Source organism: Muscardinus avellanarius, assembly GCF_963383645.1.
Source record: "Muscardinus avellanarius genome assembly, chromosome: 2".
Taxonomy (NCBI): domain Eukaryota; kingdom Metazoa; phylum Chordata; class Mammalia; order Rodentia; family Gliridae; genus Muscardinus; species Muscardinus avellanarius.
The window spans coordinates 202,598,697-202,739,041 of NC_137787.1; the positions used below are offsets into that span (position 1 = coordinate 202,598,697).

The window sequence follows — 140,345 nt, forward strand, 5'->3', positions numbered from 1 at the left end:
AATTTCCAGTACCACATTAAAAAAATATATGCCATTAAAATTGCTCCAAACAAAAATTAATACTTCAGTGTTAATCTAACAAGACATGTGCATGAATTTTAAGCTCAAGTTTACACAGAAGTGATGGAAAAATTAGAGAGAAAAATAACAGAGTTGTACGTTGTGTTCATGGGTTGGAAGACTCAGCATAGTAGAGATGTAAATTCTCCCCACGTGGATCTAAAGTTTAATATAACTCCTGTCACAACCCAAGCAAGATTATTTTGGAAATATAGGTGTGATTATTCTTTGTTTTGGAATTTATTTATTTATTTATTTTTTATTGGTGCATTATATTCATACATCCTATTGGGGTAAAAAACTTGTGTGTACAAACATGTACACATCACTGATTTAACCCCTACCCAATCCCCCCCATTCCCTCCCCATCCCTCCCTCCCTTGCTCGGCTTAGTGGTTGGCTTCGATATGTTTAAGTACATTGTGTGTTTTGGTGAATTTCCTTCTTCCCCCCTCCTTTCTCCTCCTTTAGGTTGTTTGCTCCTCTATAGGATCTCCTTTTTCATCTAGAGTTCCTCCTATGACCCATTTCTCCTTAGCTTTCACATATTAGGGAAAGCATCTGATTTCTTATTTTTTGTGACTGACTAATCTCACTTAGCATAATGTCCTCCAGTTCCATCCATTTCCCTGAAAATGATGTAATTGAGTTTTTTTTGATGGCTGAGTAAAATTCCATTGTGTACATATCCCACAGTTTTGTAATCCATTCATCTGTTGATGGACATCTTGGCTGGTTCCATAGTTTGGCTATGGTGAATTGTGCAGCTATGAACATAGATACACATGCATTAGTTTGGTAGTTTGGTTTCCTATCTTTTGGGTAGATACCCAGAAGTGGTATTGCTGGGTCAAATGGTAGATTTGTTCCCATTCTTCTGAGGATTCTCCATACTGTTTTCCAAAGTGGTTGCACTAATTTGCAATCCCACCAACAATGTCTTAGAGTTCCCACTTCTCCACATCCTCGCCAGCATCTGTTGTTGTTTGTGTTTTGAATGATGGCCATTCTAGTTGGAGTTAGGTGAAATCTCAGGGTAGTTTTGATTTGCATCTCTCTGATTGCCAGTGATGTTGAGCATTTTTTCATGCATTTATTGGCCATTTGAATTTCTTCTTTTGTGAAGTGTCTATTTAGTTCGCTTGCCCATTTTGTTATTGGATGCCTTATTTTCTTCGTGTTGAGTTTCTTGAGTTCTCTGTATATTCTAGATATTAGTCCTCTATCGGAGGGGTAGGTGGCAAAAATCTTCTCCCATTCTGTTGGCTCTCGATTGAGGTTCTTGACAGTTTCCTTTGCTGAACAGAAGCTCTTCAGTTTCATGCAATCCCACATATTGATTCACCTTTTAATGTGTTGTGCCTTTGGGGTCTTGTTGAGAAAGTGTTTATCTGTGCCTATGTGTTGCAGTGTTGGACCTATGCCCTCTTCAAGGAGCTTCAAGGTCTCTGGTTTGATTTCCAAGTCTTTGATCCATCTTGAGTTGACTTTTGTACAGGGTGAGAAAGTGGGATTAATTTCCTATTTTCTGCATATGGTTAACCAGTTTTGCCAACACCATTTGTTGAACAGAGTATCTTTTTTCCAGTATATGTTTTTGGCCCCTTTGTCAAAAATCAATTGGCTGAAAGTGTGTGGACTTGTTTCTGGGTCTTCTATTCTACTCCATTGGTCTATGTATCTGTTTTTGTGCCAGTACCATGCTGTTTTTTATTACAATGGCTTTGTAGTATAGTTTAAAGTCAGGTATTGTGATTCCTCCTGCATGGTTTTTGTTGCTGAGAACTACCTTGGCTATTCTGGGCTTTTTGTTATTCCAGATAAATTTAAGGACTGATTTTTCTATGTCTGTGAGGAATGATCTTGGTAGTTTAATGGGCATTGCATTAAATCTGTAGATCACTTTTGAAAGGATGGCCATTTTAATGATATTTATTCTGCCAATCCATGAACATGGAAGATCATTCCATCTTCTAAGATCTTCAATTTCCTTTTTCAGTGTTTTATTTATTTATTTATTTATTTATTTATTTATTTATTTATTGGTGGTACTGGGGTTCCTGGAAGCCCTTCTACCTCCGGGCTACACTCCCAGACCTATTTTTACATTTTATATTTGGAAACAGGGTCTCCTAAGCCAGCCCGCGGCTGGCTTCGAACCTGCGTGATCCTCCTGTCTCTGCCTCCCAAGCGCAGGGATTACAAGCGTGCGCCACCACGCCCGGCTTTTCAGTGTTTTATAATTTTCTTTGTAGAGATCTTTTACCTCCTTGGTCAGGTTTATTCCTAAGTATTTAATTTTTTTGTGGGAGATCCTGAGTGTGTTTTCTGAATTTCTTTTTCAGTGGATTTATGGTTGGTGTACAGGAAAGCTGATTTTTTAAAGATTGATTTTGTATCCAGACATTTTGCTGAATTTGTTGATCAGTTCTATAAGCCTTTTGGTTGGGTTTGTTGGGTTTTCTAAATATAGCATCATGTCGTCTGCAAATAGTGAAAGTTTGAGTTCTTCTTTTCCTATTTGTACTCCTTTGATTTCCTTTTCTTGCCTTATTGCTCTGGCTAGAGTCTCTAGTACTATATTGAAGAGAAGTGGTGATAATGGACATCCTTGTCTCGTTCCTGTTTTTAGGGGGAATTCTTGAAGTTTTTCCCCATTTAATATGATGTTGGCGGTGGGCTTATTGTAGATTGCCTTTATGATGTTGAGATATATTCCTTCTATTCCAGTTCTCTGCAGTATTTTTTTTATCATAAATGGATGTTGGATTTTATCAAATGCTTTTTCAGCATCTATTGAAATGATCATGTGATTTCTGTCTTTGATTCTGTTTATATGATTAATTACATGGATTGATTTTCATATGCTGAACCAGCCTTGCATCCCTAGGTGTGATTATTCTAAAATTTATATAGAAAGGCAAAGAAATTAGAGCTGATAAATATTTTCTTCTGTATTCTGAATATATTAAGTCTCCTTTGCAAAAGTTTTGGGAAGCAGGAGTCCAGCTGGGGACGGGCCTGCTGCTTTCAGAGCTGGCTGTCTAGCTACAGAGATCACAGCTGTGCTGTGTGGCCAGAGGGACACAGATTTATCAGAGAGAATAGGAAACCCAGAGCTTGACCTGTATGAATATGCCCAAATGATTTCCTACACGAGTGCAGAAGAAATTTAGTGGAGTAAACATAACCCTCTCAACAGTGTGTGACGCAACTGGACATTCATTGGCAGAAACAAAATACCCAGAACCACCCATGCCTTCTACGACACCAATTCACAGTGGATCAGGAACTTATGTAAAATCTAAACGAATAAAGCTTTTTTGGGGGATATAAGAGAAAACATTGAGAACCTGGGCCTTGGCAGAGTGCTCTTAGATGGGTGTTGACGCACAAGCCACTAGGTAAGCTGGACTTGACCGCCTCAAGACTTCCTGCTCCTTGGAAGCCTCTATAAATAGGATGAAGAGGTGAGCAGGCTGGAGGGAGAAGACATTTGAACACCGCGTGTCTCACAAAGGACCAGTGTCTGGGATGCATGAGGGACTCTCCCTACTCAGTGGCAAGAAACGGCTGACCCAGTGACAGCAGGGGATGTGGCCTGGTGGGGCACAGATGAGGCACTCAGGAGGAATGCAGGCTGAAGCCATCAGGGCGTCACACACACCCCGAAGACACACGACACCGCTCCTGCTCCTTCGAGGACGCGGGAGGCTGGGTCCTCACATTGCTGGGGGGTAAAGTGGGCGAGCCTCTCCCCACAAAGTTCTCCAGTTTCTTAAAAGTTAACACACAGCCAGACGCGGTGGCACATGCCTCTAATCAGTGCTTGTGAGGCTGAGCCAGGATGATCTCAGAGTCGAGGCCAGCTTCTAACTTAGTGAGACCTTGTTTCAAAGTAAAATATAAAAAGAGCTGGGGTCTACCCCAGAGATAGAATGTCCCTGGGTTCAACCCCCAGTACAAAACAAGCAAAAAAAAACCCAAACCAAAACAAACCAGGTATCTATTGTATGGTCCATAATGACACTCTTGGGTATTATCTAGAGAAGTAGAAAGTAATTAATTATTTTTTGCAGTGCTAGAGGTGGAACCCAGGGGCATTCTACCTCCAAGCTACACCCCCAGCCCTCTTTTTTTATATTCTTTATTTTGAAACAGGGTCTTACTGAGTTGCAAAGGGCCTCACTAAGTAGCTGAGGCTGTCTGTGAACTGCGATCCTCCTGTGTCAGCCTCCCAAATGCTGGGATTACAAGCGTGCACCACCACGCCCAGTGAGAAGCGGAAATTTATATTCATACAAAAACCTACACAGATGTTTATAGCAGCTTTTTCCCCCATAGCTACACATGGGAAACCGCCCCCATGCAGGGTTGCTGAAACGACCCTCTGTCAGGTAACTGATTAAACTGGCCGTGGGACATCACTTAGAATGAAAAGAAAGAGCTGTTGTGGCCAGGGCCACAGGCGGTGACCCTCTGACTTACACTGAGGGAAGGAGCTGTCCTCAGAGGTGAGCTGCTATTGACCCCACTTATGTAGTAGCACTCTGAATGGGAGAGCGAAGCCGCACAGGCGTGTGGCTACGCCGGCAGCATGGGGAAAGGGATGGGCGTCCTGTGTGCTGTTGCAGCTTGTCAGCACTGGGTATCTCTGCTTTCCCCCAACTGCATGTGAATCCACCATTATCACAAAGTGAAAGTTTTAATTAGAAAGTGTTTCCAGGGAGCAGCGTGCCAAGCCCACTCTCGACACAGCCCGACTTTGGAGTGTGAGCAGCCGGCCCCTCCCGCGGTTTCTCTGGGTGAGTCCAGCGGTGTGTGGCTTTCCTCTGGCCTGGGTCTGACCTGAAGATCCCTGTCGCCCAGGAGCCTGTGGGAGGTGCGAGCCTGAGCCCTGCCCGGGCCCCTGAGATCGCAGGGGACACTGGCTGGGAATGCGGCAGGGGTTGCCCTGTGTGAGACAGGCCATGAAAACCCTTTGGCCAATGGGGAGCGACTGGCTGGCCCAAGGTCACCTACTGCTAAGTGACAGGGCTGGCCGGGGCTTGCGCAGGGGCTAGGGAATGCCGTTCACCTCAAATATTTACTCACTGGTCACTTGCGTAGCCCTTGCCAGGAGGCCACGGGACGGCGGCTGTGTGGGCCACCTCTGGCCCTCAGAGGCCCGCATCCTCCGCAGAGCCTTCTACCTCCAGACAAGGAGCTGGCTGCCTGGCTCTGCCTCTCCCAGCTCCGGCTGCAGCTCCCACCTTCTTCCTTCCCAAACCCTCCACCCTCCCCTCTGAGGGCTGGAGCCTCTCATACTTGTGCTTCTTCCCTGAACCACTCCCGAGCACCCGAGCACCCGCCGGGCGCTGGGACAAGACAGACCCTCCCCTGGGGCGACACTCTGTGACTGCCATCCTTGCTGGGTGCCGAGTTTCAGCTGCGCCCTGTGGTGTCCCAGGTGCCCCCTGAGCCCCAGGGGTGTGCAGGTGTGTCTCAGGTGTCCCTGGCTCCTTTGTTTGGCTCCTGCATCTGTCTCTGGGGGTCCTGGGCCCCCTCGCCCTGTGTCACCTGCTTGGAGGAGAGCCAGGTGGAGTGGCTGCCAGTGCTGCGGTGGTCTGTGGCCGGAAGCTGCTTGCTGTGGGGCTTTCCCCCTAGACCTGTTACCAAGGGCTTTGCTTCTCACTTGCTATTTTCTTAAAGATAAAAATGAGATGGGGGGGGGAGAACGGTCGGCCTCTTGACGGCCAATGAAGCTGTCTTGAGGATTCCCTCTGGCTCAGGCCTGAATCCCACAGGGAAAGAGGGAGTTACAGGCGGCTCAGAGGGGGACAAATCATGGGCTTTGTCCTTTCTGCGGGCATCTGCTAGAGAGAGGCGCCAAGGCAACAGGCTGGCTAAGCTGATTTGGAGCTACTTATGGGATTGTCTTTTTTTGGCACCTGCTGGTGACCCCTGGGGTGTCCTCCACGACCCTGGTGCTGAGATTAGCCCAGTGCTGTGTCAGCCCTGGACTTCCTGGGCTTCCCAGCGGGTCCCAGGAATCCTTGTCTGGGCCAGGACGTCTTCCCTGCCCATCAAGGGCAGGAAAGGCCACAGGCCAAGGGCAGCAGGTCAGGACTGTGGGGCACCGGCTCGGCCTCAGCTGATGGCACCACCTGACTGACGCGGCCAGGCAGGAGCGGCAGGATGGATTTCGGCTCCTTGGAGACTGTGGTGGCCAACTCTGCCTTCATCGCCGCCCGGGGCAGCTTCGACGGCAGCAGCGCCCCGTCCTCCAGGGACAAGAAGTACCGGTCCAAGCTCCGGCTGCCCCCACTGTCTAAGTGCGAGGGCCTCCGGGACAGCCTCGGCCTGGACTTCGAGAGCCTGTGCTCCGAGCAGCCCATCGGCAAGCGGCTCTTCCAGCAGTTCCTGAGAACAGCCGAGAGGCACGTGCCGGCCTTGGGGCTCTGGCAAGACATCGAAGACTACGACACAGCTGATGATGACCTGCGGCCACAGAAGGCACAGAGCATCCTCGCGGAGTACCTGCAGCCCCAGGCCAAGCTCTTTTGCAGCTTCCTGGATGCGGGCACGGTGTCCACGGTGAAGGAGGGCCCGGCAGGGAGCCAGGATGGGCTCTTCCAGCCCCTGCTGCAGGCCACGCTGGCGCACCTGAGCCAGGCGCCCTTCCAGGAGTACCTGGACAGCCTGCACTTCCTGCGGTTCCTACAGTGGAAGTGGCTGGAGGCCCAGCCCATCGGGGAGGACTGGTTCCTGGACTTCAGGGTCCTGGGGAAAGGCGGCTTTGGGGAGGTGTCCGCCTGCCAGATGAAGGCGACTGGCAAGATGTACGCCTGCAAGAAGCTGAACAAGAAGAGGCTGAAGAAGAGGAAGGGGTACCAGGTGAGGAGGCTCTGCGTCCAGCTCCCACGGTGGCTGCTGTGCTGGCACAGCAGCTGGCACCCGTGCTGGCACGGCCTGGACGTGGCCCGGCTCGCACAGTCCTGGCTGGGCTCCTGGGGGAAGGGGTACCAGGCAAGGGGGCTCTGGGTCCAGCTCCTCCACACCCCGTGCTGGCACGGCCTGGACGTGGCCCGGCTCGCGCAGTCCTGGCTGGGCTCCTGGGCACGCTGGAGGGGAGCCCTCGTCGGGAGGCAGCTCAGGGTTGGTCTCTAGTCTTTCCCTGCGCAGTGACAGAGGCGCGGGAGGAACTGGGGCAGGTCTCTGTCGGCCCTGTTTACTGCTGTAGAAGCTGTCTGGATGCAGCGTGCATGACTGCTTTTCCTGAGTATGAGTGTTCCGGGGTGGGAGCAGTGGGGAGCATGCTTGGGTTGACTGCCTGGCCCGCCCCTCCCCACTGGTGCTGGTGCCAGCTAGAGTCGGATCAGCAAAAGCTGCTCAGTGTCCACGGGGCACGCTCCATGGCTGCAGTGCCGCCATGCCAAGTACCAAGGGTGGACGGGGCCTTCAGGGTTGGGCAGCAGCCACCACAGGCCACGCACACCAGGTGCTACTGGCACGTGGCTGGGCAGGCTGCAGTGGGGTCTGTGGCCTGAGTGACCGGGCGCGTGGTGGTCCAGTGGTATTTTTTCCTTGTGGTTCTGAGGATTAAACCTGAGGGCTTTCTACCTTTGAGCCGCTATTTAATTTCTATTTTGAAATAGATTCTCACTAAGTTGCAGAAGGCCTTGCTAAGTTGCTGAGGCTGGCTGCGAATCTGCAATCCTCCTCTCAGCCGCCTTGATATTGGGATTACAGGTGTGCATCACCACACCCAGCTCCAGACCTGTTTTTAAATTTTTTACTTGATGCCGGGCGTGGTGGCGCACGCTTGTAATCCCCGCGCTTGGGAGGCAGAGACAAGAGGATCGCGCTGGTTCGGAGCCAGCCTCGCTGGTTTAAGAGACCCTGTTTCCACATAAAGTTAAAAACTAGGTCTGGGAGTGTAGCCCGGAAGTAGAAGGGCTTCCAGGAACCCCAGTACCACCAAAAAAAAAAAAAAAAAATTTTTTTTTACTTGGAAACAGAGTCTTACTGAGTTGCTGAGGCTGGCTGTGAATCTGAAATCCTCCTGTCTCAGTCTCCTGAGTACTGCAATTACAGGCCTGGCTCCAACAGTACTTTTTAAAGAACAGCTTTAAGCTGGGCGTGGTGGCGCACGCTTGTAATCCCAGCGCTTGGGAGGCTGAGACAGGGGGATCACACAGGTTCAAAGCCAGCCTCAGCTACTTAGTGAGGCTCTCAGCAACTTAGTGAGACCCTGTTTTCAAATAAAGTATAAAAATAGGTCTGGGAAGGTAGAAAAGCCTCTGGGTTCCACCCCCAGTACCACACACACACACAAAAGAACAGTTTTACTGAGATATATTTTCTCTATCAGGCCAACCATAATAAATCCAGTTTTAATCCAGTGAGCAGAGGCCTCTCTTGGCTTCAGTCTCCTAATGGGTCTTAATGTGGAGTGGACCTGTTGTCCCTGTCCTGGTCACAAATGAGACCTCATGGGGTTCAGAATAAGAACAAGGAAGCCAAGCTGCAGGACAGAGAGACAGGGCTGGAGTGAAGGGAGGGCAGGCTGGCGGGGGAGGGGGGCGTCTAGAGTGATGTGAGGGCCCAGCCCGTGCAGTCATGCGCTGGCTTCCTCTGTGGAGTGGGTGGTAAAGTGGATACTTCAACTGCTTTTTGGAAACTGGGTTCAAGACCAGTGCAGCCTGTTCCTATGTGTGTGGCAAGGCCCGAGCCCAGTGCCCACCCTGCTCTGCTTCCAGGGCGCCATGGTGGAGAAGAAGATCCTGGCCAAGGTGCACAGCAGGTTCATAGTCTCCCTGGCCTACGCCTTTGAGACCAAGACCGACCTCTGTCTGGTGATGACCATCATGAACGGAGGCGACATAAGGTAAAGCTGTGTGGCCCTGGCCGGCCGCGGATGCCCCACCGAGGCCCGTGCCTTCGGAAGTCTGCCTTTGCCTCGGCCACGGCGGGGTCGGAGCCTGGGGACCACCTGTGCCATGTCGGTCTCAGGCTCACCCCTCAGCGCCCCCCTGGGGTGCTGGGAATGGAGGACGCTGGGATGTGTACAGGCCGTGGCTCATGCCAGGGTTGGGCCAGCTCCGAGGCTGGCCCTGGGCTCCTGGGCAGGGCAGATCTCCAGGTCTTAGAAGGAAAGGCCTCCTTCCAGCAGGGACACTACCTGCCTTTGCCTCATACCAATGGCCAGCTTCAGAGTGCCGGGAGGCCTGTTGATGCGGGTGAGGCACTGGTGCGTCTTCCCATGGAAGGGAGCTGCCGTTTGGAGGCCCCGTGCTAACACCTCTCCCATCCCGGTTGGCTGTCTGTGGTCCAGATGAGCTTGAGGTCTAGACCAGAACCACAGAGGGCCAGGAGGGGCGAGAAGGGCGGCAGCAATGGCGGGCACTGGGACACTGGGGGCGACCGCACCGTACACGGTGCCACGTCTGCCTTGCTGTGGCTTGACGGCTCTGGGTCTGCACCACTCTCCCTGTGGCTGGGACGCTCACCTCTTTTTGGCAGTGGCTTTGTTCTGTGAGATGTTGGCAAACCAAGAAAGGGCGGACCTGGGGGAAGGGGCAGGAAAAGAGAAGCTGCGTCAGGTTGTCCAGGGTGCAGGTTGGGCGAGACGGCCTACAGGCACCAAGGCTGGGAGCTGTGTGGGCTCAAGGCCCAGCCCCCCTCCCCATCGGTGGCCTCCTGAGGCCCTTGGGGTCAGGGAGGAGGGGTGGGGCTCCCAGGCAGCCCTTCTCCCGTTAACAGTCACGGTTAGGTGCGGGGGAGCCAAAGCCATGGCTGCCGGGCTCTGCCCGATGCACATGGAGGCTGAGCCGTGCTGTGTCTGTGGTTTTGTCTCCTTGACCCCGGGCACATGCCCCCTGCGTGGTCTGCTCCCAGGTACCACATCTACAACGTGGACGAGGAGAACCCTGGCTTCCCGGAGCCGCGCGCTGTGTTCTACACGGCCCAGATCATCAGCGGCCTGGAGCACCTGCACCAGCGGCAGATCGTGTACCGCGACCTCAAGCCTGAGAACGTGCTGCTGGACAACGACGGTGAGGCCCGCGGCTGCTGGGGGCTGGGCCTCCCCATGGACACTGGGTCCTGAGGACAGTGGCAGAGGCATGGCACACAGTGGCTGGGGTGCATGTTCCCAGGCACTGCCCGCGTGAACTTTGGAACAGCCGGGCATCTGGCCAAAGCCCCACCTGTGCCTGCCTGTGCCTGCACGTGGCCAGCTGCTGAGACGCAGGGCAGAGGTGAGCCTCAGGCTCCCTGTGCAGAGGCAGCAGAGGTGTGGACGCACCGCTGTGGTGCAGAGCCTGGCACCAGGAGGCAAGGGGGTGGGCGGGGGCTTTTACCTGGGCGCCTGCGGTCGGCTCTGTGGCCCTGGGCTCTGTCGTCAGCCAGGAAGGGGGGTGTATGATGTATGTGTGGCATGTGTGTGGTGTGTGCATGGCATGTGGATGTGTATGCTCTGTGTACGTGTGTGTGGTATGTATATGTGTGCATATCGTGGCATGTATATGTGTGTGCTCTGTGTACATATGTGTGATGTGTGTGGTATGTATATGCATGTACATCGTGGCATGTATATGTGTGTGCTCTGTGTACATGTGTGTGGTATGTATATGGTGTGCTGTGTGCTCTGTATATATGTGTATGTGTGCTGTGTGTATGTGGGTGTGAGTAATGTGTATATATGTGGCACGTATATGTGTGTGCTCTGTGTACATATGTGTGGTATGAATATGTATATAATGTGTGCTCTGTGTATGTGTGCTATGTATATGTGGGTGTGAGTGATGTGTATGTGTGTATACGTGTAGCATGTATATGTGTGTGCTATGTGTCTGATGTCCGTGTGGTGTTTGCAAAGAGATGGCTGTGGCCCAGGCGCCGTTGTTCTGTGGAGCCTTGTGTGACCTCAGCCCATGTTTGCTTTCAGGCAATGTCAGAATCTCTGACCTTGGGCTGGCCGTGGAGCTGAAGGACGGGCAGACCAAGACCAAGGGCTACGCAGGGACCCCAGGTGAGGGGGGGAAGGGAAGGCTTGAGGAGCGGTGTGTCGGCCTCTTGGGCTAGAAGTGTGTGGGTCTCGTGGCTTGGGTGTGGGAGGGACTCGCTGCCCTCCTTGGCACACAGCCTCCGTTGGGCATCTCCCAGCAGCTCAGCAGCGTGGTGTCCTCTGCAGGGGCAGACCCAGCTCCCTCTGAGCCTTGATGGGTGGCTGCGGGGGAGACACAGCTGCAGTGACTCTTGGCAATTGGCTGGATATGTTTGCCTAGAGCTCCAATGGAGGAGAGCTGGAACCAGGGTTCATGCCATGGGTCATGCCACAGCAAGGGTGGGGCTCACCCCACCTAGCATGGCTTTAATAAAGCCCCCAGGTGCTCACCAAGGAGCAGGGACACACACGTGCATGCACATGTCTGTGTGCAGATGCAGGCTTCACACCTCTCTGTGTATACGTGTATCTGTGCACATGTGTCTATGTATGCCTGCATGTCCATGCTTGAGCCCATTGTCTGTGCATGAGAGTGCATGTGTCTGTGAGTGTGTAACTGGCAGCAGGCAGACCCTCCTCCTCCCGTTCATTCCCTCTCATCCTTCCGGGAGGAGTGGAGGCAGCTCATGCAGAGGAGGGACCAGCCATGTCAGGTGATGGAGGTGTATTCCAGGCCCATCTTAGTGCCCACGTAGCCTTGGATAACAACCTCGCCCAGCCCCTGGTTCTAACGCTCCCCAAGGGCTGTGGTAAGGATTTACGTGGCCATTTGCCGGCCGGCCTGCGCAGTCCTGCTCTGTTTTCAGGGTTCTGTTTGCCTTCCCTCTTCCCTGTGTTTTTGTGGCTTTGCAGAGAAGGCTCTGTCCCTTGAAGTCAGGACTGTGCAGAGGGGGGGATTCAGGTCTTGCTTTGTGCAGGGGAATCCCGAGCTGCACATGTTTAGGGCTCTGCCTATGCCTGTCCCTGACACCACGGTGGCCTATCCCTGACGCCTGGTGGTCCGTCTCCACAGGCAGCCTGACTGGGGAGGGACATCTCAATGGGGCAGGAGCTTTTGCCCCTGGATTCTGGGAAAGAACAAGTCTCCCTGGCCTTTCATGGGGGTGTTGCTTCTGTCCAGCGTGGGGGTCAGTAGCTGATGGGTGCCCAGAGCTCCATAGAGTGAGGGAGGTCTGAAAAGAAGTTCTGGAAGCAGCTCAGCCTGAGCACCCCAGCCCAGCAAAGAGTCTGCACCTGCCTTTGTGAGACAGGCAGGCTCCGTACTGCCTTCAAGTGGAGGGGAGGCCCTCAGCTCTGCCTGGCCAGTGCAGGGTGTGATGGCCAAGCTGGCCACCAGAGGGCCCCATTGCCCACACTCTGGCTCGCCAGAACCCCAGGCAGACACAGGACCATGCATTTCTGTGAACAGCGTGTACTGCCGTCACCAAGCACATTGGGAACCAGGCTCCACTGTGCCCTGACCAGTTCCCTGGATGCTGAAGCAAGAAGGCCAGGTGTCCAGCAAAGTGGCCTAGCTGCCTTCTGATGGTTCTCCCTTTCCTGCAGCCTCCCAACTAGGCCCCTCCATGGCGTTGACAGTGAGCAGGAAGCCACGTGGCGCCCATCCTGCAGTGCTGGCATCTGGCACTGCAGAAAACGGTTGATGCCGTGCCTCGGTGTTGAGCCAGGACCGGGAGTCAGGGCAGAAGAGGCTTAGGTATCTGGGACAGAACCCTCTACCACACACTGTGCTCCTGGGACACCCGCAGAATCGGCTTTGCTGAGGGCCCCGGGCAGGCCGCTGGGCAAGAAGAGGAGTTCTGCAGGCCCCACAGTGTGGGACAGTCCGAAAGGCCCCTAGCCACTGTCCTGGGGGCCGACCAGGTCCCTGCGCCTGGTGGAGTTTCTCTTGGGCTATCTAGAGTCTAGAAACTGGGTTTCATCTAGGCGTGAACATCTTTCTCACGACATCTGAGCAGAACTTGGGCTGATAGCCTCGTTGCTGGACAGGCAGAACGTGGGAAGGTCTGCAGGCCCGTGGGGCTGAGTCCTGTGAATTCTTAGGGGTCATGGCATGAGCATGTTACAGCACCACCTCCCTCGGGAGCTGAAGGACTGGGAGGTCCCCGGAAAACAGACCCATGGGCTTGACAGAACTCAGAGTCACTGAGTGGGCCCACCCTGGCCTGGGCCATGTCCCTAGTCCTGCAGCCCATGCCCTGGCCCTTCAGAACTGGCCCTCCATCACTGTGACTGGTCAGCCCCTCACGGGTGGCAGTGAAGAGTAGGAGGCCCTGAATTCTGCTTGGGGAAACACAACGTGTGGCCTACAGAGCTGGCTGGAGTGACGGAGGCCCGGAACTCCCTGGAGCCTGCATGGCTGCGGCCACAGCCCCACTTCTGGGACAGCGCCTTCTGTCTGGAGGGCAGGGGCTTAACGCACAGTGGTCCAGAGCACAGGAGCCAAGATGGCTGATGGCTGGTGCCTGTGCCCTGGCAAGCCACTTGCATCCTGTCTGCAAGCAGCCACAGGGCCCTGGTGGTGCAGAGCTTTGGGAGCTGCTGAGTGCCCAGAGCCTGGAGCAGGCTGGAGGAGGCCACGTTGTGCAGCTCAGTTGTCCCTGCAGGGCCTGAGGCACCGCTGGGAGGGGCACTGACTCTAGGTCTGCAGATAGCGCAGGCCAGCCAGGGAGAGGCCAGGTGCTGCCCAGGAGGGGAAACGGGGAGGGGGCCCTGGGGAGCAGGAGGGCGTCCGCCCTTGCCCTTGCCTAGGCAGAGCGAGCCAGGACCAGCCAAGCTGGGTAGGTAGCGGTCGGGCCCTGCCTCACCTGGTCGGCCCTGGTTGGAGGCTGCCCCAGCCCCTCTGGGGGAAGAGCCACAGTAAGGAGGTGGAGCGTGAGCCTGCAAGACGAGCTGGGAGGCCCTGGCTGTGTGGTCTTGAGGAGGCCGGGTGAGGGGGAGAGAGCTGGCTTTCACAGACCAGACAGACCAGACGTGTGAGCTCAGCACTGCCCCTAGCAGTAACCCAGAACAAGTTCCAAAGGGCGCCGTGAGCCCGCAGGAGGCATGGAGCGCCCCACGGAGCCACACAGCTGGTGAGCCGGCCAGCCTCCCAGCCACTCCCCACGCTGGGCCAGGAGCCCAGGGACGGAGCAGGGGGGACACTGCGGATGTGGTGAGGTCTTTGGAAGTAGCCCCAGACTTCCTCACAGACAAAGCTGGTGCCTGAGCACACCTGTCACTAAACGCATAAGCCCACAGGAAGAGTGGAGAGGAGCAGGAGGGTGAGGGCCCAGCACTGGGGGTAGCAGCCAGCCGCAGCAAAGACCGTGCATGGCTCACTTGTGGCGGCACCCCAGGCAGCCCCGAATCACGGCCATGGGTGTGTCTGCAGGGGCATCAAGGCGGCTGGCCACACACGAGGCCGGAGGAGAGCCCACATCCACCACGGGGCGGGCTCTCTCAACGGGACAGACACACACAGGGACTGAAGACAGCTTTAGAAAAGAGACTGTGTAGCAGTGAAAAGCCCACAGGGAGGTCTGAACGCTCAGCTGACTTTTCTTGGAAAGTCGATCAAAGTACAAAAAGATGGGAAAGAGGAGAGAAACTCAAGAAAACTGAAGGCCAGGCCAGAAGTCACTGTTTGGACACAGTCATGGCAAGAGAATAGAACAGGGCAGGAGAGGGGTGAATAGGGAGTCTCCAGGCCAATAATGTGGGAACTCCCACAGAGATGGCCATGGACCTCCACGGACCGCGGTCGACATTTAGCAAAGGCACCCAGCTTCCAGAAGCAGCTGGTCTGCCTGGGAGAATCCAGGGCCAGGTGGGGTTGGCCTCCCCGAGGAAGACAGGACCGTGTCTCAAAAGCCCAGGAAGCGCTCAGCCTGGGGGGACTCGCCCCCACCCATGTCAGTACTGAGATGAGATCAAGGTGTTTGGGTAGGAGCCCTCTCACACTGGTGCTTCCCCGGGCGCTTCCTCAGCAAGCCCTTGACCCAAGAGGTGGAGAACCGGGTGGGACAGCGGGCGCAGGCTCTGGATGCTCCTTCAGGCTCCTGCACATGCGAGTCCAGGAGCCGAGAGGCTGGCGTGGGCTGGTGATGAAGTCTTTCCCGTCAGAAACGATGGAGACAGAATTCTTACAGAATGTAGTGTTGAACTGGTGACAGGAAGCCAAGCAAATGCGGACAAGACAGTGCTGTTCTGGAGAGTGGAAACAGCTTGTGGCAAGGTCCTGGGGCCGGCGTCGTGCTGGGCTGGCAGTGGCGCTGGGTCAGCACTGACCACGGGGGTGTCTTAGAGGGAAGAGGTGGTGTGTGTGGTGACCAAGGGGCACGGGTGGCCTGGGTTGCCCTCCAGAGGGGACATCAGTGGGAGCCCCAGCGCCATAGCACAGGCGCACCGTGTGAGAACACAGAATGGTCAGTGGAAGGGCCCCGCACCTGGAGAAGGGCCAGGACAGGCTCCTTACAGACGACGACCAGTCAGGCTGGGTGGAGAGCGGCTGGGAGCCTTGGAGAGCAAGGGCTCCCTCCATCCAGCGCCAGTTCCCCTGGGTGGTGGCCACGAGCGAGACCTGGCTGCTCGTCACACTGGGGTCCATCGGCATTCGCGGGCGGAGCCGCGAGGGCAGCCACATCTAAGCCGGGCGTGTTGATGTTGCAGGCTTCATGGCACCTGAGCTCCTGCTCGGTGAACAGTACGACTCCTCGGTGGACTACTTTGCCTTGGGCGTCACGCTGTATGAGATGATTGCAGCCAGAGGACCTTTCCGAGCTCGAGGAGAGAAGGTGGGTGCTGCCCAGGGCTCCCTGCAGGGAGGCCCGGCGGCTGTGCCCCGGTGTTCCGAGGACCGCGGGAAGGGCACAGGCCCACTTGTTCCCAGGCTCTGCTCTGACTTGAGGTGGTATCACAGGCCCACTGTCAGCGTGTCTGGGCCCACCAGCACCCAGGGTCAAGGGGTTCAAATCCACCCTCTTCAACAGAGGGAGCAGTGGGGGCAAGCTCCCTCCCCCACGAGGCGCACTGCCCTCCTCCTTGGGCCGCTTCTCGTGATTGGCTCTTCCAGGAGGAGGCATGGTGTGTGTCCCGCTTTGGCTCTGGACCCTGGTTCAGGACACAAGGTTGGGCCTTCCCAAGCCCTGGCCAGGACCAGCTCCCCAGCTCCCAGGGTGGCCAGGCCAGTGCTCACGGGGCAGGGGTCATGGTGGCTCATGCCCTAGGATGGACTCACTGAGCTTTGTGTCAGTAGAGCTAGCGCTGCTCCTGCCTGGACACCAGGAGCCACTGTGCAGCACGGGCACAGAGCTGTCCTGAAGGTCGTGCGGGGGGGGGGGGGGCGCAGGGCTGTGCCTCCGCGCACCCTGGCTCGCCTCCCTCCCTCTCTCTGGAAGCCCCTGTCTCTCTAGTTATTAGAGCCACAAATAAAGAGAACGCTAGGGGGCGCCAGTCCCCACCCCGGCCTGACAAGCCAGCAAGTGGCTTGCTCCCCTGGCAAGGTCCTGTGGAGAGGGAGGGGCTGGACCAGAAGCCAGGCCAAGTCCTGCATGTCCAGCCCTGACGGGAACACGTTCACTGGCTCCTGGAGCCTTTAGGTGCAGCCCCACTCTGCAGCTGTCTGGGGTCTGCATTGGAAGAGCTAAATTCCAAAGCCCTTGCTGGCCAGGGCCACAGGCTTCCTGCAAGGTGTAGGTGGGTGAAGGCCGCCGCAGCACGCGGGGCTCATGGGTGGCCAAGCCAGCTGTCCACACTGCGCCTGTCTGAGGGATCTTCGTGGTGGTGGGCCGTGCCTCAGTACGGAGGACTAGAAATAAAGGTGTCTGTCTCGCTAGACGAATGTAGAGTGAGGATCTCTGCTTCTGCAGTCTGCAGCACTGGCTTTAGCTTCTGCTCATTCTTTTTTGAAGTGGAGTGGTCACGCAGTTGTGCTGATAAGCCAACCAGGATTCCCTAGACACACCTGCCTGGTGGGCGCTGGGATCTCAGTTCTTGAGTTCATTCCTTTGGCCTGAAATGAGCTTGCAGACATTGCACATCTGGGATGGAGTGGACCCAAGTGCTGCCCGCAAGAAGGGGGCGGGTACCTGGGTTAGCGTGAGGTCCTCCTCCCCTGGTGCCTGGGTATAGTGAATCCTCCCCACCCGGGCTAGTGTGAGACACTCCCTCTGCTGGACACCTGGGCTAGAGTAAGATCCTCCCTCCCCTGTGTGCCTGGGTAGAGTGAGGTCCTCCCCACCTGGGCACCTGGTTAGAGTGAGGTCCTCCCCACCTGGGCACCTGGGTAGAGTGAGGTCCTCCCCACCCTGGGCACCTGGGTAGAGTGAGGTCCTCCCCACCATGGGCGCCTGGGTAGAGTAAGGTCATCCCCACCCTGGGCGCCTGGGTAGAGTGAGGTCCTCCCCACCCTGGGCGCCTGGGTAGAGTGAGGTCCTCCCCACCCTGGGCACCTGGGTAGAGTGAGGTCCTCCCCACCATGGGCACCTGGGTAGAGTAAGGTCATCCCCACCCTGGGCGCCTGGGTAGAGTGAGGTCCTCCCCACCCTGGGCACCTGGGTAGAGTGAGGTCCTACCCACCCTGGGCGCCTGGGTAGAGTGAGGTCCTCCCCACCCTGGGCACCTGGGTAGAGTGAGGTCCTACCCACCCTGGGCACCTGGGTAGTGTGAGATCCTCCCTGCCCTGGGCACCTGGGTAGAGTGAACTCCTCCCTGCCCTGGGCACCTGGGTAGAGTGAGGTCCTCCCCGCCCTGGGCACCTGGGTAGAGTGAGGTCCTCCCACCCTAGGTGCCTGGGTAGAGTGAGGTCCTCCCACCCTGGTCACCTGGGTAGAGTGAGGTCCTCCCACCCTGGCCGCCTGGGTAGAGTGAGGTCCTCCCACCCTAGGTGCCTGGGTAGAGTGAGGTCCTCCCCACCCTAGGTGCCTGGGTAGAGTGAGGTCCTCCCCACCATGGGCGCCTGTGTAGAGTGAGATCCTCCCCACCCTGGGTGCCTGGGTAGAGTGAGGTCCTCCCCACTATGGGCGCCTGGGTAGAGTGAGATCCTCCCCACCCTGGACTCCTGGGTAGTATGAGGTCCTCCCTGCCCTAGGTACTTGGGTAGAGTGAGGTCCTCCCCACCCTGGGCACCTGGGTAGTGTGAGGTCCTCCCCATTCTGGGCACCTGGGTTGAGTGAGGTCCTCCCCATTCTGGGCACCTGGGTAGAGTGAGGTCCTCCCCACCCTGGGTACCTGGGTAGAGTGAGGTCCTCCCCATTCTGGGCACCTGGGTAGAGTGAGGTCCTCCCCACCCTGGGCGCCTGGGTAGAGTGAAGTCCTCCCTGCCCTGGGCGCCTGGGTAGAGTAAGGTCCTCCCCATTCTGGGCACCTGGGTAGAGTGAGATCCTCCCCACCCTGGGCGCCTGGGTAGAGTGAGGTCGTCCCCACCCTGGGCGCCTGGGTAGAGAGAGGTCCTCCCACCCTGGCCGCCTGGGTAGAGTGGGATCCTCCCACCCTGGGCGCCTGGGTAGAGTGAGGTCCTCCCACCCTAGGTGCCTGGGTAGAGTGAGATCCTCCCACCCTGGGAGCCTGGGTAGAGTGAGGTCCTCCCACCCTGGCCGCCTGGGTAGAGTGGGGTCCTCCCACCCGGATGCCTGGGTAGAGTGGGGTCCTCCCACCCTGGGTCCTGGGTAGAGTGAGGTCCTCCCACCCCGGGCGCCTGTGCAGAGTGGGGTCCTCTCACCCCGAGCGCCTGGGCAGAGTGAGCCCTCCCTCCTGAGTAGATGGCGCTGCCCACCCTGGCCTGTAGGTGGAGAACAAGGAGCTCAAGCAGCGGATCATCTCCGAGCCTGTCAAGTACCCGGACAAGTTCAGCCAGGCCAGCAAGGACTTCTGCGAGGCGCTGCTGGAGAAGGACCCAGAGAAGCGCCTTGGCTTCAGGGATGGGTCCTGCGACGGGCTGCGGGCCCACGCCCTCTTCAAAGACATCAGCTGGAGGCAGCTGGAGGCCGGTTTGTCGGGCACCATGGGCGGGGGTCTGGGGGAGGTCTGTGCTTCCCAGAGGACTCGAGGTCAGCAGAGCAGGTGCTATGTGACCCCAGCTGCCCTGGCCCTCTGGTGCCATCCACCCTCTCCTCACCTCCCAGCACCTGGGGCTGGGCACCAAGGTCAGGAGGGGAGGTGCCGCGTGCCCCCCAGGCCAGGTCTGCTGCCCCTCACCTCCACAGCCTGCGCCCTGAGGGGGCCGAGGTCCAGGTGCGGCCGGCTGCCACCCTGCACAGGGTGGCTCATTCACCACCGCACTGTGGCCAAGTTGTAAGCATGGGACGCTGTGTGTGTCTGTGCATGGTACGTGTGTGTATTTCTCTGTGTCCATTTGTGTGTTATCTGCTGGTAGGTGTGCCTGTGTCTGTGAGCATGTGTGTGCCCGTGTGTGTGCATACGTGTGCTTGCCCATGGGTGTCTGTACATATGTGCTGGCCCATGGGTGTCTGTGTACATGTGCATACATGTCCGTTTGTGTGCCTGGGTGTATGTCTGTGTATGCATGCCCATGTGCTCCTAAAGGGGGACCTGTGGGAGTGTCTGCACTGCCAGCAGCTTGGGGCATTAGACCTGTCTGTAGCTTGGGGGGCTTCATGTGGGAGAGTCATCAGGACAGGGACAGGAGGCCCCGGGTCAGTTGCTGCGCCAGGAGACAAGGGCTCTCCTCCATGGGGCCCTCAGAAGGGAAGGCCAGTTGGTTGAGGGTTTGAGTCGGGATGTTGGAGGAGCACATGGAGCCAGGGCAAGTCCGCGGCCAGGTCGGCTGGCCTGGCCACTGCTGGGTCTGCTGGGAATCCGGGCCAGCAGGGCTCTCAGGACAGGGTTGACAGGAGGATGGGGCTGGAGGCTGAAGTCTACACAGCGCAGCCTTCGAGGATGATGTCCCACATCCTGTGGTGCTGCCTGGGAGAGTGGATGTGGCATTTGGGTCTCAAGGGCATGCAGTGCCCTCTGGGGTCAGACAGGCACCCTCGTCCTGGGCCACGGAGAGGTTGAGGGAGCCTTGTCCCCAGCACAAGGGTTAAAGCTGGAACATTGCTGGGCAGGCTGGGCTCAGGGCTGGGAGCCTGCGGGGATGAGGGCTGAGATGCCTTCAAAATAAGCTTACCTACACCACAGGCTCTCTAGCTCTGCCCGTCCAACACTTCAGACCTGACTTTGTGGGCTGGGGTCTGCCGAGAGCACTGGCTCTCTCTGCTCTTCGGGAATGCGGTCCTCTGTGTGGGCGGTCCTTCTAATGCGTGCATCTCCTGTTTGTGTTTCCTGTCTCTTCACAGGGATGCTGATCCCTCCCTTCATCCCGGACTCCAGGACTGTTTATGCCAAGAACATTCAGGATGTAGGTGCCTTTTCCACGGTCAAAGGTGTGGTCTTTGACAAGGCAGACACAGAATTCTTCCAGGAATTTGCCTCCGGCAACTGCCCTATTCCCTGGCAGGAGGAGATGATTGAGACGGGCATCTTTGGGGAGCTGAATGTGTGGCGCCCTGATGGGCAGATGCCTGACGACATGAAGGGGCTCCCTGTGGCAGAGGCGGCCCCCACAGCCAAGTCAGGAATGTGTCTGGTCTCCTAGCCAAGCTTCCTGGGAGGAACAGGGCGCTGGCTGCATGGGAAGGGTGCCAGCAGGCTGCGTGGCTGCCGTGTCTCTGACACACAGCACCTCCAGGCCCTGCCCTGTGGCCACTTCCCTCACGGCTCAGGAAAGAGAGGCCCACATGGGGACAGAAAGACTTGGCTGCCAGCTCAGGAGACAGGAGCCTACAAATGGGCAGTCCACTTCTGTCCATTTTACTCAAGAAAGACATGAAAAATGTTCCAGATGGAATAAGCCAATAGTCTGTGAACACCACCGTTGTGGACAGAGTGGGCGGCATTGAGGTCTGCAGCCCATGTTCAGCACTGGTCCCTTGGCACCTCACCTGGTAACACCCAGCCCCGGTCCCTCGGGGAGGCCCGCGCTTGGGGAGCTCAGGGTCAGCACACTGGCCTGCAGGGCTCACATCCCTGGCAGGCACGGCTCCTCGCCTGGCCTGGCCTCCCCAGATGAGGCTGGGTGCCATCTGCACTCTGGGGACTCCCACTTGGAGCACGGAGTCTTTGGGGATGGGAAAGATGGGGCCTATCTGGGTTTAGCTGGGAGTCACTGCCTCTCTCCACGTGGGCTCAGGCGGCCAACAGTATGTGTGGTGGACACCATGTCCTCATACAGTTAATGCAAAGTGTGGTGGATGCCGTGTCCTCATACAGTGCCCTGTGTGGCTGCCATGTCCTCAGCCAACAGCACGTGGGGTGTGTGCTCGTGTTCTTAGAACGTGGCCTGTGTGGTGGACGCCTGTGTCCTCAGTCTATGCCACATGGCGGATGCCTGTGTCTTCAGTCAGCACCAAATGTGGCGGAGGCCTGGCCCACAAGTGGTGGGTGTCCTTGTCCTCGACAGTACCAAGTGTGGAGGATGCCTGTCCTCAGTGCTGCATGTGGTGGACACCTGTGTCTTCAGACAGTATGTGTGTGATGGACACCTGTGTCTTCAGCAATACCACGTGTGGTAGACACCTCTGTCCTAAGTTACCACTTGTTGATGCCCATATCCTCAATTAACACCATGGATGTTGGACACCGTCTCTTCTGTCAATACCACATGTGTTGGACACCTGTCTCTTTTGTCAATATCATATGTGGTGGACATTCGTCTCTTCTGTCGATACCACGTGTGGTGGACACCATCTCTTCTGTCAATACCACATGTTGGAAACCTGTATCTTCTGTCAATACCACGTGTGGTGGACACGTGTCTCTTCTGTCGATAACACGTGTGGTGGACACCCGTCTCTTCTGTCGATACCACGTGTGGTGAACACCCACCTCTTCTGTTAATACCACGTATTGGAAACCTGTCTCTTCTGTTCATACCACATGTGGTGGACACCGTCTCTTCTGTCGATACCATGTGTTAGAAACCTGTCTCTTCTGTTGATACCACGTGTGGTGGACACCGTCTCTTCTGTCGATACCATGTGTGGTGAACACCCACCTCTTTTGTTAATACCACGTGTGGTGGACACCGTCTCTTCTGTTAATACCACGTGTGGTGGACACCTGTCTCTTTTGTTGATACCACATGTGGTGGACACCGTCTCTTCTGTCGATACCATGTGTGGTGAACACCCACCTCTTCTGTTGATACCACGTGTGGTGGACACCGTCTCTTCTGTCAATACCATGTGTGGTGGACACCTGTCTCTTCTGTCGATACCACGTGTATTGGACACTGTCTCTTCTCGTCAATACCACATGTTGGAAACCTGTCTCTTCTGTCAATGCCACATGTGGTGGATACTGTTTCTTCTCTTGATAACACGTGTGGTGGACACCCATCTCTTCTGTCAATACCATGTGTTGGACACCCGTCTCTTCTGTCAATACCACGTGTGGTAGACACCCGTCTCTTCTGTTGATAACACGTGTGGCAGACAAATGTCTCTTCTGTTGATACCACATGTTGGACACCTATCTCTTCTGTTGATACCATGTGTGGTGGACACCCGTCTCTTCTGTCAATACCACGTGTGGTAGACACCCGTCTCTTCTGTTGATACCACATGTTGGACACCTATCTCTTCTGTTGATACCATGTGTGGTGGACACCCGTCTCTTCTGTCGATAACACGTGTTCTCCATCAACACTACATGTGGTGGATGCCCACGTCTTCAATCAACCCCATGTGTGGTAGACATCCGTCTCTTCTGACAATACCACATTGTCCTCAATCAACTCACCTGTAATGGACACCTGTCTCTTCTGTCAGTGTTAAGTGTGGCGGGTGCCTATGTTTTCCATCAACACCATATGTGTTGGATATCTATCTCGTCAGATTTATCCCCAAACCACAGCTCTTCCCCACCTGCATAAGGGAAGGTGACTCTGGCAACCAGCAGTTTAGAAGACTCCTGGTGGTGGCCAGCACTGGGACCCCTGCCTCCTATCCAGCTAGTGCTTGTGAAGGGAAGGGAGCCATCCCTGTGCAACGGTTTGGCACCAGCATTCAAGCAGCAGGAGTGCCACTGACCACCAAGCCTGCATGTGGAATGCCAAGGGCATTCTTTGGAGGTGCCTGTGTGTGAGGACCACATTGACGGGCCGGGGTGGACCACTGAGGCAGCCTCCCAGAGGCACCCTCTCTCTGTGTCAGAGTTGCCGCAGCAGAGGATGCTCTGGGAGGGAGGCACCTTTGCCTCCTGAACTGTGATTGGAGACCTGCCCTTGGGGTGACTGGGGGCCTGGCCACAGCTGATGGACATGTGCAGCCGCAGGATGAATTGCCCATCGGGCCTGACCCCTTCCCGTTCTGTTTTCTAGAGAGCCACATGCTGGCCAAGTAACAGCTGCACATTTTACCTCACTACTTTCTGGAGCAAGAGAGCCCCCGTTCCTGATTTTTCGAATCCCCTTTTAATCTGCTCTGGGTTTGGGCCTTGGACAGGTAACCATCTATCCCAGGCTTTCCTGGGACTTTCGGGAGTGGAAAGGGTAGATTGAAGCAGAGTTGCTGGCAGCCTTGGCCCTCTGTCCACGGGCTGCCGCCTGGTCTTGCTGGAGGCCTCGCAGTGCTGGGGGAGGGGCCCTGCAGCCACACAGCGTCTCTGCCGGGTCCCTTTGCCCATCTGTGGTTGGATTGCAGTCAGAATAGAGGACATGCAGTCAAGTTTGAATTTCAGATAAATAGTGAGCGCTTTTCTAGTGTAGGCATGTCCCATGCAGTACTTGGGAGCATACTTACACTCAAAAGTCTTCACTGTTTCTTCAGGTTTAATTGGACGTCCTGTGGTTTTTGCTCTTGCTAAGCCAGCCAGACTTAGCACAGCATCTGGCCCGTGAAGGGCATAGCTGCTCCCCTGCACATATATCTCTGCCGGGCTGTGGCTGCAGAAGCCGCTCTGTGATGGCCTCAGCTGTCCCCTTGGGCCTCACCGGGGGGACTCTTCCTGTCTCAGCCCATGCTCACACACATAGGCTGGAGCGTCATGTGGAGGAGATAGGGGCTCAGTTATGGGGGCTCTGCCCTGGCTCTGGGTCCAGGATGCTATGGGCCCTGTCCATGGTACCCGTCACCCCCAGGTAGCCTCCTGTTTGCCCATCGCCTTTAAATAACCATATCTCTGGCAGAAACTTAAAAGTTACCAGGCTGCAGGTAGTCACAGCCCCTCACATACTGGACCTCCACACCCCTTCCCGGAGGGGCTGGCCATGTGCTAAGCAAAGGAGGGTGGAGCAGGCGGCGCCCACCCGCTGGGGCTTCTGCAGTGGTTCTCTGGGCAGATGTTTCCACTGACTCATCCCAGGGTTTTCTTCCAGGGACTTCAGGGCCTCCTACTGAGGGTGGTCTCTTGGAGCAACCCTCTAGCCGATTACAGACCTCTTCCTGCTGCTGTCCCTCCTCCGCCCCAGGCACTTGTAGCCTTACAGGTGCTAGAGCTTAGGTCCCGCTGGACATCAGCTCAGCCTCTGGGCAGGTGCTGGCCTGCCTTGGGCTGTGCTCTCCTGGGGAGGTGGGCAGCAGAGACCAGAGCCCAGCCACAGGAGATGTGTTTATCTGTCCTGTGTGGCCAGGCCTGGGTTCCTCTGCAGAGAAGCCTTCGTTCTGATCCAAGTCAGCGCAGGGTCCCCAGGAACCCACTTGGGAGCCCATGAGGTGGCTTGTCTTAGCTGCTCAGGTCTGTGTCAGTATTCTCCGTCCTGGCAGGACAAGAAGTGCCCACTCCCAGCCTGGAGTCACCGAGCTTGGCCATCAACCTGGATGTTTCTGTAGCGGTTCTAACCACTCTGTCTCCAGAGGGCAGGGTGGTGCATGGGGCACCCTAGGGCATTGCAATCAGAATCTACTGCAGCATGGATTCTGAAAAAAAATTCAAGTAAAAAAAAGAATTAAAAAGTTAACAAAGAGGGGAGAATCTCTGGATTGCCATTTGAATTCCAAACCGCATTCTTTCCTTCAAAATTATGCAATGCACCTACATATACAAATGTGTGTGCATATACCCCTATGCACAGTGCATTCCTACATAAGCCCACAGGTTCACATGCCTAATACATCTCCACACATGCACACCCCTGTAAACCACATGCACACAGTCTACAAACACACCTCCCACACACATGCACACCTCCCTACTGGTCTGCACACACATCTAACATGCACACCCCCACACATGTGCACATGTACACCTCCTTATACCCACACGCACACACTTGGGCTGTGTGATCAGTGTTAACGAGGGCCACGCCTCGTGCTGGGTTTTAGGAAAGCTGCCCTCCTGGGCTTGGACCACCTTGCCTCCCTGTCCTAGTCTTGTGCTGTTGTGGTTCTGGCGGGAGAGCAGCACAGGGTGCGTGGATGTCTGATGCAAAGCTGTGTGCTGGGGACCAGCAGGCAGTGGGTCTTGTTTTGGGACCCGTGGGGCCTGGTTCTCTCTTTCCTCAGCCGGGCCAGGCTGCTGCCCTATGTGTTCTGTAGAATTCTGGCCAACACGGGAGACCTTGGACAAGCCAGCGGCTGCCAAGTGTAGAGGAAGGCATGTTCTGGGGAGGGGCGGCCCTGCTTCGTTGGGAACATGAGCGCTGGGGACCCGACTCTGCTCTTCCTGCTTGAGTCAATTGGAGAGCTGGTATCACCGTTACAAAGGGCTTCCAGCAAAGCACTGAACACATTATTAATATTAAAAATTCATGGCTCTGGGCACATCTTCTGACCATCCCCTGCTCACCTCCCACCGTCCCCACCGGGGGCAGCCCCTCGATCCCCACAGCCTGTGTGTATTATTCATCAGGCAGCTCCATTTCAGGGCTCTCTGGTTTCAGAGTCGCGTTTGAGTGCAGCCTTCCAGGATCCCGAGAGCTGAGCCAGGCCAGGTGCAGCCGCACCTCTGGGCGACTCCCCCCAGCGCAGGGCCCAGGATGAGCCGACTGGGCGCAGTTGGCAAGGGCCACGTCCTGTGGGCTAATGGATCTTTTCACCATTCAGCGCAGAGCTGCGGAGCCCACTTCCTTCTTCCAGTCTTGCTGTCCTGGTCTGCTCAAGGCAGACTGGAGTGAGGGCCCCACAAGTCCTGGCCCTGGGGTCAGGAGGGCAAGAGCTCAGTGGGGGCTTGTGCCTGCAACACCCCCACCAGACGGGGAGCAGAGGCCTGGCCCGCTGCCCAGGACAGACTGCAGAAGGCCACAGAAGGCCCCTGTGCATGGAGATGGAACCTGGGCAGTGACCAGGGGCCAGTGCACCTCTGCTCCACCCCTGCCACTCAGACACAGACCTGGCCTGGGGTCCGCTGGTGTGCACCTGTGCGTGTGTGTGTGTGTGTGTGTGTGTGTGTGCGCACATATGCATTTGCAAGGCCCATGAGGTCGATGGGAGACCAGGAGGGATGCAGCGAAAGGCTAAGGCTAGCACTGGAGTTTCCAGCTGTGCAGGCCCCTGTCTGCGACAGGAGTTGGCTGGCTCTCTGGTCTGTGGGAGGTCTCTGTTGGGAAGCGTCTACAAAGGGTGCCAGCGCAGGGAAGCCCCCGGGAGCACCAGCTCTGAGGTGTTCTGCCTGGTGCTCAGCCCGTGCTCCACTCCTTACTCAGGCACAGCCGTGGCCCAGCACGGTGGCGTGGCATGTTATCCCAGGTCTGCAGGAAGATCACGAGTTCCAGGCCAGCCTCGGCAACTTAGTGAGATCCCTTTACTAAAAAAAAAAAAAAAAAAAAAAAAAAAAAAAAAAAAAAGTTAAAAAGGTACTGCTTGGGAGGTCCAGTGGAAGTTACCCCGTCCTGCCTCCCCTTCCGCCTGTCCACCTTCAAAGCAAAAGCTCACTGCCCGGCCACCCACGGAGCCCCAGGGAGCTCCCACCAGCCCACCTGTGAGACCCATTCACGCTTGCACTGGGATCGGCAGGTTCCTGGTGATCGATGCGTGGTGGCTGAGATTGGGTATGAGGGCAGTCAGGAGCTCTTGACGCTGCCCCAAGGCCCTGCCACGTCTGCCAGCCTCCTGCCATGATGGAGGCATGACAGGCGCTGTGTTGCCAAGGCTGGCCTGGAACACGTGATCTTGCTGGTTTATGTTACAATTGCACATTATTTTTCTACGCTGCTAGGCTTTTTGGCTAAGATCAGGTATAGATTATTTTTCTCTTACTTCACATGAACTCTAAGGTTCCTAGAGGGAAGGTCTGTGCGGTTTATCTTTTCAGCTCTCCTAGTATCTTGTATATAGAAGAAATTCAATAAATATTTGTTGACTGAATGGAAGCTTTGGTTAAAAGTATACATTCAGGTAGACACATATTTCCCACAGGGAAGGTGACCACCTGGCTTATATCTTACTTCTGGCACCACTTGACTTTGGAGAGGGTTCTGTGTGCATTGGTTTCTCCACATGTGAAATGGTCCTACCGTCCGGGGCAGGCGCACAGTCGGAGCTCAGTTGGGGCTCGCCTGTCGCCTGCCCCCAGTGTGCCTGAGGCCTTCTGAAAGATCAGCCCCATCTCTGTGTGCAAGAGACGGGTGGGAGATCCGGCTGTTAAGGTGGAAGGTCCGAGGGTTGCTGGACACTTCTCTCCAAGCAGGAAGGCTTTGTTATCAGGGAGGGCGCATGTGTGTGTCGTAACTGTTTAGAGGTATTATCCTGTTAGTGCCAGCAAAGAGTGCCCACCCCTCTGATTACCTCCAGGCTGGTAGAAATCAGACTCCTTCATCTTCTCACCGTTGCCTTTTGGGAGAGCTAAATTAAATTACATGTTAAAAATACCCAGATCCAGACTGTGGCTCCCTGAGAGCTAGGCCGCGGGCCTCCTGTGTCGCCTGAGGTGAGGGCTGCGGGCCCAGGAGATGGCTGCGGCCGCAGGGCACAGCCCTCTCCTGGTGCACCAGAGAGCTCGTGTCTGAGCAGGAGCTCACTTGAACGTAAGGACACAAGTGTAGTCGTGTGAGTGTGCACACCAGCGGCAGCCACTTGTCACCCCTGCCCCATGCCCGCACAGTCCGGCTGTGTGTGCTGCGCTTGCCTGTGACTGGCAGTGCAGCGGCATGCTCATGGCATCCCCATGGACAGGGAAGGTGCTGGCTCCTCTGTCGGGGTGAGCACAGCCTCCAGGGCCACTTCTCTTTCAGAAGCGCGGTGGCACACACGGTCCACGGTGGGCCAGGTCGTTACTGGGCACACGCCTGTCATCCAGGATGTCCCTTGCCTCTGCCTTGTGGTGGCGTCCCGTTAGTGGTGCGGCAGCCATGGCCTGGGACCTTGCCACACAGCCTGCCCCAGCAGACTTCACTGCCCGGGGCTTGGTGCTCTGAGGGGCCGGTGAGCAGGTCTGACTCCATGATCTCCTCCTACAACACTCAGATTGCATGGAAGGTGGCAGAATCCACTTTGGCTCCCCAGTCTGGGACTTTGGGTGACAATTTCTCCAAATGAACAGTGAGCCTGCCCCTCCATGGAAAGCTTCAGCAGTTTGTGGTGCCAGGGACGAGATTCTGAGATTTCACGCGATAACAGGAATTTTAGAAAGCTTGTTTCTTCACTGTGAACTTTCTAGCTTGCTGTGATTTCTCAAAGCCACATGTTTTGATCCATCAGAGGGCGAAAGAGTCAGGCAGATTCTAACGTACAAAAGAGCACAGGGCATCACTGACATGCTTTCAGATTCTACATCACAGCTAATCTTCAGAAAGGCCCACGTGTTAAGTGGTGCTGTAGTTCCAAGAAAAATATTGTATTAGAATTATTCAGAGAGATAGAACAAGTAGGGTACAGAGGATAGATAGATAGATATAGGAAGACAGGTAGATGATAGAGTATAGATAGGTATAGATAGGTAGACATAGATGAATAGATGATGATAGGTAGACATAGGCAGGTAGATGATAGGTGAGGATGGATGCATGCTAAGTAGGTAGAAGATAGATGGGTTGAGAGATGATGGATGGATAGGCAGAGAGATGGTAGACAAACATAGATGTAGATAAGTAGGTGATGGATGATAAATAAAGAGATAGATGGCAGATGTATAGAGAGTTGGATGACAGAGAAAACATAGGTAGGTAGATGAGAGGTAGTAGGTAGACAGAGGGATGGTAGCTAGCTAGCTAGATGGTAGGTAGATGGATTGCTGGTAGGTAGGTAGGTAGGTAGGTGAGTAGATAAATAAGTGACAGATGGTAGGTAGATGATAGATGATAGATAGATGACAGGTAGCAGGTAGGTAGGTGGGTCACAGGTGTGTGGAGGGATTTAGGAGACCTGAGGTCCCACTGGCTGCTGGCTGCAAGCTGGAGCATAGGTAGAGGGGCTCAGTCCTAAGGTCTCAGAATCAGGGGATCCGGCGTTTGGCTCAGTCTGAGGCCTACGGCCTGAGAACCCAGGGGCTGCTGGCACCATTCGCAGAGCCCAAGGACTGGAGATGATGCGCTCTGGCTCCAGGACAGACGGTGGGCGGCCTTCCTTCTGCCTTGTCAGGCCGCAGCCAGTCAACGGTGCTATCCACAGCTAGGCAGATCTCCTCCACTCAGCCCTCCAGCCACACGCCCGTGCCCAGCAGGAACAGCCTCTCTCCCAGGCACATGTGGAGACATCTCTCAGACCTGAGATCAATCCCACAGACACCCAGGAGCACTGCAAAGGCCCCAGAGGCGCCTCTGTTCCCACGGCACAGTCTAAGGCCAGTTGTCTTCACGAATGTTGGCAGATGGCAGCTCAGGAGCGAGGCGTGCGCCACAGAACTGAGGCCACTCTGCTAGGTGTTCACACACGTGTGTATCCTTGTGACTCTGCGTGCCCAGCTACCCACGTGTGTGTGCACACACATTCACATCTGTGTGTGCGTATGCATGCATCTGTCCGTACGTGTGTGTGCCTCTGTGTGCCTGGGCAGGTCTCTGTGGCAGGCTCCTCTTCAGCAGAGCCAGGTCTGCCCTGTGTGCTCAGCCTCCCTCCTGCTCTGAGAGGTGCTGAGGTCTGCGTCCCGCTGGGCAGCCATCCCCTTGGTGGAGAGGCCTGTGTGCAGAGCATGTGGGTCCCCTTTAGCACGGACCTCTCCCAGTCCTCAGGGGGGTGGTGAGAAGCGAGTGCTGTGTGTGCCTGCCCCTGGTCCTCCTCCCATGGGGGCTGCAGGGTCCTGGTCCTCCTCCCGTGGGGGCTGCAGGGTCCTGGTCTTTCTGCCCTTGCCCTGGGGGGAAGGGCTGGGCAATCATTTCCTTCTGCCCTGGGGTGGTGGGTTGCATGCTCCAGGCGATTGGATGCTTTGGGCTCAGTCCACACTCTGGGTAGCACCTGGCCAGAGTGGAGAATGGAGGATCTGCAAGGTAGCAAGGACTTGTCACCCCTCAGGACGGCCCCCCAGCTTGTTTCCTACCAACTACGTAGCACTTGCATCGCTATCCCCATCCATGGTGCTGCAGGTCTCCACACATTCCCGTGGCGTTTCTGCATCCACATCCATCACCCGTGGTGGTAGGTGTTCCTGATTCCCTGTGGTGCAGCGTGAAGCTGGCGTGACCACACCCTGCACCTGTCCCCCTTGTGGTCAGGCGCGTGGTGCTCTCTGGCTGAGACTCACAGGCCTCTGGGCTCCTTCCTCCGTTCTGTGACTGACTCTGCAGCGACCCTCCAACAGGCCCGAGCCCCACTGCCCATAGCGGAGGGTCTGAGGCTGGCAGATCGCCCTGGGTAGCCTCCAGCCCTGGGCCTCTGCTCCCTACGTGCAGGCCTGAGGCCATAGGGCATGGCTGCAGTCTTCTTCCTGTCCAGAGCCCCTGCCCAGATGGCCCAGTGGCTACCTGCCACGAGCGCTGGGGCTTGGGAGCTGCTTGGGCCACTTTCTGCCACGCAAGCGTCTCTATCACACCCATGAGGATTTAGGAGGTTTCTAACAGTCACTCCATCCCTGGGGAGTCCCATCCAGTTGGCCTGGGTGGGCTCGGGCAGCGGTCATCTGTCATTGTTAAATCTCTCGATGATTCTAAGGGCAGCTGAGAAGCTCTGCCCTCCTTTTGAAGAGCACAGCTGAGGGTCTGCTCTTGGTGTGCGGGACCTGCTGGCCTGCAGGTATCTGCACAGCTTTCCTGAATGCTGCGTTTAGGTTCCTAAGTGCTCCACCAGCGTAACCCGGGGGGGCGCAGGTTCCTCCAGCTCACCAGGACTGGTCACCGTGCAACCCGAGCTGGTGGAGCCATCTGGTTCCCAGCAGCCGTCCTGGCCCGGGTGCAGCGCATTCTGTGTTCACTGGCCAGTCAAGAATTTTCTTTTGTGAGGGGCTGCCGATCTCCTTAACTCTAAAGACCCCCTTCATTTCTGAGGAAGGGACCCAGGCCCTATGTATGTTGGGCGAATACTCTACCACTGAGCCCATTCCAAGCCCTCAAAAGTTGTTCTTTCTTTCTAGTAGGGAACAAATGGAGAAGCAGTTTTACTCTGCGCTATACTCCTAGCACTTTAAAAATTTTCTGTTTTGAAACAAGGTCTCACTAGAGTCCTGGGAATCTCACTATGTTGCTGAGCCTACGATCCCCCTGTCTCAGTCTCCCAAGTACTGGGGTGACAGGCACGCACCACAGGCATGCCCGGCTTCTGTTGCCCTCTTGAAACCTGAGACGAGGCTGGCGTTGCTGCCCTGAAGGGCCTCGGTGCCCTGGCAGAAAGACAAACCCACCGCAACCACTCAGCACCACACCAGGAGCCGGCACCTCACCTGTGGGGCCACCTCGGGCTCCCTGCCCGCCGTGGACACCTGTGCTGTGCGGGAGGCTGAGTGTGGGCCTGCCGGGGAACTCTCCCAGGCTGCAGCAGCTCCTTTCCCTGCCTTCTGGTGGCTGGCGGGGTCTGAGGAGGCGGAGGAGGAAGGGGCTCTGGGGGATGGGTGTGGGGGGAAGAGGGACCTCAGGAAGAAGAAAGGCCTGGATTGGAGGGGTGGGGAGGGGAGAGTGCGGTCACAGAGGGGCGGGGCTGCAGGCGTGGCTCTGGGGTCTGAGCGCTGGTGAGCGACAGCTGAGCAAGTGGCTGGCTGACAGAGCTCACTTGTGCCCCCAGGATGCAGCCGCCTGCGCCGCCGCTGGTGCCTGGGCCCCTGGCTCTGCTGGACAACATAGGTGAGCTGGAGCTGTGGGCTCCTGTGGGACAGGCGGGGAATGTGGGTCTGCGGGTCCCAGACAGCCTGGAGCAGAACAGCTGGAAAGGCTGGACCAGGGTCCAGCTGAGCTGGTCTTTGGGTCACTCTGTCCTGGCAGGGGCCTGCCTTCCTTCCTCCCTCCCTTCCTTCCTTCCTTCCTTCCTTCCTTCTTTCCTCTTCTCCCCTCCCTTCCTTTCTTCTTCTCTCCCATCTTTCTGTCCCTATAGATCCTTTGTTGGGTCCCTGTCTCTTTTTCCCCACTATCTTTTATTATGAAGAAAAGACATCCTTCGTTCTTACTTATAAGTGGGGCACCCAAGCTGCATGCCTTTTCTGACTTCAGTTTCCAGCCTTTTCTGGCACAGCCCTCCCTCCCACTTCTCCACCTTAAATTCACGGAATCGCCAATTGTTTGATTTATAAATCAAGCCTCTGCAGGATGCAGTCCCAGCTACTCTGGGCTGGAAAACAGGAAGCCTGCCACGGGTCCAGCTCCCAGGGCCCTGCCCTGCCAGGAATGACTGGGACGCGGTGATGTGGGCACGGGCAGAGGAGACCCTATAAAGGAAGAGTGTTTCCCCAGGGGGCTCCACTTCTCCCTCCAGAAATAGCCCAGCTGAGACCTGCTGGCCATTACCCTAAGGTTTTATTGGAGTCTTTTTGCAAAGTTTCTTTTAAAAACTAGATTGGTTGATGGTGTTAAATGATAATTAAGAAATCTCTTATCTTTCTAAAAGAAAACATTCCCTTCTCTTGCTCCACTCTTTAAAACAAATGGTCTGTGGTCAAACTCATTTTCCTGTGCTTTCATTTTAGTAAAGTAGCGAATTACTAGTGCCTAATAATAATAGCTACTTATTATTTATCTGGTAGTTATTGTTTTTATTATAGCAGAAGGACTTGATGGCTTAAAAATAGCATTTAACTTAGTTTTTTCTTCTGAGAAAGAACTGTAACCTTAACACATAGCACTAGGAGTTGGTCTTTTGTTAAAGACTTCAGACAGTGGTGGCTGGGGCAGGGCGGGGCACTTCATGCTTTGTGCCTCTCCATCCACCACGCGGGCACTGCTGCTTGTCAAGTCAGAACAAGAGGAGCGACCGCTCAGCAGCGAGTGGGCCTGCCTCGGCCGTTCAGCCTGGCACTGCCACGTCCTCTGCGTGACCTCATAAGTGCACTGGAGGTGCAGGCCCCTGCTGGCAGGGAGGCCATGCCCGGGCCCTCCAGGTGGGTCCCCTCCAGGCTGTGGCGTCTCCTGTCTGACTCTATTGAGTGGAGAGAGTGTTTGAGGCAGCTGCACATCTGCTCTCCATCACCTGCCCCTTCCAGGTGGGACCAGATCCTAGAGCAGTCACCTGGGGACAGACTAGCCCGGAAACATGGGCTGAGATGTAACTGTCACCCATTCGGGAGGCTGGAGCAGGAGGATCGCAGGTTCAAGGCCAGCCTGGGCAACTTGGTGAGACCCTGTCTCAGAATAAAAGATAAAAAGGGCTGGGAGTGTAGCTGAGTGGTAGTAACACACACACACACACACACACACACACACACACACACACACACACACGGCTCTTAGAACATAGGAGATCTCAAAAGATGTGCGTCTAAGTGTTGCTTAGCAATTAGCAAACCAGAGTGCTGCGAACGGGTTTGACAAGCACTGACCAAGTGCCACCAGGAAGAGCAGCAGATCACCGCACAGCCACTCTGGGTGCCAGGACGCAGCGAAGGCCTGTTGGGCGGAGTCTGCAGATGCAGCAGGGCCCACCTGTGTTCGAAGCAGCACCAAGCCAACTGAGGCCCTTGAGGAAGGAGCACCGTCTCGTCTGGTCAAGCATGGAGCCCAACGCTGGGGCTGGAGGTGGCCCTGAGGTCATCTTCCGGCTGGAATGCAGACACTCAGGCTCTGCATTGGCCAGGGAAGACATCACTAACCGATGGCTGCAGTTCTCAGACGCTCTGGGCCTCACTAGTGTGAGTGGACCGTCTTGTGGGGCAGGTACCTGAAGTACTTTGCTGTGGCTGGCCCTTGAGGAGGCCCAGCAGTGGCCTGGATGTCAGGGCATGGATGGACATTTGGTCAGTGTCCTTGGGAGAGCTGTTGGCTCTAGGGTAGCAGGGGTCCTGAGGGTGGATGCCAGGGAGAGGGTGTCGATCTACACATAGGCAGACGCTAGGAGATCCAGAACCTGTAACCATGTGGGCTGGGGCTCTGTGTGGTCTCCAGGCTCCTGAGTGCCCCCTCTGTCCATCCTCTGCCCACTGTCCTCTGTAGACACAGGGAGCCCACGCCTCCTGAGACACCCAGAGGCCCTCATTCGCCAGTCCTTGAGGGAGGGCAGGATGCACTGCAGCCCTGGGCCAGGGGGGCCAGCCTCACATCCCCAGGCGCTGCCTCTGGAGGGTGTAGCTCAGTGCTTGTCTCTGTGGGAGCACTTCCACGCAGCAGCCACGGAGGCACTCAGGGCTGGTGGTGGTGAGAGTGCTCTCTCTCCCCTGCCTGGCCAGGGCCCAGCTGTGGCCGCTGTGCTGAACCCAGCCACTTCCCGGACAGTGTCAGCCGCCTCTGCTCAGAGCCACCCTCCTGGACCCTCTCTCCTTTCATCCCTGCCGCGCTGCCTACTTAGTGCTGCACCCTCACTTCTAAGCCCCAGGAGTGCCCCAGGAGCAGGGCTTGGTGTTGACACCCTCACCACTGACACCCCAACAACTGACACACAGACTTAGAGGAAGAAGGCTTTGTCTGGTGTGTTTTGATCCTGGGGATCGAAGTCAGGGGTAGTCTACCTCTGAGGTACACCCCAACCCTATTTTATTTTTTATTCTTTGCGGTACTGGGGATAGAACCCAGAAGCATTCTACCTCTGAGCTATGCCCCCAGTCCTATTTTTTATTCTTTATTTTGAAAAAGGGTCTCATTGAGTTGCAGAGGGCCTCACTAAGTAGCTGAGGCTGGCCATGAGCCTGGATTCTCCTGTCTCAGCCTCCCAAATGCTGGGATTACAAGTGTGCTCCAACATGCCCGGCTTTTATTTTTTATTTTTAATCAGTATCTCGCTTAGGTACATGACAGTTTGCTGAGGCTGGCTTTGAACCTGTGATCCTCCTGTCTGGGCCTCTGGAATACTGGGATTGCAGGTGTGCATCACTGTGCCCAGCTAGAAAGCCTGTATTTGCTCACTGATCTGGAGACTTCTGTCCCTTCATGTGGCCATTTTGTGCCACACAGGAGCTGGGCTGGGAACCCTTCAGGCATCACAGCAGGGAGCAGAGAGAGGAAGAAGTCGGAGAAGCTAGACCTGCCAGCAGGGCGGGTGGGTGCCCAGGCCCTTCCCAGCCCCCGGGCCAGCCTCCGAGGCCGCCTCCGCGCACAAGGTCTGGGTTCATTGTGATTGTAACGCTGGCCTCGGGGTCGCTGCCCTGCATCTGCATCTGGAGAAGCTGCACGCTGCAGTCAAGCCTCTGGAGTGCGCGAGTGACCAGGAGAGCGTGGGAGTGGGAGAGCTGGGTGTGTGAGTGCCTGTGTCTGCAGGTGACATAGGGAGGGCCCCAGGACACCGCAAGCAAGCCTGCCTGGGGGCGGGCGGGAGGGCGCAGCAGAGGAGCGCAGCAGGGTCAGCAGAATGGAATGCCACACACCACATGGGGACGGGGCGAGCCTGCTTCTGTGACCGCTCCAGGCACAGTGCTTCCTGCGTGCTCCCCACTCCAGGCTGAGGACCCGGAGCCCGGCAGAGCAGCAGAGCCTGGGGTCCCCCCACTCTGACCCCTGGCTGCTGGGAGCTGGTGGTTTCCTAGAGTGGCTGAATTGACCCAGTCCCCTCCAGGGCGAGGGCCGTGTTTAGGACACCCGTCTCAGGTTAGGGAGGCTGGCCGGGCCCAGCAGAGGCCTCCGGGATGGACTGGCTGACAGCCCTTGCCGGGTCAACGGGATACAAATGGCCCTCTGCTGAACAGTGATCTGAGTAAGCAGCCACTCGTGGGTCTGCCTGTCCGCAGCCCCTTCTCGGGCCTTGACCGTGGGTTTGTCAGTGGCATTGTGGAAGTGCTGCCCTTTACAAGTGCGTGGCATTTGCTGCCCTTGGCGAGTACCACCAGCACGCTCTTGCATGTACATGCCTTGCACACGTGTGCACATGTGGGCACAGATGGACTGGCACCGGAGAGGAGGGAGCCACGTTCTCCCCGTCCACCCTTTCTGTTGGGAGTGGCAGGTCCAAAGCCTGCCCAGCCTGGGCTGTGCATGGCTGTAGCATGCAGGGGGCCTGTGCTGTGCGGCTGGGGCTCCTGCCCAGATCTGAGGGGCTCTTCCCGGCCCTCGTCCAATCCCAGGTGAAGACACAGGCTGCGGGAGCTGTCTGTCTTTGCTCTCGTGACTTGTGGAGCAGTTAGAGTTTGGTTCAGCTGCCAGCGCCAGGCTGATGTGATGTGGCTTATGTGCAGGCCTCATTCTGTCACCTGGAGAAAGTTGTGAGGCAGCCGCTCAGGCTGTTCTGCCCTGCATTCTTCACACGTGGCTTCTGTTCTCAAGTCCTGGGCAGTCCAAGTGGCTGCTGGGCTCTGCCTTTGTACTACGCCCCGGGAAGCAGGCAGGTGGAGGGAGAAGACTGAAAGAACGACCTTCAGGGGTTCCTGTGAGGCCGCAGCTGCCCTGGCTCTGCCTCACAGCCTGGAGGGGCTGCAGGGTCTGCGTTTTGGTGATGGTTCCCTCCTGGCAGCTGACCAGGGTGAGTCAGGCTCGGCACACCTGCGTTGCTCTCTCCAGGGTACCACCTGCAGCTGCAGGAGCTGGGCCTCGGTGTGGGGCTGGCTCAACACAGGGCTCACGTCTTCCCTTCAGCAGGCCCTCTCTTCATAAGGACTGGGTGCTCGGGAGGCCTGGCGTGGAGCGGGTGCTCAGTAAGGGCGGGGTGGGTGACGGCATGGGGGCTCAGTCTCAGGAGGCGGGGGAAGGCAGGGCTGGCAGTCCACAATGCCGCTGTCATTGCGGCGGGCGCCACACCTCGTTGTGCTCAGCACTCCTGTGTGCAGGAGTCAGCCTGAGGGCTCTGACGGGGGCAGTCTGGGTGGACAGGGACCCAGTGAGTAGACCCAGCGGCCTGTGGTAGGTGACAGGGGCCCGCGGAGGGAGGGGCGGGGCAGAGGCTCCAGGGGCATTGACTGCAGTGGGCTGGAGGAGCCAAGAGTAGAGGACCAGGGCAGGCTCCCAGTCAAGGGTGCCCAGAGGCCTGGTCAGACAGGAGGGGCGATCCTAGCTCCTGCTCTGAGGATGGGGCAGGACAGAGGACGCAGGTGAGAGCTGGCTGGGAGTGCAGGGGCATCTGAGAGGATCAGGGGCAGGGCAGGGGCCCCCGGGCCCGGTGGGACCCAAGGGAAAGCATGTCCACTCCTCTTGTCTGCACAGAAGGGTTCGCGAGGAGGAAGAGGACCTCCCTGTGGTTTGTGGGGTCTCTGCTGCTGGTGTCCATCCTCATACTGACCATCGGCCTTGCCGCTACCACCAGGACGGAGAACGTGACCGTGGGGGGCTACTACCCAGGCATCATCGTGAGTTGGCTCTCTGGGGGACTGGGATGGGCCTCAGGGTTTCCATTGGGTGACACCTCCCACACCAGCCCCACAACACAGACCTGGAAACCTTGTTGGGTGTGGTGTTTGGCAGGACACACTCCCAGCAATGTCCATGCCCTTATCCCAGAGCCTGTGAAGGGGCAGGTGTGATGATGGGGGGGGGGTCAGGCTGCTGGTGTGCTACCCCTAAAACAGGCCATTTGTCCTGCACCGCCCAGTGTCACCACAGGGTTGCGGGGTGGTGAGACAGCAGAAGTGGACGAGGGGCCATGAGCCCAGGAGGCCAGAGCCCCCAAAAGATGGAAACAGCAGGAGACAGGTTCTTCCCAGAACCCAGAAGGCCAGCCCTGCTGAGCCTGGCTCCAGCCACATGGCCAATACCAATCAAGTTGCCTTGGAAGATAGACACGTGCTTCAAAAGGCTCCTCCAAGAGACCATAGGCTGGCGATTCTCTGGGAGCAACAAGACATCAGGCTGACCCCAGGCACGGCTCATGTCAGATGGGATGGGCACTGACCCTGTGGCATCCCAGTTAGACTGGCAGGAGTCATCACAAACTCCAAATTATCAGGAGTTTTTGAACTACAAATTGACGTCCACTGCAGGTACTACTAAAATCTGCCAAGTGCCCAGGTGTCCGCGTTTCTCGCAGGGACTCCTATTGAAATGGCCGTCCAGCAGCTGCAGCTCCCTTGAAAGGGCACCCAGCCTTGGTCACCACTCAGCAACCAGCCAAGAGCCCTCTGGTGGTGCATGCCTACCGTCCCAGAGCTCGGGGTTCAAGGCCAGCGCGTGGTGACTCAGTGGGACCTTGTTTCAAAATAAAAAATAAAAAGGGCTGGAGTGTAGCTCAGAGTAGAATTCTCCTGGTTCAATCCCCAGCCTGTCTGTCTGTCTGTCTGTCTGTCTGTCTCTCTCCCTCCTTCCCTCCCTCTCTCTCTCCCTCTCTCTCTTTCTCTCTCTCTCCCTCCCTCTCTCTTTTTCTCTCTCTCCCTCTCTTTCTTTCTCTCTCTCTTTCTCCCCCCCACCTCTCCAATCACAGGTTCCACCCAGGCTCAGCAGGATGAGTCAGGATATGAGCGACAGCTCTAGAGACAGGAGCCCCGCCCCCTCAGTAGTCTACATTATCTCACAAGCACTGTTTCTCAAGTCTGCTGTTGTCCCTATCTATGTGTTTTGCCTTTGCCTTATAAACCCGCTCAGCTGCCAGTGTACAATTCATGACTGAACGCAGACGGGCAGTGTCAGTGTGGGAAGGTCTGGAAGGTCTGGTGAGATCGCGAGGCTTATGCTGGCAGCTCTGGCCTGATGCAGCTTCCTGTCACGTTTCTCAGGTGGAGGGAACCCTGGAATTTGGGGAACTGGTGGTTGTGGAGATGCACTGTTCCAAATTATTTGTAAAATCTCCAATCCCCCTCATATGGTAGTTGTTTGGGTTTGTTCTCAAGCTTCACTTATTTAAGAGTTCTCTCTGTGAAATGAAATCCAAAATGCAGTTGTGCGTTTCCAAGCTGTGCTCTTCCGGGACCTGCTTCCTGGGCCTTGAACTAGCATCGTATGGACCAGAGTTAGCTTTAGCCCAGACAGCTGATGGCGGGAGATTGCAACTCTGCTTTGAGGAAACAAGAAAATGTTTGACTCCAAGCTATCGGGCATGGCGCTGCTGGGGACGGAGTTAGCAACCAGCCCCGGAGGGGGGGCTCCCTATGAGTGGTTTCTCTGAAGGGGCTACACAAGCCGTTTGTTCACGGTCCCCAGGAAGCAGACGGGTCGTCAGGCAGACCGGCCTCAAAGGTGGGCCTGCCAAGGACTCAGCTGCCGCCCTCGTAGAGAAGGGAAGTTTCCCAGGGATCCAGGTGCCACCTCATTCCTGGCCGCAAAGGCTGAAGGAGGCCAGAGCTCTGTCCAGTTCCACACACGTATATCAGAGATCACAAAATGCAAGGACAGAGAGGGCTGTCAAAGGGCCCAGGACAGCCCAGGACACCGGAGGCCTCGTGGTTAACAGCATAAGGTCTAGCTACAAGGTCATGGGGCTCCAGTCAGGGGAGGCCACACAACCCGGAGGCTCCTACACACACTCTGGCCCTTTGGAGAAATGCTGGGAGAGGGCAACCTGAGTGAGTGAGAACGGGGTCAGAGTGGCCTGCGGGACCCAGGCCCCGCGCGGGCTCTCCCAGGGCCGCCCAGCCTGAGCAGGAGGTGGCTCGAGTGTGAAATCACCGCCACACTCTGGAAAACGATTTTTACAAAAGAATAAAACAGTGGAAAAGATATGTTAATACATGTACGCTAGATGGCTTTTGAATCCTTTGAACTGTGGAGTTGCGCTGCGGTATGGTGAGGCTCAGCACACGGAGAAGTACCTTTTTCATTCCTGGTGCAACCATGCATGGACACCACTTCACACGGTGAGACAGGGTGACGCATGAAGGCGTGGCCACGGACACAAATGGGCACGATTTCCAGTGACTAAATACAACACCCGAACAGCCACGTCTGTCTGGCCGTCCTGGGCCACCTTCCCTGGAGTGACTGGCAGTGCTGCCCCTGTACTTTTTATTCATTTACTTTTTTTTAACTATTTATTTATTTATTTATTTATTTATTTATTTATTTATTGATTCATTCATTTATTGTTCTGGGGGCTGAACCCAGGGGCATTCTACCTCTAGCTATATCCCTAGCCTGTTTTATTTTTTGTCTTGAAACAGCTCTCAGGTTACTGAGAGTCTTGCTATATTGCTGAAGGTGGCCTCAAACCTGCGATCCTCCTGTCTCAGCCTCCCAAGCACTGAGATTACAAGTGTGTGCCTTCGCACTTGGCTCGATGAAGTGTTTTAAGGCTGTGCTTATTATGGTTATGTTTCAGCATGAAACTAACCAGAATGCTTCTCTCTTGTATTTCCTTTGGTCTCAGCTGGGCTTCGGATCTTTCTTGGGAATTATTGGCATCAACCTGGTGGAGAATAGAAGACAAATGGTAAGAACATACACTTCTCCTCCAGTGTGGCTGGTGCAGGGTGCTGGCCCTCAGTTTTGAAGCAGGTAGAGAATACTGTAGCCACAGTGGGCTCCAAAGGGAGGGCCCTGCACTCAACCAGCAACCCCAGACCCAAGGGGGCACAGTAACCCTTAGCATAAGTGTGCACCCCAAGGGTGTGCTGTAAGGGTGAGGCTGGGGCAGAGTGGGGGAGGAGGGTGCCTCTGTTCAGAGGGTGGAAGCTCAGAGTGGACGTCAGACACCACGTTTGTGGGGTAGCAAGTGGCTTTGTAGATCAGCTTAATTCAGAACGATTGTGCCATCACACCATTAAAGTAAATGGCTAACTGTGCAGATCTGCCTGGGGAGCAGTACTGAGTGTTAGTGGTGTCTGGAGTGGGGTGGTTGGCATTGCTGTCACACATGTCCCCAGCTTGAGAGTCAAGAGAGCATGATCCCAGGTAGGTTGGGCCACCAGCCCAGCTATCCTGACCCTGGTTCTCGCCACGCAGCAGCAAGGAAGCTGCACCCAGGCCCATGCTGGGCAGCTGGGGTGGGTTCCCGAGGGCCGGGTCAAACTGGTCCACCTGGAGTGAGATGGGCTTGGGAGCCAGAGCTGCTTAAGAAACTGCAGGGTCGCCCCAGGCTGCTGGGGACTGCACCTTGTCCTGGCCCAGCCCAGCCCCAGCTCCAGGACCGTTCTTAGCACTTTTGGGTCTGCAGATTGGAGGCCACTGGAGGTGCTTCCCACATGATCTCCCCCAAGGGGCTGAAGCAGCTGGAAAGCCGGGTGGCTGGCACTGGGTGGGTGCAACATGGCACACCCAGCTAGACAGACCTGTGCTGTCCTCTGTCCTCGAGGGCCAATTTCTTCCCGTTCCTTCCTCCCCCCCCCCCCCGCAGTACTGGAGATGGAATCCAGGGGCATTGTACCTCCAAGTTACACCCCTGGCCCTTTCCTGTTCCTTTTTAATAAATAGCTTTAATGAGATATAATCCACACCTGTACAATTCATCCTCAACCCCAGGTTTTTAGTGTGTTCATAGCTACGTGTGTCCACCATCACCGTCAGAGCACATGGTTTAGAGAATTTCCATCACCCATCACGGCAACCTCGCTCCCAGCCCCGCCAGCCCCAAGCCCCACACGTCTGCCTCTTGTGTGTCCACAGCCTCCTGTCCTAGGCGCTCACAGGAGAGGGTAGCATAACATGTGCACATGTGCGTCTGTCTTCTTTCACTGTATGTTTTCAAGGTTCATCCATGTTTTAGTGTGTGTCAGAAGTTTTTCCTTTTTTTTTTTTTGTGGTACTGGGGTGGAGCCCAGGAGCTTTTCTACCTCCTGGCTAGACTACTAGATCTATCTATCTATCTATCTATCTATCTATCTATCTATCTATCTATCTATATTTTTTGGAAACAGGGTCTCACTAAGTAGCTGAGACTGTCTTTGAACCTATGCGATCCTCCTGTCTCAGCCTCCCAAGCGCGGGGGATTACAAGCGTGCACCACCATGCCCGGCTGAAATTTTTCCTTTTTAAGGATGAATAATACTCAATTGCATGGATGGATTTTTTTCCCCATTCCCCAGTTGCTGGGCATCAGGAACATCTCCCCTTTCTGGCTCTTGTGAAGGGTGCTTCTGTAAACACCTGTTTGTGAGAGAGTTTCTTTGTGGATGTGTTTTTACTTCTTTTGGTATAACCAAGGAACAGAGCTGCTAACTCATATGGTAAATTTATGTTTGTTTGAGGAGATTCCAGAATGTTTTTCAGACATGTGATCACTTTACATTCTTACAAGCAGGTGTTTGGATTCATGTTCTCCACATCCCCATCAATGTCTGCTACTGTCTTTTCATTCTAGCCAGCCTAGAGGTGTGAGGTGGTATCTCACTGTGGTTTTGATTTGTATTTCCCTGATGGTTAGTGATGTCCACTCTCTTTTCATGGGCCTATTTGTTTGTGGAAATGTTTACTGAGATCTCTTGCCTGTTTTTCTTTGGAGAGCTAGTCATTGTATTATTGAGTTGCCAGAGTCCTTTAAATATTCTAGATTCAAGTACCTAAGATATGTGATTTGAAATATTTCCTCTCATTCTGTGGGTTGACTTTTCACCTTCTTAATGATATCCTTTGAAGTATAGTTGTTTTTAATTTTTATGTATCTAATTTTTCTTTTGTTGTTCATTCTTTCAGTATCATATCCAATAATCTGTTGTCAAATACAAGGCCATTATGACTTACTGCTCTCTTTTCTTGGAAGATTTTAAAAGCTCTAACATTCCCATGTAGCTATTTGATCTATTTTGAGTTAATTTTTACGTGTGGTGTGAGGTAGGGATCCACAGCCATTCTTTACGTGGAGTAAGGTAGGGACCCACAGTCATTCTTTTGCATTTTTCCAATTGTCCAAGCACCATTTGTTGAAAAGTCTTCCTTCTCTATTGAATGGTCTTGGTGCCCTTGTGAGAATCAGCTGATCATAAGTATGTGGGTGTAAAGTAGGGTATGGTGGCACATGCTTATAATCCCAGTACTTGGGAGGCTGAGACAGGCAGATCGCAGGTTTGCCACCAAACTTTGCAGCCAATGCTACTTAGTGAGGCCCTGTTTCAAAATAAAGAATAAAAATAGGGCTGGGGGTATAACCTGAAGGTAGAATGCCCCTAGGTTCAACCCCCAGTACCAAAAATAAATAAGTAAATAAATAAATAAATAGGTATGTTTCTGGGCTCTTGACTCATTCCACTGATATATACATCTGTCTTTGTGCCTGTTCCACCTGTCTTGAGCATGGCAGCTTTGAGTTGTTCTGAAATCAGGAATGTGAGTCCTCCAGCTTCATTCTTCATCTTCCAGAGGACTCTGACTAACTGAACCCCTGTAGTTGATGAGTGTGGGAGTCATGTGCTTGACTAGGCAGGGATGACGTTGGGCTGCGGGTTGAGATGAGGAGTACGCCCTTCTCAGCAGTGTTGTGTCTCAACCTGGGGGGCACGTGCCTGTTAATCCAGGCCTGCTCCCGTTGCTTTCAACAATGCTTTGTGGTTTTCAGAGGGCTCGTCTGTGCTTCTTCTGTTAATTAATTCCTAATGACTTCATTCTTTTCAAGGCTGCTGTGAGTGATGCTTTCTGAATCTCATTTCCAGATTGTTTCATGCCACCAGTTTCCACAGATTCATCTTGTGCCCTCCAATCTCACTGAACTCATTTATTGCTTCTAATAGTTTTTAGTGGATTCCTGGGGTTTTCTGCCTACAGACTGTATCATTTGCAAATAGCAACTTTTGCTTCCTGTTCAGTCTGGAGGCTCAAGCCATGCCCACAGATTTGCTAAAAGAAATTGGGACCTACAGTGGAAAGGTAAAAATCTGGAAGGAGTGGCAGGTCCAGCTATAGACAGATACAAGGTAGACAACCTAGTCATCAGTCTCTGACGGGTTGTGTGATGCCTGCAAGTCTCACTTCTGCTTTTCCAGGGAAGAATTCTTCCAGATTGACATTGTAGGACAAGAGCACTTTTCAACCCAACATTAATTTAGTACTAGGTGGCTGACACTTGGGTGGCCATTAGTGCTGTGTGCCTGTGGGACGCTGCTCTGTTTGGACCACAGCTGTTCCCTGTGTTGTTGAGAGCAGTTGAGTTAAGTGCATGAGCAAATGCCTAGCACAAAGCTGACCTCAGGAGTTCAGAAGTGGGTGTCCACTGTACTGTGCACTCTCAGCACAAAGATTAGTTGGAACAGTCACATTGTGTCAAATAGACCACAGCAGGTGAAATGTCAGCAAGAGAATGATTGTATCTCAGATGTGTTAAGATGCAGAGCATGCTTTTCTTGCTTTCTTTTTACTTAAAAACGGTACCATAGAGAAGTGTTGGCAAGTGTATGCATTTGCAGAATCGCACAGAGAGCCCCTCTGTGCCCTTTACCCAGTGTGATCCCCGGCCAGCTTCCACCTCACACCGCTTCTTCCCACCCCATGTGAGGGCACAGCAGATTCCAGACATACATCCTTTCACTTATAAATGCTCCCCTCTGCCCCTCTGTGGAGTGGGATCTGTTATCAGAAGAGGCTCCACCATCACCTTTGCCCCTATTGTGTTATTTTCCAAGTGAGAGAATTGCCCCAGATTGGATCAGCTCTTGATAATCTCTCCATCGATGGGCGAGTTATTCCTGCTTCTCCCACAGGTCCACAAATCATCAAATAATCCATTGCACTAATAGATGCAGCAGACTGCAGTTGGTCCTTCAGGCCAAGGATAGAAAAACAGCTTGTTAGCTGATTCTCCTGCCCCTAGATGTGTGCATATATGCACAGGCACACACACACACACACACACACACACACACACACACACACACTCGCTGACTTCCTCCTGGAACATGATTTAAAATCTGCTTGTTTAAGAACTCATGGTACTGGTAATACGTCATGTATAGACTAGACAATGTTTCCTGCAGGGGGCTGGGGCACCCGGCTGTGGTCTGTACATCCTGTCTTTTGTCTCTCTGAGTTTTCGGAGTGTAGAGTCTAGCTTTCTTCTGTGTTGGCTCCTGGCTTGGGCTCTTTGGACAGTGGGAGTTTCTTAGCAATGTAGGTTTGAGCCCTTGACCTCCTCCTATGACTCGGGATGAAGGATGAGGCTCTGGCTCTGAGCTGGGGGTGGGATGGGAGCTGAACATGGAGGGATGGCTCTAGGATCAGGGTGGGGTACAGATGGATGGTCTCCTGAGATCCTAAGATTCTATCACTGGGAGGACATGAAGGTCATCAGTGAGAGCACCTCCAGTGTCCAGTGAGTCCCCTGAGAGTGAGCCAAGAGGGCGACCCACAGTCCTGCTTCTTCCCCCAGGATGGGCTTGTGGGGATCAGTGCTCTGGGTCCAATGGCCTGTGCACACCCCCATGGCTGCAACAAAGGCCAGAGTCCTGCTTGCAGGGGCCAGCATGCATAAGACGAGGCCTCCTTCTCTGGTGCCCACTGCGCCTGTGAGGCTCTCTCCTGTCTGGTACCTAGAGGCTGAGCTCTCTGGGGAGGATGTACTTGGATGCGCCTTTGGGTGTGGCAGGTGCTTCTCGGAGACCAGTGCCTGGTCCTGTGGGACCTCAGGACCCTGGGCCTCACATGGTGCTCCTCAGTGGGCTGAAGTTGTTCTGGAGATCGACCTCCCTGTGACCTACTTCCCAGGCTGCCTGTAGCTCCAAATGCCTCCCAGGGCTGTTGTGGTGGGTGAGCCGAGCAGTAGACGCCAATAGACGGGAGCCGGCCCGTGGAAAATGTCTGTGTCTGCCTGGTCCTTCTGGGCTCTACAAGGACCATGCCTGCAATCCAGGGCTCTGGTCACAAAGTGATCTGTCTGAAATGGATACCGGAGACTTCATTTCTGTTGCTACGCAAGTCACAACCACACAATGCCACTTTGAAAAATCAAATCTGTTTTCTGTCTGGGCCCAAATATTTTCCTGTTTCAAAGGGGAGGGCTTAGAAGGAGCCTACTCTCAGCAGCAACAGGTGGAGAGCCTCTGCAAGGAGGCCCGGAGAACTAGCTCGACCTTGTCCTGCGTGAGGGCGATGGGCAGTTCTGTGTCCCACTGGCCTCTTCTCCAGGCCCCTTCCTGGGTGGCCTGTGCGTGGGCTCTTTCCTTGGCTGGCAGATTCCTTGCCCCACCTCTGCCCCAGTCTTCCCCAGACATAGCTTCCTTCCGCCCTCTACCCCTCCTCTAGGTGGTGGTTGGCATTGGTCATTCCAGAGATGCCGTATGTCCTGAGGGACAATGTGTGGCTTTTGGATCAATAGGGATACTTCTGGCCATGCACAGCTGCTGGGTCTCCAGGGCAGGGTCCTTGGCTTCCTCCCCAGGCTCGAGGATGTGGCTGTGGATGGGGCAGACCTGGCCCTGGGCTCTCTGGGTCAGGTCATGGATGGGGCGGCAACTTCAGCACCTGGAACAGTTCCCCTTGCTGCCCACACCTGCTGAGAGGGTGCCAGGGAAAGTCAGGCCCACATTCTGGGGGGGACGGTGCCTGCTCCCAGAATCTGTGACAAGAGGGTGTGCACCCCAGTCCCTGTTCCGGAGCTCCCTCCCTGGCAAGCTCTCGTGAGCCTCCTGCAACCAGGACTTGAACTTCTGAGGGGACTAGTCACCGGCTCAGAAGAGGAGAGAAGGCTGCGCAGAGCACAGGCCCCTGTGACCCCTGGGGCTCGGGACAGCTAGCAGACGGTCAGGGCGGGCAGAGCCATGGAGAGGGACACAGGCCAGCCTCGAGGAGCATTAGGAGAGATGTATGAGGTGCTTGCGTCTGGACAGGAGCTGGGCTTTGAGAGGGGCCTGACCTGTTTCCCTGGCAGGACCCTGGAGCCAACCGGCCAGGCGCAGGTGTGGGGTGGGCATGAGGCGGGAGAGGCCCTGGCTCTAGTGCGTGGCGCCCCTGGTGGCAGATGGGGAGCCGGTGCTGCTGTGCCGCTGGGTCTGCAGGAAGCCTCCTTGCAGGAGCGGGGGCCACAGTCCTGGAGCCAGGCCTGTTTGGCCGGAGCAGCTGCTGGCTTTGCTGACCTCGCTGCGTGGGCCTCCTGCTGCTGAGCAAGAAGTATCCAAAGGCAAATGGCTCGGTCCAGATCCGTCTCCTCAAGTCCTGGGCTTTCCAGTAATTCTCGTTAACTGATTTGTTGTCTATCTGGAGGCTGCAAAGATGGTGGTCTCTCTCCAGTGAGGGAGAGACCCAATGGCAGGTCAGCTAGGAATGAGGTGACCAGGTCAGGGTCTGCTGGGATGAGGTGGCCGGGGCACGTAGCCGGGGTAAGGTCAGATGGGGCAGGTAGCCCGGGAGTGTCCTGGGTTCAGAACACGGGAGAAGCAGGGTGCAGAGGCAGGGCGGGCAGCTCTTGGGTCTTGCTTTGAGGGAGGCAGGGATGAGGCCAAAGGGAAGAGTGGTGAGCTAGGGTCCATTCCTAAGATGCGAGGAATTCCAGATGTGTGCCAAGCTGTGTAGCAGGGCAGGGCGGGCAGCACAGGAGGTGTGGAGGGAGGCTGAGTTGCCGGCACACACCTCGCTGAGGCGGTGGGCTTGCAAGGCCGACCTGCAGCCTGGGAGGAGTACGGTGGACATGGGGCTGGGGACCCAAAGTGATGTGCTCTTATCTCCTTACCTGGGAAGTTTCTTCTGACTAATTTCAATCTTAGGGAAGTGAGCTCAGGAGGTGGCAAGCCAGGAGGAGGCAGGGGAGGAGGGAGGGCTAAGGGCAGGGAGAGATGTCTGAGCACTGGGGGAGGGCTGGGGCAGGAGGAGGCAGGTGTGCCCAGCGCGGGGAGGGCTGGGCAGGAGGAGGCAGGTGTGCCCAGCACGGGGAGGGCTGGGCAGGAGGAGGCAGGTGTGCCCAGCGTGGGGAGGGCTGGGCAGGAGGAGGCAGGTGTGCCCAGCGCGGGGAGGGCTGGGCAGGAGGAGGCAGGTGTGCCCAGCGCGGGGAGGGCTGGGCAGGAGGGAGGGTGCACTTGCGTTTGGCATCCAAAGCCGGCACACAGCTGGCTGGCCTGCTGGGACTGGGCGGGTGAGCGGGAGATGAGGGGTGGCTCCTGTGACTGACCCTCGCCTCGTGTCCTCTGCCTCCAGCTGGTGGCGGCCATTGTGTTTACCAGCTTTGGCGTGGTGGCGGCCTTCTGCTGCGCGATAGTGGACGGTGTGTTCGCAGCTCGACACATTGTAAGTACCGCCTTCCCTCGGTTCACTCGCTCCTTGGTCACACGTCCTCATGAAATTAGATTCCACGTGCAGGGCTCCGTTCTGACGTTGCAACGGTCTCTCACTGTGTGGCCAGTGTGACCTCCCCTCCTGGGCCATGTCCCTGCGGACTGACACCCTGCCTCACACACACACACATGCACCCACCACACAAACACGCACACACCTGCACCCACCACACACACACGCACACACATGCACCCACCACACACACACACACACACACACACACACACACACACACACACGCTACTGCATCAGCTGAACTTAGAATCCCCCCTTTGTGAGCTCGGGGAACCCTGCTTCTCCTCGCTGGCGCGGAGCTCCTGCACGTCCAGAGGTCTGTCACTAAACTTAAAGCAAAGTCCATCCTGAAACCACTGACTCAGGCCTCCGAGTGTCGGAAGCCCAGCCCCACCCTCATGAGATGGGTGCTGTCCAGCCTGATGTTGCAGACCCCCATGCTTCAGTTAACTGTCTCCTGCGTGGCACTGAGGGTGGAGTCCTCCATGCCAGACCAGGCTGAAGTGGGAAAGGGACTGAGGTCTTAGCTCTCAGCGGTTATGGGACAGAATGCTGGCGTGTCTTGATTTCAGTATCCTAAGCAGGTTCCAGGCAAGGAGACTGCAGTGATGATGACGATGGTCACTGAGGGCAGCCGCCACAGCAAGCTGTGCATCGGTGCCCTGTGCTGCGCCTCCGCTGCTCTGTGATTCGCGAGAGCTGTGCCTCAGTGTCAGGGCATTTCTCGTTCCCATTCAGGCAGACTCACAGGCTGAGCGAATCAGAGCCCCGAGCGTTTCTTCTGCAGGTCAGCAGACACAGCTCACTGGAGCCCTCAGTCCTCTGAACCGGGCAGGGCTGTCTCTGTCTTTGACCTTCACTGTCGGATGCAAGACTGATGTTCTCCACTGCGTTCTGGGCTTATCTGAAAGCTTAGCTGGCCGCGTCTCCACTCGGCCATCCCTCCCCGGCATTGCTGAAGGCAGCCCCCTGGGGCCCTGGCCACCATGGGCACAGTGTGTTGTTTCCTGAAAAATACCGGTAGACATTTTCTAGTCTTGGGCAGGAATGACCGGGCCGCGCTGAAGAGGCAGATGGAGTCTGTGGAGCCCAGGGCCCCGGCTCTTCCTCGACAGATCCACAGAGCAGGCAGTGCCGGGGCGCCCTGCAGAGCTGCACCTGCCTTGGTGACATGGGTGTCACCCCACCCTTGGCCCAAGGTCTGCAGTGCTCAGACCTGTGGCCACGTCCCAAGCCTGACCTTCCCCAGGAAAGAAAATGAGGGGACCACAAGGGCGTGCCCAGGCAGTGACTGCAGGAATGTTACTGGCAGCCGGCTCTCTGTGAGGGAGGGGCTCATTGGGAAGGCAGGTAGCAGGTTGCAAGAGCAGCAGTAGAGGCTACAGCGGCCCCCAGTGACAGGCATGCTGTGTGTCTTGGTGTTGATTTATGTGGAAATGTTGGGAAATGGAAACCGTGGGGCACTCCTCCCAAGTACCGCTTAGCCCGTAAAGCTCCTTTCTTAACCACATATTATCAACGTGGGACCTGCCCTGAGATCGGGGCTATCCCCAGAGAAACACCATCTCCAATTCCTTCATAAATCTGAAAACTGAGCTTATGTGACTCACCCTAGACCGAAATAGGTTACAGTTTTATTTAATCAAACTAATAGGAGTTATTCCATCCTGGTTGAATATCCAAGATTAGAAAGAAAATGAGCCCAGGCCGATGGGGTTCCGCTCGCCGGGATGTCCACACTCGTGCTGCGGGCTGATGTCATGATAGCCGGCCCAGCTGGGCTCGGGCGGAGGCAGGAGGCTGGCTTCCAGGGGACCTGAGGGTGGACGCTCATCCACTCCACAGAGCATGATCATCTGCCCAAAGAAGAACTGCTCCTGGGACCAGCCATGCTGTGAGCTCTGTGTTCTGTCCCTGAGCCTGTCTCCAATGCCTGGCAGAGGTGTAAACTGTCAGGCAAAGTGCTGAGAGGGGCCGTGGTGCAAGGCCATTAGGGGTAGCCTTGGACCTCTGGGAGGGAAGGGTATAGCAGAATTGTGGCCAGTGTGGGCCTGAGGGTTTCCAAGCCCAGAGCTGGCAGCTGGCAGAGGGTCCATGAGCATCACGGGCTGGCCCTGACCTGGTGACTCCCTCCTGGTCACCTTGGGGCCTCGACCGCTGGTGTCTGATGGCCATCACGGCCCTGTGGTGGATAGCCAGGCTGGTGGTGAGGGTGGGCACCACGGCCTACGCTACAGCACAGACCTCCCATGACTGGCTGACTGGTCACATGGGGCAGATGCCTGCCAAGATGCCAAGCCCACGCCCACCACTACCTCTCACTGGGAAGGCTGGTGGGCAAGAACTGGGCCTGGACACTGGAGACAAAGGTCCCTGAAGAGCATGTGGGACGCTTCAAGAAGAACTCTGGGGAGCTCCCGGCAGCCTCCCAGCCTCTGCCTTGCCCTGCACAGTCCTGGTGGCATCCCTTATGCCCTCAGGTGTCACCTGTGACCGAGCATCTGCCTGTCTGGGCAGAAGACACCACATCAAAAGACTCAGCTGCTTCCACGTTGTGGAACCACCTAGGAGTGGCCTGGGCATGCAGTGCCCCATCAGTGGCTGCCGAGAGAATGGGCAGCGTTTACCCTCTTCGTCTGTTGCCAAAGGGACCAGTGATTTCAGACTGCTTAGTTTAGAAGTGAGAGTGCTCTGAGAAACAGACCAACACAGTAAGAAAACCAAATATAGACAGGGATCCTAACTCACAAATATATTCCTACGTGGTGTATGTATGCCCCTTGCTGCCCTCTACCACAGTGATTGCAAATACTTTGTAATCATCAGTTTATTGGTCTGACTCCATCACTGGTTGATCAATCACTAAGGCAAGAACTCTGTCTCCTCTTTGAATCTTATAATTCGATACTGTGTCTGACCCATGAATGTTGGAGATCAATAAATAGATGATAGGGCCATTGGTGAGTGTGCGGTAGAGTGGCTGGTTAGGGACATATAGAAAGATGATGAATAGATGGGCAAAGAGAGATGGATGAAAGAATGGATAGATGATGGACAGTGAGTGGATAGGTGGATAATAGGTAGAGATAGAGGATTCTAAGGACAGATGAATAAAAAGATGATGAGTAGGTGATTACAGGTGATGAATGATGGAGGGATGGATGACAGGTGATGGATAGGCAGATGATGGATGGGTGATACATGATGGATGGAGAAGTGGAGGATGGATGGATGATGGATAGACAGGTGGATGTGGACAGGGATAGATGAGTGGAAGTATGAGTGGATGGGCAGATGGATGATGGATAGTGGGTGTAGGGGTAATAATGGGTGGATGGATGAGTGGACAGATGATAATGATGGCTGAGTAGATGATGGGTAAGGGTGGGCAGACAGATGATGGATAATGGAGAGGGGGATGAATATGGTGAATTATGGGTAGGGAGATGATGGGTGGAGGAGGGATGAATGGGTGCAAAGGGAGAGATGAAGGAAAGGATGAATTGATAGATGGCTAAGTAGATGGATGATAGGTGATTGATGGATGGATGATGGGTTGATGGATGGATGATGGATGGAAGAAGAGATTGTTCTTCATTTAGGTAAAGAAACTGGAGTCAGGTGTCTGTGGTGTATTTGAAGGATGTCCCTCAACAGGCCAGCCAGATGTGTCCGTCTTCTCCCTGTGCTGACAGGTGGAGGAGAGGTGTCACCCAGCCAAGTGGACTGAGGGTGCCATCCCTCGGCTCCTGCCACCTGCCCCTGGCTGGTTTTGGGTTATCCTGTGGGCTCCAAGCCCATGGCAGACAGGTCTAAAACAGCCTCTGGCTGCTCCTGATGGGAAGAACCATGAATTCCATCTGCATTTTGTTCTCTAGGAACTAAGGCCCCTCAGCACGGGAAGATGCCAGTTCTACTCTAGTGGAGCCGGCTACCACCTGTACGACGTCTACCAGACAGAGGTGAGCACCCTCCAGCCAGCTTGGCCTGCCAGCTCACTCTGTAGTCCTGTGAGCTGTCTGTTCTGATTCTAACAGCTCTTCCTGTCGCGTCTTCGCGCTGTGCAGTGGAGACAGTCACACTCCCAGTGTGTCTCTGAGCTAGCCTTGCCATTTCTATGCACCATATTTTCTTTGGAATCCCAGCTGCAGCTGCTTCTCTGATACACAGTGTGCAATTCATTTGTCCAGTTGGTGTGGCCTCCCCATTAGCATTTGTGAGACACTGGGGTGATACATGCATCGTCCCAGAGGCTCCCTGGTTTCCTGGGCCACAGACAGCTGCAGCGTGCTTTCTCTCCCCAGTGAGCGATGCCAGGATCCTCAAGTGTGCCAAGGTAGCCCAGGTGTGGAGGCCATCCTGGTAGGCATGTGGCTCCTCATGGCTGCCTACTGTCCCCTACCAGTGCTGTGCAGGTGTTGGTTTAACTAAATGTGGACTCTCAAACTGAGTGCCAGTGTCAGAGGACAGAAATAGATGTGGAAGGCAAACGTGGTGGCCGACTCCTTGTCAGCTCCTTCCAGCAATCCTGGGGGAGGCTCAGGAGGCTGTGAAGGGCTTGGGACATCCCAGAGCAGAAGGGTCTGTGCTGTGGCAGCAGGGGTCCAGGTGGCCAGCTGGAGGGAGCCTGGGCTCCCGTCCTGTCCTGGCAGTGCCTAGCTCTGGGTGCTCTCTGCTCCCTCCACACATCTGGGACTCCCCAGGTCAGGCCTGCCTCTCTCTTCCTGGGTCCTTTCTGGTCTCTTGATCTCAACTTTCTAGTCTTCTGAGACCAGGTTATGCCCACTGGACTCCCTTTGTGTGGCCACACCTGGGCTCAGTTATTCAGAACACCTTCCTCAGGGAGGGTCCTGAGTGTCCACCTGTTACACTTGGATGGGGGAGGGTCCTGACAACCCCTTCCACACCTGGACAGGAGAGATCCTGACAGGTCCCTCTACCCCTGGACAGGGCTCTGATAGTCCCTTCTGCATCTGGACAGGGGAGGACCTAACAGTCCCCTCTGTCCTGGCCAGGGAGGCCCTACAGCCCCTCTGTCCTGGCCAGGGAGGCCCTACAGCCCCTCTGCACTGGGGTGTTCTTTCAGGCTTCCAGGGTCTTAGCGGGAGGCACCCGCCCTGGAGGCCTGATGGTCTCTCTGCCCCAGGTCACCTGCTACTCCTTGAACGGCAAGTGCCAGCTGAAGGTGAGGAGCAACACCTGCTACTGCTGTGACCTCTACTCCTGCGAGAGGTAAGGGCCGTGGACAAGCTGCACCCACACACACCAGCACACACACACGTAAATGCACATGCGCACACACACCAGCACACACATGCTCAGCATCCACAGAGACAGGCCCCACACATGAGAAAATGGAGTTCCCAAGAGCACACAGGGCTCGTGCTGGGGAGGGGCATAAGCCTGGCTGCCCTCTGCCCCTCACATGCCTAGCGCAGCCTCCAGGGTGGCATCCGGTACCTGGTGCTGCCCCCTGTTGGGGCAGAGGCCGTTGACACTCAAGTGGAAAACCACCCCATCATGTCACCTATGGGAAGCGAGAACGCTGTCTGCTCTCCTCACTCGCAGGAAGAGGACGGGGTGCAGGCCTGGGGGGGGGGCGCCCCGGGCCGGTGGGGTGGGCACGGGTGTCTGCTCTGCACCCAGCTGTGAGCCCAGGCAGGGGCCTCCCTGGCCAGCCCCACCGGAGCAGCACAGAGCGACCCAGGGTTGTTTGAGAGATGCTTCGCCTGTTGGGGCAGGGGCAAGGACGGAGTTAGCCGAGCTAGCAGAGCAGGGCCGGCCTGCTGTGCGCCCAGAGTTCGTGGGCCCAGGGTTTGTGAAGGATGTGCGGCCTGTCTGTGTGGCTCCATGGCACCCCCACCCTTGTCTCCTGCATCCCCTCCTGGACCCTCACATAGAGGAAGGATGTGTCGCTCAGACAATGCTGGGACTTCCAGCAGATCTCTGGAGGAGCTCCGTGCTGTGCCCAGCCATGCTGTGGCCATCTGCCCCTGTAGGACACCCTGCCGAGACCTGGGACCACAGAGAGCACCCAGTGTGACTGTGGCTGTAGCCAGGGGCTCAGTTCTGGCCATATCCTCCACCTACCTTGGAAAGAAACATTGGGACATCCTTCTCCTGGCCCCCTGGGTTTGAGAGGACTTCATTGGCAGTGCCAAGGCCCTGCCCCGAGCCACTGTGCCTTCAGACAAGACAAAGGGTGCCCAGGTCTTCCCGGCAGCAGCCACAGTCCCACAGTGGTTCCAGCTTACGGATTTTAGTGACCCACCCTGCACTGCCAAGGAAGAAAAGAACATCCCTTCATGGCCAGCTTTCTGATTGGAGATTTAGACACTCAGGGAGAGTACCGCATGGCCCACTACCTGCATCTCTTGAATCAGCACCTCCAAGGCACAGAGTTGGGCCTGTAGGGGCTAAATTTGGAACCCTCTATTTGAGGAAAGCCTGGTTACAGCTCACAGTATAGGGAATAGAAAGTCCCTGGGTCTCCAGGACCCAGCGCTGTCGAGTCCCAAGAGATCCAGGATGAGGTTTCCCCAGGATTCTTGCCACACAAGTTCCAGAGACAAGATGCCCACTCCCCGCTCCTGCTGAGTGACCCCTGGACACAGGACACCCAGCCCTGGGAGCTACTCATCCTGACCCTGAACTGTCAGAGGTGACCATCCTGCAAGGCCCAGCCCACACTGAGGGGCTGCATGACCCTGAGGCTGCCCCCTGGGGTGCCCAGGCCGAGAGCTCAGACATGATCTTGATTAAGCAGGGAAATCAAGGCCTGGCGCCACTGTCCTTTGTGGACTGATGCCTGGGGAGTGGCGGGTGTGGGCAAGGCTCCGCCACAGAGTGATGCAGAGTTCCTAATGATGGCCGTACCTCTGTAGCCTCAGGGACATGCTCTCAGGTGACCAGGGCTCCTTGATCTCAGCTAAGCCCATGTTAAGCTGACCAGGCCCTGCAGAGACCATGTGGACCAAGGCCCACGGCACCACTGGGCTCGCAGCTGCACATGTGGAATCTGATTCGGCTCCAGCACTAACTTCTTCCCTGTTCTGCCATTCCCCATCCCTTGGGGTGGCTGTCTGCGACCGCTGGAACATGCAGGGAGGTCGCCTGGCCCTGGATCTAGTGTGTAGGGCGGCTGCCTGCCCACAGGATTGATGTGTAGGGTGGTCTCTGACACCACAGGGTGCTGACGCTTTCTCCCTCCCGTGTGTAGCACAGCGTACTCACCCACCTACTACGAGTTTGTGGGTGTTCGTGGCTGTCAGGACGTGGTCCACCTGTACCGGCTGCTCTGGGTGTCCACGGTGCTGAACGTCGTGGGCCTGTGTGTAGGGATCATCACGGCTGCAGTCCTGGGGGCCTTCAAGGACATGGTGAGCAGCCTCCTGCAGTGCGCCTCCCCCTCTTCACCCCCACCCCCACAGGCCAGGGCTTGCCTCCTTGGGTTCCCTCTACCCACCAAGGAGCACCTGGGCCCGAGGGCTCTCCACGGCGCACCAGGGCAGCCCTGGAAGTAGGCCTGTTTCATGCACTTTACGGAGATCGCCTTATCTCATCCTTGCCTTCCCTTGGAAATGGGAATGCCCTGATCCCCCTTAAGGAGCCCTGGTCACGTGGGAGCATGACAAGTCGGGGTGGGGTGTGGGTTGGCTGGTCTAAACAAGCTATTGGAGAGAAGCTGCAGGAGCCCCAAGCTCACCTGCACCAGAGCCTTAGCCTCAGCCTCAGCCTCAGCGCTGCTCTGCTCACTGGGAAAGGTCTCAGGGAAGGCTGGAAGAATGGCCCTCTCCTGCCCTCTCAGGGCATCCGTTTGCTCCAAGGTGGCTGTCTCCACGGTGTGCCCTTGGCTGCCCCAGGGCTCTGCACTGTGTCCTTAGCAACCCCGTGGCCCCATGCTGCACCCCTCAGCACCCGACTGAGGTGTATGGCCCAGCCCAGAGCCCAGAGCCCAGAGCCAAGCAAGGCAGCTGGTGCCTGCAGGAGAACCAGACTGAAGTGCAGCTGGATCCCTGCGCTCACTCTCACTGTCCCCGAGGCTCGGCCATCGGCTCTTAAGGGCTGACTGGCCCCCAAGACCCTTAGCAGCCCTGTGGCCCCATGCAAGGCCCAGTCCCTTGCTCACAGGGCTCTTCTTCTAGGAGGCTGCGGTGTAGGAGTGGCGAGAGGCATAGGAGGGGCAGGAGGGGTAGAAGGCATAGGAGGCCCTGCCTCCGCTATAGTCCACTCCTCCCTCCGCCTGCTCTTGAGGTGCCCTTCCAGGTTCTGTCCAGTCAGGTGGTGACTGCGATCAGGGAGGACTAGTGCTACAGAGAGGACTGCCCACCCCTCAGTGTATGTGAGGCCCCCAGAGCCGGCCACAGCCAGGGCAGTGCTGACCACTTTTCTTCTCTGGCAGGTCCCGCTGTCCCAGCTGGCCTACGGCCCATCCTCTCCGCCGCAGGTCCTCTATAACCCTGCCCAGCAGATCCTGGCCTACACGGGCCTCTGCCCACCGCCTGTGGCTGTGCCGACCTGCTCGTCTTTCCCGCTGCCTCTCCAGGTAGGCACGTAGCACCTGCTGGGTAGGTGGGCCCTGCAGACAGTGGTCACTTGAGCGAGGCACTGGCCAGACAGCGCAGAGACTGCGGGTGGAGGAGCACATGCCCTGCTTCCCACCTGTCGCAGGCGACGGCAGGCACCGCGGACCACGCAGGGATGTGGCATTTGGCTCATTACTGCCTGTGGCCCTCGCGACCCACACTGCTCTTCTGCCAGCTCCTGTCTTTGTAGCTCTGAGCTGACGCCATGAGGCCAGAGCGATTGAGGCCACAGCTGGCTACAGCTGGACACCTGTAAGCACGGCCGTCTTTAGGTTGAGCATGAGTTTGCCAACATCCACCCAACACTTACCTTCACCTTCGTGGGGTTCTTGTGGACGATACTGCGGAGTGGGGGGGTCCTGTCTGTAGGTGGACTTGGCGTCTCCCATTCACAGTCCTGCCAGGGGGCTCTGATGGTCGCAGATGGGACAGGCTCCATCGATTCTGGGCCTTGGGACTGTGGGCATTTGGGCAGTCTTCTGCTGTGGTGGACACTGTGGAGCAGGGAATAGGCCCTGGTCTTTGCCTGTGGGTACAGGGACTTCTGCTCATGATGACCAGAAGTCTGCAGACATTGCCCGGCCCCTTGGGGGCAGAAGAGAGCCCCTGGGCCGCACAGACCTGGGCTTCCAATGCTAGCACAGAGCCCTGTGTAGGCACACCTTGTGGAATGTGGGGTTGACATGTTCTGTGCCCTGTGGCAGCAAAGGAGGGGCTAGCATCTGCTTTGAAGTCCTGCAGGAGGACCTGCTCCAGAAGAGTGGCCATGTGGGCAGGGAGTGAGATTTTGCTAAGGTAAAGTGACTCGTTGGGGCAGGTGTGTGCTCTCCCCCAGCCTCCCAGGGCAGGGCGGGGGCTGGGGGCTGTCAGAGCCCAGGACTGGCCTGGTGGAGCAGCTGAGTTGGGGGCACTGAAAGCCCTGCGGCCACCTGGGCTCCACCATGGAGGAGTGTGGAATGGCGGCCCGCAGAGCCGGAAGCGGTGTGGGCCATTGCCTGCCCTTCTGCCAGCATGGCAGTGCTGTGGATGCAGGGAAGTGAGGCCCAAGTGGAGTTAACCCCACATACGAGGCAACTTTCTCTCTGCCTCATGCACTCAGCTGGAGATGAAGCCAAGGCCTCACACCTAGGGGTTGCCAGGAAGACGGGCTGGTGCAGTGTGGTGGGGCCTGGCTAGAGGAGCCTGCTCCCGATCCCCGGGCCAAGGGGACTCCTATCCACAGAATTCCAGGCTTCCTCGGGGTGAGGCGCAGTTGGGAGTGGGTCTCCCATTTCTGGGACACAGGACAGCGTTCTCTTGAGGGTCAGGAAATTCTGGGCGCACTTGCCAGTCACCACTGTGCTCATGCCCAGAGGCGGCCTGGTGACGCCTTTGTTGCACCAGCTCAGGTATGACCCCCGGGCCCTCTGGCCAAGGATCCAGTTGCCCAGGCGAACCCTCCCTGTCTCGCTTGTCTGGGTGCTTGGCAAGCCCCGGACAAGAGGCCCACAGGGCAGGTATGTCTCAGCCTGAGCTGGGCTGGCTTCCTTTGGTCACCTAGAACCTCACTCAGAGCACAGCTGGCATGGCTGGAGTCCTCCTTCCAGATACCCAGTGCCCGCAGGAGCCCCGAGGGGGAGGCGTGCGTGGGTCTGCAGCCCCTCCTGCAAGGCCAGGACTCATGGGCTGGTGGGCCAGGCCTGTGTCTGCAGTCTGGGAGGAGAGGAGAAGGCCTACAGGGCCACCGGAGCCAATGCTACCCTCCCTGGGCAGTGGGCCCGCAGAGCCTGGGCATCCCTAGGCAGAGTTGCGTCCATCCACGGTAGGAAAGGGCACACCCTATTGGTGTGCTGTGGGGCAGTGTCCTGGGCACAGCCATCCTCCTCATCCCCTTGGGGTGCTGCTCTCCTCTCCTGGCCTCAGCCTCCCCTTCCTCCCAGGGGAGGCCCGGCACCCGGCTGACGGCTCATCAGCGCTCGCCACCAGAGAGGCAGGGTAATGGCACACAGGTTGGTAATCAGATTTGGGGAGAGGACAAATAGGATGAGGAGCCACGTGTTTCCTCAGAGCAGCAGAACAGACACTCTGCTTCCGCTGAACCTGAGCCTCGGAGACAGGAAGGGACGTTTCAAGTGCTCTGCTGAAGTCATTAGCCGCTGCGAATGCTTCCACACAATGCACAGCAGGGAGTGGTGCGGCTATTTGAGGGTTGTTTTGAGCCAGAAGGAAGGCTTACAAGGCCGGCTTCTTGCACCAGTAGCTTTCCCAGAATAAACACAGGGAGGGGCTGGCAGCGGCAGAGGCTCCTGTCCAGTATCAGCCAGGGAGGCCCTGTCTATGGATGTTTTCCTCTGCGGTTTCTGGAGGTTCACACTGTGGTTCCTGGGGGTCAGCTCTGTAGTTCTTGGAGGTCAGCTCTGTGGTTCCTGGGGGCTCGCTCTGTGGCTCTGGTGGATGGCTCCGTGGTTCCTGGGGTTCATACTGGGTTCCTGGTGGGTAGCTCTGTGGTTCCTGGGGGTTTAGCTCCACGGCTCATGGGGTTTAGCTTAATGGTTCATGGGGGTTAGCTCTGTGGTTCCTGGAGGGCTTACTCCATGGGTCCTGAGGGTTCACACGGTGGTTCCTGGTGGTAGCTCTATGGTTCCTGGGAGCTCACTCTGGTTCCTGGTGGCTATCTTCATGGTGCTTAGAGGGTTCACTCTGGTTCCTGGTGGATAGCTCCATGGTTCTGAGGGTTCACTCTGTGGTTCCTGGTGGTAGCTCTGTGGTTCCTGGGTGCTCACTCTGGTTCCTGGTGGCTATCTTCATGGTTCTTAGAGGGTTCACTCTGTGGTTCCTGGTGGTAGATCTGTGGTCCCGGGGGCTCACTCTGATTTGCTGTGATAGACTGCAAGGCTGGTATGGCTGCTCACTTTCAGTGAAGGGCAAAGTGTACTCTGAGGGGAGCCAGGCTCCCCAGCAGACCCCCGAGACATTCTCTAGAGGCTGCTCAGGTCTTGCCATCACAAAGACACATGGGTTTGAGAAAGAGAGAGAGAGAAAAGGAGGAGAGCAGGGCCTTGAGCTAGGTTGCAGACCTCAACGTGACAGCCACCCAGCAAGTACAACGATCACGCCTCCGCTTGTAAGGACACTCTTTTTGGGGCCCTGAGGCTCCCTGGTTCCTGGGCTGCCGTAGCCAGGGCCCTCGGAGGTGTGGACAGACAGACTGGCCACGGTAAGCTCTGAGTACCAGCTGACAGGTGTAGCACACAGTACATCCCAGTGGCCACTTCACAAACCTTATCCTGTGTTTGTTCAAAGGAGGGCTTCTTTTTCTTGATTATTTTAACGTTGAATTTAAGAATTCTTAAATGAATATTTAAGAATAATTTTTAACTACTAGAACTTAAAAGTGAAAAAAAGTAAAGGAATGAAAGGCTGTTGGCAGATGGGAAAAGGAAGGAAACCATTGATTTGAGAGCAGCACCATTCCAGCCTTTTCTAATCTCAGAGTCACTTTTACTGGGTTGGGGCTCTGTCGGGTTCTCTAGGGAAGAGCGCACCCAGGAGAGTACCGTATGAGAGGAGGGATTCAGTGATTGGTTCTTTTGACCAAGGAGCCCGCAGGGCTGCTCTTGGTGGGGCCTCACAGGCTGGGCAGGGCGAGCGGAGGTGAGGCTGGAATCCAGGCCTCCTCCTCAGGGCCCCAGGCTTTTCCCTTAAGACCCTCAACCATTAGGGAGGGTGACGTACTTTACTCAAAGTTGCTAACTTTAATGTTGGTCATATCTGAAAAACACCTTCCTTGAAATCAGAGTAAAGTCTGCACGTTGTAGGCACCTGACACAACTAACCGCCACGTGTCCCCTTCCCCATGTGAAGCCCAGGGGCCCAGAGGAGCTGGCTCCCAACTGACCAGGTCAGAGCTGGCGAAAGGCCCCAGAGGCAGCAGGCTGAGGATGTCCACCAGGGGTGGAGGAGGCCTTTCCTGAGCCCCTCTGTGACCTGCGAGCAGATAGTGCCGAGCCCCAGGTGGGCTGACTTGGCCCCTCTTGTGGTCTCGCCGGGCCAGGGAGGCGCTGAGGGGCTCTGCCCTGTGGGCAGTGAGCAGGCTGGGGCCCTGCTGACCACGGACACCTCTCTGTTTAATTGCAGCCCTCCACTGAGTGCTCTGTGCCCCAGGATGCGCAGCCTCCCTCTCAGTGCAGCGCCAGCCACGGGCCTCCTCCCAACGCCCCGCCACTCTGTGTGCCAGCCTACTTCATCCCAGGGGAGAAGCCGCCCCCCTACGCGCCCTGACACGGAGGTGGGAAATGGAAAAGCAGCTTGCTTGTGTTGTTGTTTTTTAATTTTTAAAAAGCTGCCTCTAGAAACCTTACATTTGCAGCCAACTTCCTAGAGAAACTGGAACATTCTGGAAGGCCATGCTCTACCTCCCCTCTGGAGCTTTCTCTGCCAGCACAGGCCAGGAACAAAGGCAGAGGTGGAGCCAGCCCACGGAGGGCCCAAGCACTAGCTTGCTGCTCTCCCAGCATGAAATAGCACCAAACTGTGCTCAGCCCAAACTGTGCTCAAGCCAAACTGTGCTCAAGCCAGCCTCCGCCCTCAAAAGGGGCTGCCCTCACGCCTGCCACGCTCGGAAAGCCAGCGCCATCCCTGACACCCCGTCAGTTATTTTGCAAGGAACTGCAGCCAGGTGCATACCTGAAGGAGGACCATTCTTTTTTTTTCTTTTTTTTTTTTTTTGTGGGTCTAGGGATGGAACCCAGAGGCATTTGACCTCCGAGCTACACCCCCTGCCCATTTTTTTATTCTTAATTTTGAAACAGGGTCTCACTGAGTTGTGGAGGGCCTCACTAAGTAGCTGAGGCTGTCCGCGAACTGCGATCCTCCAGTCTCAGCCTCCCGAATGCTGGGATGACAAGCCTGTCCACCGCGCCCGGCTGGGGACCATTCTTTAGGGAAATGTGTGTGAACCTTTCGGGCCCCACCTGCAGCACAGTGCTCTGTTGGCTTGGAGGGAAAACAAGCTTTGTTCAAAGACCTAGTGCCGCTCGCCAAGGCCTGTGAGTGCGTGTGGTCCACCCTACCCCAGGACAAGGCCTGTCCCCTGTGCACTGCCCCAGGTCCACCCTACCCCAGGACAAGGCCTGTCCACTGTGCACTGCCCTAGGTCCACCCTACCCCAGGACAAGGCCTGTGCCCTGTGCCCTAAGCGCTGCCTTAGGTCCACCCTACCCCAGGACAAGGCCTGTGCCCTGCGTGCGGCCCTAGGTCCACCCTACCCCAGGACAAGGCCTGTGCCCTGCGTGCGGCCCTAGGTCCACCCTACCCCAGGACAAGGCCTGTCCACTGTGCACTGCCCTAGGTCCACCCTACTCCATGACAAGGCCTGTCCACTGTGCACTGCCCCAGGTCCACCCTACCCAGGACAAGGCCTGTCCACTGTGCACTGCCCCAGGTCCACCCTACCCCAGGACAAGGCCTGTCCCCTGTGCGCTGCCCCAGGTCCACCCTACCCCAGGACAAGGCCTGTCCCCTGCGCGCTGCCCCAGGTCCACCCTACCCCAGGACAAGGCCTGTGCCCTGCGTGCTGCCCCAGGTCCACCCTACCCCAGGACAAGGCCTGTCCTCTACGTGCTGCCCCAGGTCCACCCTGCCCCAGGACAAGGCCTGTCCCCTGTGCACTGCCCCAGGTCCACCCTACCCCAGGACAAGGCCTGTGCCCTGCGCCCTGCCTTAGGTCCACTCTACCCCAGGACAAGGCCTGTCCCCTGCGTGCTGCCCTAGGTCCACCCTACCCCAGGACAAGGCCTGTGCCCTGTGCACTGCCCTAGGTCCACCCTACCCCAGGACAAGGCCTGTGCCCTGCGTGCTGCCCCAGGTCCACCCTACCCCAGGACAAGGCCTGTCCACTGTGCACTGCCCTAGGTCCACCCTACCCCAGGACAAGGCCTGTGCCCTGCGCCCTGCCTTAGGTCCACCCTACCCCAGGACAAGGCCTGTGCCCTGCGTGCTGCCCCAGGTCCACTCTACCCCAGGACAAGGCCTGTCCACTGTGCACTGCCCCAGGTCCACCCCACCCCAGGACAAGGCCTGTGCCCTGGGCACTGCCCTAGGTCCACCCTACGCCAGAACAAGGCCTGTGCCCTGGGCACTGCCCTGGGTGACCTATATTCTTCTTGCTGTCTTGAGGTTGCCCACCTGCAGACCCTGCAGCCAGGAACCTTTCTTGGTGGGAAGCACTGCTGAGCTCTAACCTGGGACCCTCTGCCAGACACTCCCCAAGAGAAGGAAATGCTCCCAGAAACGCAGGTCTTGGGTGGACAACCGAGTCCCTGTAAGGAGTCCCTGTAAGGAGCGCGGCAGATGTGCCCTGAGACGTGGACCTCAGTGTGCTGACTCCTCTGAGCCTCCTGGGACTCGCCGAGTGCAGGAGAGGGAGGGGCCTGCATCTGCCAAGACAGGTCCTGGGGACTCGGGCCCGTGCCCTGGTATGTCCAGCCAGGAAGGAGCTCCTCAGAGGAGAGATGGCGCTGCAGCGGTCCCAGCCACCTGTCCCTCTGCACTGCTGAGGCCCTGCCTTCCCAGGGTCTGCCCCAATCTTGGCTCGCTGCCTCTCTGACTCTGAGCACAGGCCACACCTGTGCCTGTGCCCCTCCGTCTGCTGTTGTCAGCTGGTCTCACAGAGGCACCTACTTTGTTTGGCGTGGGGGTCTGTCCTTGCCTGCACCGACCTGGATGGTGGGAAAAGACCAGGGGTGTCTGAGGGGACAGGTGGACATGGCCCTAAAGACGTGGCTCGTGCACCCCCTGCTGGCTGAGAACCACATGCTGTCCATTAGACGGTCCACCCATGTCCTGTGGGTGTTCTGAGCAGTCGGCTTCCTGGGAGGGAGGTCTACCACACTCACGTCCACACAGGACAGCAATGTGCCCAGGGTGTGGAGGACATGTGGCAGCCGGCCAGGAGCTGCCTGCTGCGCCTTGAGGGGCCGAGGTGGTCACTGGACTGTGAACCATCCCTATTTCTTACGGTCATTTTGTTAAGTTCAGCCTTACCAGCCAGTTTCCCAGGAGAACATGATTCTGACCTCTCAGAGTATTGACTGACCTGGAGCCCATGACCTCCAGGAACCTGAGCCTGAAGCTCAGCTCCCTATGACCTCCAGGAACCTGGGTCTCAACTTCCTGTGACCTCTAGAAACCAGGTTTCAGATCCTTGTGACCTTCAGGATTCTGGTGAACTCCATGTGACCTCCAAGAACCAGGCCCCAGCTCCTTGTGACCCCAGGAACCAGGCTCCAACTCCCTGTAACTCCCAGGAACCAGACCCTAGTTCCCTCTGACCCCCAGGAGCCAGGCTCTGGCATCCCTGTGACACCCAGGAACTGGGCCTCAGCTCCCTGTATCCCCTGGGAGCTGGGCCCTGGCCTCCATCTGACCCCCAGAGACCAGGCCCTGGCCCCCCTGTGACACCCAGGAACCAGATCCCAGCTCTCTGTGACCCCCCCACCCACCCAAGGAACCAGGCCCTAGCTCCCTGTGACCCCCAGAAGCCAGGCTCTGACCTTCCTGTGACCCCCAGAAACTGGGCCCCAGCTCCCTCTGACCCCTAAGAACCAGACCCCAGCTCCTTGTGAGCCCCAGGAACCAGGCCCCAGCTCCCTCTGACCCCCAGGAACCAGGCCCCAGCTCTCTCTAACCACCAGGAGCCAGGTTCTGGCCTCCCTATGACCCCCCAAAACTGGGCCCCAGCCTCTATCTGACCCCCAGAAACCAGGCCCTGGCCCCTCTGTGACCCACAGGAACCAGGCCCCAGCTCCTGTGACCCCCAGGAACCAGGCCCCAGCTCTCTGACCTCCAGGAGCCAGGCTCTGGCCTCCCTATGACCCCCCAAAACTGGGTCCCGGCCTCCATCTGACCCCCAGAAACCAGGCCCTGGCCCCTCTGTGACCCCCAGGAACCAGGCCTCAGCTACTTGTGTGTGACTCCTCCCCAAGGAACCAGGCCCCAGTTCCCCGTGACTCCCCCAGAAACCAGGCCCTAGCTCTCAGTGACACTCGGGAGCCGGCCTCACTATGCCTGCAGGAACATGACTGCAGCCTTACCACCTCTGGCCCCAGCTCCCTGTGACCCCCAGGATTCTGGCCTGAACTCAGGGAGCATGGTCTTGGCCTCCTCTTTGGCCTCAATAGTTATTTGCAAGTTGACGTCTAGAGGGGCCAGTGGAACTCCAGCACCAGTATCCTTTTCCTCTTGGGATTTTAGGTCCCATGGTTAGTGACCGGTTTGACCAGCGACATGTTTGACTTGCAGTGATTACATGTTAAACATCAGCACACTAGCTGGGCATGGTAGGACATGTCTGGATTCCCGGAACTTGGGAGGCTGAGATAGGAGGATCACAGGTTCAAGTGTAGCCTAAGCAACATAGGAGACTCTAGGAGCCAAGTGAGACTCTGTTTCAAAATAAAAAATAAAAAGGGAGTGTATCTCAGAGGGGGAGGCCCCTGGCTGTGGTCTCCAGCACCAAGAAAAAGAAAAGCAAACTTAGTAAAGACAGTTCCCGTGGCTGAAAGAGCTCATGGGCACCCGCGAATCGCGTGAGCCTGGACATCCCTTTGCCTTCCTGCTCTGCCTCTAGCGTTGACCCTGGCCAGCTGCTGCACCCCAGCCACCAGAGCCTCTTTACTACTCTCAGGCTGATGCCCCAGCTCTTGGCACCCCCAGTCCTCGGAGCTCCCATGTCTGTCTGTGTCCTCGTGTCTGTCACGTGGGCCTTTCCAGGTCTCCTCAGAGCAGGAGAGCTGAACTGCAGGTCTGAGTGGGAGCCTCTTCCCACCAGAGCCACATTCCAGAGCCCCTGGCTGGCCAGGCCCCAAATTCCCAAGGAAGAAGCTCCATCCCGCTGTGCTGTCCGGCCAGCCCTGTGGTGTGGGGGCCGGGCAGAGTGGTTCCTGAGACTGCTCCCACTGGCGTCATCCAAACCCAACATTTGTGCTCCCTGGCCTGGTCTTTGAATCCTCCCTAGAGCCAAGAGCTATTAAGAAATATTAAACTCCAAGGTCAATAATTTTGCTCATGCCCACAAAAATGTCTTCATCCCTCACCCCAGCCTCCAAGAATGTGAACAATTCTACCTACCCACAACCCCAGGCTCCAAGGCGGCCCTGCCCATGGCTGTGGTGCCTGCCAGAGTGGACCATCCCTCCTGACTGACTTGCAGTTGTGAGGACAGAGCCTGGAAGCCTCTGTAGCCCCCTGCTGCACCGGGTGAACCCGCAGCACTGACCGTGGGGCTCCTGGACTTGGCCTTGGAGGGGCCTGCAGCCTGACCTTCTCTCCCAGGGGACGAACGCCCTCTTCTTGGCCAGGGTCCTTGCTCTGCCCCCTGCAGACTGATGGGCAGGTGGTCTTCCTGAGGTCCTGAAGCATTGTCTAGGTTCGCCACACTCAGGGCAGGGAGCCTACCAAGTGGAGGCCAGGGTGCCATGGAGAGGGCAGGCCCAGGACCCCCACTCCCTTCTGCAAGACGTCTGCGGTTAAGGTCTTGGTCTTCTCTCTACTGTGTCTCCTGCCTGAGAGGACATGGTGATCCAGAGGACAGGCACTTCTCACCCTCAGACGTAGTGCTAGCCAGGGGGTCAGAGGGCGGCTCTGGCCAGGCAGCTCAGCAGAGGCCCTCCACCCTCACACTTGGCGCCCCAGGCCTCAGTTTCCACACTTGTCAACGAGGGAGCACATGCTCAGAGAGAACCAGGCAGAGGCTCTGGAAATGTCCAGAGCAGGCAGATCCACAGGACAGGATGCAGTCTGGGGTGGGGATTGCTAAGGGATATGGGTTTCCTCAGGGTCACAGGGATGTTCCGGTGCAGGCAGTACTGGTGGTTGGGTGACCTGTGAGCACTTGAGCTGCACTGCCATGTTTGGAGTAGCCTGGCATGTGATAGAGAGAATGCTGAGGGAGCGCGTGGCGCCCAGGCCATTGCCCTGCGGGCTGTTTCCAAGAGCAGCAGCACCCCACCAAGAGTGGGCTGTCCCTCTGCTGTGTCCTGCTGTCTCTGGGCACCGCTGAGCCCTGTCCCACAGCCCAGTCAGGCTGCCAACCCAAAGGCTGAAGGGCAGAGATACCCCCAAATCCCAGGGCACCTGCAGAGTTGTGCATGTGGCCCCAGAGGTGGGGAGGCATCCAGGGCCACCTCACTCAGTTGGCGGTTTTTCATTATCCCCATTCTCCATTTCCCCAAACCTCTAAGTTATGAAACCCTCCAGATGTAGAAACAGTGCTCAGAAAAGGTGTGCGGTGGCCACCACAGCGCAGCCACCACGTGCCCAAGGGCAGGAGCCCCTCGTGCGACCCTCCCTCGGCTTGCCCTAGCACGGAGGTGGTTCCGGAGGTTGCTCTGCCTCCTTGGATGTGGCCACAGGCGAGCTCTGTGCCATGTGAGATGTGCATGCAGTTGGTCTGTTCTGTCCCTGTGTGCCTGCTGTCCCCATCTGGATCGACTGCAGTTACATCTCCCACTGGGTTGATGAAGACGTGGGCTGCCGCTGGGTACATGCTCAGTGAGCTGCTGTTGTGCATGGGTGTGCGTGAGCTGGCGTTTGTTGAGGGCACGTTGACTCTCAAGGCCGGGTTCTTCTCCTGACCAGACCAGCCACGTCTTGAGAGGGCCCCACCTGTCTCCCCCACGGGCTGTGGGCTGCCTGGAGCTCTGACCTACCAAGGCCAGGAGCTAGGAGGCAGAACTGTAGGTTTGTAGAATCCAGGTGCCGCCTGTTTGCGGTGCATGGCCCCCTCCTAGTTGGCACGGTGCCATCGGCAGCCAACGGGGCGCAGTATTGCCTCTGCTGTGGGGCCTCCTGGACATCTACCCGTCTCTTTTGGGTGGATACTCTGCCTAGTGGGTTTGCAGGAAGTCGTCATTCATCCTGGACATGAACCCTCAGCTGCGTGTCCCAATATCTTCTGGCAGGGACAACAGCCTTCCTTTAGATCTAAATGCATCATCTACACATTTTGTATATAACAGGAGATAGGAGTCAAATTATATTTTGCTTTAAAGCAATGGGTTGGCAGTATCTTTAAAGCGGGCACATTTGGCAATGTCCACAGATATTTCTCATTGTCGAAAGTGTGCATGTTGGCAAGGAGGGGTGCTGCGGCATCTACTAGTGGGCACTGCCACGGACTCTGTATGTACAGAACAGCCTTAGAAAAGAAGGAGCTCCCTGAAGCCAAAACAAAACAAACAAAAAAAGGATGAAAGCTCCATCCTTGAAAAAAAAAGAAAGAAAAAGAAAAGACAACTCTGGAGTCGGCTCAGACCACAGAAGTCAGCAACAGACTGTCTGGCCTCCTGCACTGCAGCGGGGTGGCCCGCTGCTCCCCTGCTTAGAGGCTCCAGTTCTCACTGTAGCTCCTTGCAGACCACAGGCTGAGCCCTAGGAGAAAGTGCCGCGTGGTCGGTCCTGCACGGGCTCCTGCTATGCTTGGCAGGAGGTGGACTAAAGCCTGGTGGCCACCAAGCCTGAGGAAGCAACACCAGGGCACAGAAGTGCCCAAGCTCCCCATGCAGGCCTCGCACACAAGCTCACTGTCCCCTCCCTAGTGGGCAGGAAGATCCGTAGGTGTGTGTGGGGCCCAGCAGGCCCAGCCCCAAAGCCAGCTGCTCTTGGCCTCTTGACCTTCTGGAGAGCTGGCTGGCTGGGAGGACACTCCATGAGAACATTCCACAAGAGCATTCCAGAGCTGCCTCCAAGGCAGGGGAAACCACCAAAGGGCCCCACAGCACCAGAGCTGGAGACGCACCCGCCCCCAGCTTAGGGCTCCCGAGGCTGCAGGAGGCCAGACGGGTGGCAGGGGGTGTCTAGAGCCCCTGTAGGGCTGTGCTTCCCACGCTTCATGGAGCTGTGCTCAACTGGCCCCTGGCCATCGGGGCGGGTGTGTGGGACACAGCTGAGCCTCCCTGCTCTCTGGTGCCAGCTGGACTGCCCCAAGCCTGGCCTGACTGGCATGCCCAGTCAGCGACCTGAGCCACCCCATCCGGGTGAGTGTGGGGCCTGGGTTCAGGGGCCACCTGTCATGGGTCAGGTGGAGAAAGGGTGCTTCCTACGGGAGTCCAGATGCTCTTAGACGAGCCTGGGCAAGAGCCATCCGTCCAGGGCTTTTCTGAAGGCAGCGTCAGCGCCAGGGCTGCCCAGCGTCCACTCCTCCACTGGAGCCTTAGGCTTTGTCTTGCCCGCAGACCCTGCCTCCCATTGTTCCTAGTGGTTCCCCCTCCAGGCAGGGCCCCATCAGCTGTGGGCTGGTCATCCTCAACGCCCGTCAATCCAAGAGCTAAGAGTGCCACACAAGGCTGACACGGGGTTAAAAAGGCTTCCGTAAATATTTTATTTTTCCATATCCTAGAGTCAGAAAGAAGCATGTGGTAATAAAAATAATGGAGAATTATTTTCTTCAAGTCTGCTGTGCTGTGGCCGCAAGCCCCCCTGCGCCCGCGCCCATGCAGCCAGCTCACCTCGTTCGGCGCCAGGCCTGGGGCCTCAGGCCTCCCACACCAGTCCCACTATTTACAGATATATTACAAGGCAAAGAGGCTTCAAGGCAAAGCACTATCCAGGGCTGGCCCTGCTGCCCAGGGTTCCAGGAGGGTGGCCGCGCCTCTGCTTTCTTTCGCTGGAGGGAAGGCACCAGAGGCCAGAGCAGTGTGTCCTGCAGCGACCTAGGCCGTGGCTTGCTCCACGGGGGGGCAGGAGTGTGAGGTGATGTCGCTGTGCTTGTACAAGGCCTCGTCCAGGTCCAGCAGCCGCTGATTGATCTCCAGCGTCATGCAGCCGCGGTAAAATGCGGTGACGGGTGCTGAGGTCACCGGTACATCTGGACAGGGTGGGGGGACACAAACACCCGCTAGCAGGCAGCGCTGAGCCCAACTGCACCTGCGTCCCTCCCCGGCCCGCGTCAGGCGGGATGCAGGTGTGCAAGGCATGGGGCTGCCCTGGCTCAGGTGGACCCCGCCCCGCACATACAAAGCCTATCACTGACTCATCTTTGCGCCCTGCATGAGTCATCCTGCTGTGGGGCTCCGGCTTCTGTGATCCTCAAAGCCTCGATTATAATGAAATAGTCTGTGTGAAGTCCTGCCGCTTGTCACAGCCAAGACCCATACAGAGCGGGAGGCCTCGGGTCCTCCCCCGCCACGCTCTCACGGGGCCTTGGCAGGGAGTTCCAGGGTATCCACCCCACCCAGGGTCTCTGCTAGGCGTGGGAGGGGCTGGTGGTCACTGTCCCTGTCAGCGCTAATGGCAGGGGATGGCCCCATTGCTTGGGCCTCCCAGCCACCCCATGGGCTCGCAGAGGAGGCTCCCTGGAGACAAGGGAGGGGTGCTGACTCTGGCAGCACCGCCCAGACAGCGGGGGGTGGTTGAACTGATGTTAAGTGCCAGCTACACCGCGGCTAGCTGGCGAGCAGCCTGCAGCGCTCCCTCATCCCGGTGACCAAAGCACATGCATGGCCCCTACGAGCCAGTGGCCGCCATGCAGGCTTGATGTGGGGCATGAGCGGTCCCTTTTGGTGTGGCTGGCAGCCCACCCCCAGGAGGCCCTTACCACCTGCAGCCCACCCCCAGGAGACTCTTACCACCTGTAGCCCACCACCAGGAGACTCTTACCACCTGCAGCCCACCCCCAGGAGGCCCTTACCACCTGGCAGCCTGCTCCCAGGAGACCCTTACCACCTGCAGTCCACCCTCAGGAGGCCCTTACCTGGCAGCCTACCACCAGGAGGCCCTTACCACCTGGCAGTCTGCTTCCAGAAGACCTTTACCACCTGCATCCCACCCCCAGGAAGCCCTTATCTGGCAGCCTACCACCAGGAGGCCCTTACCACCTGGCAGCCTGCCCCAGGAGACCCTTACCACCTGCAGCCTACCCCCAGGAGGCCCTTACCACCCTGCAGCCCACCCCCAGGAGGCCCTTACCCCCTGGCAGCCTGCCCCTAGGAGACCCTTACCACCTGGCAGCCCACCCCCAGGAGGCCCTTACCCCCTGGCAGCCCACCCCCAGGAGGCCCTTACCTGGCAGCCTACCCCCAGGAGGCCCTTACCACCTGGCAGCCCACCCCCAGGAGGCCCTTATCACCTGCAGCCCACCCCCAGGAGGCCCTTACCACCTGGCAGTCCACCCCCAGAAGGTCCTTACCACCTGGCAGCCCGCCCCCAGGAGGGCCCTTACCACCTGGCAGCCCGCCCCCAGGAGACCCTTGCCACCTGCAGCCCGCCCCCAGGAAACACCACCTGGCAGCCTGTCCCCAGGAGGCCCTTACCACCTGGCAGCCCGCCCCCAGGAAACCCTTACCACCTGGCAGCCTGTCCCCAGGAGACCCTTACCTGGCAGGCCGCCCACAAAGGTGAGCACGGAGCCCTGCAGGTGCCTGTGCAGCACGGCCAGCCTCTCCTGCAGCTGGGCGGCACCCACTTCACTCTTGCCCTTGGTACCGTCCACCTCCAGGGTGGCCTCGCCTGCCTTCAGGATGACAGTGACCATGTGCTCCTGGCCATCGCACACCTTGATCTCCATCAGGGCCAGGGCTACGTCCTCCATTGCTAGGACCACCAGCTGCAGGGACAGTGGGAGCGGGGTGGCGGGGGGACACAGGGCTCACGCAGGGCTCACACCAGCCACTCCTATCCTGCCCTCCTCTGGTTCTCATAGGCCATGGCACCCCACACCAGGCTGCCTCTGGGGGCAGGGTGGCTCTTGGGGGCAGGGGTCCTTGACTGGGAAGTGGGGCCGCTGGCAGTGATGTGGGGTACCAGGCAGCCATGGAGGCTGGGGCCACTCCGGTCAGCCCAGTGGTACACCAGTCGGCTTTCAGCACTATGGGTGCTGCAGGGAAACTCCTAGCCCTCTGCCTCCACTCCCTGGGCTGGGGCCTTTCCTTTGCTAGTGGGACCCAGGCTGGTGCTGGGTTTGGAGGCAGATGCCACGTGGCCCTGCCCCCAGGTGGCCACGATTAGTGTGGAAAAGTCTGCTGCTGCCCAGTGTGAGGAGCTGGGAAGCTCGACAGCTGGGCGGGCAGGTCCAGGGACAGGTGCCCTGGATCTGACCCACGCTCTCCCGCTTTGGACGGGGCAAGAGATGAAGATGTTTCCAATGACTCCTAAACTTCTGGGCGAACACTGGGGTGCCTGACTGTGTGGGTGTCCGCAGGTGTGGCAGGGACCACATCAGAGGAGGACCAAGTCCAGGGCTCTGCCTGGGGTCACCAGGCATGGGCCAATCGCAGGCCAAGTTTTGAGAGAAACTTGGAATTTGAATTTGCTAGCCACACCCCCTTGGTTTACACTGAGTGGTGTGGCAGGGCACATGCCCAAGGCCACAGTGGGCGGCATGCTGGTCTAGACCCAGGCAGGCCACCTCGGCCATAGCACTTTTTCTTCACAGTCTTCTTGAGGTGACCACCCAGGGGCTCATGTGTCCAGACCATGGTAAAGTAGGGCTGCATCAGCCCCCCCACGGCAGGATGAAGCCAGACTGTAACCTCAGGCAGCCCAGGCACTGGCCCTGCATGGGAGCAGAGGCACGGTCCTACCTGCTTCTTGAGTTTCTTGGTGGAGTGGTAGTCGACCAGGGCCACAGAGAGGGCCACGGTGTGGTCCTCGAGCACCAGTGCCAGCAGTACCCCAGTGTCTGCGGCAGGGCGGATCCGAGCCACCACCTCTATTCCCCAGGTTGTTTCAGTGCCGACGTCTGGGGATGTCCGTGCTGCGATGAAAGCCGCGCATTACAAGGCAGTACGCATGCCAGAAAGGAGAGAGTGAAGGTCAGCTGGACAGAGCGGAGCCTGCAAGGATGGTCGGACGCCTGCTTTTGGCATGGGGAGATGCCAGGGCAGCGCTGAGTCTTTATAGACCACGTTGCCTTGGCACACAGCCAGTACAGACTGAAGAGACAGAAGACCCCAGCGCTGAGCTCAGACTGCCTGCACATGGGCACCAGGGCACCTGTGGCAGCCTCCCTTCTCGCCCCACTTCCCAACGCCCCTCTAGCAACCCTCAGGCTGCAGAGATCCGCTGTGGGGTTGCAGGGCACACACTGCAGCCACTGCCCACCTCCCAGGCTCCCCACTTCCTCCTGCGGCAGGGTCCTTGGCCTTGGGTCCTGCTGGCGCCTCCAGGCAGTTCTGCAGGCAGAGTTTGCCCAAGAGCTCAGAGTACTGAGCAAATGGACGCGGTGGGTGGCACTGTGCCAGCAGACCACAGGCAACCCTTTCCTCATGATTCCAGAGCCCCAGGACTGACTGACTGTTCATGTACACACTATATGTATGTAAGTCTCACATGTGTACACAGCTAGATGATACAGGTATCCATGTCCCTCCTTTGGTAGAAAGCAGGAACCTGTTCTTCCAGGGCAGAGTCCCCAGGAGAACCCCGCCCCCCTGGTTTTTAAGTTTCTGACTTCCCAAAGGCTCCCAGGTGCTGGGAGCTGCACTGGGCAAGTGGCCTGGGCCCAGGTCTGAAGGCAAGGCCACAGTGCCTGTCCCTCCCCGCTAGAGTTCCTATACCAAGTCCTGCCTGTGCCTACACATGTGTGCAGTGTTCAGGCCTCAACAGTGTGCTGAGGTCAATGCTCACTGGAACAGCAAGACTCAAACGTGCTGTTTATTGTGAGCAAGGAGATAGCACGCCCTCACCCTGCTGTGTCCCTGCTGGGTGCCCTTGCCCTGCAGCTGGCCAGGCTCCAGGGACAACCATCCTTCCTGGGGAGGCTTCTCGGCGAGTGAGTGCCAAGTGCCTTTCTCCTCTGACCTCGAGATCTATGGGCCCTAACCATCCCAGTGGCTGTGTTTAAGAAGTCACAGGCTCTGCTCTGTAGGTGCTGGGGGACTCTGGCCCAGGCCTCTGCTCCCCAGCCATCCCGGGCCTACCTGGCTTCAGTATCAACACAGTCTAATACCAATGGACCAAGACCCCAGCACCACCACACCTAATCCCAACACAGACTGCACCACAGACCCTGCCGTGCCTCCCTCCCTTCTGCAGAGCACAGACCTGGCACTCCTGGGAGGCCTGGCTCTGCTCGCACTGTCTCTCTTGGGGCAGAGTCTAGTGGCCTGGGCACTGACCACAGGGCCGAGGGTGTGGGGGCACCCCGCCCATCTTTTCTATTCTCCCACCTTCCTCCTCTGTTAGTCTGGGGCAGCCACCTTGGACCCCCCTCCATCCTGTGGTAGGGAAAACAAGGGCAGATGTGCTCCAGGCTTCCCCATCTGCCTGGACTGTCTGAGCTCCTCCTGTCCAGGCACTTTCTGCCAAGGGCCCTCCCGCCCCTCCCCAGGCTGGCCATTTCTGACTATCACACCTGTCTCCCCAATTCTTCTCTCTGGCTAACGCTGGAGCCAGGTGGCCATGCTGGGAGCTGGGCCTCGTCTGCCCGCTGCACCTGCTGGGCCTGTGGTGGTGTCAGCCTATCTTGACCCCCACTGTGGTGGGCTGCTTGCTGTCTGGAAGCCCACCATAGACAGCTGCCTGCAGAAGGGGGAGGCCTACCATAGCTGAGCCTGTAAAAGGCAAATCCGCTCCCAGGGAAGAAGGACCCTCTCTCGGTCGCGGAGAAGCACTGCATCCTTGTGTCCGACCTCACCGTCTCTTGGATGGTGTTGTCTTCACCGTTCAGCCAGTTCCAGCTCCTCATGCAGCCATCCAGACGGGGGTTGATCTGGAAAGACAGATAAGTCCCAGTGGCCTCCTGGGATCTATGGCACCACGATTCTAGACAGGAGGAGGAGAGGCCACACACCTGGCCCACCCTGACCCTGGGCAGGCTCCCCCTGCTCAACCTGTGAAATCTGTGGCATAAAAGGTAAATCCTGTCTGTGGTGGGCCCTTGACAGAAGGCTCTCTGCTACCAAATGGCTCGTAATAACTGTTTCCACGCAGGATAAGGACAATGTGCATTAGGAGCAGCCCGCCTGCTCTGTCCTGCTTACCAGGCATGGCCACCTGCTGCCCAGGTGTGCAGGAGCCACACTTCACGACAGGCATGCCTGCTCTCACCTGCCCAGATGCACAGCTGGAGATCAGACCCAGGGTCTGAGGGGGGCAGTTCTGAGGGTGGCTGTGGGCCACATGGGGGGCAGGAACAGTGTAAATGTCTCCAAGAACTGCAGGCTACGGCTGGGCCAGGCATTGTGATGCACGCGGCAGGATGCCCCCAGTGACCCTCAAGTTAGCACATCGGTGCCAACCTGACCCCGGTGCCAAAGTCTGCTTTCTATTTGGAGTGGACAGTGCACTCCTCAAACCAAGGGGTAGTGAGCTGGGAGTTAGAGACACTGCGGGAAGGAGGGGAAGGCAGGATCGGGCAGCGACCACTACTACTGCAACAGCTCGGCAGGGGCACCAGCCCCAAAGGTAGAACGTCTTTGGTGCCACCAGCCCTGAGGACGGCACTCACCGGCTGGACGAGGTCATTCTTCTGGAAGGGGATGCCGCCCACGGTGAGGTTCAGGTGATACAGGCCCCTGTCCAGCTGGAAGAGATCCCCGGCCACCGCGATCTTCATGACAGCGTCCTTGTTAACCTTGATCACCAGATTCCGATCCAGCTCCTCGATGGAGATCTGAGGAAGGCCACCGCTGTGAGGACAGGTGCCCAACCCCAGGAGGCCTGGCCCTAGGCACCCATCCTGAGAGGGCCACCAAGGGGGCCAGGCCCTTCCCCAAGGCCCCCAGCCCGAGGGGGTCCCAACTGAGGGAGGCCAGCCTCCTGTCACCTGGGCCAAGAAGGCCACAGCGAGGCCAGGCCTGTGCCCCCAGCAGAGGCCGGGACCTGCACTGCCATGCTTGGGCAGGGGTGCGTGGCCACCATCGTGGCTCACCTTGTGAGCCAGAGGTCAGGACTCTGCGAACAGGAGGCAGGATCCAACGGAGAGGTGGTGACCTTGCCCATGTGCTTAGGGAGATCAAAACTTGTGACAGGAAACTTACACAGAAGGCCCTTTGTCACTTTTGCCAGTTTTCAAAAACCCGATGACGCATGTCCGATGCAGCTCACGCTCCACAGAGAGGCCCAGGCCTGCCGTCTGCCACGAGGCTGTGCTCGGGCCAGGCACGTCTGATCTTATCTGACCCGTCCTTCACAGGGGACACACAAGAGCCGCGTGCTCTCCCTCTTCTGAGTGAGATGTCCTCAGTGCCGGTGGCCGGGGCCCCTGGGGACTGAGGACAGGACTTTGGGGGCCTACGGGCCACTCTGGACCATGACACAATCAGCCAGATGCTGAGCCACAAGCCAGGCCAAACACTAAAGCACCTCAGTGTTTAAAATCTCCTTGCTGCAAAACAGCACAAACAGAAAAACTCAAAAAGCACATAGCACGGTGGGCCAACAGGGCAGCCAACAGCTGAGGAACACAGTCAGATCCCTGAGAGCCCACCCCCAGAGGCCGCTCCTTAAAAGTATCTGACTCCTGCCTTTCCTTACGGATCTGCCACCAATCTGGAAATCTGAATGAAGATTGGTTTTGCAGTTCGGGTCCTGATGAGGGAGGGCGCATGCTCGCTCTCGGGTGGGGTCTCTGCACTGCACACACAGGGGTCCGAGTGGCCGGGAGAGCACGCCTGCTGCTCTGCCGCTGTCCACTGTCCGCCCAACTCTCCTGCCAGGAATGCTGCTGCCTGGCACCTGGCCTGGGTGTCCAGTTCTCTCTGACTGCACTGGACGCTGTGTTGAGGGAGTTTCAGGCCAACTCCTCGTTCTCCTCCACAGATGCCTCACTAGCCAGCCACCAGTGTCCTGCTCAGGCCCCAGGGGCCGCAGACCTACAGGAGGCCTGGCCCTGGCCCTGGGCCCTGGGCCCTGGCCGCACACCTGGCTTTCTCAGGCACTCAGCTGTGGTGCTTACCTTGGCTCCCCCTTAGCCTACACACCAAGCCAGTGCAGGCACCTTCTCCGTGGTAGCTCTTGTCCCCATCTCCTCTGGCTGGACTCCAGCCCTGCCAACAGCCTTCCACATCGCGAAGCTGCCCAAGGCCTGCAGGAGGACGGTTCCCTCCTGCTCTCAGAGCCTTGGGTAGCCAGGGAGGGGGCTGGCCACTGCAGCAGGGCCTGCGGGGCCCTGAGCACAGCTGCAGGCCTGCCACCAGAAGGGCTGGGGCAGCAAGTCAAGTGCCACTCCGCAGGGTGAGCCTGCCAGGGCACGGGGTACAGCACAGTACCAGAGCCCAGCCTGCCGTCACGTTCCTGCAGAGCCCCTGTGGCAACACGGCCACACCAGGATCCCACCAACTGCTGCTCGGAATGCCTCCTTCCTGACCTCCTGAAGAACACCCATCCCTAGAGAGGACCCTGTGCTGGCTGAGCCTGCAGTTGACGTGGGAGCCTGGTGTTGGTGCCGTACTAAGTGACCCTTTTAGGCATACCTCCGTGGCTCACACAGCCCTACCTCTGTGGCCTACACAGCCCCTCTGGTCTACACCCTACCTCCATGGTTTACAAAGCCGCTCTGTGGTCTACACAGCCCCCTCTGTGGCCTACACCCCACTTCTGTGGTCTACACAGCCCCTCTGTGGTCTACACAGCCCCCTCTGTGGTCTACACAGCCCTTTCTGTAGTCTATACCCCACCTCTGTGGTCTACACAACCCTCTCTGTAGTCTATACCCCACCTCTGTGGTCTACACAGCCGCCTCTGTGGTCTACACCCCACTTCCACAGTCTACACAGCCCTCTGTGGTCTACACCCCACCTCTGTGGTCCACACCCCACCTCTGTGGTCTACACGGCCCCCTCTGTGGTCTACACTCCACCTCTGTGGTCTACAAGCCCTCTCTGTGGTCTACACCCCACCTCTGTGGTCTACACAGCCCCCTCTGTCATCTACAATTCACCTCTGTGGTCTACACAGCCCCCTCTGTGGTCTACACCCCACCCCTGTGGTCTGCACAGCCCCCTCTGTGGTCTACACAGCCCCCTCTGTGGTCTACATAACTCCTCCTGTGGTCCACAACTGGCTTCGTGTGCTAACACCCCTCCTGGCCTCTGCCCACACCAGCCCAGCCCGGGATTCTCTGGCTCACCAGGGCATGGCCTTTGGACTGGCTGCCCTCGCCACCCTCACCTCACGTAAGCACCCCCAGCGTCCTGACCCTCAGCATACCTGCTTGAAGGCAGAAGAACACTTTTTATTTCTAAGTCCTTGACAGTTAATTCAGTGGCTGGCAAGACTGAATGCTTAAGGACAAATAAATTCCTCTGAAACTTTCCACGCAGAACTTTAATCTCTACAACTGCACTAGACATCTTCCGGATCTCCTAGGGGAACACTTGTTTCTTTTTTGCTAATGTGGAAACACTTTATGTGCTTGGGTTTGAATAGGCCAGGAGCGCGTGGCGTGTAGGGTCGGCAGGGCAGGGACCTGCAGGAAAGGCCCGGTGTGCTGGCCTCCAGAAGCTGCCTCGCTCCTGGCTCCATCAGGCAGGACTGGCTTGCAATGAGGCTCCCCGCCAGCAGTCCCCGCCCCTCCCTTGGCCCCGGCTGTGCGGGGCACCTGCTGTCCACTCTGACTCTGCTTCCTTCTTGATATTCCTTATCTACAGCTTTGCTGAGAGTGCCCTTCCTGCTGCGGGGAGATCCTGCTACTTTAAGGACAGGACGTTGCTTGGCAGGTGGGAATGCCAGCAGACGTCTGAGGGTTCCATCTGCACAGGCCAGGGTGGAACTTTCCATTTTGTCTTCTAAGGGAAAAAGAGTGTCTTTCGGTTTCTCTTCCAAACATTTACTTCCCAAGCCTGTTTTACTGCAGAAGGACTTACTCATAGTCTGGGATATGGAACATGTGTCCAAGGCTGAACGCTGGCCAGGAGGTGGCCTGTGGCCCCCAGGGATGTGGGGAGAACCAGGGGCCAGAGTACCTCTGTGAAGGGTACCCACTGTAGGCTCACCCAGACCTTGGCAGGAAGGTCCAGGAGAGGACAGCTGTGGCCAGGAGATGCACAGGACAGCCTGGTGCCAGAGCCCAGGTATTGCGGGCTTCAAGCGGGGCCATCCTCTAAGGACGTGAAACGGCCCTGGCCTCTGCCCCCTCCTGTGGTGTCCGTGTCCCTTGATGGTCCCACCGTGGCCAGCTCCTGCATGAGGCCCTTTCTGAGGCCAGGCTCGGCCAGGAGCTGAGGCCCCACCTCATCCCCGAGCTCTACTCTGTGCCCGGTGTGAATGAAAGGGGCAGGGTCCTGTCCACGGTGGTGCTGTCAGGCTCAGAGCCCTGTCCACTCTCAAACGTGGTTGGAGTTGGCCCAGGTCAGGGGAGCCCAGCAGCCAACTCACCGTTTGCCATTCGCCGTGATTGATGATCGGCCCGCTGCTGGTGACCCGGCCAACACCGTTGTAATACAGCTGCAGCTCCAGGCGGCCGGCCCGCAGCCCAAGCACGATCCAGGTGCCTTCCACATGGCCTCCCGCAAAGAAGAGGACCCCTTCGGGGTCAAAGGTCCGGAAGTCAAACTCAGCCACCAGCCTGCAAACAGACCAAGAAACATGACGGGGTGGTTTGTGGGGCAGGTGACCAGCTGCCGGCCCAGGCGGAGCTCCACATGCAGGCTCATATCACGAGAACCTCCCGTGCTGCTCACCTGGTGGGCTGCAGCCTCTTGAAGCGCAGTCTGATCACCGGGGTCCCGCTGAACATGCGGCCCAGGTACAAGGACTTCATGCTCTTGGCCACGCTGAAGGGCACACACGGCAGGATGTCCTGCCGTGGATGGGGGCATGTCAGGAGGGGTCACCATGCCCACACCTTACCCTGAGCCCTTGGGCAGCCACCCTTCCTCAATACCCCGCTAGCTCTGGGAACCCCAGAGCCTGTGACGGCTCGATGCCTTGCCAGCACCCCTGGGGAGGGGCCGGCTCCACATGACCGCCTGACCATGTACGGTGCCGTTCTGTGGCATTTTGCCTCCTTCCAATGGAGATCCATGGCTTTTATTTTGAAACAAAATACTTAACACTCACAAAAGAGTGTGGAGAATCATAAAAATAATTCTGTGTATAATATAAAATGAACATGGAGACCCTGAAGACTCCTGTTCTAGGACATTCCCTGCTCAATGCTGTGGCTTTTCCCACTGCCCCAGGGAAGATGGAGCCAAGGAAGGCAGGGTGATCCCCTAGCGGGGCCTGCTCTGCCCACAGCCGGCCGGGTGGCGGGCCCAGCACAGCCTCGAGACAGAGCTCCACAAGAGGCCCAAGAGGCCAGGCTGAGGGGAACGTGCAGGGTGCCCAGGGCTGCAGGCCCAGCTGAGGATGCAGCCAACAGCAGGGCAGCAACCACAACTGTGGCAGTGGCTGGCTCATCTGAAGGGTTGGTGCCATGCTCCTTAGAAAACACTGGCTGTAATCCACATTCACTTAAGTGTGGCCTGGACCACCACCCCCGTGAAGTGGTGACAAGGGCCACTTGTGGACATCCCATGGCGCTGGGTGCCCACCCGTGTGGTGCTCGCTCTAGCCATGGGAGGGGCAGAGGCATGTGGCTATGCACACCCACACTAGAGCCACGCAGCCAGGCACCACGCACACCTTCCACAACACAGGGCCTGCACACGTGGTCTCGGCCTGCACCTTCGGCCCCAAAGCTTCCTCCCACCAGTGGGAGGGGAGGGCCCTGTGCACGTGTGGGGACAGGCCCTCAGGTGTGGATGGGGACCAGCCGCGGCGCCTGGCCACCCACCTCGCAGGTGTCCATGTCCGGGGACAGCTTGAGGCCCCCGCGCCCGTTGCAGTGACAGGTGTAGCTGCCGGGGGAGTTGACACAGGTCTGCTCACAGCGTCCCTGCAAGCACTCATCCACATCTGTGGCAAAGGGACACGTGGTGGGGGGCAGCCCCAGGTCATGCCCTGACCCCCCAGGTGAGTGCTCAGGACCATGCGGGTTCCCAGCTTGCCCCAGGCCAGAGCCGCAATGGCAGCCCTGCCTGCTCCTCCGGAGGCTGGCCTCAAGCCATCCCCTCAAATTTGGGAGCACAAAATGCTACAGACATCCAAGGAAGGTACTTGGACCAAGCCAAACCCACTACCTTAACAGGCTGGCACATGGCGGGTCTCAGGCTGGACTGTCTACCCAGGCCTCAGAGGATAGAGGGGCCTGTGGGACACTGGGGAGAGGGGAATGGGCAGGGCCAGGATCGCCCCAGCTTCTCACTTGGCTGTTCAGGGGCTCTGTGCTCCCTGCTCAAGGCTCAGTCCTGCTCATGGACTCCTCGGTGGCCCAGTAGGGCTCAGCGTCTCTCAGAAATGTTGGGCCTCCACATGAGAAGTGCTTCACAGGCCCATGCCCTGACACTGCAGGCATACTGGGGGGCGGGCGAGGAGCCCAAGCTGGCCCAGGAGCTGAAGGTCTCTGCTCTGTATCTGCTGTCAGCTAGAGAATGGTGTATGTGCATATGGTATGCACACATCTGACTATGTACCTGTCAGGTGTGCACACATGCGCATGAGTGTGCACCACGTGTATATGTCTCTGTGTTAATGTGCAAGCATGCTCTCACACACATGGATGTGTGCACGTACAATGCTACACACATGCATATGCACCTGTGTGTGCACAATGCCCTCATGAGTATGTGTGCCAGTATCTTTGTGTGCACATTTGAGTATGTATGTACATGTGTGCCCATGTGTGTGAGTATGTGGCGTGTGGTATATACATATGTCCATCTCCATAAGTACAAACATGTTTGTGAGCACATGTATATGTGTGAGTGTGCACACATTTCTGTGCATGTGTACTTGTGTGCTGTGTGCACTTACATGTGAGGATGTGTATGTGTGTGCATGCTCACGTGGGCATGCTGGCAGAAGCCCCACTACAGGGCAGGCGATGGGCGTGGGCGCAGTACAGGGAGACTCCTTCCTGGGCACCTGACCTTTCTCTGCCCAGTGTTTATACAGAGGCTTCCTGGGCACTGGAGCAGCGTGTGCCAGAGGAAGCCCCAATTCAGAAGTGGCTGACAGTGTTTCTGGGCTTGCGGATGGTGGGGAGATACAGGGATCAGTCTGTGTACCTCTGCAGGCCTTCTCCTGGGAGCTGTAGGCGTAGCCCTCGTCACAGAGGCAGGAGTAGGAGCCTGGCAGGTTCCTGCAGCGTGCTTCCCCGCAGGTGTCCGGGTCTCTGCACTCATCTATATCTGCAAGCAAAGCCGTAAGACCAGGGCTGTACAGACCAGCCTGGGACGGCCGGAGAGGCCACCGGGACTGGCAAGGTGGCAAGAGGAAAACACAATCCTCCAGGTGGCGGCAAGCCCAGTGCCCTTCTGAGCACTCAACCCTGCTGGGCAGTGCTGGGCACGTGAGATGTCACTGCTCAGAGTCCACCAGCAACGAGGGTGTCCTCAGTCTGCTTCTAAAGCATGGGGGCCACATCCCTCTGTCCTGGCCTGTCCCACAATGGGATGGAGCTCTGTGGCAGGCATAAATAGGACACAGGAAGGGCAGCAGCTGGCCCATGTATTTCCATGGGAATTTCATCACCTGGACAGGGCTAACCTCTGGGTTGTCAGAGATGGGGACCCTGAAAGATAAAAACAGAAACTGCTCATCCAAAATGAGCAACTGGAACAGTGACCCCCCACCCCACACCTAACCAGGTTTGCTCTCCAGCCCCTGGTGCTGTTTCCTGTCCACACTGGCACTGTGCCCCCGTCCTGGGTGCCCAGGCCTCCGGGAGCACCCTGGCACCACTAGATCAAGGGATGAGGAAGTCTGCCTGCAAGGCAGGCTACTGGTCCTCTGTAGCCCATGGCAACGACGGGGAAGGGCAGGGCATGCATGTTTGAAGTGACTTTCTGGGGTGTCCTCAGGGCTCCTGCTCTGGCTCTGGCCCCAAGAAAATAGGGACAGGCAGTGGAGAGGTCGAGCTGCCCCTGCTCCTAGGGCAGGGCCCAGGGAGCCCGAGGTAGGAGGGCTGGACAGCTGGCAATGCACAGGGGTCCTGGGCCTGCAGCCCTGCCCAAGGTGGCTGAGCTAATGGCTGCGCAGGCCTGTCTGCAGGCTGGCAGTGTCAGCGAGCCAGCCCATCAGCCCATCCCCTGCTGAGCTGGGGCAGGAGAGGAAAGGAGAGGAGGGGAGAGTGGAGGAGCCGGAGGTGCAGGCAGGCCGGGCCTCACCTTGGCAGGTCCTGCCGTCCGTGGTGAGTGCAAAGCCGCTGTGGCAGGTGCAGTAGAAGCTGCCTGGCGTGTTGTGGCAGACTTGGCTGCAGCCCCCATTCTGCTGGCCACACTCGTCCACATCTGGACACAAGGGCAGGGTGAGTCCAGCCTGCCTGCAGTGCACACACCCGCCCAGCGCCCTGTCCCCACAGACACCCTAGCCCTCCTCCTGCCTGTGGTGGGCAGTGGGAGGGTGCGGTGAGGCTGCAGCTTCAGCTCCAAGGGGCCCACCAGCCAGTGCTCAGCACTCAAGGCCCACAGCACCTGAGTGGACCCACCCAGCCCTCCGCAGGGCACAGCCTGGGCCAAGGGGCTCTGCCTGACTAAGGGCTTGCTTGCAGTTCCTGCCCCAGGTTGTTTACAGAGGTTGACTCACTCCTGAGTCGGGGTTGAAATCCCATTAGGAGGGACTGAGGCCTGTGTGGGCCTCCCAAACTCTAGCCCTGTTCCCAGAGGAGCCACCCCACTCCCCCGGTTCTCTCTGAGAGCACACAGCTTTAGGAAGAGCTCAGGGCTGCAGCATCCTGGTTCCTCACGTAGGACAGTGCCCTGTCTGAAGGAAGAGTCCTGGGAGGGATGCTGACTAGCTCAGCCCTGGGGTGGGAGTGGTCAGGAGAAGAGGTCAGGTGCATACTGCCCCAGGACTCAGGCCACCAGCCCCCAAGGCCGAGCCTCACCTTTGTCACAGTGCCGCCCTCCCCAGCCATCTCTGCACTGGCAGAAGTAGTTGCCCATGAGGTCCTGGCACACTTGCGTGCCCTCCTTGTCACAAGGGTCCGGGGTGCACTGATCAGGCAGGTCTGAGTGAGAAGACAACAAAGAGAAACTTGGCTGAGCTGTTCCCAAAGCCCTTGCAGCTGGGCAGTCAGGGCCCCAGCGGAGCGTGGGGCTGGCAGTGAGGCAGGGCCTCCTCCATCCCAGGGCCACAGCAGGTGCTAGGAGCCACCAGACCCTGAGGCCGGCCCAGGAAAGCCCAGATCCACTGGCTGGCCACCGTCTGCCTCAAGCCAGGTGAGCAGGGCCGTGCTCATGGCTGGAGCCCCCAGGAGCAGGCTCCAGAGTCCTGGGCAACCCGAGGGCTTCCAGTGACCTGAGCATCCACCTTCCTGAACCACACCCAGGCTGCCAACCAAAGCCAGACTCCTGAGCCCCCCCTACCCAGCAGCCCAGTAGGAACTGGATGGGGGGCCCCAGGCCCCAGGGCAGGAAGGTCTTCCAGGAGCTGTCCACCCCAGGCCTCTGGGAGGTTCAGGGGGGAGGTTTCAGGCCATGTATGCCCTGAGCAGTGGGACAGAGAGCAGGAGAGCCCCCAGCGTCAGCCTGCAGATTTAGGGCCAGTGGTTCAAGAAGCCCTGACGGAAGCAGCTGCCTCCCAGGGACCTCCGCATGCAGCTGAGTCTCCAGGCGGAGCCTGGAACACACTTCCCAGGGCAGAACAGCTCCCGTGTGTGAGTGCCCAGGGCATAAGGCTGGAGAAGCCAGCAGAAAGAGCTATTATTACGTCCAGGCCTCAAAGAGTCCTTTCAGTGCTGCTGGCCAGGCAGACGCGGCATGGCCTGGGTGCGGAAGGCCCCACGCTCTACTCTCTGAGGTACATGTGTGGCCTAGGCTCTGCAGCCTGCCGGATGGCCAGTGGGTCAGGGTCTGGGCAGTCCTGGAGGAGGAGCTTGCCTTTCCAGAGGCTCACAAAAGAAACTATGTATCTGGCCCCTACTGGCTCTGCTCCAGCCAGATGTGTGGTCGGGGCTCCAGCCACCTCTGGCTTGAGCTGCTGGTCCATCAACATCTCCAGTTTGTTTTTGCAGTGCTAGCGTGGAACCCAGGGGTTCACACATGCTAGGCAAGTGCCAACCACTGAGCAACAACCCCAGCCCTAGACATCTCATTCCTGGAAGTCCCTGGCTTCTTCCTCTTTGGGGTATAACCTGTTCTATCCAGGGTTTAACACTGCAGGCTGGGAGAGGGTGTGGTCACTCCATCTTAGAGGACTGAGCTTCCAGCTAACTCTGGGGTGCGGGCTTTTTTCCTGACCCTCATACCTGAGCAGTAGGCAAAGCCACCTCCCGTCTGGCCAGCAGGTGTGGGAGGACTACAGGAGGAGCAAGTGAGAGGGAAGTGCAGGTCTGTGGCCAGCACTGACTCAGCCTCTGCCCGCCTGCAGGTCTGGGCACCACACTGACCAGCGAGTCCAGGCTTCTCAGAGAAGCTCCACAATGGTGCCGGCTTCCTGTGGTCTGCCCACTGCCCACCTCAAAGGCTGCGGGTCTTGCACAAATTGCAGCCAGCAGATCACTTGCAAGTCTTGGAATAATTCTGAGGCACTTGCTTGGTGGTCTTTGGCAGGTCACTATAAATGTCTCTTGCCCTTAAGCACACAAGGCTGGGTCTGGCAGTCAGAGTTCAGGGAAATGAGGATGGGTCAGATTCCTCATCATCCTCACTGCTGTGAGCCAAAGAAACCTGCCAGAAGCCGTCCCAGTCTCCTTTATACACTGTTGTCCCCTAACTGCACTCAGAGGCTGCTGTGCACACAGCACTTTGGGACCAGAAGGGAATGGCGAAGCCCGGGCCCAGAGTCGTGAGAGGTGGGTCTGCAGCCTTGTGAGAAGTCCTGAGAGGCAGGAGGCTGTCAGAGCCTCGAAGGACCCACCACAGGAGGAAAGCTGGGGATGTGAGCGGATTTCCACTTAAATACTTGGTTAAAGAGTTAAAGTTATTTCTGAAGTATATACCTGTAATTTAGCAGGAGGGCCTAGCTGCCTTGGCCTTGAGTTTGCCTAGGATGCCACAGCCAGACTTTAAGAAGTCTGTCCCCTGAGAGAGTCTTCATACACTGGTCCCTCCATCCGAAGGAGACTCCACCACCACCCAAGTTGTTTCTCTCCCTGTTGGAAGTTTATCTCCAGGAAAAAAAAAAAAAAAAGAAAGGCCAAGCTTGCCATATGACCCTGGGCAAGTGCCCAGCAAATGCCCGTGCAGTCGGGTTGGCACATTCCGGCAAAATGGAAGAAGGATCCAATGAACAGAGTGTGGCTGCCTGGGCTGCTCCCCTGGGGCGCAGGCTGTGTCACCAGGTCGAGTGGCCTTGCCCAGGCAGCTCCGCGGGTCGCCAGGGCACCTTGGCACTCAGGGGGCATGCAGCAGGCAGCAGTCGGTGGCAGCACACCAGGTTCAAGAGCCCACCAAAGCTTTGCCCCGGGGCAGGGGGAGCAGCTAGAATCTGGACTTGGCGTGTCTGGGGCCAGCAGCTGCATGAGGCTCATCCCCTAACCAGCTCAGGGACACTCCGGGGACCTCAATCCTGTTCTGTCTCCCAACCTGCATGCCACAGAGGAAGCAGAGTCTACGTCTCATCTAGAAAGTGTCACTGCAGGATGAAACATTCTAAGGACTCTCATGCTACAAATAACCAACTAAGGCAGTGAGGTAACGCCACAGGGCACCGGGAGCAAGAGCTGATCTGCAGGAATCAGCGACTTCCAGATACACGAGCAAGTTAGAGCTAGTGAGAGAAATACCCATGCTTACCACAGCAGTAAGAGCCAGAAAAGACCTGGGACACGCAAGAACAACCCGGAAAAATCTTCAGTAACAAGAGCGAAAGAAAGGAGTGCCCGAGTCAGAGGGAGCCGAGGCCTTCAAATGAAGAACGGCCACGTGCCGGACTCATTCTTAGGACCCTGTTCTGCAGGGATGCTGAGCGGCCAAGAGGCGCCGCACACAAGAAGCTCACTAGAGTTTTGTTCATGACAAGAGAAACTGGAGGTGACCTATAAGTCAGTCAACACACATAGATTAAACAAACTTGCTGACAACTGCCACTCTGACTGTGTGCCCTGACGGCTGAGTCTCTAGCAATATGCAAAACAGAGAAACTTCCCTGCACGCTGCCCGTGCAGATAGCGTGGGCACAGGTGGCTGTGGTGCCTCTCACCAGACGCTGCAGTGGCGGGGAAACACAGGACTCACGCCCTGTGATATGCCTGCACTCTGTGCCACGTGCAGTTATCACCCATTTCAGGACGACGAGATCGGCTCGCGGAGAGGCTTGGCGTGGGGAGCAGCAAGCGAAGGTCCCGCGGCCCCCTGTGGCCAGAATCTGCCACCCTCACCAGGCCACGCCAGGCCCACAGAGCTCCCAGCAAGGCAGGAGGAGACACTTACTCTGAACGCACGTGACAAAATCAGGGCTCTTGGTGTATGGAGACCCATATTTGCTGATGCAGTCTGTAAGAGAGAAATGGACAGCGCTTTCACTCTTCCCCAGGGAAATGGAACCAGTGCCACAGCTGCTGGGTACAACCACTTCACCTGGGTGTTGGGGTCCTGTGTCCACCAGAGCGTGGCCTGTTTCTACAAACACAGAAAAGTGCCCTGTGTCTCACCCCACAGAATGTGTAACATTTGGGGAGCTTTCTGACTACAGCCAGAGAGGCCAGTGTCCAGCTGACCAGCTTGGAAACACTGTCCTTAATCTGAATATTGACCTGTCCGGGAGAGGTTGCCTGTGTTCTGAACACAGCAGACATGGTGGGAGCCAGCGGGGACCTGGCCTCCCAGCATGTGTGAGCAGGCATGGCTGTGGAGTGGTCAGGCCACCCATCTGGTCCCCAGCAGGAAACTGCTGCTCATCCCAGCATGGAGATACCGGCGTAGACAACACAGGGGCCACCAAGGAGGTGTGGTGGGGCTCAGCTTCCTCTGCCACTTGGGAGAGAGGTGGCCTGAGGGCTTCTCAGGCCATCGAGACCCCCTTTGTTGTCAGATAGACTCAGAACAGGTGCCACCGAGAGGACCTGGGCAGACAGGTTTCCCTAAGTCAAAAGACCCAGGAATACATCTCTTTCCTTGTGAGCAACATGCATCCAAAGAACTTTAAAATGGTGCAAGGTAGCTGGGTGTGGTGGCGCACACTTGTAATCCCCGTGCTTGGGAGGCAGAGACAGGAGGATAGCGCAGGTTTGAAGCCAGCCACACTGGCTTAAGAGACCCTGTTTCCAAATAAAAAATATAAAATGGGTCTGGGAGTGTAGCCCGGAGGTAGAAGGGCTTCCAGGAACCCCAGTACCACCAAAAAAAAATTTTTAAATGGCACAAGGTGAGTTCTCAGAGGGTACCCTGGGCCTCCTTCAGCGAGTGCGTGGGGTCAAAGCTGTCGTTCCCTGAGACCTGGGTGCCATTTTGCTTTTTCTCTTCTCTCCCAAGCGCGTGGGGGTTTTCTAGAGCCCGTCACAAATGCCCCCATCCTCTTTAGTGTCTAAAAGGGCTTGCTTGTGCATTCCTGCCCTTTAAACCAAAAATAAGCATTTCTTAATGTTCTCAGTTTTAATTAATAACATGGCAATGTTGATAAGCACAGCATGTGTGAACAAAGCTCCCAGGGTCCTCAATAATTTCACAAGACCAGTAGGTTTGAGGATACTCAATCAACCATACCTCCAAACAGTGGGTGGAGGCTGGACTCAATGCAGAGAAGTTTGCAAATAAAGGCACTGCACCGAGGTTCGGCCAGTGCAGAGCAAAATTACTATAAACAAACTTGTGCTTTTGACTGCATGTTCCGGACAGCTCCAAGTTCACAGTCTCCCCCCAGGGCTGACTTGGTGATGGGATTCCCGCCACAGGACTTCTGAAAACTAGGTGAAGTGGCTTGGACTTACCCAGGTATCGTGGATAAAAGTAGTCCTGCAGAAAGAGAAGAGAAAGGCACCAATTACTGGCACGGCGAGGCTCTTAGACCACACTGCTGGCCGCTGACTGATCAGGCCTTCAGACAGAAGCAGGCTGTGGAGGGAGACAGGATCTCCCAGGCTGCTCTCTGAACAACAGCCCGCCCAGACGCCCCTGCCAGGAAGGAAGACAGTGGAAGAGAGGAAGCAGGAGGCGTCTGCTGACCCAGCTTCTGCACGATGACTGCAAAGCGCCCAGCACGCCTGTCTGACTACTGTCAGGAATAAGCAAAGGAGTACTGCCCAAGCTACTTAGAAAGTACCACTCCAAGCCTCTCTGGGGAAAGGTGTACGGAGGAAGGTGATAGCCTTCTGAGTAGAAGCCAGGTGTGGTCCCAAGCACTCAGGTCCCTGCAGCCAGACTCCAGTGTCGGTTAGCTGGTGGGCCTTGAGTTAGCTCACTGTGTCTGTAAAGCCAATTGCTGGATGAGGCGGGGAGGCTGCACAGGAGGCTCCACCTTTGAATGCACACTAGGAGGCACTCCCTCAGGGCCCACTTGCCAGTCACAGACCCCAGGGCCGGTGCCACTTTCCTCAGCTCGGGCTTCCCGAGGGGCCTCTGCACAGCTCACTTGCTGCCTTCAGGCTGGCCGGCTCCATTCAAAGAGCTGTGGGGCTGCAGAGTGAGCTCAGGGGCCCAGCAGCCTCGGACAGTTCATGAAATCACATAGGCATCCAGAAAGTTCCATTAAGACTGGATGCTTTGGGGTCCTACTCCTCTGTGGCAGAGCAGGTGAGGACAAGCTGGTGTTTCTATCAGAGTGACCCTCAGTGGGAGCACCAGGAGGGCCAGTCGGGAGCCTGGGAGATGCCTGCCAGGTCAGCCTGGAGAGCTGGACCACACCCAGCCATCCACCAGGCATCTACACCCACAGGGGTGATTCTGAAACTCAGCTCCAAAATGACCCAGTGATCTTGGCAAGCCCCCCCACCCCCGGAAGAAGCCTGGTTCAGAGCATGCCTGCCCCAGGAATCCAGCAGGACCCCAGCGTCATCTCTGACCTCCTCTGGGAGGAATGGTTTTCAGTGGTCTTCTGAGCAAACTTGGCCTGAGGCAGACTCATCCTCTAAAATGGTCAGAACCTGTAGGAGAGGGCAGAAGCCGACACGTGCATTGCCAAGGCCCAGGCTCGGCTGGGCTCAAAGCGAGCTGACCATAATATGGAAAACTCAGCTGGGCCCAAAGTGTGCCAAGCTGACCGCCAGCTGTTCACACCATGATGGAAATCTCAGCAGGGTCCAAAGCGAGCCAAGCTGACCTCCAGCCTCTCATACCAAAATAAAAAACTCAGCTGGGCCCAAAGCGAGCTGACCACCAGCCTCTCATACCAAAATAAAAAACTCAGCTGGGCCCAAAGCGAGCTGGCCACCAGCCTCTCATACCAAGACCCAAACTCAGCTGGGCCCAAAGTGAGCCAAGCTGTCAGCCTCCTGTGACCATGAGGGGACTCAGTAGAGCTGCTGCCACCGAGGTGTCCCAAACACCTTCTCTGTCTCCTTGGCCCTCAGGACCCAACAAGGCCTCTGCCTGGATGGGGTGGGCTGAGGAGCTGAAGGAGCCCCTAGTCCTGACCACACTGTCCTCTCACCCAAAGGCGGGCTCCCTGAGGGCTGGCCCAACACTGCTTTGAGAACCAGAAGCAGCAGTGTGGCAATAGCAGCCAAGGCCAAGCACCATCTTCTGGGTGTGGACTCCTCTCCAGATCCACACGTGGCCAGGAACGGCCCTTACAACATAAGAAGCAGCTTGATCTTTTTGATGGTGTACTAGTAACTGACAGCCCTAACGTTTGTTTCCAAAACCTTTACAACACCTGACCCACAGATGAGGGTGGGCGCCACTGGAATTGAGAGTCTAGGAAAGGGCTAAAACTCACTAATGCTGTGACCATGGCCTTATCTTGCTAAATCAGCTGCCAAGGGCAAACACTCAAGGTGAATTGCCCTTGCTGGGCTGTCCTTGCTCTGGGCGTGAGACAAGGGTTCATGCTATCTCAGCAGGCATGCGGACCCCACCTCACAGCAGGAATACACAGGCCCTGGCCGCTGCCCTCACCCACACCCTCGGCTCCGTTCACACCCCTGCAGTGTGGGCCCCACTAAGTCCTCTGTCCTTTCTCCCCCAAGCTCACATCCTAGGCTTCTCCCACCCGCTGCCTGTTCACGCTGCACAGAACAGAGATGCTGACTCTGCCGCACACACACGTACTCCTGAGGGCTCTTCAAGCCCAGGTCAGTGGGGCCACCTCAGAAGGGAGGCGGTCTGGACTGGGACTGTGCATCTACCCAGCAAAGAAGCTGTGCCAGAGACGGCAAGGACGCCCAGGTCCGTCCTCAAGGTTGTTCTGCAGCATGGTCACAGGCGGCCAGGCACAGTCCTGCAGGGTGACTCTGCAGCAGGCGCCCTGAGGCCCCCACAGCTCACTGGGACCACCGACAGTGGCAGGGCCTGAACTGCAGGGGGAGGGAACATGACAGCCATGTGGGATCGGCCAGATTCCTGACAGAACTAGAAGCACCTGTCCCCTCTCTACATTGACTTGCTCTTCCTCCTTCTCCCAGTGCTTCTCTGGGGCCAGCCTCACAGGGGAACGGCTGTGCATGTCTCGACGTGGCCATGTCCTCTGGTAGCCCTTGCTGGGCATCGGGGCAGTCGGCCTGAGCAGCACCAGCTCTGTGCTACAGAGGCCTTGACTTGCAGTGGGCAGCAACCTCTACCCTAGGAGGCGTCAGGGCAGGGAGACGCTATGCTTGCTGGGAGCTGTATGCCTGGGTCCCTGTCCCCTTCCCTCCCTGATGTAGCCCAGCTTGCCTAGGGAGAGGGAACGTAGGCTCCTCCACCTCACAGGTGGACAGAGGTGGGCAGGCAGGCAGGCACCAGGCGTGGGCCTCTGAACTCTGCTCAAAGGCCTCCCCACGGTAGAGATCTGCAGCCATCTCCACAGCCCCTATCCTTGGCTACTCGACTGGTGTGACCCAGAGCAGTGCACATGGGCCGGTGTGTGAGGGACAGCAGGAGGAGAGCTGAGCGAGGGCAGCTGACCAGGGCCTGGTTCTCTGCACGCCTTGCTGGAACACAGACTGGAAGGCTGGAGCCGCATGTGAGCTGGCAGGGGCCCTGGGCTGCTGGCCAGTCGCCTGGGTCATGGGCCCACAGAGGCAGAGGGAGGCCAGTGGATGGCAGCATGGGTACTTGCTAGGCCCCGCTGGCCATGGGGCTGGAGCTGCAGCACCTCATGGTCAGGCTGGTAATGGGATTCCCGGTCCCAGACTCAGCCCTGCAGATATTAGCTTGTATATCCCCAGACTCGTGGCGGAGACAGTAAATCTGTGAAGTCCCACTTACTGTCTTCATGGGAGCCCATGGCAGGCTTGGCTTTCCTTTCAGGCATCAAGGCCATGCACAGAGGGCCTGACCGCTTCCCGTGCTCTCAGTGCTGGCCCTCGGGGAAGGAGGCTGCAGCCTCTCAGGTGGAATGAGGGGCTGAGGGGTCAGGGCTACCTGGAGCGGACAGAGGCTGTGCTCGGCCACTTGGCTACGTGAAGGTGAAGTCAACCCTGGCAGGAGGCTGTGCGGCCATCGATGGGATGGAAGTGACCATGGCGAGGGAGGCCACAAGGACAATGTCCGGGCTTTGGCCACCATGGCAGGGGAGAGACGCAGAAGCACTGCTTGCCGTGGCGGGACAGTGACTCCCACGAGGGAGACGGAGACCGCAGGGAGGCTGGAGCAGCATCAGCACCCCAGCCCATGCCCAGAGCCCAGGTGGGAGCGGCACACTTCACAGTGCTCCCGCATCTTAGCCCCCGGAAAAGCAGAAGCATGCGTGTTCTGATCATACGAAACAGCAAGGTGAAGCCAAAGCCGAGGGGAGGCGTGGGGAGGGCTCCAGCGCCGCCGGGAGGGCCTGCGGTGGACCCACGCCGACACCGGGAACGCCAGTCAGCTCAGCAAGCATGGTGGGCTTGGGGCCCGCGTCTAGTCATGCCTCTCACAGCTGACGTGGTGCCCCACAGACGCCTGCGCCTCAGCATGCCAAGGCAGGAACGGGGTGCCAGCCCCCGGCCTATAATTCCGGGACAGAAGCTCTTGCGACAGTCTTGTTTGTTGCTGGCTTATAAAAGGAGGTCTGCATGCACCGTGGGACCATGATGGGCTGCTCTGTGGGGTTTTCAGGGACAGTAGCCTGGGAGGATCCGTGGCAGCCATCACCTGAGTTGATGGCTCAACTCAGAGCCCTCCTGGGGCCCTGGCCAGGGAGTACAGGGCACTTTCTGGTGGCATCTTCTCCTGCAGCAGAGCAGGGCCCCTGGCTGGACTGGGCCCCATGCAGCTGGCTTACTAAGACAACCCAGGGCAAGGGACACTTAGCTCACGCCACTGCTGCTGGACCCCCGGCCAGTGCTCAGGGCCAGTGCCATGCCTGAGGGTGCCTGTGCCTTGCCAGGCTAAGCCATCTGCCCCGAGAAGTCAGGGACAGGGCCCCGGGCTGCCGGCCACCACGCTGGTGGGGCTCCCTGCGGTGTACTGCTCAGCCGTCCTGGAGAGAGTGGGTTCTGCCTAGTACACTCCTGGAGACCACGCAGGTTCGCGAGGCTGTGCCCCAGCACCACCTACAGGAGGAGCTGCTGTGCCCCACACACGGGGCTGGTTCCTGCTCATGCTCCTGGGTCACCCTCAGAGGCTGAGAACAGGGAGCGCTGTGGGGACCTGCCACAGCCCCAACACAAGCCTCTTAGCACAGGGCTGTTCTCCACGTCCTGAAGCTGGGACCCGGACAGCAGTCTGCCTGTGGGGCAGCAGACAGCAGACTGGGACCCGGACAGCAGACTGCTGTCACGAGGACAAAACCCCTGACCTTGCACGCGTGTGTGGTCAGTATCAGGAGATTCCTCCTCCACCCTCAGATACGCCCTGAGACTGTTCCAGGCACCTGTGATGCCCAGGCTTTCCAAAGTAGTCTTATTTTTCTTATCTATCTTTGACACTGTTCTGGTCAGTTTTGAAGTAGATTTCGGACCACCTGCCTACAAGCACCGTCTTATTATTCCCACCGTGTGAGAAGGGAAAAACGGGGAACAGTCCCAGCACCAAAGTCCACAGCCTGGGCCCCCCGCACGGCTTCCTGAGTGTCCGGCTGGCTGACCTGAGAGCAGAAACAAGAAAGTTCAGCTGCGTGGGCCTTCCGCTTCCATGGGGGCACTCAGCTGGGAGTCCTAAAGCACACTACCCTAGCCCTGCAGGGTGCTGCTCCTGTGTGTTAGGGTCCCATCTGCACAGAGGCACAGTGAGCACCAGGAGGGGACCCCGGGGCAGCTGAGGCAGGAGCTGTGGCCACAGAGCCCCCAGGGCCTGCACTTCCACAAAGAAAGCCCCCAGAGGAGGTCCTCACAGAACTGGCTCCCTGCAGGTTTGGGGTCAGGGTAGAGAAGGATTTCAGAATCACAGACACCCACTGGGAGGAGTTAAGCCCTACGAAAATCCAAGAAAATCAGTATGCCCCCAAGAACGCCCACATGTCCCCATCTCCTGAACACCAGTCACCTCTGCTCAGTGCCAGGCCGTCAAGTCGACTGGTCCCTTTGCCCCAGGGAGATAAGAACCCATGCTGTGCTCAGCTTCAGCTCCATCCACTACTGGCTCCGTAAAACCTTTCAAAACCTTTTAAAATGCATGTTTTGCTCCCTCAGGGCCTGTACACCAAGCCTACAATCAAGACCGCCGGCCACAATGGCGGCCGACAGCACAAGGATTTCCAACATCAGCCCAAAGCCAAGTACACTGCAGCACAGAGACTGCCCAACCCGTGAGCAAGGGGAGCCGGGCAGGAGGCCAGGCCTGGCAGAGCTCGGTGAGTGCCCTGGTCTCGGCTCTGACCTCAAGCTGAGTCTTACACCCTCCCTGCCCGCTGCCCACAGGCCATCTGTTCCTGGACGGCAAGGGCATCCAGACCTCTCAACCAGCTCTGGCAGATGCTGAGCCTCGGCCAGGGCAGGTGTTTTGCTGTTATTCTGTAGAAGGTGCTGGAAGGGGCGGGACCCACGAGTGCCCAGGCCTGAGATAGGTGTCCAAGCAGATGCAGGCACAAGGAAGGGTTGAGGCCTGGGGGGTATGCCTCCCTCCAAATATCACTCCTGGGACCCTGGAAAGGGGCCCAGGGCCTGTGGAGCCGGCTCTGGAGAGAGGACAGCTGCCTCTCTCCAGAGGAGAGAGTGACCACCCTCAAGGCCTGGGGGCTCCTCTGAAAGAGATGGCCCTTCCCAGGCTGTCCCTGAAGCATCCAGTCTCGGGAAAAAGGTCCTTTGATAGTAGATGCAACTCACACTAGGCCAAGTGAAGTCAGGCTTCTACACCTGACCGCACCTCAAAACCTACCTGCAGCTGGCAGCCAAGGAAGGCTGCCCTGTGTCCCAGCTCAGCAGGGTGTGTCCTCACAGGCTGAACCTGCAGGGCCGACAGCCCTGCTGTGAACCAGCTCAAATAAAACAAGTGCTAATCAGGAACCCAGCTGCTCTCCCCCTCCAGGCAGAAGGCCAAGTGCCTGGGCTGGGCCACAGCTCTGGGCTGGAATCAGCCTCTTGACCAGGGTCCTCCGGAAGCAAACAGTTCCTCTCTGAAGCTGGGTTTAATGAGAGGCCTCTGGTGGGATCCTGCTAAGGGCCCGGCGGCCATTCGGCAGAGAATACGGGGCGCAACAGGATTGCCCTTGGCCTCTGAAAGGGCACTGGGCAGGGAACCCCACAGAGAGTAGATATGCCAGGAGAAGGGCGACAACTGGAAGGGAAAGACAGGAGAGGTCGGGGAGAGGCCGGAGTTCCTTTAGGAGACTGCTGGTGGGGCCACACCCCTCCCTGTCCTGGAATGCGGGTGGGTGCAGGAAGCACTGGAGAGAGAACCTGTGTGAAGGGGGGGGCAGCTGCTGTGCCCTACGGAGAGGAAGGGAGAACCCCGACTTGGTGCCCAGAGACTGGGCAGGAAGACCTGGGGCTCTTCACACACACAGCACAGAGCCTGGCTCCTGCTGCTGGGTCCTCCCAGCTGGGGTCGGGCCAAGCTCCCTAGCCCTCAAGGGTCAGAAGGGAAGCAGCTTGCCTTCCCTGCCATGGGCAGGGAGCTGGAGGTGGGGCAGGTAGGTGTGGCTAAAGGGCAGAGGGAGAGGACAAGCTGTCAGCTTCCAGCACCCCACATCCAGTGCCGCCAGGGAGGGGCGGGCGGCCAGTCCCTCCTAGACGGCCTAGCCTGGCTCTGATTTCCAACAGGCATCTGTGGGGATCTGGTCTGCAGGGTCCAGCTGGAGGTGCTCATCACAGCCCTTACATTGTTACACACCAGGCCTGGATCACACAACAGACTCATTAAAAAAAAATGGGAAATGACTGCGTTTGGAGGCTGGGAGAGCAGAGCTAACAGGCCTGGGAGAGTCCAGCTTCTGCAGTGGAGCAAGTCCCAGGAAAGTCAGAGCTCTGCCTCTCCAAGCATCTCTTCCTCTGGGGCAGGGGCTGCCCTGCTGTCTGGAGACTTCCTGCCCCTGGCCTCAGTTCTCCCGGAGGTTGAAGCAGGATGGGGAAGCGAGGACCCCCAGAGGCGGGCACTCAGCCTGCTGTCTGGCCTGGCCTGAACCCAGGCTAGCTGAACCCAGTATCCCACACCGCCTGAAGAAGCAGAAAGGGAGCAGGCCAGCACCAGTGGCCACACTCAGAGAGCATAGAGGGCTCCCTGCCAAGAGGCCAGGTGCAAGTGGAGACCAGGGCATGCAATTCCAAGGGCGGCCAGCCAGGGGTTCAGGCAGGTGGCCCAACCAGGAAGCTAATGAATGCTGGAAAACTTAGGAACTCATGTTCAGGTATGGGGCTGAGAAGGAGGGTGGAATTCTGGACTCATAGATGGCTCTGATGTGAATGGGAGTCTGTGGACACTTGATAAGACCCGACCGTGGCAGGGGTCACGGGGAAGGTCCTCCTGTCCTACTTACAGAGATGGGAAATGCGAAACTTCCCACTGCCTGGCTGAGGGGCGCATGGCTGTAATCCTAGCACTTGGGAGGCTGAAACAGGAGGATCTCATGTCTGAGGCCAGCTTTAGCAACTTAGTGAGATCCTGTTTCAAAATAAGGAAATAAATAAAAAGGTGTGGGGGACAGCCTGGAGGTAGAATGGCCCTGAGTTCAATCCCCAATACCCACCCTCAAAAAAAAAAATCTTCACACCAAAGGACAGAGGCTGGATTAAAGCCAGTGTGGTCCTGAGTACTTATTCTGTGTCTTTGTTTCGTATCATTGTAAATAAAGCTACAACTAAAACGTAAAAGCGATGGTAACCACAGGGGCCTGACTGGGAAGCACATCCAGAGTGCCTGGCGGCCTGGAGGGGCCGGCTCAGGCCTGTCAGTCCTGGCAAGCAGGACTGCAGAGGGGCCGGGCTCCCCGCTGGGCGGAGGCCAGGCTGTTGGGCTCTTGTCACCACAAGCCTGTCCCAGGCAGTGGGGCGTAACATTCCAGGTGAGGATGGGCTGGAGGGCACTGCACCAGCCACCTAACCCCATGGCCAGGTGACCAGGCACCGGAGCCCTGCCCTGACCAGAGAGCCCTCTGCCAGCACCAGGACTCCCTGGCTCAGGACTCAGCATCAAAGCAGCAGGAAGTCAGCAAGGCTAGAAGACAGCAGGCCTCTCCCAAGGGTGTGGAGGGCTGTCGGTCTTTGATGCTCAGGGCAACCCGTGGGAGAGCTCTGCGGTGGGAGCTCGTGCAAGGGTGCACCTCAGCCTTGGGGAGGAGTTCCGTGGCCTTCGGAGCCCTGTGGCTTGGAGCTGTGACAAAGCAGCGCGGCTGCATTCAGCGGCCCATCGCTGTCTCAGGAAAGCAGACCTGAGAGGGACTGTCCAGCCAATGGGTCAGAAAGACATCAAATATAAAAGGTCCATGTGGGTCACACAGACCCAGCCTTTGATGATATGCGGTATTTACTTTATCCTGGAAGAAATCTTTAGAGAAAAATTCCAGCAGAAGCAAAACCTTAGCTGTGACATCACCCTGACTTGGCGCCAGGACCCTGCTGGCCACAGCACCCCAGGCCATTTGCTCTGGGGCCCAGGTCTTGCCCAGTGCAGGCTCCCTGGTGCCCCTCCCCCTCCTGCAGAGACTGCTCTCCACTCGTGGGCTGCCTGCAGCTCCCAGGACAGAAGTAGGAGCAGTGTGTCCTGGGCCAGCTCCCGCAGAAGCTCCCAGCCCCCCCCCCCTAGTATTCTCTGACAATTCCTTGATCGTGATTTTGGATTTGCTGCTGCGAGCAATTCCAGCCCGTGCCTTTCAATTCCTCTTTCAGGAAAGCCCTCCGTGCTTTGGAGGAGGACCAAGGACGGCCCCACCCTCACCTCTAATCCAGCTAGGGGGGAGTGCGGAGGCGGGTTGGGGTTTTAACACTTTGCAAACTCAGCATCCGATCTGGAACATTTTTTATGACGTGCTCCCTGGGCGCTGCGGGGCCTCCACAGGACCCCAGTCCAGGGCCTGCCTCGACCTGCCTCTCCCAGGGAGAAGGGTGCCGGGGGCCAGGTGCCTCCACCCTCCTGGGGCTGCCTCTGAGTCTGGGGTGTGCCCAGCACGTGGTGCCCACAGGGGCTTGCGGAGCTGGGAAGAGGAGCGGGGGATCCATAGGTGTGGGTCCCCTCTGCGCACAGGGTGAGGCCGGACCGGGGCCCCAGGGAAGCCCCTCAAGTACCGCCAGGACTCTGGGCCAGACTGCCCGCCCGGCGCCGGCCCTCCTCACCGTCTCGGGGTCGTTTTCGAACACCTCCCGGGCCTCCTCCTTGCTGCACAGCTCCTCCACGCACTCGCGCTCCAGGTGGCCCTGCTTGGCCTCCTCGAAGACCTGGTAGGCGCGGCGCTGCCTGGGCCGCAGGAACTGCGCGGCCTCCCGAGCCCGCAGCAGCACCGCTGCGGGAGAGAGACGCCGTCAACCCGCGACCGGCCGCCGGCGGAGACGCCGCGGGGCCGGGGCCGCGGGGCCGGGATGCCGGGCGGGATGCCGCGGCCGGCGCGCAGGGCTGGGTACTCACTGTGCGCGGACTCCGAGGCCAGCAGCAGCAGCAGCAGCGCGGCGCCCAGCGCGGCGGCGGGCCCGGGCGGGGGCGGCATGGCGGGCCGGCCGGCCGGGCCGAGCGCGGTCAGAGCGCCCGGGAGGCCGTGGCGAGCCGCGGGCGCCGCTGCGCAGAGGCTCGGCTCATCCCGCCGCCCGGCGTGAAGGTCACATCCCGGCGGGCGGGGGCGCGGGGGCGGGGCGGCGGGGCGGCTCCGGCGGGGGAGGCAGGTCGCCGGCCGCCGCGCCCCCAAGGCAGGGCCGGTGCGGCGCCCGAGCCTGCCTTCGCCGGGGCCAGCCGGGCCGCGGGGCGGGCCAGGTACCACCCGGCCGCGGTCCAGGCCCGGGAGACTCCGGCCCCTCCCATCGCCCGCCCACCGCCACTGAAAACGCGTGCCCATTTCTCAAGATTTAGAATCCACCGGAGAAAAGATAAGCGGAGGGCACGCCCAATCCCTCTGAGGCCCAGGCATCGAGATTAAGTTATTTCCTTTTGTAGTTTGTGGGAACACAGGACGCATTCAAACCTTGTAGAGACTTACGTGGAAAGCAACATTGTACTTGTTCTCAGAGACCAAACTTTCTGCCTCTCATCCCAGAATAGTTTGCCAAGTCACGGCCAGGGGAACCGGAGGCAGACAGAGCACCTGGCCTGCCTGGAAGAGGGGGGCACCTGGGTGCCAGGCTGGAGCATCCGGCCCTGAAGTCCCCACCCCTCGATGGCGATGAAGAGGGATGGGGAGCCATCCCCCAACGAGCTGGTCATTCTACGGAGCACAACACAGATGCTTGGGAGAATGGAATGTCACTGCTGGTGGAATTCTCTGAGGTCACTGGCTTGAAGGTGGAGTTCACAGCATGGATATGTTAATTTCAGAGAGACGACTGTCCATGGGAATGATCTTCAAAGAGAATTAAAAGTAGAACTACATATCAAGGCGTTCCCAGGAAAGGCCCCCAAGACAGCAGCCCAATCCTACAGAGAGCCCTGGCTTAAGAGTGTGAGTGGCATTACCGAGTGGCACCGCAGGAGCCAGCCAGTGTTCTGGGCTCTTCTGTCATCTCAAAAATGTATGAACTAGAAATTGTTCAGTTTTTGCTTGCACGTTTTGCTTGCAGGGTTTTGGAGAAGCGTTTATAGACCCTGCAGAGTTCTCAGCTGTTTGTCTGCCTGAGAGTAAGCTCTCTGGCTTCTGCACACTTTGGGGAACACGCGGGCGTAGCCCCTGCGCTCAGGTGCTAGGTTGGCCCAACTGGATGGAGTCTCCCAGGTCCCTGGACCCTTGTAGCCTGGACCTCCTTTCTGTGTAGGGACGTGGAATGTTTCCCCAAAGCGTATGTGTCAAGAGCGAATGGGTCAGAGGTGGGACTTCTAGGTGATGCTTAAATTAGGAAGACTCTGGCCATCAAATGGATTCATCCACTGGTAACTGAATGGCCTGCTGGGAGGAGGGCCTATTCAAAGGAAGTAGGTCGCTGGGTGTGTGCCGGGAGGTTTATCTTCTCCCTGCCCTCCTCTCTCATCTCCGCTTCCCAGCTGCCACTAGTTGAGGCACTTTCCTTCTTCATGACCCTCCGCCATGATTCTTCTGCCTCAGAGCAGAAACCATAGGCTGGACCTTTTAGATGCATGGGCTGAAGCCGGACATGGTGGCACATGCTTGTAATTCCAGCGCTTGGGAGGCTGAGACAGGAGGATCGCACAGGTTTGAAGCCAGCCTCAGCTACTTAGTGAGGCTCTCAGCAACTTAGTGAGACCCTGTTTCCAAATAAAATATAAAATAAGTCTGGGAGGATAGCATGGAGGTAGAAAGCCTCTGGCTTCCACCCCCACTACCACCAAAAAGAAAAAAAGAAAAAAAGAAGAAGTATAAAATAGGTTTGGGAGTAAAGCGTAGAGGTAGAAAAGCCCCTGGGTCCCACCACAGTACCACAAAAAAAAAAAAAAAAAAAAAAAGAAAGAAGAAGAAGAAGAAGAAGAAGAAGAAGAAGAAGAAGAAGAAGACGACGACGACATGTGGGCTGGACCTTGTAGCACCAGGGGCTGGATGGACCCTTTAGATCCAGGGGCTGGCATGATCTTTCTCCTCTAAGTGGTTCTTGTCAGGTATTTCAGTCACAGCAATGAAGAGCTGACTCAGGCACCTTCCCGCAGTCTCAATCCATCCTTCCTACCAAGCCACGCGCTCATTTTGACTTCAATAACTGGGCATGCAGGGCCCAAAGAGAGCCGTGAAGGGTTTCTAACCCAAGATAACTTCAAAATTTTAACCTAGTAATTAGTGCAAAAAATGTGTTCTGGGGCAGAAATGGAAAATGCATATGAAACAATCTGGAAGGGTGTTTGAAAAATGGAAAGAGGTTTCTGATTATTGCACACCCTGAGATAGCATGGCAAGGTGGACAGGTCATCTCCCCGGGGGCAGGCGTGTGACCACTCTGGTCACGGCACTCAGAGTGGCAGCTACTCCTTTCAGGGATAAGGCAGGTGGGGTGCGTGGGGATGACATTCCAGAGAGAAATGGAGGCCCTGCACCACCGCTGTCACCCCAGCGACGGCTCCAGGGCCGCCAGGATCCCCATTCTTAATGCATTCAGTACTTGTGCATTGTACTTGTTTGTCTTGATAGATGCTGGCCAGGCATGGCAGCACATGCCTGTAACCCACTAATTTGCAGGCTGGATGGGAGAATGGCATGGTAGAGGAAGGCTCAGCAACTTAGTGAGACCGTGTTGCAAAATAAAAATAAATAAGTAAAAGCCAGGTGTGGTGGCTTTTATTTCCAGTACTTGAGATGTTGAGACAGGAGGATCACAGGTTTGAGGACAGCTTCACCAAGTAGTGAGACTCTCATCAACCTGGTGAAACCCTGTTTCAAAATAAAAATAAAATAGGGCTGGAGGTCTAGTTCAGAGGTAGAATGCCCCTGGGTTCAATTCTCAGTACCAAAACAAACAAACAAACAAACAAACAAAGAAACAAACAAAACCCAACACACAGTCACATTTGCTTTTGTTTTTCACCAGTGCTCTTGAGTTACAATGGAAACAACAGGAGTTAGGTTTTTTTTTCTTTTTTTCTTTTTTCTTTTTTCTTTTTTTTTTTTTTTTGGTGCTAGGGATGGAGCCCAGGGGCATAGACTCTGAGCTATACCCCAGCCCTATTTTTTTTCTTTATTTTGAAACAGGGTCTCACTGCGTTGTGAAGGACCTCCCTAAGTAGCTGAGGCGGTCCTCAACCGTGATCCTCCTGACTCAGCCTCCCAAATGCTGGGATTACAAGTATGCGTCACCACACCCAGCTATGAGCTAGATTTTGACATAAGCATGACTTAAGTATGTACCTGCAAACCCATTGCAGTCATGTTAAAGAAAATACCCGTTATCCAAAACATCTTCCTATCTCCTTTGTGACTCCCCACTGCCAATCCTTGGGCAAAGCTATTATTTTGCTTTTTTTAGAATTTTGTATAAAAGGAATTATACAATATGTATACTTTTTTGGTTTCTTTCACTCCGTGTATTTATGAACTAGAATTAATTTCTAGTTAACTAAGCCTAAATTTTTGAGTTTTAGAATTGCATTAATTATACTGTTGCATGACCAACACTTACTTCCTTTGTAGTGCTCCAGTAATATTCTGTTGTATGGATATGCCACAATTTATTTATTGTTCACCTGTCGATAGGCATTTGGCTTTTTTCTGCCTTTTTTTTTTTTTCATGCCTAAGGATGGAACCCAGGGGCATTCTACCTCCACGCTACACCTCCAGCCTGATCTCATTTCTCATTTAGAAACAAGGTCTCGCTAGGTTTCTGAGATCTTTGCTAAATTGCCAAGGCAGGCTTTGAACCTCTGATCCTCCTGTCTCAGCCTCCTGGAAGTGTGTGTCACTGGACCTGGCTCTTTTTTTCCTGCTTTTTATTATTAAAAATCTGCTATGAACATTTGTGTACAAGTCATTGTATGCAGACATGCTTTTATCTCTTTTCAAAATCATTGGATTGCATGGTAGTTGTTGGGTTGTTTGTTGAGCTTCAAGAATTCTTTATGTATTCTGGATGCAAGTCCCCTATCAGATATGTGGTTTGCAAATATTTACTTCGAGTCTGTGGTCTGCTTTTTTTTCAATTAAAACTATCTTTCAAGCCAGGTGTGGTGATGCACGCTTGTCATCTAGCATTTGGGAGGCTGAGACCAGAGGATCGTGGTTTGTGGCCAGCCTCAGCTACTTAGTGAGGCCCTCTGCAACTCAGCGAGCCCCTTTTCAAAATACAGAATAAAAAATGGGACAGGGGGTGTAGCTTGGAGGTCAAATGCCTCTGGGTTCCATCCTCAGTACCACACAAATAAAGCAAATATTATCTTTCAAAGATCAGAATTCTCTCTTATTTAGTGCATTTTACTTCCACAGAATGGGCTTGGCTGTGTATATCTGCACATGCAGAGAGCGTCCTTTGGCCCTCGATTGCTCCCCTTGTGGGTCCCTTTCCTCTTCTCCAATAGTCTCCCTGCTACATCCATGTCTTCTCCCCTCAATTCCACATATGGGGGAAACTTTTCTGTTTCTGGCTTATTTTGCTCAACACTTCGACCTCTAATTCCATTCTTTTTCCTGCAAATGGCATGATTTTTCTCCCCATGGCTGTATAGTACTCCACTGCATATGCGCACCACATTTCCCTTGTTCATTCACCCACTGATTCACCTAGACTGATTCTGTAACTGGGCCATTGAGAGTTGTGAGGTGATGCCTTTGGGAATGTGGGAATGGCTATCCCTGCATTATACAATGCTGACTTCACCCCCTCAAGTGTATTCCTGAAGAGTGGAGGCGTGTCTGTTCTGATTGGGTTGTTTCTTTGATGTTACGTTTTGGGTTCTTTATGTGTTCTGGATACTAATCCTCTGACAGAGGGGTAGGTGGGAGACTTTCCCCACCCTGAGGCTCTCCCCTCTCTGCAGATTGCTCCCTTTGCTGTGCAGAAGCTTTTAACTGGATGCAGTCCCACCTGTTGCGTCTTCTCTCCTTCCCAGAGCTGCTGGAGCCTGCTGGGAAGTCGCCGCCCGTCCTAGGCCTTGCAGTTCTCCCGTTAGTTCCCGTCCAGCAGTTTCAGGGTTCTAGTGTTACATGTAGGCTTTGATCCATCTTGAGTTGACTTTTGTTCAGGTGAGAGCTGGGAATCCAGCCCGTTTTTCTACATGTGAATGCCCAGTTTTCCAGCAGCATTTGTGAAGGACTGTCTTTTCTCTCTTTCGCATGGGTTTTTGGCTTCTTTGTTAAGCATCAGTTAGCTGAACCCACATGGGCTGTCTCTGTGTCTCCTCTTCTATTCTGTGGGTCTACTTGTCTGTTGTATGACAGTGCCGTGCTGTTTTTGCTACTACAGTCAGTAGTATATTTTGAAATAAGGTTTTGTGATGCCTCTGGCATTGTTCTTTTTGTTCAAAGAGCAGAATTCTTGGCTTTGAAGTAAAACTTGTTATTTTTTTCTTTAGAGGATTCTGCTTTTGTGTTATATTTTCCTAACCCAAGGTCATAAAGATTTTTTTCCAGTCCCATGGATTTAAGTTTTGCATTTAGAAGCATGACCCGCTTTGTGTTATTGACCCTTATTCACGATTTGGTGATTCAAAATGGTGATCTATTACTCACTTTTTTCTTGTACTAGGGATTCCACCCACAACCTCTCATATGCTAGACAATTAGCATAGACAATTACACTCCCAGCCCTTTTTATTTTTCACTTTGAGACAGGATCTGGCAAAGTTGTCCATTATGGCCTCGAGCATGTGCTCCTCCTGCTCTGCCTCCTGAGCTGCTGTTTTGAGTAAACGGTGTTGAGATAGACTGCACCACTGGTGTTCTGCTGTCCTTCATTCCAAATGAATTTTAGAACCAACTTGTCATTTTCTACAAAAGGCCTGCCAGGGTTGTAACTGGACTGCATTGAATCTATAGATCAATTTGGAGAGAGTGAACACGTTGATAGACTGCCTCTTATGACCACTTAACATAGATCTGCTCCAAGGTTCTCAGCATGGATTGTAAGACATGTTCATAAACACTTTGCATCTTCATTCTGCTATAAGTGGCATGGTTTTTTCATTTCAATCACCAATTACTTAAACATCTAATTTTTAAAATATTTATCTTGTATCATGTAACTTTGCTTAGCTTGATCATTAGTTTTGATGTTGGGTTTTGGTGGACTCAGTAGAATATTTTACACAGAAACACCAGCTGGGCGTGGTGGCACACATTTGTAATCCAAGTACTTGGGAGGCTGAGATTGGAGGATCACAGGTTTGAGGACAGCCTCAGCAACGTAGCAAGACTCTCAGCAACCTAGTGAAACCCTGTTTCAAAACTTAAAAAAAATAGGTGTAGGGGTGTGGGTCAGAGGAAGAGCTCCCCTGGGTTCAATCCTAGTCACACACACGCACACGCACACACACGCACACACACACACGCACACACACGCACACACACGCACACACACGCACACACGCACACACACGCACGCACACGCACACACGCACGCGCACGCACACACGCACACGCACGCACACACGCACACACACACGCACACACACGCGCACACACGCACACACACGCACACACGCACACACACACGCACACACACGCATGCACACACACACACGCACACACACGCACACACACACACACACACACGCACACACACACACACGCACACACGCACACGAGACCACACCTCCTTTGAGATATGTGTGCTTTTTCTTCTTCCCTTGCCTTAGTGTTCTCCCCAGCAGCCTCTAGCACATGTAGAAATGGCAGGCCCAGCCTCAGGAATCTCAACGGCGCCGTCTCCCTGGCAGAGCCAGCGTGACCTCATGAGCAGGTGTCCGCAGTGGGAGTGGCCCGGCATGCACAGCTCCGAAGTCAGAGCGCTGGCCTCTGCAGGTTGGCCTCCCTGTCTCCTCGGCAGACCTGCTGTCCACGGGGATTGACCCGAGCCAGGCCACTTCTGCCCGCTGGGCCCGCAGGGTCCTCACACCTGTGACCCCAGAGCAGGCTGCCCTCACTCTGTCCACTGCAGCCAGATGCCGGGGCGAGCCTGAGGGCCTCCCATGACCACGTTCCCAGCTGTGAGTTGCCTGAGTGTGGACAGCTCCAGCCAGCGGCTCTGGGCGGTGGGAATGCTGCCCTGCTGGGGGGCAGCAGCTTCTGGAAAGGTCTGGCAGACAGTGTGGCAGGTGCCCTGCCTGGAGAAACGCTCTCCTGTTGGAGGTTGGGACCGATGCTGATGACACGGAGGTTTGGGGGTTTAGAGAGCTGGGTGATGAGCTCTGCTGGGCACCACTTTCCTCCTGGCTCGTGAAAACGCTCGAGGTGTATGTGCGCTGGCTCAGACACGGCGCTAGGGCTGAAGTCCTCACGCGGTCTCGTGAAGCTGGGCGCGTCCTTGCTGAGATCAGGGAGCTGGGAGCTGGCTCCATGGACAGAAAGCCCAGCGCATCCACTGTGGCATTCCCATTGCCGGTTCAGGGAGAAGGGACCAGGCAGGGACATTTAGGATGGAGGGGAACACTTGAGGCCACAGCCAGGCTCAGCCTAGCATGTCTCAGGAGAGACTTAGGAGGACGTGGAAGAAAGTCAGGGCTGCTCACCCTCTCTCCCCTGGGGAACGGACAAGAAGGCCATGTCTTCTCATGCAGACAGCCTCACGGGGAGGGATGGCGCCCGCTGGCCCGTCCCCATCCCTGCCGACCATGAAGCTGTGGTGTGGACATCAAAGAGTTGACTGGCTGCAAGGAGAAGAGTGTGGCCGGCAGCCCTGTCCTCCTGTGGGCTGCCCGGCACGTGCTCTCGCCCCTCTGAAGCCCTTGGGGTTTTGTTCACAGGGTTCTCTGGGTACTGCAGAAGTCGGTGATGGGAGCCAGGGAGAAGAACTTATGGAAGGGGATTTGTGTCCTCAGCTGAAGCATCTGTGTATTGCTGGACAGCCCGTGGGGGCGGCGGACGGATCTGGAACACGGGGTGCCATGCCTAGTCTGGACAGGCTGACCCTCCTGGCCTCAACCTGGGCTGACACGTGCCCAACCAGGGGGCCCTCTGTCTCCTTCCTCACTGTTTCGAGCCAAGGGAAGTGCCTTGTGGAGGGAGATGGGTGCTGTGGAGGCCTCCTGCTGCACCCTTGTACTCCAGGAGCCTGAGCCTCAGACTGGGGAGGCTCCTGATAGGAGGCAGGTTCTGGGCACAGAACTTCCCAGCTGGTGAGAGAGGCCTAGCCCCAGGGAGCACTGCAAGGCAGTGCTGGGGCACTGGGACCCCTAGTTTTTGGCAAGGTGGACCCACGGTGGGGGGATGTGTTGGCAACCCGTAGGAACTCTGGTCCTTGAGGAAGGTGGCTTTCATGAAGCAGTGGGGAGGCCACACCAGGCTGTTCTTGTGTAGGCGCCACCTGGGCGCCTACCCTGGCCAGCCACAGGCAGAGGAGCCTGAGGGCCCCCTGGGGGCACATCTGTGGCTCAGGAGCAGCTCCCTCCTGGGGAGGGCACTCCGCTCTCAGCCAGTGTCCCCAGGACACACACACTTTGTGCAGATACCCAGGCACTCCTGGCAGAGGTGTGCACTCTGGGGGATCGGTGCCTGTTGGGGTAGGACTTCTCCTGCACAGGGAACATATATTACTATCACAACAAGCACTATTTAAAGACATCTGATGGCCCTCCTCTGTGTGAGCATCGTTCCCTACATGAAGGGACGGTCATGGGATACTCACCGAAGGAATGGGGTGGGGCTGTCCCTAGCACCCACACGGGTGGTGAGGGCTGGGATGGGGTGGAGGTGAACAACTCCTAGCTCCCTGCCTGGCTCCTTGCTCTGCAGTGGTTGACACCAGGGTCTTTGAAGAGTCACCTACATGACATCTCTTTAGCACGTCTTGCTGTGACTGTCCTTCCTGGCACAGGTCTTTGAGGACTCAGATGACCACCTAGTTTTCACAAAAGGAATCGGAAGCCAATTTGTTTTTTTCTGGAGAAAGTGCTGAATAGGAATTCCAGGTCCTCGCCCAGTAGCCCAGGGAGCCTGGCAGCTGGGGGTAGTCTCTTCTGTGGTCCCTCTGGGGCAGAGCCGCCTTGGAGGAGGCCTGGAAGATGTGTTCACCCTGGGACTGACCCAGAGGCTGCTCCTTATTCATGGTTTGCATACTGGAAATGAGTCTGGTTGGAACAGCAAAAGACTGACCAAGACCCTGGAGGAGCTTCCCGTGTTGGGAGGGGCGCTAGGCAGCAGGCAGAACCTCCTGTCTGGTGGAAGGTGGTATCCATAGAGGCCTCTCCAAGCAGCCATCTCCCTGCCCGCCCGTCCCTCCAGCAGGTGTTTCCAGCTGTTGGGGGATGGGGCTCAGGGCAGCAGTCACAGAGCAGGGTGTGGGGCAGCACTTTTGGCCTGCCCTGGAGACCCCGGGCGGGTGAGGGGAGGTGGTCCTGGAGCACACCGAGCCCCGCGGGGACTTGGCAATGCTATAGACCAAGCCAGCGCCCACAGGTTGAATGCTGGATGGTAAGTGCTGGTGAAATGTGAGCACATTTATCAAAAGGAGATTGAATGAGCGGTGGCGGGGGCTCCTGTGAATGCGGCAGTTTGCTGAGCCCTAGCTTTGCACAAACTGATGAGCTTTGCTTTAATTCAAAAAAGGAACCTGGGTCAGTGCAGAGCTGGAAGAGTGTCCAAGCATTTATAGCAACTGTGGGGTTCTTTAGAATTGACACAGCTATTTTGACAAGCAGAGTGGGGCTTAACCTTCCTGGACAGGCAGTCAGCTGAAGCCAAGGGCAGGCCAGCTCTGCCAGTAGACTCACACCCTGTGAAGGTCATGGGACTGGGCAGCTGGGATCCTGGGGCAGCCAGGCAAAGCACAGATGGGCCCTGGAACCACAGAGTTTTATTCTCCCCCAGTCCTGGAGTCATGAGGCTTGGAATCCAGGTGTGGAGGAGTCCGCGCTCCCAGGACTCTAGGGAGGATCCCCCTGTCCCTTCCAGAACCTGGGCCCCAGGGAAGGGTCCTCCCACCCCTTCCAGCCCTGGGCTCCAGGCATTCATGGCTTCTGGATACAGAACTCATTCTCTGCCCAGATTCACTAAGTTCTCTCTGAGTTCCTCTCCTCTTCCTATAAGGACACAGTCCTCGTGGACTAGCGTCCACCCTGCCGCAGTATGGCCCCCCTTATACATCAGCAGTGATGAGGCCACTTTCTGAGGTCTGGGGTTTAATGTGGAGGCGTATTTGGGAGGTGGATCGGCAAAGCTGGGAGAGACATGAGGATTTGCCTTCTCCCTGTTTGTCTTCAAAGTGGGATCTTCTGCTATGCAGTTCCCAAGGGGTGAACCTGGACTGGGCTCTGCTTGCTCCTGCTTGGAGCTACCCCAGTTCTGGTCTGTTCTCCTCTCTCAAGGAAAGGACAAAGAATAGCTTTTTAGTCCTGAGTCCAGGCTCCCAGGCCGAAAGAGGACGAACAATGTCAAGGACTGTTGACTGAGCCAGAGAAGGGGAGGGGTGGAGGCAGAAAGCTGGTAAAGCTGGTTCCAGGAGCATTTCAGAATCCAGTATTCTCTGGCATTTAAAGAGGAAGGCGAGAGTGGGTCTTGGGTCCTTCAAGGACATTAAATGTACAGAGTTTAAGCTGTCTTTTCTTGTGAGCAAACATTATTTGACTATTGGAAAATATCTGTGGATTCATGTGTAACCTCCAGAACTGGGGTGAAGATTCACAGTAAGTATCTGGGTGAACATGGTACTTGCCAGATGAGGAATATCCTGGGGGTGTGGGGTGGGGAGGGTGGGGACTGGCTGACTCAGAGTACCTCGTTGTGAGCTCTCAGCCTCTTTTCAAGGCTGGAGTTTTCTCAAGACAGCAACTGCACTCTGCCTGTGAGGAAGGGGCCACCATCCCAACACAGTGAGTTTTGGAAAACTCTTTATGATGTGGGGTTTTACTGACTTCTGCCTCACCTGTGTCCTGTCCTGTGTCTGCATCAGAGACTAGACAACAAGAAGATTGTTCACAGGACAAATTCCTTCACAACAAAATTTCTGATTTACAAATTTAAAAACCTGGCAATCAGCAGGGTGTGGAGACACACACCTATAATCTTAGCACCTGGGAGGCTGAGACAGGAGGACTGCAAATAAGGCCAGCCTCAGCAACTTCGTGAGACCTTGTTTCAAAATAAAAAACAGAAAAGGTTGGGAGTGTAGCTAGGAAGTAGAATGCCCCTGGGTTCTATCCCCAGGACCACGAGAAAAAGGAAAAAATGTGGTAATCACACAGTGAATTCAAGCAGGTGAGCGTAGAGATGCTGGGCTGCTCATTTTCACAAGGGCCCTGTGCCCCATAGCTCTTCGTGGGTACTTAGAGAATCAGGGAATTCCCATTGAACTTTCTGTTTGGGAGCTGAGACTAGATCTCAATTGAAACCAAGTGCACCAAACACCTGAATCTTTGAGGTCTAGAATTCACGCAAGTCGGCCCGGCCTCGTGCTCGGTGGGATCACGAGGTGTGAGCAGGCCTCTTTCTCCAGCTCCCACTTGCTGGTATCCGGGACGGCGGCTCCCTCACGGTCCAGTCCCCACCCAAATCTGTCACTGAGGCTCTCAGCTAAAAGTGGGGAAGGCCAGAAGGCCAGAGCGTGCAGAGCCTGCGTGTTCTTCAGGAAGAGCCCCCTCCTCTGAGCACAGCGCCCCCTCCTGCACCTCTCTCCACCCCACAGAGCCTTGGACCCAGGATGCGCTCTGCCCTTCTGCAGGATGCGGTGTGCTGGGGACTCAGCAGGGAGCAGCCACTCCCTGTACAGCAAGGAGGCGCCGTCCCCAGTCCAGGTGCCCGCAGTGGCCATTCCTTCTGCTTCCAGGCTTGTGGCCACGCACCTAACTGCTTTTGGGTGGACAAGATTGGAGCTCATGGTTAGGACAGTCGGCCGCGGGCTCCTCTCCCTCCTTGGGGAGTGGTGGTGCTGCAAGCTGGGTCTGTGTGGGGTCTTACCCTGGACCCTGGGCCTGTGGCCACGGGTGAGCACGAACCCCGTGTGCTCGGGCATCACCATGGTTTGGGTCCCCTCTGTCACCACCGCCGACCAGCGGCTGAGTAGGTGGTGAGCCCGGGCCACTCTGACCTTGGGCACATGGCCCTGGGGTGCTGTGGGGTGGACCCTGGGGGCCCCAGAGCCTCAGGCCTTCTACTTGAGCATCCCCTCACACCTCACTTACTGTCCGGCTCAGCAGGACACCTGGGCCCCAGGCCTGGGCCTCCGGCCAGCTCTGCTGCTTGCCGCTATCCTGACCCAGCAAGGTTGGCTTAGAGTTCAGAGCTTGTGCAAGGTCACATCTGCCCACCAGGGTGGCAAAAATCAGAGTGACACCTGGACCAAAGTCCTGTATTGGATGCCAGCTGTTTCTGTCCTTGACCTGGGCAGACAGTGAGGAGCCATAAGTCAAGACACGTAGGTGTGCAGCGCTCGGGAGGAGCTCAAGGGGAGCTTGGGAAAGCCGGCCTGGCTTTATGAAGTGGAGGAGCAACCATAAAGACTTTACAGCTTGTTCAGCACGTGTGGGCTTGGTCTTCACAGCCCCAGGGGGCCTCTGTGTCCCAGCTGTGCCCAGTGGGAGTTACTGCAGACCCCTGCAAAGGTGGGAAGGCCGCTGGGTGCTCCCTTGATTTTCCCAGAGGGAGAGGAGGTTCTTGGCCAAGCCTGAATAAGGAATATGGGAGCGTTCCTGCATCCGCGCATCCTCCTTCCCAGCCGGCGGGCAGGCTGGGAAGGCCTTCCCCTGTGGAGCAGGGCAGTGTGTGGTGGGGGGCGTCAGAGGCTGGGTCTGCCTTTTCCTGTGGGGATGGCCACCTGGTCTGGGTCTGGGTGTAAGGGCAGATAGGCATGGCCTGCTCAGCACCCAGGCAGGCCCAGGGTCCCCGGCAGGACTGTACGGTGCTCATGCCAGGCACCCCCAGTGCCTGAGAGCTCTGCTGGTTCACGCTGGCACCCTCTTAAAAACAAGGCTTATGAGCATAGGCAGCCTGGAGATGACAGAAAAGGCAGAAGAAAACAGAGACTTGGCCACACTGGAGACCCTAAGAGTACTCGTCCCACCAGGGCCTCAGGCTCACATGGCAGAGATCCTATAGGCAAGCTCCATGTGGAACTGAGGAGGCCCTTCTCACAAAGCTACCACATGGCCGGCAGCGCTGGGACCCGAAGGCCGGCCTGGGGCACAGGCAGCGGGCCTGTGAGCAGCCAGGGCAGACACTGCAGTGCTGCACTCGAGGGGAGGGCACACGCTGTACACACATGCCGCCCCCCTGCACACACGGGCACGCGCAGGGCAGGGACCCAGGGAGCCTGCACCCACCCTTCCCCAGCCCCCCTCATGCTCCCCACCCACTTCCTCAGTGTTATTTTGAGTTGGTCCCAGAGGTCACATTATTGTGTCTAAGAGCATACCAGAGTGTTTCTAAAGATAAGAACTAAAGCCCTGCTTGCTCCACCTCGGTTCCGGTTCCATATTTACACTGCGGGTCGGTCGGCCCCTGACCACCTCACTGCGGCCCGCGGCTGTGCTCCTGGCAGGGCCCCCAGGTCTGCCTCAGTCACTCCTGGTGACTGTGTCTCTGGCTCTAGTTCCCGTGGTCTGGGCTTGGCCAGCTTTGCGGGAGCTCCTGCCCTGTCCGTGCTGGAGCCGGGCGTGGCTCCCATGTGTGGCTGGTCTCACAGGCCGGCGCTTTGGCAGCTGTCCTGGGGTGCAGTCGCCTTTGACGATTTTCTGTAGCATTGCAAATTGAAGCATTCCTGGTTTATTAGTCCCTTTTTATTTTACCAGGTGCAATGATTTTTTGAAGAGATTTTGTCTTGTCTACTCTTTAGTCACCCTAGGACAGCTATCTAGGGAATGCAGGTTAAATGCTTCTTTTCTCTTTTTCCCCTTTATTTGCCATTTTCAGAAAAATAACTTGGTTTGGGAGGCTGAGACAGGAGGATTGAAGGTTCAAAGCTAGCCTTAGCAACTTAGCAAGGCTTTCAGCAACTTAAGTAGACCCTGTTTCCAAATAAAAGATAAAATAGGGCTGGGAGATATCTCAGGGTTAGAATAACCCCTGGGTTCAGTTCCCAGTATCACAAAAAGAAAAAAGAAGTCGGCTTTTAGCATATCCAAGGTGACTTTGTTATTGTTATTTTTGGAATCTTGAACTCGGATTCTGCTGTATTGGACGTGTTTCTGCCACTGCACAGCGCTGCCCTCTTGGGCAGGGGCCCATCGCATGTTGCTCAGCGATGGGCCCCTGCCCCTCAGCCTGTGTGCTCGGTGGGTATTTGGAGATGCGGAGGCAGGATTCTTACAGTGGAAAGGAACGAGCGAAATTACCAAAAGGAGCGTTGCTAATGCCTCAGTAACCGAGGACCCTCCTCGTTCAGTAGATTAAAGATGCCTGGCAGGAGTCCTGCCCCGGTCTTGGGTGGCTGGAGGGTGCCTTGCCTGGAGGTGAATGGGCCCCCTTCCTGCAAGCCTCAAACCCCTCACAGTGCGGGTAGCCTGGGGTGGGACAGGGAACCACCAGTCCTCCCCACCAAGGACAGGGCCTAAACTGACCACAGCGGTCGGGGGGCTCTGGCCAGGGCCAGCCCCTCTGCTCACACCTGGCTATGGCTGCACTTGTCCAAGGTGCTGCCCAGGCCTTGGGCTCAGGCCGCTCCCACCCCACCCAGACCAAGGGCGCAGTGATGCTGCGGTGTCCGGGAAGCAGGGCCTGAGTGAAGACGGTGGGCGCTTCTCGGGGAGGCCGGTCAGTCAGTGAGCCCCACTGTGCCCAGGAGGCATGGACCTGAGGGATCAGGGGCAGGGCCAGAGGCTCTGACCCGAGTGGAGTGCAGCCTCGCAGGCAGGGATGGCGGCCAGGCAGAGCTGCCCTGTCGGGGACTGTGGAGGCAGAAGGCTCCTTGGTGAGGCTCCCTGGGCTCTCAGCCCCCACTCATCTTCAGAGCCAGTGGGCAATGGGCTTGCTCTCTGGCCCTGGATCCTCTTTCTTTCCTCTAAGAAGCCTGTGGGAATGTCACCCTGTCCCTGGATAATCCAGTCTCCTCAAGGCTCCAGCTTCATCTCCCTACAAAGCCCTTCTCTCCCTGGGATAAGTGAGGCCTGGGCTCCAGGACGGGACATCAGAGCCACAGGGTTCTGCCGACAGGAAGCTGCTAGCCACACTGTGTTCGGATGAGGAGTGTCCAACGTGGGTGCAGACTGTTCTCTTCGGAGTTGGCTGGAGTGGTCTGGGCACTATGTAGCACATGTCTTAAAATGACGTTCCCACAAGCTGTGTTGCAGAACGATGGACCTGATTCCCCGTGGAAGGAGCAGCTTTGTAAACACGGCGTTTCTGGTGCCAGGGTTGCTTCCAAGGACCGTGGCTTTGCCCTGCTCAGAGCCTTCTTTGCTTCAACTGGTTCAAAGCCCAGGACACGAGACCCTGCGCTGGGCCTCGGGGGCATCGGTGGCCTCGCCCACCTCCCTGAGGCTGGGTGGTCAGCAGCCCTGGCCTCCAGGGGACTGGGGTTGCTGAGCTGCCGCTGCACTGGCCTCTCTTGCCCTCTCTGTCCACGCCATTCTCTCAGACCCCACCTGTGTGGGAAGAGGAGCCGGTGAAGGCCTTCAGCCCTGGTGTGGTTCTTGTCTGTCTTTCCTTCCGGTCACATTGCTCTGTGGCCTCGGGACAGTGTTGGGAAGATGTGGGGATAGGCCTGTGGCTTCGTTCTTATCTTAAGAGGAAACCAGCACCTCTCAGTATCATCAATGGCAGGGTTTTCAAAATGCCTTTGCATCAGTATGAGGTAACTCCCATGTGAATTAATCCTTTATTCTATAATCCCATGAGTTACATAGATTGATCTTTTAAGTCAAACATTTGTATTTTGTGATAAGGGAGATCCCACTCATCTGGACCCGCAGCAGGCCTGCCCTCCACATGGTCTGTGCGGCCGTCACCCGCGGCCCGTTCTGCCTGCGCCTGCTCCCGCCCGGGGCCCATGGAGCGTGCTTGTGCGTCCAGTCTGCATTTGCCTTCGTGGACACCTGGCTCCGGGCCTGTTCTTGGGTTCCCGACGTGTGCATGCTCTTGGTGGGGTGAGGGCCACCCCATGGGCTCTTTTAGCTGTGTTTTTCCGTGAAAAGCTTGAGAAGCGAGACATGGTTAGTCCACCAGCACTTCAGTGTGCTCTGGACGTTGTATCTGACGCGGTGTCCAGATCTCCCTTCATTCCTGGATTATGAAGTACACATCCTTGCTTTTCTTCCACTCCCTCCCTCCCGCCTTTCACATCCAGGTCTCGCTCTGTACAAAGGTATTTTAGTGCAGTTGAGGAGCAGGAATGTTTTTCCCAAGTAGACAACTGATTGTCCTGCTATCCCTTACTGAATAATCTCATTTACTCATTCTGTCTCACATCCTCAGTCTGGAGCCTGAGCACTCTGTCCCTTTGCACAGATGAGCCATCTGAGATCAAGTTAAATATGCTTCTCAAGCCGGTGTAGTAGGCATATTTGTAATCACAGTACTTGGGAGTCTGAGGCAGGACATCTGGGTCCAGCCCATCCTGGTGCCCCTCCTGGATTCCCTGCTTAGAGCCCTCAGGGACCTCCGAGACATGACTTCTGGCCCTTCTGCCCAGGACCAGGTGGAGGGACACGCCTCTGTTAGTCTGTTCTGCTTTGGGGTGAGGGCATGGGATGAGGGATCACAGGACCAGGCACATACACACCCCTAAGATGCTAAGCACCTCTGGGTCAACAGGGAAGTGCTGCTCCTGGCTGGTGTAGCTGTACAAAGGCCCAGGACGGAAAGGTTTGCACACCCTCTTATTCCTGCAACACTGACACGCGATCCTTACCACTGCTAGGCTCACGGTGCTTCCTCCTCAGGCAGAACCTACTCTGACCAGCCTGACCACCCTACGTTTCCACTCCAGGTTACTTGGCCTGCCTGACCCTCGGGGGAGCCTGGGCCTGTGCCCCTGCCCGTGAGAGGTGCTCTCCTCATGCAGAGCAGAGCATTGCTCGTCCTGCAGTGCTGGGCCCGTGCAGCTCAGCACCAAGAGCCCTGGTTCCCTGAAGAGGTGGTTTGAGCCTGGGTAAGGAGCCACTTATGTGGCTGCTGGACCAGGGGGCCTCACACCAGGCATCTGGCTCACCACTGTGTGCGCAGCTTGGGAAGACTGGTCATTAGCCCTGATGGGCAGTTTGGAGCAAATGAGGACGCAGGAAGCTGGGAGCTGGCAGCTTCTCCTTGGCTTGTCCAGAGGTGCAGCCGCAGCAAGTGGGAGGTGGTGAGCCGTACCTCAGCAGGAGGCAGGTTCTCCCAGTGCAGATGGCAGCTGGCTTTGTGGGGCATCTTCAGACATGAACAGCAGGCTCAGCACTGTCTTATGCAGCCTAGCCTTAGATTCTTATTTCTATGATTTCATTTTCCCTGAAGTGAGACTGGAATTTTGATATTTTGAGTTACCGTCAACAAACCTGAACTTGCTGGCTCCTGAGAGGCCTCAGGTCCCTGTCTAAACTTTAAAGGGGCTAGAGTAAGAGTACAGCACCATTAATTGGATCTCAGGCTCTAAAAAGTCCACGCTGCCTTATCAAAACCACCCAGGCGCTGGACTGAGGAAGATGAAAGCCACTCCCTCAGGCTGGGACCACCGGCAGAGCTGGCTCCAGCCCTGTCGGGGAGGCTGCCCTAAGGCCGATCTGCCTGGATGGATGGGAAGGCTCACCCAGCCCCGGCCTGTTGCTCCAGCCTCCACACTCTCTCTTCTCCTCTTCTGAAGAGCTTGTGAGGTCATGTCAGGAAACAAAATGTGCCGAGTCCTTTGACCTGGATGCAATGATAACTAAAACCAGGCCCAAGCGTCCAGAAACGAGATGAAGACATCCTGCTTTCTTAGGTCCTGTTTCCCCTTGGCATGAAGGGCAGAGGAGCCCTGTGGGCATTGGCTGCTTGCACCTTTGTGATGCCCAGGGACCAGTATACACACCCATCATGTGCCACCAGAACTCTTCAATATTTCCCAAAGAAAACAGCACACAGAGGGCATGACTGGCAGACGCCTTCATCACAGCACAGGGGCCCCCGATGCTGCCCCAGAGGCCACAGCCTAGAGCTGCAGGCCACTTCCGCCTTTACTGGGGAATTCTCAACTTGAAGATGCACATGGGTAGCTGGGCGTGTGGTACAGGCTTGTAATCCCAGTATTTGGGAGGTCAGGGCAGGAGGGTTGCAGGTTTGTGGCCAGACTCAGCAACTTAGTGAGGCACTGTTTCAAACAGTAAATAAAATAGAGCTGAATATATATGTCAGAGGTAGAATGCCCCTGGGTTTCATCCCCAGTTAACTCCCCAACCAAAAAGAAGGAAAGAAGGAAAGAAAGAAGAAAGAAAGAAAGAAAGAAAAAACGAGAGAAAGAGAGGAAAAAAAGAAGAAAAATACATACGGGCAAGCCACAGTAGAATCAAGGGTACTTTCTTATCATAAGGAAATGTTCCCGAAGGTAGGCTGTTGCTTGTGGAGCAGATTTGGTATGCAGAAAGGCGGCATTGCAATTTGTGTTAATACAGAAAAATGTAAGAATAGCAAAGCTATTTCAACAGTCACCAAGACAGGACTCTTGGAACTTTCAATAATATTTTCTTGGTGCTAGTAATGACACCCAGAGCCCCACTGCTGAGGCAAGCACTCTACCACTAAACCACACCGCAGCCCCTAAATTATTTTTTTTACAGTTTTTAAAGAATTATAAAAGTCCTTCATGTGTTTTGCAGAACACTTGAAAAATACAAGAAAATACAAAGAAGCAGCAGAATCCGTCCAGACAGGAGATCTGTAAAGATGTTCTCACGTGTTCTTGATGTTGGTGCCTATGGCTTAATGTAGATGCAAACGCACAAATAAGTGCTAGGTTCACATGAATGCGGATTTCCACAAACGTGTGTTTGTGTTATACGTGCGACTCTGTGACACGTTTCTTAGAATTTGGCTCACATTCTCCAAGTTTATAAACATCTTTTACATGACTGTGTTAAAGACTCCCTGGTACTTGATCATCAAAATCAGCTCAAGGTATCTGGCTAGTAGCCAACTGAGAATTTTATGGTTTTCACTTTGAGAATTTATAAGTTTCACTTTGCAAGCAGCAAGGCAGCTGTCCTACAGATGCTTGTGGGTGGGCACATAGTCTCACTAGGAAAAGCTCTTGATGTGTCAGGACTGACACACGCGTTGCCGTCTCCTGTCCTCGCCATACCTGACCCACCCCAGCCGACGTGGAGAACAGGTGCCTTCTCTCCAGCCAAGGTGTAGCAGGTCTAGGCTCCTGCGCAGCCTGTGAGGCCCACACGCTGGTGCTCTGCTCTCGCCCTGATTAGAACTACGCAGAGGAGACAAAGGGCTTGGAAAGGCCCAACAATGAACTGGCAAAAACTGCTCAATGCTGCGAAATCAGCAGCTAAAGAACACTGCAGAAACCGCAGAAGGGTCAAGATCCAGAAAGATTTTGCGCTCACCAAGAAAGCACCAATGGCCACTGCTTCCATCTCAGTATAGATGAGGAGGCCTGGAGTCAGGAGTGGCGGCGGTAAGGTCCTTGCAGAACTGCCATGTTTTTAGGCAGAGAGAGAAACCCAACCAGAGAACAGAACTCAGACATCCTCAGAACAGCAAATCAGTGCAGAGCCAGGCACGGAAGTTCAAGGAAGCGTTTGAGGCACGAGTCTCGTTGCCAAACTCTTCTTTAACCACAGAAGGGCCCTGGGGTGCTGTGTGAGCCTGTGTATTCATAGTGCTTCTCTTGTCCCTCCACGGAGCTTCATGTCTTGCACCTTAAATGTGTGCCCAGGGGGCTTAATACTCCTGTGTCCTTGGATCTAGCATCCTCCCATCTCTGGCTTTTGCTTTTGATATCATGCCAAGATCTTCCAAATTACGCATTTTCTCATATTGTTCCTTAATAAAATTTATTCATCCTGTGATATAAATTTTGTGCACATTTCTTGGCTTAGCCAGTCCCAACCCCCTGGCACCAGCAGATTGTGCTACTACTCAAGTGGTATTCCAGATCCGTTCTTACCTCCTGATTGATTGTGGCCCATATCTGGGGGTGCTACTGGATTTGGGATTGGCTTTCTTACCCATTGCTGTGGCTTTGCCCTCGTTTACTAGTTTTGAGTCCATTCTTTGCAGCAGGAGGGAAAGGTCTGGGGCTCGAAGGTCTGACTCCGGAGTCGGCCAGACCTGTGCTTCTTCTGGAAGTAGCATATGCTGATGCCGAGTCTTGGCAAGCCCTCCTCTTCTGCAAGTCTCAGCTCCTATACCGGCTATGTGCCCCTAGGCTGACCTTGTGGGAAGGCACCATCGGCAAGACCAGAGGCAGCGCTCATGCGGACGTCTGATGCACCCAAACAGATGTCTTGTGCAAATGGTGGTGTCTTCTTCTAGTGCTGCGTCTTTTATTTATTTCTCTCCTGGTCCCACTACATGAGGGAACCTTCCAGATATTGTGGAGACACGGGCCTCTGGTCCTCGCCTGGAGGGTCCTGGAGATGCTCGTTGCTCCGTGAGTTTCTGATGAGCTTGGAGGCTCCTCTAGATCCATGCAGGGTGCCAACCTCACAGTTCTCTCTGGTAGGTTTGGGAGCCTGAGTGGCTCTCACGATAGGAAGCCTGGTGTTCCTAGAGAAGGCGCACAGGAGCAGGCACTGAAGCCCAAGGACCGGGGCTGTGCCTGCAGAAGTCCCGGTGGCCTCTGGGGTCCAGAGTAGACTCAAGCTGCGCCCCAGAGTGTCCCTCCTCCCACACCCTGTTTTCCCTTTAGCTTATCTCAGAGTCTAAAGGGATGTTGAAACTCATTGGGCAAGAGCTGCTTGCAATGTCTCCAAGCAGAGGCAGCGTCTTCCTGAGGGATTCAAGACTCGCTTCAGATGTGCTGCCAGGAGAGCCATGCCCAGCAGAGTCAAGTGAACCTCCACCGACTGAGAGACGAAAACAGGAAGTTCCCTTGTGTCCCCGCTACCCACAGTGTATGTCAGGTGCTAATCAAAGCCTTTTCAGAGTTAATTTTTTAAAAAAGCAGAGTTTTCCTCTTCTGATCTGCTTCCTTTCTGATGTGATAAATGTATTAATATATGTTCTAATATAGAACCAGCCTCCTGCTATCCAGGGGACATGAACTGGTCGTCTGTATTATTTTCTTACTATGTGGCAAGATATGGCTTGCTAACATTTTGTTTAGAAATTTCTTCTTAAGTTTTTAAAAATCAACTTCCGTGAAGTGTAATTCGTCTACAATAAACTGCGTGCATTTGGAGTGTGTTTCCATGCCCACAGGTTTCTGGTGACCGTGCGTGGCAGTCGATCCTTCTGGCCAGCTTTTGCATGCTCTCTTGGGTGCTCTCCACTGGACCTGCTGCATGTTCTCATCCGCCCCTGTTGATGGACATAGGGCATCTCCAGGTTTGGGTGTGGACGTTTCTGTATAGATGTTGAAGTGGACCTAGCTTTCCATCTGTCTTGGGTACACATGCTGGGGGGCAGGGGGACATAGTCACAGGATTGGGGTGTGTTTAGCTTTCTGAGAAGCTCCTGGATGCTTCCAGATCAGCTGCCACTAGCTGGACCTTCTCTGTTCTGAGTCCTCACCCACTCTGGCTGTGGTCCGTCTCTTTGGGTCTGTAGTGGTGTCTCATTGCTATCACTTTCTTGGTAACAAAATGCAGCTGAGAATTATTACATGTTTATTGACATTCACATATTTTTTGATTGTTTAAATCATTCGCCCACTTTGTGTGTGTGTGGTACTGAGGGTAGAACCCAGGGGTTTTCTACCTCCAGGCTATACCCCAGACCTATTTTATACGTTGGAAACTCACTAAGTTGCTGAGAGCCTCACTAATTAGCTGAGGCTGCTAATTAGTGGAACCTGCGCAACCCTCCTGTCTCAGACTCCCAAGCGCTGGGATTACAAGCCTGCACCACCATGCCCGGCATTTACCCACTTTTTAAATTTTTTTGCCATCTTGTCGTTGGCTTGTAAGTGTTCTCCAATCTGGACACAGGTCCAGATGCAGGAACTGAAACTATCTTCTCCAGCCTGTGTTTTGCCTTTTCATTTCCTTAATGCTGTCTTTCCCAAATCAAAGTTTTGGATTTATCAGATTTTTCTTTTATGACTTCTTTGATTTTCTTCTTGGGCACATTAATATCATGGATTAACACTAGTTAACACTAGTTAATTTTCAAATATTGAAACAGTCTTGTATCCATGGAATACATTCCACTTGATCATACTATATACTTTTTTATATGTTACTAAATTCTAAGTGCTAATGCTTTGTATTTTATTGTAGTTTTCATGGTGCTGGGGCTAGAACCCAGAGCTCATGTATGCTAGGCAAGTGCCAACCACTGTGTGACACCCCAGCTATGCACTAATGTTGTGTTAAGAATTTTTGCTGAGCCGGGCGTGGTGGGCGCGCTTGTAATCCCAGCACATGGGAGGCTGAGACAGGAGGATCACACAGGTTCGAAGCCAGCCTCAGCTACTGAGTGAGGCTCTCAGCAGCTTAGTGAGACCCTATTTCCAAAATAAAGTATAAAATAGGTCTGGGAGTATAGCCTGCAGGCAGAAAAGCCCCTGGGTTCCACCCCATGTACCACAAAAAAAGAAAATACTTTTTGAAATTTTGCACCTATATGAATGAGGGACACTGCTCTGCATTTTCTTTTTTTCTAGATTGTCTTTAGTTGATCTTGGTGTGAAGGTGCTACTAGGTTCATAAGATGAGTTGAACTTGTTCCCCCCATTTATGTTTTCTGGAAAAGATTGTATAGAATCATCATTACTTCTTTAGACAGTTAGTAGAATTCTCTAATAAAGATGTCTGGGCCTGGAGATTGCATTTTTGGCAATTTTTAAAGTATGAATTCAGTTCATTAGGAGCTGCAATTCAATGGTCAGTTTCAGACTGGGGGACAGTGGCAGCCAGTGCTTGGCCTTCAGTGGGACTGCTTCCTGTGAGCCTTGGGGTAAGGCCCTGCTCCCTCCTGACTTGGGAGATCTGTGTCTTCTCTCTCCTCTCTCTCAGTCAGTCTTGCTACAGATTGGGATATATATATATATATATATATATATATATATATATATATATATGTATATTGGTACTGGGGATGGAACCCTTCTACCTTCGGGCAACACTCCCAGACCTATTTTATATTTTTATTTGGAAACAGGGTCTCTTAAGCCAGCCTTGCTGGCTTCGAACGTGTGATCCTCCTGTCTCTGCCTCCGAAGTGGGGTGGGGGGTGGGGGGGATTATAAGTGTGTGCCACCACGCCTGGCTCAGGCTGGGATATTTTACTCATCTTTTTCTTTTTTTCTTTTTTTTATTGGTGCACTGTATTCATACATCATAATGGGATAAAAAAAATTTTTGTAGACATACATGCACACATCGCCCAATTAGCCCCTACCCGATCCCCACCCCATTCCCTCCCCATCCCTCCTTCCATGCTTGGCTTAGTAGTTGACATCTAGTATTATAGCAATTTATCCAAAATTAACAATGATAATCTCACATCACAGTTTCATTTGTCTGATACCAAGCTTTTGATGACTTAAAGATAACATTTCAATCTTTTTTTTTTTTTTTTGTTTTCTTTCTTACCAGAGAATATTTTTTTCTTTTTTTTTTTTAGGTGAAACTATCATACATTAATTTATTTATTTTTCAGAAAAAAATCTTTCCTAATATGGAATATGGACTCTAGATACCCAAACGATCTCGAAAAAGAACAAAGCTAGAAGATGTATATTTTCTGATTTCAAATGTTATAAAGCTACAATAATTGAAACAGTGTAGTACTGTTAAAAAGGCAGATATATAAACCATTGGAGTTAAATAAAAGCCTAGAGATAAATACTTCCATATATTGTCAAGTTATTTTTGACAAGGTTTCCACAAACATTTGGTGGAGGAAATAATAATCTTTTAACTAAATATTGTTGAAAAATAATAATTACATGAAAAAGAATAAAATTGGAACCTTACCTAACACCATATACAAATATTAACTCAAAATAGACAAAAGACCTAAATATAAATCTTAAGACTATAACTTTTAGAAGAAAATCTGGGTCATAAAACCTCACAACATTGAAATTGGCAGTGATTTCTTGTATATGATTTCAGTGGCACAGGCAACAGAAGGGTAAACAAACTCCCTAAAAAATAAAAAAAAATTGTATATCCAAAGACAATGTAAACAGAGTTAAAAGTTACTGATAGAATGGGATAAAATATTTCCAAATGCTATATCTGAAGGTATATTAATATTCCAACTAGAAATCCTAAAAATTAGCAACAATAAAAGCAAACAATACAATTTAGAGATATGTAAAAGACTAACATAATAATGAATCTCCACAGATAACCAATCTTACTCCTCAACAGCACAATCCGGAACACCCTGTTCTAGTGGCCTGGGCATGTTCTGGCTGAGCACCAGCATGGAGCAGGCTCGGGGTCAAGACCCCATCACCTGGCACAGGGACACTGAGCTGCAGGAGGCCGAGTGACTCGGAGGTGATTCGTGGAGTCCCCGGTTGTGCTCTTTGCACTGACTGGGTGCTGCTGAAGTCGGCCAGGTCTCCACTGCAGGGACCCAGGAGGAGCCCGTGTCCAAGGCGAGCAAGTTGGATAAACTGTGCCCAGGCCACTAGAACAGGGTGTTCCTGATTGTGCTGTTGAGGAACAGGGCTCTGGCCAACGAGGAAAACGCAGGTGCCTCTAACTGTGAAAGGTCCTGGTACAGACCTGCTCTCCAGCCCTGGCCATGTACTCCCTGGCCACACGTCCCCCGGCTGGGATAAACTGCAGTGATGGTTCCGAGGCACAGCGCTGCCTGGGTGGTGAGCACTGAGGATGCAGAACACAGTCGCTGCAGGGATGAGGGGCGTGGACAGCAGGGCCTTGCAGGCACATCTCAGTGCCTCTGCATGTGTCGCCACCGTGTCCTTGCCAGAAAAGCCACAGTGGCACGTACTTCAGAGGACGCAGCTGAGCCTGCAGAAGCCCTGGAGAAGCTCCCAGGTAAGCCATGCTGGGCTCTCGGTGGGATCCAACCACCAGCAGTAGATCTGAAGGCCAAGCACAGCGTGTGTGGGAGACCGGCAGTCTCCCAGTGAGTGCTCCTAATACTGGGGCCATCCTGTGCACAGAGCCCGGGGGACAACGCATCTTGAGGTTGGAGTCTCTGAGGTGTGGGCTGCTCATTACTGCAGGGAAACCCCTCCAGTCGACCGGAACCAAAGCCAGGCTCACAGGACCTGCCCTCACACTGCCCTGGGTGAGGCTCAGATCCCTGTGTGCCTCCGAAGGAAACTGAGCCTGGAGGTCGGGCCACTTACTTAAGGCCCCTTATCTAGCCAGATCCTCTGATTCCAAGCCATGTGCCTGGGAAGGGCCTCCCTGAACCCTTGTGCTAAATAGCCCCCCCCCCCACCACCACCCCTGTCACTGCTGAGGCTCAGCTCAGACCTCTCTGGAGAGTGTATGATACTGGATACTGTTGTTGGCTTATCTGCTTCAGCTTTCCTCCTCCCCAGGGAGCCCTGCCTAAGGCCCAAGCAAAATTGATGCTCCTGCCCATCTTTGGCCAATCAGAGGGCAGCATGGTGCTGCTGCTGGAGCCTCAGGGGGAAGGAGAGAAGGGTGGGATGTAGGGCTTCCTGTGTGGTCTGGGTTGTGGCCCTAGCTCCACGGATGGGTGCAGGGGCTACAGAGGCAGAGGACAGTGCCCTCACTCTCCCTTCTTTTGCTGCGTGGAATGGCTGTCCGTAGGGTGGCCCTCACGGTAGGGGCCATTTGCTTCCTGAGGCCTTCAGGGACTTTACCCTGGGGCATTGGGCTATGGCAAGGCAGAAACCTGGTTCGCAGGAGCGTCCAGAGGACTGGCTTTCTGCAAAGGTTGGACAGGGGCTGGATACAGCTTTGACTTTTCTCTCGGCTGGGCTCCTTTGTGGTTCAAGCCCATTCTCTCCCCTAAAATGGTGTCAGTGGCCAGCAATGGCATGGACAGCCAGTGCCAGCATTCTGCATCATCCGCAGAACAATTTCAACTCGCCATCAAGTACTCGAGACAGCAGGGCTGCCTCAAAGTGTCTCAGGTTCTCTTGGCATCTCCCAGCATCTTACACGTCCACCCACAGACACACAGTTTACACTCAGTGTTGTTCAGACACAGATTTGTGTTCTGATTTTTCAGATATCTTAGCCCTACAAATGTATACATTACAAATTGCCAGTGCTATTAAGTCATACAATAGATAAGCCTTGAATTGCTTAACTGGCTCATTGCCAGGCATGGGAACTACCTCCTGCTTTACATGTGTGCGTGAATGTAGCTCCCCTATCCTTTTACCTGTGTGCACGCATGTAGCTTCACAACTCCTTTATATGTCTGCATTTATGTATTTCCCTCTTACAAGTGTGCGTAGCGCAGCTGCGCTGTTCCCTGATGTTACGGTTTGACATGGTGGGGTTCTTTTTCTTATTCAACTAAGGTTGATTGAATAGAAAAATTAACGGGCAGCTCAGTGCAGCTTTAACAAACCTTTATTACAAAATTAGTAGGAAAGAGATCAGTAGGAAATAGAGAAGAGAAAAAGCAGCATGCTGACCCGCATGCTGGGGAGCCCGAAAATGGAACTCCGGCCCCTTTTGGGGACTCCAACCCTTAAAAAGATTTTGTATTGGTATCATTCTCATCAGCGTTACCAAGGCAATGGGCTAGTTACTTATTCCTTAGCCAGGTGGTGCCTCTTTGTCTCCAGACAGTGCACTTCCTTAGTGTAAGGGTCAAGAATCTACCTGGCTCTCGGGTCTATTGTATTGGGCAGTATTGGTTGCTCATCAACTAGGGTGCTTTGAAGCTGCACACAACGTTTACCTTTCCTATGCCCAAGCCGGATCCCAGAGGAGAGGAGGTAAACAGAGGCACCGGCTGCCTCTTTTGTGATTTTAGGGCTAGTGGCTTCAGTTGACTCTAAGGCTTTTACTATAGGTTAGTGATTAGAATGACAGGCAAAGACAGAGAGGAACTCTGCATCGTAATCGCGGCAGTCCCCTCCCTGCCTGAGTGCCTGCATAGCACTTAAGCTCTGACTAGATTTTACATTTTGGAAATTACCAAAGCAGTTTTCCAATAACAGCACATTAATACATTTTGATGCCTCTTCCCAATACTGGCACACCTAATGTGTGCACGTGTGTGGTTTTATTGTCCCTGGACATGTGTGCATGCATGTAGCTCTTTAAGTGTGTGCATGCATGTAGCTATATATATGCTACAGCTTTATATTTGTGCACGTATGTAGCTATACTACCACTTTACATATGTGCCTGTATGTAGCTGCACTGCCTTTTCCGTGTGTGCATGCATGTACTGCCCTTTCCATGTGTGCATGCATGTACTGCCCTTTCTATGTGTGCATGCATGTACTGCCCTTTCCATGTGTGCATGCATGTACTGCCCTTTCCATGTGTGCATGCATGCAGCTGCACTACTCCCTTATCATTCCTGGCAGGCTCAGAGAGTCACAAGGTGTGAGTTCTTATATTCTTTCTGCTTTGTCCAATTACTTCACCCGGAAGTTGCAGTTTCCTTCCATTTCCTGGACACTGAGCTCAACATTCAAACACTGGAGTGGAGACTGGGCATGTGTGTGCCTGTCAGCCCAGTGAGGCAAGGAGCTGAAGCAGGACACTTGCAAGTTCAAGGCCAGCCTTGGTAACTTAGCCAGACCCTGTCTCCAAATTAAAAAAAATAAAAATAAAAAATAAAAAAATAAAACAATACAGCCGGGCGTGGTGGCGCACACTTGTACTCTCTGCGCTTGAGAGGCTGAGACAGGAGGATCCCACAGGTTCGAAGCCAGCCCCAGCTACTTAGTGAGGCTCTCAGCAACTAGTGAGACCCTGTTTCCAAATAAAAAATATAAAATAGGTCTGGGAGTATAGCCTGGAGGTATAAAGCCCCTAGGTTCTGCCCCAGTACCACCAAAAAAAAAAAAAAAAATACAATACAATGAAATAAAGGGCTGCTGATATAGCTCAGTGGTATAGTACCCCTTATTCAATCCCCAGTATTGCAAAAAAAAAAAAAAAAGAATGGGAAGAAGATTGTCTCTCCTAGGTCTCGGGCACAAGCTCTTTGTGTGCTTCGCAGTGGGACTTGGTCCTATGATCCTGTCCTTCCTCACCTATCAACGCCTTCTCTTTGGGTGTGTGTTTTCTTTGTGTGCCAAACCCACAGCACAGTGATTTTAGATAAGAATGTTAATGGCTGCGAAGCCAGTAACATGCCATCTCCTCTGTGGCATGTTCCTGGTGAACACACCCACTTAGCAGACTCCAGCTCCACCGTGCACCACAGCGGTGACTGTCCAGCCTATGGGGCAGTGCTCTGCTGCTCCCATCTCATGGGACCCTCAACATCCCAGCAGTGGGGTCCTGCAGGTGTGGGTGGTGGCCGGGGAGCTGCGCCCCGGGTGCTGGGAAGGGGAGGCTTTGTTTATCTTACCTTTACTATCTGATTACCTCATTACATTTTAACTGGAAGGAGTTCAGAACACACCCTGTGAAGCACAGCAGAGGAGGGAGAGGCTGAGAGCTTGCACTCCATTTAGAAAGCAACCAGATTTCCACAAAGCAGCAACAGGGCCGACCTGGAGCTTCGCTTCCCAAACCCTCCCAGCCATGCCCACGTCTCTGCTCACAGCAGCCACGTGTAGCTTTTTAAGCTGCTGCTTCCTCGAGTCGTGTGTCAGCTCTCAGTCCTGGACTTCTCGGTTGCAGGGACCACCCGCTGCTCTCCTGTCCTGGCAGGGTATAGCTCCCTCTTCTCCACTCACATAGCCCCATTGATTCCACTGATGCTTCGTGGACTAATTAAGTCCGTAAATACGTATTACACGTTTATGACCATGTGAATACTGCTTGCCACTGAGGCACAGTGATGGGATTACTTCCTCTTTATAGGCAGCTCCTCAGACCCTTTGCCCAGCCTGTTGCTTCTTTTTTCTTACAACATATTCTCCTATTTGTCCATGTTTTGCTAGCATAGCCTCTCGTGGCTCAGCTAGGCACTCCTTCGTGTCAGGTGACCAGCCTTTATCCTTCTGCCCCTTGAGTACCCAAAGCATCTCATCTCAGCACCTCCCTCCTCGGCTCCTCTGGGCCAGACACACTGTTGCATTGGTCCCAGGTTCTCCTTGTCCTTCGTTTTGCTGGGACACACCCTCAAGTAACTTTCCAGAAGTACTGTGGGGGCCACTGGAGAACTCCACAAGTACTGTGGGGGCCACTGGAGAACTCCACAAAAGTCCTCATTCTTCCTTCACACTTAACTCATAATTTTGCTAGAACCAATTTCAAAGTTGAAAATCATTTTTTCAGGAGCTAAGAACTGGGCCCAATACATTTCAGTTCCAAACCTGGATTCTTTTTACCTGATGTACTTCTTGTCATCACTACAACTGGGAGTGATGGCTCAGCCCTGAAGCACTGCAGATCCATAAAACACGGCATTTCCTTTGCTCACTCTTCGATGCTCTGACCTTTCCAGTTACATGATGGAGAACCCCTCAGTCTGAGGGTTTATTCTTTGGTCTGGCATGTTTGGATAACATTGAGTGAACTGTGGCTGAACACTGTGACAGGTCCTGCTGCCCACCTCTGCGGTGCGAACTCAGCAATGATGGCTGGGTCAGCAAACATGTTATCAGCTCTGGTGAGACCAGGACACAGAGAGAGAGGATGAGGACTGAGTTAATCTCCAATGGCCAAACAATGTGCCTTCATAACTGAGCTCCCTAGAGCTCTGAGGGACGGGCTTGGAAGGTCTTTACATTGGTGACCATGTCCACATTCCAGGAAGGCAGCTCACCCACTGCACCAGACAGAGGGTCCAGTGCTCAGGATGCCACTGGATCCTGCCCAGTGCCCCCTCCCTCTGCTCATCTGTACCTTTATGAAGTCTTTTGGAATGAAGAAGAAAATCTGAGCATTTCCCTGAGTCTTGTGAGCTGCTTTAGCAAATTGTTGAGATGAAAGTGGGAAACCCTGGCAGTGTTGCCAAGTGGAACAGAGTGTGGGGACCCTGGAGACCCCCAAATTGCCATTGGCCCCTAAGCAAAGGCAGTCTTGTGGGACAGTCATTAAACCTGTGGGACTGACATGAACTCCACGAAGTGAGAGCCAGAAATGCATCAAATTATAGCCATGGGGTGGTGCCATGAGAGTCGGGAAAAAAAGAAAGCATACATGTGATGTTGTAACAGTGTTCCTTGAAGCTCCTTCCCAGGGTTCTCACGTAGCAGAGGAGAGAGGGAACTCTCTGGAGCCTCTTCTGATAAGCACAGCAATCCCATCCAGAGTCCACGCTCAGGACCTCATCTTCCAAACCAACCCTCCAATGGCCCCCTCTCCAAGTCCAATCAGAGTAAGGGTCAGCCCTTCAACATGTGGAGCTGGAGGGACACAGTCCGTCCAGAGCAACAAGCACACACAATAGTTGGGCCTGGGGTCACCTCTGGCTTTAGTCTGCTTCTCACAGCAGGACTGACTGCACGTCTCCCTCAAATGCATTGCCCTCCTCATACAACAGGCCTTCGTTGGGCACTGCAGTCTGTCGCCCAGACAAGCCTTCACTGAGCACCGGCTTCCTTCCTACTGTGACCATCATTTACTGAACACCGACTGTCCTCTGTCCAGTGAAGTCCTGTGCACCAACTATGGGCCAGCACAGTGCTAGACCAGCTTCTGCTCTTGAGTTTATGTCCTACAGCACTCAGATTATGCAGAGAAGCTTCTAGCATTGCTTGTGACTTGAGTTTGAACCACCAATGGCCTCAGCCATGTGCAGATATTAGGTCTAGTATGTAATTTTCCCCCTATCAACAAAAGTCTTCAACTGGGCAGTTTTTCTTGAGATTCTTCTACATCCTCCAGACAAGCTCAGAACCTGTTACCAAACCTGCTCTGATAATCAGCAGCTGGGTTCCTCAGAGTCACTACTGAGCTTTTGGGGACAGGTGGATTCTTTCATGGCCTGGTGGTGTGTGCTCCGACACTTAGTGAAGGCGTCCTGGGGTGCTGGCGGGATCCGCTCACCTCTCTCTCATCAAACAGAGCCCAAGTCAATGGGCTTCATTCCTGCTCTCATTACTCCCCTGCCCTGACACCATGCAGCTCTGTGGCTTGGAGCCTGCGCCTATGAAGGAACAGGGCGCCCTCACACCCACATGTGTGTCACAGTCGTGAGGCTCACCTGGTGTCACCACCCTGATTCAAGTGGCTTGATGCCCATGCCAGCTCCCAGCACTGCCGTTGCTCTGTTGGCCCAGTTCTGAGTCACTCTGGGGAGCAAAGGAAACAGTAGGTAGCCTCCAAGGAACAGGAGGGCCGTGGCGGGTGGCTCTGGAATGTCCCCAAGAGCCACTTCCAAGACTTGGTCTCCAGGACAGCAGTGTTCAGAGGCAAGACTTGGGCTCAACCTCATCAGTGGATTAACCCACTAAAAGCTGAATGGGCTGCTGTGTGACGACTACTCAGGCAGGTGGGGCATGGTTGGCTTCTTTTATAAGGATAAATACTAGGAGCAGGTAGAGCCTAGTGACCTAATGGCCGCCCCAGAGCCTCCTCTCTTAGTATGTACTGGGGCAACTCCCTGCGGCCCAGCAACTCAACTCCTTCACAAATGTTTATAACTGCACTGCTTGGAGTGGCCGAAAGGTGGAAACAGCCATCAGCGGTGAGTGGATGAGCCAGCTGTGAGATAGCTGTACAGTATTGTTCTATCCCTGAGAAGGAATGAAGCCCGAGCCACACTGCAACTTGGAAGAACCTGAAGTGTTGAGCTCCCTGGAAGAAGCTGGACACAAAAGTCCATACATTGCATGATTCCCTTTATGTGAAACAGCCAGGGGACCAAGTCCCTGGAGACAGGGAGCAGCTCGGGGCTGCCGGGGAGGGAACGAGTGCCATTACTTAATGGGTACGAGGTGTTTTTCTGGAGGGACAAAAGTGTTTTGGAACTGCAGGGTGTCTGGGGTTGCGCAACACTCTGGGTGTGCCAAGTGGGCCCAAGCATGCACTTTATGATGATTCCTTGTTTTTGTGAATGTCACCTTAATAAAACTAGTAAAAATGAGAGCTCTTGGTTCAGAAGTGAACCCAGCTATGCTTGCAGTGGTGAGCTGTGGAGGTAATCCGGGCCTGTGACACAGACCATCTGACAACTCCCGTGGCTTTGCTGGCTTGCTTTGCTGTAGTGATGGGGACATGCTGGCCACTGTAAGCGCTTCCTATGTAGGTCTCACCTCTCCCACCAGTCCCAAGGTCATTCAAAGGGCACCAACCATCGACCATCACACAGCCTGCAGCCTCCAGAAAAGTCAGGGTGTGGCCTCCTGCCCAGCCCTGTGACACCTTGCCCCATGGGGCTCACTGGGGAGGACCCCGGGATCCTGGCCCCAGGCTGCCTGTGCTGCAGCTAGGGGCTGGGGGTAGCGGGAGGGGCTCCAGCCTGGGTCGCTTTGACAGGAGCTGGGGGTGCATGCGCTGTGTGCTGCTGCTTCCAGCTCAGACCCTAAGCAGACCCACCAGGCCCGGAGGCAGTAAACAGGGCCCTTTGAGTTCTCACTGTTTATTCTATCCACAGAGCACCCTCTTGTCTTTCTGCGCCCTCCACCCTCCTTCCCTTCCCCAGGTCTGGATTTCTAAAGTCTGGGACTTTAGAAACTCCAAAGCAGGGCCTAGGCTTCTCCCCCAAGCCCTCCTGCTGGTCCATCAAGACCTGTCGGTACCTCTAAGGAATGGCTGTCCCAGGGACCTGCCTGTCCCAAACCCACCACCGTGCACTTATCCTACAGTGGAGCAGGGTGCCAACACTGTTTCTGCCTTAGTGAGACCAGGACAATCAACCGTCGTGACTCAAGCCAGAGTCGGCAGAGCTCAGGTCCCCAAGCCAATCCCGACCACTGCCCTGGGTTGCTCTACAGGCCTCGGGAGCTCCAAGCTGGTCTCCTCTACAACTCTGTCAATACCCACCTCCCGAGACCCGCGCACATGGCCTGGGCTACTTGAGGTGCTTGTCCACGCGTGCATGATGAAGCTGGGGCCTGTTTCTCCCGACATAAGAATGTGGCCCAGTCTCTGCAGCAACCACAAGCCTCCACGGAGAGTCTTGGAAGAGAAAATGCTGTGTTCTTCCAGATGTTTTGAAATGTTAACTCTAAAGTTAACTCTAAATGCAGTCCAGAGTATTTAAGAGGGGAAATGGGATTTTTGTTTATTATGCTAATTCCAGAACAAGTTAGGCACAGGGGGTCCTGGCCTTGATGACTGCTGAGCAAGAAGGACCATCCGAGAAGGCAATTGCGTTCCTGATGCGTGAGGCCAAGGGTTCTTGTTTTTATGGGCTCTGAAGCAAAGAACGTTTTCCTGGATATACATCGACTTGCCGGAGGAGGAGCAGGGCTGAGCCAGCTCATGCTGAGCCTGCAGCGCGGAATGATGGAGACACTTCACCCGGGGCCTGCTGGCCTCATGGAGGAGTAGGAAGCCCTCCTGGACACTGAGGTGGTGAGCCTGTCTAGCTCACGGATGGATGGAGGGGAGGAAGGCCAGACTAAGGAGTCTTAAGAGAGGGGCAGAGGAGCCTGAGAGAAGGCCTCCTGAGGAGCCAAGGCAGAGCCCCCCCAGCTGTGGTCCTCCTTTCTCACTGTGGCAGAGGGACCTGCAGCCTGTGCCCTTCTCCCAGCCTGTCTCGTCTCCTCATCTATAAGAGGAAATGGGAAACACATCTTCCCCAGGTTCAGGCCTACACCATGATCTGTGTCTCATGCCTGAAGCACCCCCCCTTAACACGAGAGCTCATGCCCCATACACATCCCCGCAAAAATGTTTCTGGCCTTGTGGACATTGGACGCTGCCCTGGTCACCATGCCCTCCAACTGGCCTCATGTGGAAAGGGCTGGCCGCTGAAGAGATGCGCTTGGCTAGGGAGTCGGCCAGGGTTGCCTGTGCGGGCTGGGACTTGGGTGGGGGCCAGAGGAGCTAAGTCCTGACCATACTGGCCAGCAGCCACAGGATCCAGCTGCCAGACGCTCCGCCAAGAAAGGAGGTTAGAACCGCTGCAGACCTGGGATGCTTGATGGCTCTGGCCCTGCATGCAGGGCCCCCAGCTTGCAGCCTATATCCCCCCACTGCACAGCTGATGGGGGTGCTCTGGGAACATCCATCCTCAGTGTTTGGGGGTGATAAGCAAGCCTGTGGGACCTGCTGCCTGGCTCTCAGTAAGAACAAGGGATCAGCCACAGCCTTGATGGGCCCTGCTCACCCCTGTGGACCACCTGCCCAGGAGGGATTCCTTCTGCCCGCCAATGAGTGTCCCTAAGCCTGGACAGGCATGCTGAGGCCACCAGGTCCAGTAAGAACCAGCTCAGCTGTGGTCACCGCCTAGTCTCCTGCTGCTTCTCCAGGAGCCTTGGCTTAGTGAAGAGCTCTTGGGCTGGCCGGGCCCACATTCATTTCCTGACACTCAGACTAGGCTAGATGGAGTTTGAGCCTGGGACAGCACTGTGGAGAGGGCCCCTGAGAGTGAGTGTTAGGGAGCCACCCGCACACATGCACACTCACTCCCGGCAGCAGCTACGGGGTGAGCAGGGGCAGGGTGGCAGCCTGGGGCGCTGACAGGTGGCCCTCCCTGCTGTTGCTTGAGCTTCCTGGAGTCCTGCGTTTCTGTCTGCTGCATCCCAACATCATGCACATGAGCCCCCTCCTGGAAAACCATGTTCCAGGACTGAAACAGTCCTCAGAGCCGGCCATGGTATGGCCTCCTGGAGGCTGTGAGTCCTGCCAGGTGGGCATGAGGACAGCATCCAGCGGTGGACTCGTGTGAGCTGCTGCTGGGCCTTGGCGTAGCAGGCCTTTGGATTCTCCTGCTGCGCCCTGGCAAACTCCTTCCTGCAGATTGCCATCAGGCTGGGCTGTGGCGTGGTGGCGCAGCTGCCTTCTCTCTCCATGAGGCACAGGGGTGTAGGAAACCTCCCTAGGAATTGGGGTGATAGGAAAAGGGCCAGGGCAGGGGTCCTGTTCCCCTCCATAGTCTACTGTTAGCTTGACCGCCAGACTACAGCACAATTCTTACAAGGAACAGCACACCGTCAGATTAAGAGGAAGAGCAACCGGAGCCATTGCTGGGCAGTTTCCTGCTGATCTCCAGCTGGGCACTGCAGGTGAGGTGGGTCCTGGCCAAATCTTGGCCTGCACTGGAGCTGCCCACCAGGGCACAGGGTCCCTGACAGCCTGTGTGTGAACCCAGACCCAGGGCTGGAGGGGCTGGGGAGCCTGCCTGCTCTTGGGGTCCTGCTCGTACTGCAAACCCAGGGCCCAGTCACTTCCTGGGGACCTACTCTGGGCTGCAGAGGAGTTCAGCATGGTAATGCCCAAGCTTCCATGAGCCAGAGCCATGAAGACATCACCATCAAAGACAGGTCATGCCTGAGGGGCCTTGAGGCCTCGCAGGGGCCGTGGCAGGAGGGCAGGTCTCAGCCGAGGACTGGATGAAGGCTATTGCCACAGGCTCTGAGGCCAGGCCAGGCAGCGTTAGTCCAAGCTGCTGGGAGCCACTGCAGGTGGGGTGAGGCAGCTTATCAGTGCTGCTACGGGTGTGCCCATCTCTCCTGGAGCGTCCTCTACGCACAGCTAACAGGCTCCACAGTAAGACACAGACAAAGGTTTCTTGGGCTCCTGCTCTGTTCCTACAGGGTGGGCATCTGTGTGTCCTTCCCCTGCATGGACTTTAAATGGCTCAAGCAAGGGTTTGAGAACTGTGATGTGTGTAGTGTTTACGGATGCCTGACCCCAAGCCTCACTTGTTGAAAAGATTGTTCCTTCCCCATGGAATCGCCTTGACACACTTATCAGAAACCAACTGGTCGTGTGTGGACGGGTCTGCTTCTGGGTCCGCTGACCCCTTCCTGGCCTCTGTCTGATAGAATGATGGCACTGCACATGTTCTTCACAGCAAGCCCTGGACTAAACGAGACGCGCTTTCCAGGTTTGTTCTCCCCGCCCCTTGCTGTGGTTACTCTGGGCCCCTTACATTTCTATGTAAGCTTTGGAACTGTCAGTCCCTCCAGGAGCACCTGCTGGGATTGGCTAGTGATGGGTCTGGGGAGGCTGGTCCCCGGCTGTCAGCCTCCCTCCACGAGCAGGCTTTCTCCCCCTCAGCTCTGCTTACCTTCACAGCTTTGTAGTTTCAGGGCATAGGTCTGTAAAGTCGGCCGTGACTCGTGCCAGTGTGCTTCTAAGCATTTTCATCTCTAACTCTGTATAGTGATTGCTTCATGGAAATCTGCAGAATGGTCTAGAGAAGTGCTGTGTCTGGGTACCCGGCTCCCGCCTGGGCCTTGCTGCGGGAGGCCTGCTGGGCACTGTGGCGCTGCCCTAGCCGGGCAGGTCTGGCTCAGCGCAGTGGACAAGGGTGGGCTCGCCCTGCTCTTCTGTTGGAGGCGAGTGTGAAACACGCCACCACGTGTGCAGATTCATGTCCCCACAGACACGGGTGAGTCCCCAGGAGGAGCCTGTGCTGCCACCCTGGCTGTGTGGCCCTGACCTGGTTTCTATCGCATCTCAAGACTGGTGTGTGAATGGGTTGGGCCTGTTCACACAGCACAGCTCTCTGCAGTGACCAGCAGGCGGCACCTGTGGGCCTGTGGGCGGTGGGGTGCTGTGAGGGAGGAGCCCCCCCCTTCTCCACCAGGGCCAGGAAGCTGCTGTGAGCACCATGTGTCAGGATAAACACTGCCTCATGTGGTGGAGGGGTGTTTAAACTCTTATGGAAAGAATTACCCAACAGAGTGGGCTGAGAGGAGTTGGTGTAGGGAAAGGGTTAGGGAAAAAAAACAGGAGAAAACATCTCACAAAAGTTCATTAAAAATAACTTAGAAACAAACATACAACACACACTTGATAAATTAATATTCTGGGTTTTTTATGTTTGTTTGTTTTTTGGTATGAGGTTTTGCTGGGTTGCCTGAGTTGACCTCACACTCAAGACCTCCTTGTCCCTGCCTCCTCAGTATCTGGGATTACAGGTGTGGGTCACCACACTTGGCTTCTGGCAAATTAATTTCCAGTACAGTGCTGAGATATCTCAATGGGAAAAGAAAGTTTTCTTCAACAAATGGTGTCAGATTTACTTATAGAAAAAAACACTAACCTTTAATTCACACAAAATACACCCAAAAATGATCCCAAATGGATTACAGAACTAAATGCAAATTCTAAAACCTAAAATGTCTGCAAGAAAACACAGGAGAAAACCTCTTTTTTGAGTGGCAAAGACTTCTTAGAACACAAAAAGCATGAAAAAATTTTACCAACTGATTGGACTTCATTGTCATTGAAACTGCTCTCAAAAGTCACCATTAGAAAAAAGCACAGGAGAATCACAGGCTGTGAGGAAGCTGTCAATCAAGGCACAGTGCCACACCCCAGGGCCCCACCCCAGGGACCCACGAAGAACCCACCTCCAGGGACCCTCCCCTAGGCCATACCCCCAGGGACCCACCCCTAGGGACCCACCAGGCAGAGACAGGAGGATCGCGCAGGTTTGAAGCCAGCCGCGCGCGCGCTGGCTTAGGAGACCTTGTTTCCAAATAAAAATGTAAAAATCGGTCTGGGAGTGTAGCCCGGAGGTAGAAGGGCTCCCAGGAACCCCAGTACCACCAAAAAAAAAAAAAAAAAAAGGAAAGTGCTAGGCGTATAGCTCAGAGGCAGAATGTCCCTGGGTTCAATCCCCAGTATCAAAAAAGGAAGTTACATGCATTCAATATAAACATTTGCTTTCCAAAAAAAGGGAGGTATATGGCCATAGAAAAAATAGGAGCAAAACGTGATTGAAGGACTGATTAGCAGGGAAAGCGTTGAATCCTACAGCTCCATTTATGGCATCTGGGTCACATGGTGGTGAGATGGGATCTCCAAAGGGCTTTAGCAGCCCCACCCTGAGGCCTGGTTGTTTATAAAAGGCAGCGTATGTACTCTGTCTTCCAGCCTGGCTCTGTGGCTCACAGCTTGCAGCCCTTCCTCATGGCCATCCCATGTTTCTGGCATTTCTAAATCTCAATATTTTTTCACAAATTGCCCTGTTTGGGCCTACTTGCAAGAATCCCATCTCTGCCTCACATTGCCTGCCTCCCAGGTCTTCCTTTGAAATCTGGAGAGAAGCCAGAATTACATGAGTGCCCAAATCAACCACCAGCAGGAAAGGTAGTTATTCCCTCTTCAGTCACTGTGATTGCTGGGCCTGTCTCCGTTGGCTGCTGCTGGGTTTGTTTTAATCTTGGAGCTGCCAGACACTTTCCAGTCATAGCCACCTTCCTGGGCCACTGTTTTATTGTTCCACATTTGGGCTTGAATTACCTTGATCACATTTTTTTCTTTGTTCCAATGAAAAACATTCGACCTTCCCTCGGCCTTCATTTCTCTGGACCCCAGCTTTACGCATGCCTTTCTGGCCAAACTGCTAATCTACAAAGGCTCTCTGCTTTACTTTCTGCTTCTAAAATTCACTGTACAATTTCTGAATGCAGACATCAGTATTCATAATACAGGATGGGTACATTGTGTTTTGAAATTTCTTCTGCCAGCTTAATCGATCCATTGTCTTTAAATTTGACCTCACATTAAGTTTCAGGATATGGATAAAATGTCAATAAGCTCTTTGCCAGGATGTAACACACATGGCCTCTATTCCATTTTCCTACAGAGTCCTCTTTGGCCTCCAAAATCTCCTGAGCACAGTCTCTACTACCTGCATCTTCAGCCACATTTCACCCTTCCAACTTCCTCTCACAAACCAGTTCCAAAGACTCAAAACTCACATGGTCAGGCTTAGATATAGCAGTGGTCCAACTTCTCTGATACCAATTTTTGTCTCAGTCAACATTTTCATTTTCATGGCTGTGACCCAATAAGCCCAATCATACAGCTTAGAGGAAGAAAGATTAATTTGGGTTCAGTCCATGTGAAGCTGGGTCTGCAGAGCCCAGGACATGGCAGAGGGAATCAAAGGATGGGAGAGGGAAAGGCTCTGCTCTCACATCATGGAGGCCAGAGGCAAGAGAGCCAAGCACCAAGGGGACTCAAAGGCTAGACAGTCTCTAAGACCACACCCAGCCACACCCCACTGGCCCAGCTCACCACCATGGACTTATCCACTACTGAGATGACAGCCCTCATGCTCAACTGCATCAATTCAGCGGATGTTCTGTAACTAATAATAGTACGGGTCACGTGGGGGGCATTCACACAGACACCCTGGCCGGCATGCTCGGAGTGATGCCCGGCACCATCAGTGGTACACAGCCTGCAGCGTGGCCAACACGGGACAGTCACCACCCTGATCTGAGCACAAAATCGCAACAGTCACCCTCAATCCCCAAGGGCAGGAACATAAAATGGTGCATCCTCTTTGGAAAACTCACCTCTTCTTAAGAAGATAAAAATCGCCGGGCGTGGTGGTGCACGCTTGTAATCCCCGCGCTTGGGAGGCAGAGACAGGAGGGTCGCGCAGGTTCGAAGCCAGCCACGTGTGCTGGCTTAGGAGACCCTGTTTCCAAATTTTAAAAAAATGTAAAAATGGGTCTGGGAGTGTAGCCTGGAGGTAGAAGGGCTTCCAGGAACCCCAGTACCACCAAAAATAAATAAATAAAAATCTGTTTCTTGCCAGGTGTAGTGGTGCACACTTGTAACCCCAGCATTCAGGAGGCTGAGACTGGAGGATTGTGGTTCCTGGACAGCCTCAGCTCCTTAGTGAGGCCCTTCACAACTCAGGGAGACCCTATTTCAAAATAAAAAAGACTAAAAATATGGGGCTGGGTGTAGCTCAGAGGTACAATGCCCCTAGGTTTCATCCCCAGTACACACACACACACACACACACACACACACACACACACACACGCTTCTCTGGAAGCCAACCATTCGTCTCCTACATATTTACCCCCAAAGAAACAAAAACATGTGTCCTCATGAGGATGTGTATGTGGAGCTCTGCCTATAGTGGTCAAACCCACGGACACCTAAGTGCCTGCCATAAGTTGGTCTGTACACGGTGATACCTTGCACGATGGAATGCTGTTCAGTACAAAGACAGAACTCAATGTGCGCTCACTGAAGATCTCGGGATCCTTGTGCTAAGTGAGAGGACAGAGGAGGTGCCCAGGCTGTACAGTCTCCTGTAGGTTCATAACCACAAATCCATGCTCCACGGAGGCTCACACAGGTCGGGGTGGGGTGGGGGGGCGGAGTGGGGCTGAGGCAGTGCTTGCTACCTGGCAGTGGCTTTAAGAACAGCTAGGAGGAGCCTCCTGGTCAAGTCCCCAGGCCAGAAGAATCGGGGATGGAGGCTGGTGCTAGCGCCAAGTAATCAAATTGGACTTGAAAAGGGCCAGTTCTCCAGAGCCAGGGGAAGCCGCGGCACCTGAGCCAGCCTGGTGAGAAGCCCTGCTGTTTTACCCTACTTGGAAAGTAACTTGGAAACCCCCAAGTCTGGTCTGCTTTCTCCAGCTCTGCCTGCAACAGCTCCTCCTCTGTCCAGCTCACTGGACTCTGCAACCCCAGGGCAAAGCCAAGTCAGTTTTAAGATTTGTTGTGACTTTGTCTTTTGACAGTAATGAAAAAAGTCACCAAATGATACACTTCAAGTGTGAGCAATTTATTTGTACTTTAATGTTAATTCAGTGATGTTAAATAATAATCCCAGTACTTTAAAAGAGAGAGAAACCAGCTGGCCCAGGACCAGATGATCCTGCGCTGACCTGCTTCTTGAGATGTTTCCTGGGCTCTGAGGCCAGCTGGGGAGGCAGTGCCCCTGGGTGTCAGGCCTCACATAGGGCTCCCCCAGACTCCTCCTGAGCCATTAACCCAGGGTAAGAGCCCCTGTCCTGCCTGCTGCTCCTGGGTTCAGCCTGGGGCCGCTCAGTATTCAACTCTCATATCCCCCCCAGGTGACCCTTCTGCTATAGACTGGCCAGGAACGTCCAGCATGTCTCTCCCGGGACCTCCCTGCCCTGAACCTGTGCTGGTGGCAGTATTCATGTCAAAACCCTAACCTTCCCTCGATCC

The 140,345-nt window shown here is 55.7% G+C and overlaps 3 protein-coding genes across 4 annotated transcripts; 2 read left to right on the forward strand and 1 right to left on the reverse strand.

Moving 5' to 3' along the window:
* Window positions 1-6,237: 6,237 nt before the first annotated feature.
* GRK1 (G protein-coupled receptor kinase 1) lies at window positions 6,238-20,627 on the forward strand (the record flags this gene model as incomplete). Its single annotated transcript, XM_080690298.1, has 7 exons — window positions 6,238-6,936; window positions 8,802-8,929; window positions 9,940-10,097; window positions 10,991-11,074; window positions 15,701-15,825; window positions 18,816-19,017; window positions 20,329-20,627. 7 exons carry the CDS (start codon window positions 6,238-6,240, stop codon window positions 20,625-20,627), a joined length of 1,695 nt encoding a protein of 564 aa, XP_080546424.1.
* Window positions 20,628-32,110: 11,483 nt separating this feature from the next.
* TMEM255B (transmembrane protein 255B) lies at window positions 32,111-61,361 on the forward strand (the record flags this gene model as incomplete). The annotated part of the gene is made up of 9 exons (XM_080689116.1): window positions 32,111-32,171; window positions 37,596-37,738; window positions 40,684-40,746; window positions 48,364-48,453; window positions 52,395-52,478; window positions 53,663-53,748; window positions 55,736-55,895; window positions 56,918-57,061; window positions 61,218-61,361. Exons 1-9 carry the CDS (start codon window positions 32,114-32,116, stop codon window positions 61,359-61,361), a joined length of 972 nt encoding a protein of 323 aa, XP_080545242.1. The 5' UTR covers window positions 32,111-32,113.
* Window positions 61,362-69,790: 8,429 nt separating this feature from the next.
* Window positions 69,791-99,134, reverse strand: GAS6 (growth arrest specific 6; the record flags this gene model as incomplete). Of its 2 annotated transcripts, none has more annotated exons than XM_080720008.1 (15): window positions 69,791-69,945; window positions 71,454-71,682; window positions 72,659-72,831; window positions 74,619-74,787; window positions 75,526-75,690; window positions 79,395-79,584; window positions 79,700-79,818; window positions 80,797-80,918; window positions 82,130-82,252; window positions 83,231-83,353; window positions 83,950-84,072; window positions 87,437-87,499; window positions 88,933-88,957; window positions 98,767-98,933; window positions 99,056-99,134. In XM_080720008.1, 15 exons carry the CDS (start codon window positions 99,132-99,134, stop codon window positions 69,791-69,793), a joined length of 2,025 nt encoding a protein of 674 aa, XP_080576134.1. The 2 variants fall into 2 exon arrangements, with proteins under 2 accessions (XP_080576134.1, XP_080576133.1); XM_080720007.1 differs by having other exon boundaries at window positions 99,047-99,134.
* Between the last annotated feature and the right edge of the window lie 41,211 nt (window positions 99,135-140,345).